General features: G+C 33.0%; 3 protein-coding genes across 5 annotated transcripts; 1 reads left to right on the top strand and 2 right to left on the bottom strand.

The window, feature by feature from the left end:
• The first annotated feature begins 30,609 nt into the window (after positions 1–30,609).
• LOC127712253 (coronin-1B-like) lies at positions 30,610–67,978 on the top strand. 3 transcript variants are annotated; one of them, XM_052218583.1, is made up of 11 exons: positions 30,610–30,729; positions 30,859–31,053; positions 42,515–42,767; positions 47,280–47,455; positions 49,264–49,380; positions 50,052–50,156; positions 53,379–53,524; positions 54,935–54,995; positions 55,867–55,968; positions 56,776–56,946; positions 62,971–67,978. In XM_052218583.1, exons 2-11 carry the CDS (start codon positions 30,859–30,861, stop codon positions 63,169–63,171), a joined length of 1,527 nt encoding a protein of 508 aa, XP_052074543.1. In that variant the 5' UTR covers positions 30,610–30,729; the 3' UTR covers positions 63,172–67,978. The 3 variants fall into 3 exon arrangements, with proteins under 3 accessions (XP_052074543.1, XP_052074544.1, XP_052074542.1); XM_052218584.1 differs by lacking the exon at positions 30,610–30,729 and adding an exon at positions 58,642–58,794 and having other exon boundaries at positions 30,838–31,053; positions 62,971–63,119; XM_052218582.1 differs by lacking the exon at positions 30,610–30,729 and having other exon boundaries at positions 30,838–31,053.
• Positions 67,979–76,231: 8,253 nt separating this feature from the next.
• On the bottom strand, positions 76,232–105,276 carry LOC127712252 (degenerin-like protein asic-2). The gene is made up of 11 exons (XM_052218581.1): positions 105,035–105,276; positions 98,361–98,544; positions 96,907–96,943; positions 95,306–95,447; positions 92,137–92,228; positions 90,956–91,188; positions 87,529–87,637; positions 85,341–85,413; positions 78,780–78,887; positions 77,819–77,894; positions 76,232–76,570 (listed from the first exon to the last, which is right to left on the bottom strand). Exons 1-11 carry the CDS (start codon positions 105,202–105,204, stop codon positions 76,409–76,411), a joined length of 1,386 nt encoding a protein of 461 aa, XP_052074541.1. The 5' UTR covers positions 105,205–105,276; the 3' UTR covers positions 76,232–76,408.
• An 8,920-nt stretch (positions 105,277–114,196) lies between these two features.
• Positions 114,197–143,263, bottom strand: LOC127712920 (acid-sensing ion channel 4-A-like). Its single transcript, XM_052219513.1, has 11 exons — positions 143,253–143,263; positions 142,608–142,791; positions 132,513–132,549; positions 131,612–131,753; positions 129,493–129,584; positions 127,876–128,108; positions 126,043–126,151; positions 124,600–124,672; positions 116,754–116,861; positions 115,752–115,827; positions 114,197–114,533 (listed from the first exon to the last, which is right to left on the bottom strand). Exons 1-11 carry the CDS (start codon positions 143,261–143,263, stop codon positions 114,372–114,374), a joined length of 1,227 nt encoding a protein of 408 aa, XP_052075473.1. The 3' UTR covers positions 114,197–114,371.
• Between the last annotated feature and the right edge of the window lie 916 nt (positions 143,264–144,179).

Genomic DNA, 144,179 nt, shown 5'->3' with positions numbered 1-144,179 from the left:
AAAACATTCGCCAAACGCCTCTAAATATTTACGTTTTAAGAATTCTGTTGCCATGGAAACCTCATTAAAATACGGGACATTTTTGGGGTATTGGCCTCGTTTATGAAAAACATCGACTTCTCTGTGATAAACTGGCATGAACTTTGTTCGGAATGTTTCTTCTCTCTCTTCTCTCTCCAGATCTTTTAATGTTTGTTCCAATGATTTTGGGACTAAGCTTGTTCCGGTGTCATCAAAGGTGAATCGCTCTGGGTGATGTGCATGAACATAATTTAACTCTCCCTCAAGCTTCTTAACCATTTGTGATTTAAGATTAAACCAATCTTGATTTTCTTCCAGCATCAGTTCCAGTGTCATTATTCTTTCATTCTTTCTTTGAATTTCTTCTTCGATCATATTCAGTTCGATGTTGGACTGTGAATCTTGTTCTTTCCATGCCGACCTGAAAGGGGAAAAAGTGATTTCTTGTATGCAATATTTAATTTTTATTTATACATGTATATGAGTCTATAACCTTAAGGAGTGTAAGCTTCAAATATTTAAAAAAAAATCCTCAATATTGTATAGCCACTCCGACTTTTTTCTTAGGCTGCAAATTAAGCTTCACCCTTGCAACTTCTATATTTGTCATTCTTTGTTTGCTGCGTCTCTAATACATTTCTGGTAAACTGTTCCAATTGCTTATTCCTTTTGATATGCATGTATCTTATACAATTAACCATTATTCATTTCCATACATGTTATATGGAGTATTCAGAGACATCTGTTTTTGGTCAAAATTCTAACAAAAAATTACTTGAACCCGGGACCCCCGGGTAGTACGCAGCAAGCGACAACTTTTAGACAGCCAAATGTGCTTCACAACCACAGTTAATGAGTGATGGTAGTGATAAATCTACTAGATCGAAGGAAGGTTCGCTAAATTTCCCACATGACGATATGCAACATTAACCTAAAGCTAAACTCTCTAATATTAAGGTGATATCTTTTGGTTTGTGTTGTTAGGTTACTGTCTCATGGACGTTCATCCCACGTCTACCTTTCTCTACTTCCGAGTCATTCTAATGACACGACGAGTATTATTAGTTGAGCAGGAAAGGCTGATAATTCCGGAGCATGTTTTTTCGAGCGGCTCAATCTTTAGTATTCAGTGTGATGTTTTTTTTAACTTTTGTAAGTCTTTTCGTCGTTTTTCTTTTTGATCATTTTGTTTTTCATGGATCTCTTATGATTTTTGTACATTTTTTTACTTTAAATGTCCCGTTTATTTTTGCAAAATGCATTGTCTTTGGATACATGCAGAGAGCATCAATAGCGAGCATCCTAGTATGTACATATAGCGAACAGTTAGCGAAAATATCGCAATAAAATGACCTTTTTAAGGATGTTCACTACTCTGTGTCAAAATAACAAGACTGTTATAAATTGATAGTATATAAAAAAAGGGGCCGTGTCCTTGCTTTCGAGATATAAGCCATTATAAAATTTTCGGGAAATTATTCTCTCTAGGTTTTTTCATACGTTTACCACTGGCACTTTTTTTTTCTTTCAAAAACTATGAAAAAAGTAACAAAAATTTTCAAATATGGCTCTATAAACTATATGTAATAAAATTATGAAAAAAGCAGGGGTTATAGCAAGCAAAATTTGTATTGGCACTACATGGATGAAATCAGAGAATTTCGAATGCCTGAAAAAAATTCAAACACAAGAGAAGCAAACATCCTAAGGCTGTTGTTCCGGGTAACAATTCTGAGTAATCGTTCTAAGAACAATACAGCCACCACGATAAACGTATTAAAACACAGGTACAAGTGATCTTCAGACGAAAATTCAAAGAACGAAATGGTAAATGTGAAAGGATGGTATATAATACAAATGACATAGAGGTTACAAATGAATGTCAGATTAAGTTATATGCATGCTCATGTCTTTCATTTGTAATTCATATATATAAATTTAAAAAATTTCCTCAGTTTTTTGCTTTTTTTTTTTATAATATATGCCTAAAATATAAAAACATCACAATTATTGATATTCAAGAAGATAACGAATTTCATGTCAAATAATACTAGTATTGCATGATTAACAAGTTCTGTTTTCAGCTTGAATGTTTGGCCATCTTCCACATAAAATTGTTTGATAAATTAAGATTGATAATGATACATTCATAATAAGTAAACTCCATTCCATATACCTTCCTTTCAAATAAACGGCAACAAACGAGAGGCGGTGATCTCGTGTAATTACAAATCCGATAGTAAGTCTTATTTGGTAGGTCACATTCGGGGAAATGGGGACCGGATTGGATTTACGACATGCCTCTGCTGATTTCATGTGTCATATTGCATGATATATGATAAAAGAATATACTTACTGAGAAAACATTTCTTCGTCCTGGTGGTCTTGGTCCGTATCCATATCGTCAAACTCCACATCAAACTGGTGGTCTGACATTTCAGACTTGTCCAGTGGTTCTTCTTGTGCACTATCACACAGATTTCTAGGAGAGAAAAAAGGGGGGTACTTTAAACAGGCAATAGAGCATGTTCTTGTATAAACGAAAAAAAAAAAGAGGCTCTCAAGAGCCTGAATCGCTCACCTGTATTTCAGAGGAGAAGATTTTTAAATGTTAGCAAACTTGATGAACAAATTGTGTAAAATTGTCTTTAAAGGGCAATAACTCCTTAAGGGGTCAATTGACAATTATGGTCATATTAACTTTTTTGTAGATCTTACTTTGCTGAACATTATTGCTGCTTACAGTTTATATATATCTATAATAATATTCAAAATAATAACAAAAAACTGCAAAATTTTGTTAAAACTACCAATTCGGTGGCAGCAACCCAACAATGGGTTGTTCGATTCGTCTGATAATTTCAGGGCCAATAGATCTTGACCAATTAAACAATTTTACCCCATGTCACATTTGCTCTAAAAGATTTAGTTTTTGAGATATAAGCCAAAAACTGCATTTGACCCTTATGTTCTATTTTTAGCCATGGCGGCCATGTTTGTCGATGGATACAAACTTCGGATACAATTTTTAAACAAATTACCCTTAGGAACATTTAGTTAAAGTTTGAAGGTAATTGGCCCAGTAGTTTCAGAGGAGAAGATTTTTAAATGTTAGCAAACTCGATGAACAAATTGTGTAAAATTGTCTTTAAAGGGCAATAACTCCTTAAGGGGTCAATTGACAATTATGATCATATTAACTTTTTTGTAGATCTTACTTTGCTGAACATTATTGCTGCTTATAGTTTATATATATCTATAATAATATTCAAAATAATAACAAAAAACTGCAAAATTTTGTTAAAACTACCAATTCGGTGGCAGCAACCCAACAATGGGTTGTTCGATTCGTCTAAAAATTTCAGAGCTGATAGATCTTGACCAATTGAACAATTTTACCCATGTCAGATTTGTTCTAAAGCTTTAGTTTTTGAGATATAAGCCAAAAACTGCATTTGACCCCTATGTTCTATTTTTAGCCATGGCGGCCATGTTTGTCGATGGATCAAAACTTCGGATACAATTTATAAACTAAATACCCTAAGGAACATTTAGTTAAAGTTTGAAGGTATTTAGCCCAGTAGTTTCAGAGGAGAAGATTTTTGAAATAGTTTACGACGACAGACGACAACAGACGACGACGACGACAGACGACGGACGACGACGGACGCCAAGTGATGGCATAAGCTCACATGGGGCCCTTCGGGCCACGGTGAGCTAAAAAATGGTAAACAACAAGCACTACAAAAGTCTAAAAGTCTGAAAAGACCAGTTTTGTCTTAATTTGCATGAACTTTTACTCGACGTTCTCCAAAAGTATGACTTGTGTCTTAATTTTTCTTGACAAATTCTCATTTATATTAAATTTGTATGAAATTTACTCGACATATTCTCGACATTCTGAATTTGGTCTTAAAATTCCTTGACAAATTCTTGACATTTGAATACTGTCTTGAAATTTCTCGACATATTCTCGACATTCTTATTTTTTCTCAGTATGGCTTGACATATTCTGAACATTTTGAATCATGTCTTAAATTTACTTGACAGTTCTGAGTTTTACAAATCATGACCAATATTCATGATATAACTTCAATCTTTATTTCTCTTTATATGATATACTGTTGTTTCAAGTTACACTTCTTTACAACAAAAATAAAAGTTGGGCATGTAAAATAATTGAAAATTTGGGTATATAAATATTTTTACAAATGCAAATATGGCTATGAAATCTAAAGTATAAAATAATTCAAATGTGGGTGTGTTGATATAAAACAATTTCAATGTGGGTTTTTAAATAATTACAAATTTTGATTCCTAAATCTTATAAATTAAATGATTCAAACCAATCATACTGTTGACATATTTCATTCTACATTCATAATATTCAATGTTGATATGGTAAATAATTATTATACCAAAATGTGGTTTATATAAATAGCAAATTATGATGATATACAAATCATTCATTTAACAGAAGAAACATTTGTGTAATGTCATCTGTTGGAATATATTATGTATTACACATGGACAGGATGTTCCCCATAAAATTAAGGTATTCCACACCCCAGAGTACACGCAACTGTCAAATAGAAGTTATTGCTTTACCTGTAATCAGCCATACAACTTATCAGTTGATCGACCATGCCACTACAATTTAAAAAGTTTGTTGATAGATGAAAATGAAAATCATCATTTTGATGAAAAAAAAATGAATTGAAATGGATTTTCTTCATCAAAATTATGAAGTTAATTATTTTAACATAAAAACAAATTGAATAATTCCCAAAGATTAAAAGAAAATTATTATCTACTCCAGGAATAATAAAAAAAAATGTATTTATAATGGGTCCCATCAATGATTTCTATAGAAATCATCGGTCTTATGAAATGGTTCTCAAACAGACATGCATAATATAGATCTAAACATTTTTTTCTTTTCAGGAAGGAGTTATCACAAATATTTATTTTTGATAAAAAATTATAAAATTCAACACTCAAATTTGAATAAAAAATGTTTTTGGGTTGTTCTAAAAAATGAATAAGGTTTTTGAATCAAGATGGGAACAAATTCTTTGACCTAAATGAAAGCCCCCCCCCCTCTTTTTTTAGCCACACGAACCCAAAAGATGAATTGTGGGGTCCAAAAGAGATACAAGACACCTATTTCAGTAAAGCAAATTTGACTGGCAGTTTTGCGAACGGCAAAAATCTAAATGCTGTTTGTCAATACCTTCGACTTATATTCCAAGTGAAAACAATTACTTAAATGTTTAATAAAAATAAATCAAAATTAAACTACATATTCCAACTTAGTTGCACCAAAAGGGTACCTTACTATACCAAATTAATCCTTGATTCTTCAAAGTTTAGTTTAGCCATAATAAAAAGGAGTATACAACAGCAATAGAATGTCATAAACAGTGCAGAATAAGTCTGTTCACATTTCAGGCGAAGTTTATACTGTTGAGATAGTGTCAAGACATATTTAAGACTGTCAAGAATGTGTCGAGACATATTCAGACATTATTTAGAATGTCAAGAATATGTCGAGACATGTTCAGACATTATTAAGAATGTCAAGAATATGTCAAGACAGATCGAGACAAATTTAAGACAGTCAAGAATTGGTCGAGACTAATCCAGACTCTTATCAGATGATACAGGAAGTGTCGAGAAATTTTAAGACAATGTTCATACTGTCAAGACACTTGTCAAGAAAAATCAAGAACCTTATTAGACAAATTCATACTATGTCAAGAATTTTTAAAAATTATTCAGACAAATTAAGAATGTCGAGTAAAAATTCATGCAAATTCAGACAAAAACTGGTCTTTTCAGACTTTTTGACTTTTGTGGTGAAGTCAACAATAAAACATCTGACGTATAAGGACAACAGATAAAACCATAAGACCCATGGCATTCAAAATTACATTTCGATCATGTAAACTTAAGTTCAGCAAAATGGAACCCCGAAAAAGGGGAACAAATATGAACATTTCTTTTGTTTGTCGTCTTTTTTCTTGGCTTTTTTGTAGTTAATGCTGATAATTAGTTTTTTGTAGGCTTTTGAAGAGACATGAATTGTCAAAATAAACATCTGCTGATATAAAAATCTAAATTACTTCCACTGGGTAGATTCCTCTGCTGGTGGACTGTTAGTACCCAAGGGTATCACCAGCCCAGTAGCCAGTACTTCGATACTGGCATGAAAATACGGACATTGTGTTATTAAAATTTGCTGTTACAAAATTTTGGAAATTATTCTAAATTAAGAAATATATCTTCCTCATGAAAAGCTCTGATTTCTTGCCCGATTTTGTCTTTTATGGTTAATAAGCTCTACAATTGTTTTATAAGTTTTGGATTTTTAAATATTTTGACTTCGAGCATCACTGAAGGGACACGAAGAAAAATCATAACCGTTAATATCATTGTAATACCAACAAAGAAGCCAGAATAACTTTACTAAAATATACTTCCTTTTATTTTACTATGCACTTACGGTTCCAAATAATAGCTAGCTTGAATATATAATTCGCTTAATTTACTGTTGATCTTATTTGATCATTTGTATATTTATCTAAAACAGACAAAAAATCTTCTATTATATCGATACCAAACATAATGCCCACCTGATTCATAGACCAAACAGAATCGCTAAGAATCTATATATATCTATATATACAAGGACTATTACGTTAATCAAGTGGACCTGTATCAAAGTATATCTTCTGTCTATTCGTGAGATAAAGCAACTTACCTTCGTCCTTGGTGGAAATTGTTCTTTATATCAAATCTCAATACAACTATAGACTGTAAGTTTTATCATATACGCTAATGTTTGCGGTCGTGAAGTAAAAGCTACTTTCGACAACAGAGAATTAGGTTTCTTCTGGGCGCTATTGTGACGTTACAGAAAAATCATAGACGTTACCAATAGACCTGCGCATGTCCTATTGACGTTATCCGAAATTCCGAATATGTGCGCACACTGCGTTTTGATAACGCTTTGAATGCACATACGTTTGGTACGTTTGTGCAAAAAAATTGCATGCATTATCATTATGATTTGGAATAATAAAAATCAAAATTCGCTTATATACGATCATTATAATTAAATCCGCCTCTGAATAATCTTAATTCAGATATGATGTTAGAATCGACCAAAATTATCTGACAATTCATCGCGTCGAATCATAGAAGGTTCGCATAACTATGGTGCAGGGCTGATGGTTAACCATGGATGGATGCTTGAGTATTCAATGGACAGTGGCAAATATAAAACCCATATGCATACTAAGAACTTTTGATATATTTTTTTATAACTTTTGCAGTTATCGGTCCGCGTAACACTTAACAATTTAAAATTTGAAAAAGTTATCAATTTTTTTTTTTTTTTTTTTTTGAAAATTTCATCGAATAATTAAAATTTTGAAATTCAAAAATTCGTTTAAAATTTGAGAGTTTAGATATATAATCAAAATTTAGAACTTAATGTGCAGTTTTAATCTTTTCGCTTTTTAAAAGTTTCAATTTTAAAAATTTTTTTATTAAGAAATTAAAAATATAAAACGGACGGAAAGGGAACGTATGTATCATTATTGCATTTGGGTAACTATAAAGTGTGAAACCAAATCACAGTGTGGGAACAGAACTATGTTTAAAAAAAATGTTTGTCATTTGTTAAGGGGTCCGACATTCGAAAAAATAACAAGTTGATAGATGGAAAGTTTGATGAACTCAAATGTTACTATATAACGTTTCTGTTTCAAGATTTGGTACGAAAACATTCTATATGTAAATATGAACCAATCAAATAATAAAAACGATATATTGCATTCAAACGGTTTCCTTAGAACGGTGTAGCTCAGAGTAAATCGATCAAAACTGTCACAAAACAGCGATGAAAAATGTCAAAAAAAAAACAATCGTTGCTACCAGAATTTTCACATGTACCTCTTCTAATGTATATTACTGTATAGTCTTACCTGTCTGAAAGTTTAATAGGCATTGTTCCAGCAGAAATTCAATTATATTAACTATCTCAATGTCGGGTATTTTATTGACTTTACACTCGCTGGCTAGTTTACTACTTGGCCAACTTCATAAAATACATTGCATATTCATTTCATTGTTTGTTTCTTGTCTGTCCATTTATATTCATCTATGGTATTTGAAATAAAAATGAACATAAGTTCAGTCTTTTGCCGATGAAGATTCTATTAAGGGCACCTTGTTAAGGCATGCGTAGAGTGTCTATATCAAAGAAAAAATCAAATTCGAACAAAATGAAATGACAATAAAAATGTTAAAAGAAATCACTAATAAGAAATAAATGCTCGTACAAAACAAATAACTGAAAAGAGACTAGGTGCTCCGGAAGAGCAAGAATATTTTGAATTTACTTAATTTATTATTTACTAACAGTTTAAAAGAATAATATATAAGTATATAGACAATACAGCAAAGCATGTTTCATCAGAAGACCGGGATATTCTTACTTGATAAAGGTATTCGAATGTGGAATGGTGGTAGCTATTCACGGAACCAAGTAAAGACGCGTATATATGATTCCCAAATGAGACAACTATCCATCAAAGTTCAAATAAAGCGGGTGTAAGCAATTAAAGGCAACCGTACGGCCTTCAACAATGAGGAAACCCCATACCGATATGATATACATATGTATCTGTTTACTATTATATAAGCTTTAGCTACTGGTGATACAGAACTCACATAAAAATAAATTGTATCAAGAATGGGGGTGTAAATTGGTATCTGAAAGACAGAAAACATAAAAATTCTTAATTTTCATTAAATGTTTCATTATAAAACTCTTGAACACTTAAGCGGTAATACTCTCCAGGAACTTTCAATGTTTAATAACTATAACATCCGACGAATGAACGACACAGTTTATTTAGAACAACATTTTATCAAAGCCCATTTCTATATCATATCAATATGTAAAATAAGGAGATGTGGTATGATTGCCAATGAGACAATTATCCACAAAGTTCAAATGAGGTGGATGTAAGCAATTATAAGCAACCGTACGGCCTTCAACAATGAGAAAAACCCATACCATATAGTCGGCTATAACAAGCCCCGACATGAAAATAATGAAACAATTAAATTGCGAAAATGTATGGCCAATTTATAACAAACCAATTTTCGAAAAAAAAATATCACAGTCATGAACCAACGACAACCACTGAACTGCAGCCTCTGACTTGGGACAGGCACATTAAGAATGGGGCGGGGTTAAACATGTTTGTGTGTGCTCAACCCTCCCTCTTACCTGGGACAGTGTCAGTTGAAAAATCAGTTCATCATGGAAAACTATCACGGTCGATATCAGACCAGGCGCGGATCACGCCATTTTAAAAAGGAGGTTCCATTGTTTCCCCCGGAACACCATGAAACGTTCACACAAGGAAAACAAATCGAAAAAGTGCGTTTCAACCACCGGAATATGTCAATGATTGAATATAGTAGCGGGAATCCCTGCATAGTGACGAAGATCATGTGTGATTATGACCCGTGTACATAACAAATCCTAAATACACAGTTTTGTGGTGCGCCTGACAGAGGTGGAACGTACAGATTAGGTAACAGGTAACTTGCAACTATTGGTATCGGTATCGGATTCGACCCGGAACTTGTTAATTATTGGTCGTATTAATTATGTGGAAATCAAAAGGGCATGGAATGGTGTCATTCTTAATCAACACCATTGTCCTATATTAGTTATATCTCAAGTTGGATTCTTTGGTTCATCGTTTTTACGTCATGGACCTCGTTATTTTAGTAGTATAAATAAGCCAGTTTTTATTTAGAATATTTCTATCATTGGATTACGAGTCAAACAAATCAATCCAAATAAGATAATTTCTACATCCTTTCAATTTTTGTTTACCGATTTTTTTTATGTTGGCCAAGCGATTGTACAGGATAGGCCCAAGTGATTGTACAGTATACTCGCAATCGACTTTTATCTTTCATCCACGTGTAAAAGGATTAAACCTGACAGGGGTCACATATAACAATTACTTACATTCGGAACACTCAAAGCGAAATATTTGAAAGCCAATGGTGTATAAGAACCGAAGCAGTTGGAGAGCTGAAGGAACAAAGGGGACTTTAAAAAATAGTATATCCATCTGAGATCAATTTAGCCTGAGGGAGTTGAATCCTTAGTTTCTTAAACATTTTTTAAATTTGTAAACAGACAATTTTAGATTATTGATTGTTGGTTGCTTAACGTCCAGTGGCAAATATTTCATGCCTGTTCAGGACTAGAACAAATTAACAAAAAATACAATATGTAGGTGCTGTAGTAGAGGCCGTTCGTGGTGAAGGTCGGGAAATTAAGACTGTCACTGGAACATTGGGTTATATTGGATAGGGACAGGCCACCAACGAACCCCTCAAAGAGTTGTTGCAAGGGTTTGTAACGTATAGCAAATTTTGTTTTGTTTTGTCTTGTTTCGTTTCGTTCCGTTTTTATTCCGTTTCTCATTTGACAATTACGCCCAAACGCGAAAATGATACATATATATGATGTCATATATATATAAATAAGGTGATGTGGCATGATTGCCAATGAGACAACTATCCACCAAATTTAAAATAAAGTGATTGATTATTTGGAGAAATTTTTATTTTTTCGTTTATTGTTCTGTATAGTGTGTTCCTGCTTTGTGCTGTTGCACCACTGTTTCAGGTTAAGGGAAGGTTTGGCACTACTAATTAGTTTAACCCGCCACATTCTGTTTGTGCCTGTCCCAAGTCAGGGACCTGTAATTCGGTGGTTGTCGTTTGTTGCTGTCTTAATAATATGTTTTTCGTTCATTATTTTGTACATAAATTATGCCGTTAGTTTTCTCGTTTGAATTGTTTTACATTCGTCATTTCGGTGCCTTTTATAACTGACTATGCGGTATTGGCTTCGCTCATTGTTGAAGGCCGTACGGTGACCCATAGTTGTAAATTTCCGTCTGCCAGACCTCATAAATGTAAGATACTAACTTTGAATTCAGTTCCCTTTTTCTCATTGTTTACGTTCTATTAATATTTTCCATCTTAATTCCTTTTTCTTTTCATATATAAATTTACAATATAAAAAATAAATCTTTATATTAATAAAACAAAACATGAAAATAAAATAACAAAAAAAAAAACGTCATAATTATTCTGCCCTGTTTGGTGTTTAATCAGTTTCCTCTCGGTTTGATTTGCAACTGATACGTTTTCGTCTTCAACTGAGCCTCGTTTATAACTTGAAATAGGTGGGAGTAACAAATACCCAGATAATGATGACATAGAACGACACATTTCGAACAAGTTTCCATCTATAATTAGTGGAAGTCTTGCTGATCCAGAGGAAGAGAATGGTCGTTTCGCTGTATTATCACTTGCAATAAACAAAGGCGATAACCGAGCAGACCACATCGGACGATCCATTTTTGTTTTGCTTGTGTTATTTATTGGCGGAAGTTTTCTGAGTATAGAGGCTGACAATGGTCGGTTTATATAAGTGTCATTCCTGCCGACTATTGGTGGTAACGTTGCAATACCGGAAGGCGATACTATTCTATTTTCATCTAAGGATGCATTTCTTCCTTTTTTTCTGCGTAAGACGAGTTAATCCCGAGGTTGATAAAAGATGAATCGTTTTTACCATTGCATTCTTAGAAGTTATGGGCGGTAACTGCATGAATTCTGGTGCTAATCCTGGACAACTTCTTTCGCCTTTCTTGCTTATTATCACGGGAATAGGAGAAGCAGGGTTTTAATTTGCTTCCGAATTCTTAGCTTGATCTTCTCTCTTTGAAAAGCTCTGATATATTTGGGGTAAATGTTCGTTCGGATCGAGTCTGGGTATAATACAGTCACTAGGCCGACGTATCTTATTTTTCGGGATTGGAACTCTGGTTAAAGGTGCAAGTAAGCGTCTAGTTTTGTCTATTTTTCGCTTTTCTTCACATCTTACACTGTTTTCAGTATTCCAAACATAGCCTTTTATTCTGACCGGTATTCTATATTTTATTGTGATTCTGGGCAATTTAGTACATCTCTATCTTTTTCTAGGCGATTCACTATCATCACCGTTCGGACTTTTAGCATTTCTTGTGCTATTGATTTTGGGATCACTTCTTCGTCTTACTGATATTTTGGTCCCCGGGAACGATCTTACAGCTAAAGGGTCGGTTAATGTTGCCCTGTTTGTGTTAGTAATCTTCAATACACTGGCTGAATTTACTCGTGGCCTTTCATTATTAAGTCTTGTGTAAGACATGTTTTCTCCATTAAATCTCCTAACCATTACAGGGATTCTACTTGGGGCAGTAGTGGTACCATGAAGAAATGAGAATTCTAACATGACGTTCTTGAAATATGAATATATTGTTTGGGCTGTTCCAATCGTACTCCCGCGTCATATGTTTTTTTATGAATGAGCTACCCGACGTCATAGAATGATGACGTAAGAATATAAGCATTTAACGGGAAAATACACGCTTGTGAAACCGAAAATCATCACAACAAGGAAACGTAAACAAACGATGCAAAATGTGTTATATAAGCCATTTTTTGTATACATATAAGACATATAAGTACAATTATCATTTAGATTCATCCAAACCTATCTAAATATGTTATTGTAAATAGTTTAAGCATGTCATTTATTCAGTTTGCTCCGGTCTTTTACGTCAATTAAATAGTGCGTTTATTTATGGGAACGGCAAATAATGCCTTCATCTAGAGCGCTTCGATCCAAAACAATTGCCGTATTTGTCCTATTAGAATCGAAATAATTCATGGGGGCTTGAATATATCGTGGTTTTACCACGGGTTGTCCCTTTATGCCTATCGCTCAGGGTGAAATATTTGTCATAAAGGGCCTACCCGTGGTAAAATCACGATATATTCAAGCCCCCATGAATTATTTCTTAATCTAAACATGATTTCATTGTCATCTTTCCTCTTAATCGAAACGTCATTTGTGAAGTTTCTTACGAGTTTTCCATTTGAAAGTTTTTGTTTTGTTGTTTTACAACGTTCTACTTATTCTTTCTCATGTTTCTCTGCTTTTAAGACCTCTTTATCGTCAAAGGTGTGTTTGGTTACGTTTTCCTGCTTTCTGTTGATAAAGGCCAGCTTTGGTTTAGATTTCAGTTTCTTGGGACATCAAAACTTATATTTTTCTTTAATGCATGCTTTATTTTGTATGCACCATCAAGATTTTCAACAGCCATTTTACTGTCAGAAGTTGTTGCATTTTTTTTTTGTGTTCGTAATCATGACTTTTTCATCAATAGAAGGTTTCAATTGAAACTGTGTCTTTCTTTTTCCAGAAGTGAGTTTTGGTTTAATGATATGTTTCTTTGGACTTTCAGACATAATGTCAAAACTAATATTTTTCTTTTCCTCCAGTTTTACATCTTCTTTGTTTTCATTGTTCTTTATATTCTGGTCCTTGACGTTAGTCATCAGATTGACGGTTTTTCTTTTTTCGGAGGAGAGTTTGGGTTTAGACATTCGTTTAGGTTTTTCGAAAATTATGTCAAAACTAGTATTCATTTTCTCCTCATAACTGACTTTATCTGTACCGTCTATATCTTCATAAAATCTCTCAGTTTGGACTGTTCGCAGAACTGTCTTTTCTAAATTGGCTCTTACTTTCTCGTCTAGGATTTCATCGATAACCTCACCAACTTCAACACTGTGGACTTGTTTCAGTTCTGCTTTTGTCTTTTCTTCTTCTCTTATCATCTCATCAAGAATTCTTAGATTTGACTTAATTTTAGTTTTATCAATACCAATTTGACTTGCTTTGATTTCTTCCTCATACAATAATTTTTCCTCGTAGTCTTCTTCTTCCTCTTTTTCAATCGCTCGTTTTTTAACAGCTTCGTACAATTCTTCTGGATTTCTTGTATACACATGAATGTACTTTTCTAGAGAAACACATTCATCGCCCATCCGCCATGTAAAGCTGTGACGCATTTTTGTACCATCTCCTTCAAAAACTGATTCCATACTAATAGATTTCTGAAGACTGCATTCTCTGAATGTTTCAGTTGGAAGTTTTTTGTTTATTTCACTATCGATATCAATACTAGATAGTGTATTTTCATTGGTCAATTCTTCAGCATTAGCACGATCTACTCCTTGTTTCCTGTCATCTGGTTTTTGTGGTGTATCTGGGCGTGTACGCTTTGGTCTTTTCCTCCTTCTAATGACAATTCGTCTTCTGTTTTTCGTGGCTTTCCACATGTCATAACTGTCTCCATCAGCCCACCAGTTATTCTCATCTGATTCAGTTGTTGTATTACCTACTTTTGTAGCGGTTTCAATACTCTTCTTTCTCGCCTGATTCTCCGCAAAGTTAACCTGCCTATCAAACATGAGTTCATAGGCAATATTAATCGAGGTCATTGATTTCCAGCCGCTATCTTGATCATACAGACTATTTTTGTCATGGCTAAATTTTCTATCGAATACACTACTTTTAAATTATCTAACACGGTTAAAGACTGGTTTGCAGGAATTTCGGAAAACCTTTCCAGATCACATGGCCGGGAGTAATTCTACCTTACCAAGATGACCGAAAACTAAGAATTTTCTGTTACCCTCTTGTCGAATACACGATGACTGGCATGGTCTGAGGTGTGTACGAGGTGGTGGATCTGGCTTAATTGGGAAAGATTTCTTTTTGTAATCTAAAGAAAAACATTCGCTAAATGCCTCTAGATATTTGTGTTTTAAGAATTCCGTTGCCATTGAAACCTGGTTGAAATAAGGAACATTTTTCGGGTATTGGCCATGCTTACGAAATACTTCGATTTCTCTGTGATAGACTGGCATATACTTTGCTCGGAATATTTCTTCTCTCTCTTCTCGCTCCAGATCTTTGAATGTTTGTTCCAATGATTTTGGGACTAAGCTTTTTCCAGTGTCATCAAAAGTGAAACGATGTGGGTGGCGTGCATGGACATAATTAAGTTCTCCCTCAAGCTTCTTCACCATTTGTGATTAAAGGTTAAACCAATCCTGTTTTTCTTCCAACATCAATTCCAATTCAATTATTCTGTCATTCTCCCGTTTAATTTCTTCTTCAATCATATTCAGATGTTCAATGTTAGACTCTGGATCTTCTTCTTTCCATGCCGACCTGAAAAGAAAACGCAATTTGTTGTATGTCATATTTATATATCAGGCTAACCTTTTAGAATGTCAGCTTTAACCATTTTCAACTTTTCATCAATATTGTAATGTGTAACCCCTCCGAATTTTTTCTTAGGCTGTATATTAAGATTTCTCAAACAGCAACTGCTATATTTGTCTCTAATACACTTCTGGTAAACTATTCCAAATGCTTATTCCGTTTAATATGTACGTATTTATAATACAATTAACCATTAATTTATTCCTATACATTTTAAATGGAAAATTCAGAAACATCTATTTTTGGTAAAAATTCTTAAAAAACATTGACTTGAACATGTTACCCCTGACGAAGTAACTACTAAGACAGAGAAATATGCTCAAATAGAACGGCTAATGGTTGGTGGTAGTAATGAATCTACTAGAAAGAATCGCTAAACTTCCCACGTGACGATATCCAACATCAACATATAGTTAATCTATCTAATCGAAAGGTGATCACTTTTGGTTGTTGTCGTTAGGTTTCTGTCTCATAAACGTATATCCCACGTCTCTTTGTCTTTGCTTCTTAGTCTATAATAAGCACCGTGCGTCTTTAGTTGGGGCTCCATTTCGCTTATATGGAGGGAGCAGTAGAGCATTATTTTCCTACTCGATCTTTGGTATTGAAACTATGACCCTTGACACAGGAAGTCACCACTCTATACCCCTAACGCAGAAAGCCATCGTTTAAATCCCTGACGCAGTAAAGCCAACGCTTTATACCCTGACGAAGAAAGCCACCGATGTATAACCTTGACGCAGAAAGCCACCGCTTTGTACCAACTGATATCCACTCGTGTGCTTAATCGAGGGTGGTAATAAATATCTATACTATTAAACGAGAAGACTTTATTTTGTGTGTCGCTTCTCTTCCTTCCACAATAAATTAATCATCATGTCTCTGTGTCCTATAGGTACCATGCATAGTCGCATTTATCATCCATTCTTATGATTATTCAGATTGAGTTATTTTGGGAGAAAAACGGAAAAAAAGGCGTCCGGATATTGTTTCCGTCATCAACGGATTGACTGACTGGCTTTTAAGTCATATATAAGATTTCCGGTTTTAAACTTTCACATGATTTTCATAAGAACTCGGAGCGAGGACACTTATTTTCGCGTTTATCGAGATGTATACTATGATTATACTACTATGATATATAAAGACTCTATATAATTATAGCAGTGATCGCCGTGGAGAAGAAACTTGGAATTGATAGTTAAAACAGAGACAATGTCAAGGGCGGATCCAGGATTTTGGAAAGGGGGGCGTAGTATTAAAGTTCGCCGAGCGGAGCGAGGCGAAAAATATTTTAGACCTTTTTTTGGCTAAAAAACATAAAATAAGTGTAAAATGCATTTTATAGTTAAAGTGTAAGAGTTGGACATTTTTGGTGCCGTATTCTCTCCATTCATTGTCTATTATAAAATGATTGGATGGATCCAAAGCTATCATGTACTAATTAATATATTTGATGTGGGATTTGTCAGTAAAAAATGGACATGGAAAATTCTCGTTTGTTGTATGGTTAGTTAGCATAACCTCACAGATTTCTTGTTGTAAACAAGATATACGGCTATTCAATAAAATTTACAAAACGACCGACACGAAGAAAGACAAACAAGCAATTTTTATCCAAATGTTTGGTTGAAATGTTTCAACCAACAAAGGAAGTGGGGGGTTCCAAATCAACCAAAGGCTACGAATGAGTCGGAAAGGACAATGAAAATGTGAATGACGGTCGACACATGGAGACATATAGGTCACACCCAGCAGGCAGGTTGTAGTCGGGTCTTGAAAAAAGTATTCAGTATATCACATGCAACCCCCCTATGAAAATGATTTCTTAATATTAGAAAATTAATTTCTAATATTAGAAAATGTATTTGAATTACAAATGTACCACTAATGGTTCCCCCTAAACTAAACTAATCACAAGCTAATACATGTAAAATAAGCAAAAGTTTCAAAGTCAATAGACCGTGACTGAGGGGGTAGGGCCAAATAATCTCCATTTTTGAAGGACATTTTAAACCTAAAAATTTGTAAGCAATGGATGTATTAAAGTCCTCGAACTATTGGCCGAAAGGAAAGGAAACAACAAATTCCTTTTAGGGGGAAATTATACAGTTACGCTGGTAGGAATCTGACCACAACTAGTTTTGTAGGCAGATTCAGTTTACCATAGATGACATTAAGTGACAGGGCTTAAAGAGAACCGAGACCAACTTTTTATCCAATTGCTTAACAGAAATCAAGTGATAAAAACTGCTCACATACAAATATAGGAGATATGAAAAATAAAAATAGAGGGATGTGATGTACTGCATCATGACACATCTTACACAACCTTAGGAAAACAAATAGTACTTTTATTGCAGTTCTTCATCTCAGTAAAACAGTAACTAATATTTCACCCTGAAACTTAAAATAACAATCACATAACTATACTGTGATATATTTCACTACCTGTACGTCTGAAAAGAAATACAAATTGAGAAGAAAATTGTTATTTCATTTCAAATGCAATTTACTATGTCTAGAAAAAATATTAACAAGTGTCAATATACTTACTATTAAGCAACTATAAAACAAATAGCCGAGTATGTAAATGTACAAAGAAAGACATAAAAAGGCAATCTTTTACAATCTATACTTGTTGTTTACAAGCTTTATTTGTTGTTTGGCTGGAACAAAGTCCATCTCAGGCTTGTTGGGTTGACGCTCACTGACATTATTTATTTACTGTAAATTCAATTTAAAAAATGTGATCCCCCTCTATTAAACTTGCCATAATTTTAACATGCAAAAAACTTATCATGTTATTTCACGGATATATTGCAAACATGAAATATTCTTAGTGGATTGAGTCGATAAACATATTTGAGGGAAAATTGCTCTTGCATGAATATTAGTAGGTAGAGCAAGCCAGCCAGTGCTTTGGGAAGCTTTTTCTGACTTTTTTTTTCTAATTTCCTATATTGGGCTATTAAAGAAAACTTGGTCCTAAGTAACTCTGTTATAGATATACATTTAAAAGTAAACATTTTGAAACAGTAACAACACATTATTTACTAGGAGGAATCTATTATTTTTCCCTCTCTTGAACATTACATAAACTCAAGTTTTACGCTAGGCCTTTATATTGAAACCTCCATTGAGTCGGTATAAACTTTTATATGGATAGTTCATGCTTTCAGCTTGAACAATTCAATAACTCATTTATTGTCACATTTCATTCATAAATGTGCGATAGATACACCAAAATTTAGGTTTGTTAGCCTAAAAAATACAAATTTTGAAGGAAAGAAAGGTATAAATTGACCCAAAGGGATATCTTATATAATAAAAACAAATAGGTACATTAGTGTTGTTCATCATCTCAGATTTTTTGTATCAATATTCAACTGTTTGTATGCAGATTAGATGAAAATTTGATCATTTATTGGAGAATTTATTGCTCTACACTATATTCTTTCATAATGCTCCGTGATTTGAATTTTTTACAAAAATTTTCACAAATCAATGTAGATTTCATTTTAATTTAATATACTAACTTGTAATTTCATCCAAACTATTAAACTGATTATAACAAAACTTGGTAGTATAAATGCTTATTAATGTAATGATACAATGTAGAAGTGAGTGAAAAATAACGACTGGATTTATTCGGGTTATGAAGCACCAATGCATTTTATTCCATTGACACAAAATGCCAGGCAGCTTCCTACATCACCTAAGTCATGTCTTACTTATAACTGTATATGAATGGTGGTAAATATCTCACTTGCACATTTGTTCATGTCATTTATAATTATATTTTGTAGCTAACATTGAAAGTAAAAAAAAATATCCAATAAAAAAAGTTGAATGTTAATGATATGAAACTCTGAATACTTATATTATAGGACTAATGGATAGATATCAAGTCATTTAAATATCTCACTTGCACATTTGTTCATGTCATTTATAATTATATTTTGTAGCTATATCATGTCAGAGTAGGATAAATTTACTTTTCTCTTGCAAGCATACATAGCTGACCATGCGGTTTGAGCTTTGTTCATTATTGAAGGTTGTATGGTTAGCACATCCTCATTTTTACGGAAATGTTGTTAACCGTGCCCCGGAAATTTAGAAACAATCCTGGTAAACTTATAGATCCTTTAAATAAACTTATTCTAAAAGGTTACCAATTCAACACTGTAATAAGATCATTGAATATTGTTTTTATTGGTATACATATTGATTTTGTTATCAGTTATCAGTAAATTAAAAGCAAACTAAATATTACTAGTATGTTATATACATATACACATTCATGGATCTACAATATGTCGATACCTGTATTTTGGCATTGCACAATGTCATGTTTTTCTCTGACTGTTTATGACGTCTTTACACTAAATCCATTGGATGTTGGATGTGTACGGATTGATAATTTAGTCTTAGATGCATGATGTTTTTATTAGTTGTTAGTGGCTTTGAACTAGCTGTGAGTTAATTGCGAGTTCTCTCAGATCTGTACCTAGTGTCTTTTTGTTGTTGGGATGTACAAGTACCCGGCCACGTCCACTTTATTTTTGTCCATCTGATGAGTTGGTCCGAGGACACAGTTATCGTCCTTAGATTTTCGTTGTCTCAAATATAGTGCCTAGTGTGGACAGTGTATAATAACTTGCAAATTTTTTTCATACACTTTCCAAATTCATTTCTTTATATTTTATGCATGAAATATTAAGTAAAGGGATGAAATTACATGTTAAAAAAGTTTAGGTGCTGAATCTTTATGTTAAGTAGTGATTTGGTCCAGTTCAAAAAGGTCAAAAACTAGTATGTCTGAAGCTGTCAAACTGAATTTTAGACCCCCTTAACATAGAATTGTCAATATTTTGAGCTAGAGCTGGTAGACTTTTCTATAATTTTGGTATTATTTGTCCCAATAGTAGTACACTACACTGTAAAAATCTTTTTGAGATAGAGCATGTGCGATTTTTTTAATTTGAATTTATTGTCTAAAAGAAATGCACTACGAAATAACTGTGTTCTCGGGCCAGTTAAGCCTTTTTCAACTGATTTTTTTATAGTTCGTTCTTATGTTGTACTGTTATACCACTGTCCCAGGTTAGGGGGAGGGTTGGGATCCCGCTAACACGTTTATCCCCGCCACATTCTGTATGTATGTGCCTGTCCCAAGTCAGGAGCCTTTAATTCAGTGGTTGTCGTTTGTTTATGTGTTACACATATGTTTTTTCGTACATTTTTTGTACATAAATAAGGCCGTTAGTTTTCTCGTTTCAATTGTTTTACATTGTCATTTCGGGGCCTTTTATAGCTGACTATGCGATATGGGCTTTGCTCATTGTTGAAGGCCGAACGGTGACCTATAATAGTTGTTAATTACTGTGTCATTTTGGTCTCTTGTGGAGAGTTGTCTCATTAATTGGCAATCATACCACATCTTCTTTTTTTATATTAGGGAATTGTCTCATTGACACTCATACCACATCTTCCTATATCTATTTAGTTTTTAAAAAGGTGTCCGATGGTCATGCCTGCAAACCAACATGGCAGACATGGCTGAAAAAAGAACATATGGGGAAAATGCAGTTTTTGACTTGTATGGCTGAAACTAGAGCAAAAGTATAACGGTTGCATTGTTTCATGCATCAATTGTAAATAAAAATATCATGTGAGCGACACAGGCTCTTTGAGCCTCTAGTTTTTTTAACTCCAAACCCCCGTCCTGCCTATTTTTAATAAATTTCATCCTGATGTCCTGTCCCGCTAGAGCTTGTTGTTGGTTTTTGTAGGTATTTACTCTTGTCTATGGCTTCAAGACACAGCCCGCACATGCACTTGTCTCAGATCCCCCCCCCCCTTCCCTCATGTACCTTGATATAACAAGCAGGAGGTTTTGCTAGCCACAAAACCAGGTTCAACCCACCATTGTTTTCTTAAAATGTCCTGTACCAAGTCAGGAAAATGGCCATTGTTATATTATAGTTCGTTTCTGTGTGTGTTACATTTTAATGTTGCCAATGTGTTTCTGTTGTGTCGTAGTTCTCCTCTTATATTTGATGTTTCCCTCAGTTTTTGTTTGTAACCCGGATTTGTTTTTATCTCAATCGATTTATGAAGTTCGAACAGCGGTATACTACTGTTGCCTTTATTTATATAAAGGTATATAGGAAAACATTTCTGAGACAAGTGTCTGTGGTACAAGGTCGTTTTTTTTTATTTTGTAAAACATGATGAGTCTAGCTTCTTTTCTTCTTGTTCGCAGGCTTTTCCATCCAAATTTCGTAATCACCGTGGATTCATTCATATTCGTTGGAAACCAGTTTTTGTGGATTTCGTTGGCACGGAGGAACCACGAATTTAAATGTTCAACGAATTACAAATTTTCTAAAGGAATGTATGCAGACTTTGGCAAAACCACGAAATCTAATATTCATGAAAATACAAGTTTATCTCAATCCACGAAAATTGGTACCCACGAAAATAAATGAATTCACAGCATATTGCTGTCACTTGATCTGTTTCTATGTCTGCTGGTTACAAATCGTGCAGCTCGTTTTTGTACTTTTTTCAATTTTATCAATGTGGTTTTGCTGGTACGGGTTCCATATTGTGGTGGCGTATTCAATTTGTGGTCTTATTAATATTTTATAAGGCATGCTCTTAAACTAATGTGGAGGTTTCGAAGGAAGAAACCCAGGTTTCGGCTGGCTTTTCCTGTGATGTTGTTATTATGCTCTCCCCAATCTAGATAATTTGCAATGGTGCAGCCTAGGTATTTTGTAGATGTTTCATGCTCCAGAGTATGTCCGTGAGTTTGTAGTACCACTTGATTGGATTTTTTTTTTCGTTACTGTGAGGACGCTGCATTTTTCAGGGTGGAACTCCATGTTCCAAACAGTTTTCCATTTCGCCAGTTTGTCCAGGACTTCTTGAAGTTGGTGGCAGTCATTGTCTAATGAAGTAGTCAAATAAACAACAGCATCATCCGCAAACAGTCTCACTGTTGAGTATAGACCTTCAGGTAGGTTGCTTATGTAAAAACAAAGGGAGTGGGTCCTAGGACTGATCCTTGGATACTCTGGATTCTACTTTCATTCTGTTTCGCTTAAAAAGTTTCCAATAAAAATGGACACTGGGTTGTATCATGATGTTCAAATATCCACCAATATCATTTGTATTGTTTGAATGCCCGTGGAGACAGCATCAAAGAAATAAACATTGGAATGCAAGTCTTCGCCGCATGTCGATGTAATTTAATTAAAAAATAAAATGCTTATGTAACCACCTTTAGTACAGTGGCGTCACGTGGCATACTAAATACCGTGAAAGATAAATATTTGCTGACGTCATAAAACGCTTTTACTTTTCATTCAGACGTTTTAAGAGCTATTTTTAATATTAAAAAATGATTTTCTAATATTAAAAATTGATTTTCTAATATTAAAAAATGATTTTCTAATATTAAAAATTGATTTTTTGATATTAAAAAATGATTTTCTAATATTAGGAAATGATTTTCTAATATTAAGAAATCATTTTCTAATATTAAAAAGTATCGTATTTTTTAATATTAGAAAATGATTTTCTAATATTAGAAAATGTATTTCTTACATAAGAAAATGTATTTCTAATATTAGAAAATGTATTTCTAATATTAGAAAATGATTTTCTTATATTAGAAAATGATTTTCTAATATTAGAAAATGATTTTCTTATATTAGAAAATGATTTTCTTATATTAGAAAATGATTTTTTAATATTAAAAAATAGCTCTTTTTGTCCACTTTGGCTTGCCATACCACTGGACATAATACTGTCACATATAATATATATATATCAGTGTATTATATGTCTCTGGTTAAAAGCAAATACACTTTATTTATAATATACGTATGTTCATAGTATACCGAGGGCTTCAGCCACAATTAATTCCCTTTGTTCGTGGTCTTGGAATATAGTTCCCAATTATGATATGGGGTAATGCTTCCTAAGTTTTCTGTCTACTGTTTTCTTTGAAATGTTTACTATTTAAGGGGCCGGTCATATCAGTTGCATATATAAATAGGTAAATAGTTATCAAAGGTACCAGGATTATAATTTAATACGCCAGACGTGCGTTTCGTCTACATAAGACTCATCAGTGACGCTCAGATCAAAAAATTTATAAAGCCAAACAAGTACAAAGTTGAAGAGCATTAAGGACCAAAAATTCCAAAAAGTTGTGCCAAATACGACTAAGGTAATCCATAGATGTAATATTACATGATGTCATCTATTGGTAATATATTCCTGGGATAAACATGTGGAAAAAATTTATTGTTGAAAGTGAAATTAGTGATTTGGCTAAAATGAAAGTAGGGTAGAAATTAGCCTTAGTCATTTATTCAAGATTCAAATCCTACCATTGGCATGTTAATAGCTAGGGCTCTCGAAAGAAAAAAGCACTGATGGAGTGTCCTAGAAGCATATTTTATTAGAATAATAATGGTCTAAAAGCAGTTCTATTTATTTCATGTTTGAAGCGGTGCAATTTAACTTGACTTTTACCAAAAAATGCATTGTAGCAAAGGGGAAGAATAATTGTGGTCTGAGACCAGAACCGCGAAAATAATGGAATTTAACCGAAATGAAACAAATAACGGACTTTTGATAAAAGGGAGAGGGCTTTTGATACCTTTTCTGAAATTCTCCAGACATAAAATCTTTTATAAAAATTCATCCTACAACAATTTACATACTTTAAACCAAGCTCTAAATGCCCGCGATCTCGCGGGTATGTTCTAGTATATGTTAATTGTAGTTCAAGGAGAGCACCGCAACACAATTGAATCTGATTTTAATCGGATAATGTCAAATAAAACTGATAAGACAAGATAGTTTGATCAACGGATATAAAACATATCAACATATTTTAAAAGGAATGGTACGACGAGTATCACTTGTTGAGCAGGAACTTCTGATCCTTCCGAAGCATATTGGTTCAAGCTGCTCATTCTTTAGTGTTTAGTGTGATGTTTTATGAACTATTTTAAGTCTTTACTGTTCAGTGTGATGTTTTATTAACTATTTTAAGATTTTAGTGTTCAGTATGATTTTTTATGAACTATTTTAAGTCTTTAGTGTTCAGTGTGATGTTCTATGAACTATTCTAGTCTTTAGTGTTCACTATGATGTTTTATGAACTATTTTAAGTCTTTAGTGTTCAGTTTGATGTTTTATGAACTATTTTAAGTCTTTAGTGTTCAGTGTGATGTTTTATGAACTATTTTCAGTCTTTTCGTCAATTTTTTTTTTCGTCATGTTTTTTATGGATCTTTTATGAATTTTGATATTTTTTTACTTTAAATGGCCTGTTTATTCTTGCAAAACGCATTGTTGTCATTGTCTGTGCATACATGCGGAGAGCAGCACTATTTGTGCATATAGCGAGCAGTTAGCGATAAACAAATCGCAATATATTGACCTTATTTAAAGGGTTGTTGTGTGAAGTGTCTATTCTCATTAACCATTGTTTGCCCGATGATATAAAGACACAAAATATATAAATAAAATAAATAAAACACAGGTACAAGGGATCTTGAGATGACAATACAAAGAAAAAAATAATAAATGTAAAAATATGGTATAAATACAAATCACATAGAGGTTACAAATAAATGTCAGATTTAGTTATAAACTCAGAGAAGCCGTCATTCATTTATAATTCTTATAAAAAAGTGTCCTCAGATTTTTACTATTTTTAACTTTAAACATCACAATTATATTGATATTCAAGAAGATAGTGATATTCATCCCCAATGATACTAGTGTTGCGTGATTGACAAGTTCTGTTTTCTCCCGGAATGTTTGACCATCTTCCGCATTGAATTGGTGGATTAGTGATTGATAATTCTATATTCATAAAGAGTAAACTACATATCATTCATGTGCTTAGTTTAACTGTCATCTTGCATGATCTTGAATGATTTATGATAAAAGAATATACTTACTGAGAAAACATTTCTTCGTCCCGGTAGTCTTTGTCCGCTACCATATCGTCAAACTCCACATGAAACTGTCGGTCTGACATTTCAGACTTGTCCAGTGGTTCTACTTGTGCACTACCATTAAGAGAGAAAAAGGGGGTACTTTAAACAGGCAAAGGAGCATGTTGTAAACGAAAACAAAAGTATATAACAAGGCTACAATAAAACATTAGCAACAGATAAGACCTATGATATTCCAAATAATATAACCACGTATTGCTATGTGTTTCTTTATTCTACATTGGCTAAATGTATAGGGGGAGGGTTGAGATCTCACAAAACATGTTTAACCCCGCCGCATTTTTGCGCCTGTCCCAAGTCAGGAGCCTCTGGCCTTTGTTAGTCTTGTATGTTTTTTTGATTTTAGTTCATTTATATGTTTTGGAGTTTAGTGTGACGTCCATTTTCACTGAACTAGTACACATTTTTGTTTAGGGGCCGGCTAAGGACCACCTCCGTGTGCGGGAATTTCTCGCTGCGTTGAAGACCCATTGGTGGCCTTCGGTTGTTGTCTGCTCTTTGGTCGGGTTGTTGTATCTTTGACATATTCCCCATTTCCATTCTCAATTTTATGTATAAACTTGAAGTTCAGCAAGATGGAAACCAGAAATAGGCGAACTAATATGAACATAAGTTTATTAGCGAGTATTCACGTGAAGGGTATACAACTTGTGATTTATTAGTTTGTGGTCTTCTTCCATACTTTTTTAGTTAATGTTGATAACTAGTTCTTTTGTAGACTTTTTCTCGTGTGGTGGACGAATATGAGTAACTAAGCTCCTTGCTCTCAGTCCCACCGTTAAAACAGTTAGAGTTGACTATTGTGTAATACCAACAACTAAGCCAGAAGTGCTTCACTAAAATTTACTTCGATTTATTTCACTACAGTAGCTGCTACTACAGTTCCAAATAATAGCTAGCTTAAATATATAATTCGTTTAATTTATTTTTGACCTCATTTGAACATTTATATATTTATCCTAAAACAGAAAAAAAATCTTCTTTTTACATCGATACCAAGTATAATGCCCACCTCACTCATTTAGTTCCAAAATGTTTTTAAGACAAAGACCAAACAAAGCCGCTGTCAATCTGTATAAAGACTATAACGCTAATCAAGTGAAGCTGCATCGCAGTATGTATCCTGTCTACCCGTGAAATAGAGCAACTTACCTTCGTCTTTGATGGAAATTCTTCTTTTAAAAAAATCTCAATATCTCCGTAGACTGTTTAGTTTTTTGCGGTCGTGAGGTAAAAGCTCCTTTTCGACAGCAGAGAAGTTGGTTTCTCCTGGGCGCTATTGTAACGTTACAGATAATCGTAGACGTTACCAATAGACCCGCGCAGGTCCAGTCGACGTTATCCGAAGATGACTTTGTGCTCAAACGCTTTGGATGCACTTTAAATTTGGTATCTTACCATTATGATTTGGAATACCTTTTTTTCATTAATATTATATACAATCATCATTCTGAATTTAGATATAATGTTGTAGAATCGACGTACTTTATTATCTGACATTTCTCAAAACTTCGCATAACTATAAGGGTCTGGATGGGGGTCCTTTATTTCTGTATTCTTTAATTTTTAGGCCATTTTTCTCTATTCTTTATACGTTTTGCCCATTATTCTCTTTTTTTTTATATTTAAGCACCTCATTATTCTCTATTCTTTATTTTGTTGGTCCACTTTTCTCTATTCTTTATATTTTTACTCGGTATTCTTTATTCTGTAAACCCCCATCCACACCCTCAATTATGGCGCAGGACGGATGGTTAATCATGAATGGATGCATGCAAGAATATTTAACGGACAGTGGCAAATATCACTTACATATTCATATCAAGAACATTTGGTATGTTGTTTGTAACTCCAATCTGCCGTTATCAGACCTACAACTGAATTACAAACTTGCTGAATCTTTCTGTTGTATGTGAAAACCAAAGCATTGTTTTATTTATTATTTTGAATTAACCATGCAACTAGAAATAACATATTGAAAATTGTGGTACGTCCGAAGAGATTTTGTGGATTTATTTTCATCAGGAACGCTCAAACATTGACATTTGAAAGCCCCGGATGTACAAATACTAGTACCTAGATAAGTTCGAAGCTATGTGACCAATAAAGAATAACCTACTATGTAACTGAGATTACAAATCGTTTTAAAAAGCTAATTTACGATACTAATAACCGTTCACTAAAATAATTAGGATTGGTTGGTTGGTTGATTCATTCGTTCATGCCGATTGCTAAAATAAATATTGTTCTATGCCATTTGGTCTCTTGTGGCTAGTTGTCTCATTGGCAATTATACCACATCTTCTTATCTTTATATAAAATTGAAAATGGAAATGGAGAATGTGTCAAAGACACAACAACCCGACCGAAGAGCAGAAAACAGCCGAAGGCCACCAATTGGTCTTCAACACAGCGAGAAAATCCCGCACCCGGAGGCGGGCTTCAGCTGGCCCCTAAACAAAAATGTGTACTAGTTCAGTGAAAATGGACGTCATACTAAACTCCAAAACATATAAATGAACTTAAATCAAAAACATACAAGACTAACAAGACTAACAAAAGCCAGAGGCTCCTGACTTGGGACAGGCGCAAACATGCGGCGGGGTTAAACATGTTTTGTGAGATCTCAACCCTCCCCCTATACCTCTAGCCAATGTAGAATAAACAAACACATAGCAATGCGCACAGTAAACTCAGTTTAAAAGAAGTCCGAGTCCGATGTCAGAATATGTAATAAAAGAAACCAAGAAAAATGACAATGATACATAAATTAACAAAGAACTACTAGCAGTTACTGACATGCCAGCTTCAGACCTCAATTAAACTGATTGAAAGATTATGTCTTCATCATATGAAAATCAAGTACAATCCCTCCCTTTAGGGGTTTAGTATCATACCATCATAAAATATATGAGAAGAACATAACCCGTATCATGCCAACAACTGGTTTTAGAATAATAGTGTTTATTTCCGATGCAAAGACCCTATGAGTGAATCAATATTAATACCAAAATATGCAATCTTTAATGACCTGACAACAGTATCGTAACTATATCCCTTCTGAATAAGTCTGTTTAAAGGTTTGGTTAGCTTTTAAGGTGAAAGCCGACATTTTTGTGCTTTGTAAAGGATAATTATTACCATAAAATATTGGATGTGAAATATCTAAACGTATTAGATGTCTGCATGTTGGTTTATATTTACGAACGATGTCCTTGTACCGATGATAAAATTTAGTAAATGTTTTGACTAGTTTGTGATATCGAAAACCCTGGTATAATAATTTTTCAGTAATACAGATATTTCTTTCGTTAACAAATACGTTGTTACATACACGAGCGAATCGAACAAGTTGAGATGTATAAACACCATAAGATGGTGACAAGGGAACGTCACCACCTAAAAATGGATAATTAACAATAGGAAATGAAAAATCACCTCTTATATCATAAATTTTGGTATTAAGCTTCCCGTTTACGATATAGATATCAAGATCCAGGAAATGGCAGTACTCATGGTTAGTATTAGCTTTATTTAAAGTCAGTTCAGTAGGATAAATCTCCTTAGTGTACATACTGAAGTCGTCATTATTGAGAGCCAACATATCATCCAAATATCTAAAAGTGTTATTAAATTTTTGTATCAGATATGCATATAATATAAAATATATATATTCTGGGAAGCAGGTACTCGTACTCAAAGGGAAACATTTAGTTGTCCAGTGTGTTCACAATTCATCTGGAACCTATTACACAATGTATTTTATATCAAAATTTGCTAGTCATATCATTTGACTTTAAAAGTTGGCTTACCCATGTTTCCTGAGCTTTGATATACCAAAATATGGAAGATCACTGTCATGCTAACAGAAATAGAAGTTAGTGCACATTCTCTTACTATTGAAACAGGGAGGCAAAGTAATCTAAAGATTTTAGCAACTGAAAGATTCTGCAAACTTTGATGAGATAAAGTATGGGTAATTATCACTTGTTGTTTATTATGTTTTATTTACAGTATTTGTCACGTTTTAAATGCTGTACAAAAGATTTCTATAGTAAGATATACAGATCCTTGGTTGTAGCCTCAGCGTACATATTTTATTATATGTGCTTATCAAATAAAATATTTGTATATATTATATTCCGCCAACTTGGACCTTAAATCGAGTTTATCAGGTTCCAGGTCCCACGTTTCCAATCACGGGTGTGTATAAATATAATAGTAACTTCACCTACAATATACCAGTTCAATTCACTTTCTAACCTAGGAATAATGTTAATTGCATATATATTACCATTATTCCTAAAGTCTGAATACGTAGTTAAATTTATCTTGTACTTATACATAATATACACATATACAGATAAATTTAATACAATTGCATTACATGTCTCTGATATATATTAGTCCCATTTATTTACATAATCACTGTCATTTTGTTTGTCCATGATTGTAGGGTAGCGTCATCTAATGCCGACAGAATTAGACTACTGGCCGGAGGGGCAGCATATATAAACTGTTATCATTATCATTAAACTGCTATTGAATTAAAATATGATATATGGATAAGAGCAAGAACAAATTCAATGGGTGAAAATGTTTAGATATGAAAGAGTATTGCCTCAAAAATATCAAAAATGAATTAATAAAAATAAAAAAATAAAAAAGGGGCGGACGGGTCCATTGTATATACCTATAGCGGCCTGTGATCCCAATGATGATGACTTGTCCATTTTGTCATACGTGGTATGGGAGAGGATTAGTATCTCGAGACAGAGACATATGTCTCTGCTCGAGATTAGTATAGTCATTGTGTATGTTATCCAATACATTTGGGCTGGGACCTATAACCAAGGATTTGTATAGTAAGATCTAACTATACAAATCACTCAGGGCCTTGCAATAACTAATCTGTACCAGTCTTTGGGTTAAAAAGAAATAACATATTTGAATTTAAAAGAGATGAAATACACACATCAAACTTAATTCCTTTTGTGATAATGTCAGGCCCAAAGTACAAAAATAGACCAAAATAAGGAGATGGTATTATTAGTTCACAAAAAAATTAGATTTTTTTTCAAGATTCCCGCCAAATGTGCAAGAAACATAACTGTAGTTATCTCCCCTTTATCGTTAGAACTTATTAGACGATAAATCATTGATTATAGTGTGTCTTGGAGTGAAAAGATGCAGGAAAAGAAATTTGATAATGACAAATGGAATTGCAAAGTGAAACATCAGTCATGCAAAGATAAGATCTTTTCCATTTAAGGAGAAAAAAGATGTTAAGATTTCATTTTGAGTAAATGACATGCGCACGTACGCTTCCGGGTATGTTACAGGAAGCAAAGGAGGGCGTTATATTTATCAGTGCAACAAGAGTGCCGGCAACCCTTCCCCTTTTCAAAAGATCTATCAAGGGTAGGTTTAACAAAACAACAGCAAATTTATTTATTGTGTCACAGAAAGATTTTTTTGCAGAGAAACTTGAAAAGTTATTGAAATAGCGCTGCTTTACCGGCATGTCACATGTTTACAATTTTCTTTCAGATGGCTTTTCGTATCAGAACATCGAAATATCGGCATGTATTTGGCAAACCATTAAAAAGAGATCAGTGCTATGACAACATTAGAGTGTCCAAAATATCTTGGGATAGTACATTATGCAGTGTGAATCCTAAATACATAGCCATTATTACAGAGGCTGCTGGTGGGGGAGCCTTCTTAGTTCTGCCTTTATCAAAGGTGAGTCACATTGTTTTTTGATGATGAAGTGCATACTTTTTGATGATTAATTGTTAAGGTGTGTAAATGTTACAAAGATGATTATCCAATGTCATATGTATAAATTATGTTGATATTAAAATGTAGATATAAATATCAAACCACATCTGACATGATTTTAAAAGTGTGTTTACTTTTATCCGACAGACCCTTATATGTCAAGACCTTTAATATTCTTCAGTGTTAAAATGGAAATCATTGAAACAAAAGTACTGTATGCAAATTAAAACTGGCACTATCCATATCACGAAATTTGACAAGTGGATCAAAACCTGCAGAGCTCCAGATAAGCTGCGTGTTTGCGTGATTACGCAATACAAACAATTGAAAACCCAATTCAATTGACAATTGCAGCGTTCAAAAACCCAAATATATGTCAAAACTATGCGATCTAAAATTGATTAAACAGGGGTCTCATATATATACATATATATATATTGGTTTGAAAGTAAGTCTACTGCAAGCCTCTGAGACAACAAAATTACAATATGTACAAGTGTTTGGGGCCAAAAGGAACCCAAAATATTCGGCTGTCAGCAGTGACAATATAAAATGAGAGAGCTGAACATATGGATATCATCGATGAAAATTTACACATTGCCTCTGATATTGAATGTGATGATAATGAAGCAGAGTCTGACTCACACTTCAATCTTATAAATCATGACAACATTTTGTTCAAGACTATTTACCATACTTGGAAAAATGAAAAGCCGACAATCAATGTCAACAAATTTTTATAATCATGATAATAACTCTCCAACAAATACATGTACCAGGGGGTGATCATATGTGCTTCTAGAAAGGTAGTTAGTTACTGCCCCACTAGTAACACCAGTTTATTAAAATTGACAGAAAATACAACACCAGCAGAAAAGTTGAAACAAACCAGACACAAATTAAACAGGAAAATTGCTTGTCAGTGTTTAAACCAAATAAAATGGCTATCACATACATGACATACATACATTTGTACTTGAAAGAAACATATTTAAGATAAAAGGGGATGAACATCTTTTTTTGATATTATGACATTATGACATGCCTCAATTCAAATTTTAGATGATGAAAAAACCCTATACATTCAGGAGATTGGTGGTGAAAAACCCTATTTCATATTTGCTTGAGGGGTGAATTGGAATTGATAATGCAAATTGAAAAAACTGTTTCACTCAATTACATCAAAATTTGTTAGGTAAAAAACTCAATTTGTGAATTTTTATCTGGAACTCTGAAACCTGCAGGATGGCTGATCTTTATACGTTTTTGGTTAATTTATACACAATTTTCTAGAATTGGTAAGATTTAGAGCTTGTAGATTAAAATCATGTACATGTAGATGCCAGGGCTTACAAAATGGTCTTTTTGTCTGGACTTAACCAAGTAAATTATATATGGTCTTTTTGTCCGGACTTAACCAAGTAAATTATATATTTAACCAAAAGAAAAAGACCAACAGACAAACAACAGTACACAAAACACATCATAGAAAACTAAAGATTGAGCAACACGAACCCCACCAAAAACTGGGGGTGATTTCAGGTGCTCCGGAAGGGTAAGCAATTCCTGCTCCACATATGGCACCTGGTGTGTTGCTCATGTTAGTACAAACCTGGTGATAAGTCTAATTCGGTAGGTCGCATTCGGGAAAAAGAGGACAGGATTGTAGTTACGACAATTGGAACATATCCGTTGTCATCTGTGAAACAGGTATTCCATAATGGTCAACCAACTTGTGATGGCGTCCATACAAAATTTGTAAGTTTAAAAAATTTGAAGATTAAGGGGAGATAATTCAAATCTTGAATTGAAAATTAAAATCAAACAAATTTACTTTTACAAGTAAATATTTAAAATAACTTGTAAGTAAATAAACATGACTTGTATAAGTATCCCCCTGGCTGCTTGTACAAAATGTAAACTTAAAAAATTAAAATACAAAAAAGATCTTTGTAAGGGAAAAATGTTTTATGGTTTTCAACATGTTCAACAGATAGGAAAAACATCTTTTCCAATGTTTTATTGTGCTAGAGCCTAGGATTTCAGCCCTTGCTGACATATATCATCTTACTACAATCAGTATATATCTTGATTATTTTCTTTAATTTTAGATGCATGTAGTCAAAGGTTTAATGGTTACCCCTCTTTTCACCCTAAGGGAATAAATAAAACTGTAAAGCAAGGGACATGATGGAATGATTTGTCATTTTTGTCTGAAAATTTTAATAGAAAAGAATAGAAAAAAATGCTAAATTTTCCGTTAATGACTATGATGACAAAAGCAAAACTTATAATTATTAATATTAAGATTTTCTGTTTGGTGATAGAATTCTGTAACACTTTAGTACAATATTTATAAGTGAACACTTTTTCCAAATCATTTTAAATTCTTTGTTTTCTAATTTCTCAAATTTAAGGATGTAGTTAGGTCAGGTTTAGGAATTTTTGATCGGACTCCTTGTCATTTCCAAAATTTAAGCAGATTCTAGATTTTTTTCTTATGATTTGAGACACAAATAATGCCAATGCTTAATATAAGGTAAAAGTCGGGGCCAATGCTAAATATAAGGTAAAAGTCAGAGTTAGCCTTTTCCTGCCATTTTTCTCGAAAAGAAGTTCCATAACCAATCAATATTTTTAGCTTATTTTTTTCCTTAACTGATGCTCTTCTGACTTATACATGTAGTACCAATTTTAAATTCTAGATTTTTTTAATTTCACCTAAGTACATCCTTAACATGTTTAAAAGTAGTCTAGACAAGTTGTGAGTAAATTTGTCAATAAATTCAACTGACAGACAGTACTACAAATGTATTAGCAATAGGTCGAACAAATATATACTTATTTCCTGCCTCCTAGCAGAAATAGATAGGGTTGGTAGGTCTTTAGGTATATTTATAGATAAACATAAACCGTTTATATTGATATGGGCTCTGGAAAATATTCTGGATTTAAACAGTGTTTAACCCAAAAAGTCCATTAAATGTGTAAAATTTGTTAGGGTATTAGTATTTTTTTTCATCTAATACACTGAGTGACACTAGGGAATACAATGAATACAGTTAAAAACCACTCTTAAGTGAAATTTAATTTATATAAATCAGCTTTTTCCTCATATAACCTAGTATCCTGTGAAATTTACATCTATATATAAAGTTAGGCCCCAAAAAATGATACATGTGTTTCCGCTAACCCTACATGTACCTACCCTAATTTTTAGTGCCTACCCTAACACTTTTTATGCCATTTTGGAACAAGCACTGTTAAAGTCAGACATATTCCCTAGTAGTAACCAGCTAAAAAATGTTTGTAAACTAAAATGATATTGCCTACCTACCTACCCTATTTTTTTTTTCAGCATGTTAGCAGAAACACATGTATTATTTTTTTTGGCATAAGTAGAAAATCTGTTGTATTAAGTCATGAGAGTTGTCAAGTGTTAACCTTGAAAAAATTTAACCTCGTAATTTCATCAATTGAAATTTTTGATTTGTATTTTTATTAGAATTTGCTACATCCTGCTTTTTACATAATACATTCTTTTTAAGGATGTATTACCCCAAAAATGAGTCCATAAAACATAATCCAAGGCTGGTTATTTTAACCTTTATAACTGTTAAAAACATTTGACAAATTTATGTAAGGCCAAACTTATTTGTTCATGTTGGTTTATTGTCCCTTTGATCACTGTTGATTTGAATTATTACATTTTTATTGACAAGAGAAAGTTTTAAAACAAATAATTTTCCCATAGCAAACAAAAAACATATAAGAATATCACTTTTTTATTTTATTGTTAAAAATTTGAAATTCAAAGTGTATGCCTAGTTAAAAAAGAGTATATGTACACAAATTGAATTTTTGTGAAGCTAGACATAGAGCTTGCTGCATGTAAACATGGTAAATCCATTTGCCCTTTGCTCTCTTAGATGTGACACCAAATGGTCTAAAACATGACTTGTTGACAGAAAAAAAATAATTAAAAAAATAAACTGAAAAATGGAAAGAGCACCTTACTGCTTTAAATTATTGCATTTGCTGGCTACGTGTATTTTTTAAAATCAGGGTAAGGACAGGATGGAAGGATTTAAAAAGTCAATGGCCTGATTGTTTTTCCCTTTTAAAAATCTGATTAAAAAATATAAATTGAAGTGGCCTAAAATCTATTGTACTTGAAGTTTTAAGAAGTACAGACAAACAGGAAGGATGTATAACAGGAACTGATCATATGAGGAAGAAATCATACTAATACATTGTTTTACAGGTTTAATAAGATTATTATTAGTATGTTGACATAACATTTTGGTTAAGGCCATAGTTATTATATATTTAGTTTTACGAAATTTTCTTACAAAACCAATGGGTAGGAGGACGAAAAAATCAAAAAAAAAATCAAATATTTTCTTTTTTTGTTTGTTTGTTTTACGGACACCTATAAACAAAAAAAGAATGTGCTGTGACCATGGATTGATTTAATACTCTTTAAAATATGTCAGTATCTATGTGCTTTATCTGGAATTAAAATGAATTCCAATTCAAGTAATACTTTTTTTAATTTTTTTTTACAATACAACAGACATGACAATGACAGTTCAATGTTCATTTTTTTTACGTTTTAACTTTTCCTGGTCTCAGGTTTTATTCCTCTACCGATGCATCCTTCACATATGGGCTGCACAATACTGAAGTCTTCCTTGAGCTGAACTATTTCAGGATTGTTTGCAATGTCTTCAAAGTCCTGGCAAAAAAGGCAAACATCATTGAAAACCTGTGTGATACATGTACCTATTTAAAATAAAAGATGAAAAAAATCTCAGAAATTGTTTCATTTATGCTAGTGATTCAATCATATCATGCCACTTTTTCTGCCTTGTACATTTTGTTTAAAACTGAAAAAATACAATTTAGATTCCAAAATTGTTTGAGTGTTTGTGTATAAGGGGTTTGATTCCCTCCTCTAGGAGACATTCAAATGATATCCTGGGGCAAAGTTGGACAGACTATCCTAAGTAACTTAGATTTTGCAAAGAGGACTGTTTGCTGAACTACTAATATGTTTTTTTTCACATATGATATAGAAAAAAATCTCAATAAATATTGTTTTCATGCATTCACAAACATGACAAACACACAAATGTTGCATACTTTCATATTTAAGAATTGCTTTTCATCTTGATGAAATTCAAATTTAAAACTTCATACCTGCAAAATAAGTCACCTCCATCGGACTTTCACAGGACAACGATTCCCACCAACTATACAGAACCACTGTGCCATGTTGGCCAAAAACATTCAAGTCTTTTCTGACATTGATTGCCAAGCGTAAAGTCCTATTCTTTCAAGCGCTGTGCAGAGTGGATTGAAAAATACAGCTAAAAACCAAATTAAATTTTTTTACAGCAAAGTACCGCAGCGGCGGAAAAAAATCAATAAAAAAATCATTGTTTTCCAATTTTATTTTTTTTCCAATTCGGCAAAATTTAGGGTCGGCGGATTCGTAAAACTAAAATAAAATAACTATGGCCTAAATATGATGTTTATCCTCTCTCTTTATTATCTATTGGTTTTGGGTCATTAAGTCGTCGAATTGATTGATAATAATTCAATGACAAAATTTAGTTAGTCAACAGGAAAAAGCCTTCAAATGAGCTTTATTTAGGGCATGACATATCTGTCCTAAGTCTACTGCCTGCATAAAAATAATTTGGGTTAAGAAAGACTTTGAAGGGAGCAATAGAACCAGCATTTTTATACGACCGCAAAAATTGAAAATTTTTTGGTCGTATATTGGTATGACGTTGGCGTCGTCGTCGTCGTCGTCGTCTGGCGTCGTCCGAAGACACATTGGTTTTCGCACTCTAACTTTAGTTTAAGTGAATGGATCTCCATGAAATTTTACCATAAGGTTCAATACCATGAAAGGAAGGTTGGGATTGATTTTGGGGGTTATGGTACCAACAGTTAAGGAATTAGGGGCCAAAAAGGGGCCAACAATAAGCATTTTTGTAACTTCCAGACAATAACTTGTGTGTAAGTGTATGGATCTCTCTGACATTGTACCACAAGGTTCCATATCACAAAGGGAAGGCTGTAATTGATTTTGGGGGTAATTGCCTCAAAATGTTAGGAATTAGGGGCCAAAAAAGGGGCAAAAAACAAGCATTTTTCTAGTTTCATGACAATAACTTGTGTGTAAGTGTTTGGATATTTCTGAAATTGTACTACAAGGTTCCATATCACAAAGGGAAAGCTGGAATTGAGTTTGGGGGTAATTGCCCGAAACGTTTAGGAATTGGGGGCCAAAAAGGGGCCAAAAATAAGCATTTTTCTAGTTTCCAGACAATAACTTGTGTTCAAGTGTCTGGATCTCTCTGAAATTGTACTGCAAGGTACCATACCACAAAGGGAAGGCTGAGATTGAGTTTGGGGGTGATGAATCATAAGGGGGTTCAAAAAATTTGGGGGGGGGGAGATTTTTTTTTTTTTCTTTTTTTTTTCTTTTTTTCCTTTTTTTTTTTCTTTTAAAATTTTCCATTTTAAGTTGGTTATTTCTGATTTATATTTAAAAGCAAATAATAATGATATGGTAGGAGATACACACCAAACAGGATGTGTAAATTATTATATAATAAGTATTGTGCAATAGCAAGAAATTTTCAATTGCACAGTATTGCACAATAGCAAGAAATCTTCAATTGCACAGTATTGCGCAATAGCAAGAAATCTTCAATTGCACAGTATTGCGCAATAGCAAGAAATATCCAATAGCACAATATTGCGCAATAGCAAGAAATTGTCAATTGTACAGTATTGCGCAATAGCAAGAAATAATCAATTGCACAGTATTGTGCAAAAGAAGATACTTCGTATAAATTGCTTATTTCTTGATCAATTTCAATGGGGTTTTATTCTTGAATTCTTGGGGTTCTTTAATATGCTGAATCTAACTGTGTATTAAGTTTTTAGATTTTGGGCCCCGTTTTTAAATTGGTCCACATTGAGGTCCAAAGGGTCCAAAATTTTACTTTGTTTGATTTCATCAAAAATTGAATTATTGGGGTTCTTTGATATGCCGAATCTAACCGTGTATTTAGATTCTTAATTTTTGGTTCTGTTTTCAAATTGGTCTACATAAAGGTCCAAAGGGTCCAAAATTAAACTTAGTTTGATTTCAACAAAAATTGAATATATGGGGTTTTTTGATATGCTGAATCTAACCATGTATTTAGATTTTTGATTATGGGCCCAGTTTTCGAGTTGGTCCAAATCGGGGTCCAAAATTAAACTTTGTTTGATTTCAACAAAAATTGAATATATGGGGTTCTTTGATATGCTGAATCTAACCATGTATTTAGATTTTTGATTATGGGCCCAGTTTTCAAGTTGGTCCAAATCGGGGTCCAAAATTAAACTTTGTTTGATTTCAACAAAAATTGAATATATGGGGTTCTTTGATATGCTGAATCTAACCATGTATTTAGATTTTTGATTGTTGGGCCCCGTTATCAACTTTGTCCACATTGAGATCAAAAGGGTCCAAAATTAAACTTTGTTTGATTTCATCAAAAATTGAATATATGGGGTTCTTTGATATGCTGAATCTAACCATGTATTAAGATTTTTGATTATGGGCCCAGTTTTCGAGTTGGTCCAAATCGGGGTCCAAAATTAAACTTTGTTTGATTTCAACAAAAATTGAATATATGGGGTTCTTTGATATGCTGAATCTAACCATGTATTTAGATTTTTGATTATGGGCCCAGTTTTCAAGTTGGTCCAAATCGGGGTCCAAAATTAAACTTTGTTTGATTTCAACAAAAATTGAATATATGGGGTTCTTTGATATGCTGAATCTAACCATGTATTTAGATTTTTGATTGTTGGGCCCCGTTATCAACTTTGTCCACATTGAGATCAAAAGGGTCCAAAATTAAACTTTGTTTGATTTCATCAAAAATTGAATATATGGGGTTCTTTGATATGCTGAATCTAACCATGTATTTAGATTTTTGATTATGGGCCCAGTTTTCAAGTTGGTCCAAATCGGGGTCCAAAATTAAACTTTGTTTGATTTCAACAAAAATTGAATATATGGGGTTCTTTGATATGCTGAATCTAACCATGTATTTAGATTTTTGATTATGGGCCCAGTTTTCAAGTTGGTCCAAATCGGGGTCCAAAATTAAACTTTGTTTGATTTCAACAAAAATGGAATATATGGGGTTCTCTAATATGCTGAATCTAACCGTGTATTAAGTTTTTGGATTTTGGGCCCCGTTTTTAAATTGGTCCACATTGAAGTCCAAAGGGTCCAAAATTTAACTTTGTTTGATTTCATCAAAAATTGAATTATTGGGGTTCTTTGATATGCCGAATCTAACTGTGTATTTAGATTCTTAATTTTTGGTTCCGTTTTCAAATTGGTCTACATAAAGGTCCAAAGGGTCCAAAATTAAACTTAGTTTGATTTTAACAAAAATTGAATTTTTAGGGTTCTTTGATATGCTGAATCTAAACATGTATTTAGATTTTTGATTATGGGCCCAGTTTTCAAGTTGGTCCAAATCGGGGTCCAAAATTAAACTTTGTTTGATTTCAACAAAAATTGAATATATGGGGTTCTTTGATATGCTGAATCTAACCATGTATTTAGATTTTTGATTTTTGGGCCCTGTTATCATTTTTGTCCACATTGAGATCAAAAGGGTCCAAAATTAAACTTTGTTTGATTTCATCAAAAATTGAATTCTTGGGGTTCTTTGATATGCTGAATCTAACCATGTATTTAGATTTTGGATATTGGACCATAATAGGTGAATGTCCAATTTAAAATTTTTAAGTTCTTAGACCACATTCATTCTGTGTCAGAAACCTATGCTGTGTCAAATATTTAATCACAATCCAAATTCAGAGCTGTATCAAGCTTGAATGTTGTGTCCATACTTGCCCCAACTGTTCAGGGTTCGACCTCTGCGGTCGTATCAAGCTGCGCCCTGCGGAGCATTTTATTTATATCTGGGGGAAGTCTATTTGAAAGTCGAACGAACTGTTGATGGAAGGAAACTATTCATATAATAAGTAGTTCGTCAGTGAACTGATGGGAAATTATATAATTATTAGTGAAACGAGTTCTTTACGGGTGTATGTTTCTAAACTGATAAGGTAGAATATCATTTAGATAACATGGGGTCTATCCCTTAACCATATTATGAAAAAGTAGAAGTTTATGATTTTCTCTTCACGTTGAAGAGTTTCCCACCCACACTCTGTCAAAAGTAAATGTAAACTGGTGAGTTTTGTTACACCTGTAAAGATGTGTGCGGCTTTGTAATTTATTTTTATCTATTGTTTTGGGGCATTAAATCCTCAAATTGATCTCTGATGTTAAAATGACAAATTTAGTCATTTTACATGATTTAATAACAGGAAAAAGCATTCAAATGAGATTTAGATATTTATCATGTATATGTCAGGAGTCCGGGGAGGAAGTACATTTCTACATGATCCTAATTTTTTAACAATAAATACATGTACATGTAGATAAACATGATAAAATAGTGCAGGTTTCCACTCCTTTGCTCACACAATTAAGATCACGCACACACAAATAATATTTGTATAAGGTTTAGATTTTACTTTTCCAACATGTCCAAGTTATGTGATTTTATTCATAGAAAAGGGGGATTTCCAGTTTTTGGACAATAACTCAAAAATGCTTTGAGCAGTTTTCAAGAAACTTTGGTCATGTTGGTGACTGGTTTATATCTATTAAAATAAGCTCACTTTAGTTTTTTAAAAATTTCTGATATGACATTGAGAAGTTATGGAACTTTATCTGTTGAAAAAGCGACAGGCGTATCATGCGCTCATGGTGCAGCTCTTTAATTACCATGGTGTTGTCAGATTGTCATTCACTCTTGAGTTTGAATATTTATATCTGTGGTATCTTCTGCCTCTCTTACTGGCACATTTAGAATGTAACTAGATTTATAACAAAAATTTAATTGTTAGGGGGCTGATCAATTTTCTATTTTTTTCTGCAATTCTTCATTTTATAAACCTGGTAATACCATTAATTTAATAAGAAAGTCTGAAAGTAGGGAGCCGAAATGAATTGTGCAAAAATGAGGATTTTTCAGAAATCTTGATTTTATTCAATGAGTTATGCATTGTCGTGATCTTATTGTATTACATGTTCTAACAAACATATAGGTTTTGATATCAGGTACATTCAGGGTTATGTTCTTCTCATATATGTTATGATGGTATGATACTAAACCCCTAACGGGAAGGATTGTGCCTGATATTCATATGATGAAGACATAATCTTTCAATCAGTTTAATTGAAGTCTGGAGCTGGCATGTCAGTTAACTGCTAGTAGTCTGTTGTTATTTATGTATTATTGTCATTTTGTTTATTTTCTTTGGTTACATCTTCTGACATCAGACTCGGACTTCTCTTGAACTGAATTTTAATGTGCGTATTGTTATGCGTTTACTTTTCTACATTGGCTAGAGGTATAGGGGGAGGTTTGAGATCTCATAAACATGTTTAACCCCGCCGCATTTTTGCGCCTGTCCCAAGTCAGGAGCCTCTAGCCTTTGTCAGTCTTGTATTATTTTTAATTTTAGTTTCTTGTGTACAATTTGGAGTTTAGTATGGCGTTCATTATCACTGAACTAGTATATATATTTGTTTAGGGGCCAGCTGAAGGACGCCTCCGGGAGCGGGAATTTCTCGCTGCATTGAAGACCTGTTGGTGACCTGCTGTTGTCTGTTCTATGGTCGGGTTGTTGTCTCTTTGACACATTCCCCATTTCCATTCTCAATTTTACATTGTTTCTAGTCATGGTTTTCATCTGCTGAATCATGTGTGAATTCTGGAAATTACTACATGTAAATATGTAAAATGTTTAGACTAAATGTCATCACAATTTTGGTTTAGGGTTGTTAATTTTGAGGACAATTTTACACAATTGTTTAATGGAATTTTTATTTTTTAGTGAATTGACATAAAAGAAAAATTTAAGGGTTGTGGACTTGCAATTACTCATCAGAAGTACCAACTTCCTTTAAGAAGCGAGATACCCTACTTCAGGTTATTTACGTATTATGTTTTGTTTGCCATTTGAGTCTTAGAAGGAGCAGTTTAATCTTTGTCGTGTTTATTTTTCTTGTTCACTGCCTTGTACAATGCATTTAAATGGACAGTGAAATGTTGTCAAAGGCTTCATTTTGCGGTAAAATGCTTATTGTGAAAATTAGACCCACACTATTATTTCCATGATCTACATGTACAGTAGAATATAATCTTAAGAGTTACCTTTAAGCATGGTAAGCAATGGTAAGTAAAGTTAAATTTGTGAAAGTAAAGCATAAAAAATATAATCAACATCAGAAATATGTATTTTTGACTTTCAGACTGGACGTGTTGAGAGAGATTCTCCCCTGGTATCAGGACACAAGGCAGCAGTATTAGATATAGAATGGTGTCCCCATAATGATGATATTATTGCTAGTTGTTCTGAAGATTGTTATGTGAAAGTCTGGCAGATCCCCGAGGGTGGTGTTATCAAACCTCTAACAGAACCAATTGTAGATTTACTAGGACATCAAAAGAGAGTTGGTGTTGTAAAATGGCATCCCACAGCACAGAATATTCTCCTCAGTGGAGGTTTGTTTGTCATATTAGTATTAGATTTGGCCAAAAAATTGAAAATATATGTCTATTTAAAGTTACATCATAAAAAAAAAAGGTACACGTGTCGATATTTCCATTTTTTTTCTCATTTTATTTTTATACGACCGCAAAAAAATTTTGTGGTCGTATATTGGTATGACGTTGGCGTCGTCGTCCGAATACATATTGGTTTTCGCACTCTAACTTTAGTTTAAGTGAATGGATCTTTTTGAAATTTGACCATAAGGTTAAATACCACAAAAGGAAGGTTGGGATTGATTTTGGGGGTTATGGTACCAACAGTTAAGGAATTAGGGGCCAAAAAGGGGCCAAAAATGAGCATTTTCTAGTTTCCAGACAATAACTGTGGAACGGTGTATGGATCTCTCTGAAATTATACTACAAGTTTCCATACCACAAAGGGATGGTTAGGATTTGCTTTGGGGGGTTATGGCTCAAACCGTTTAGGAATTAGGGGCAAAAAAGGGGGAAAAACAAGGTTGTCCTGGTTAATGGACAAATACTTTAGTACAAAACATAATTTAAAGCAGTGTAAGGGAGATAAATCAAATACATCATTGAAATTATCTCCCTTACACTGCTTTTAAATTATGTATAAAGTAATGGTTAATGAACAATAAAGATAATCTAAAACAGTGTAAGGGAGGTAATCCAAATACAACGTTTTGGTTACTTCCCTTACACTGCTTTTAAATTATGTTTAAAGAAATGCATATTTATAAAGGAAGACCAGTAAAAATATCTGCAAATGTTTTCATCTTTTTTTTTTACAAAAAAATCCATATGAAAGATTTGACACTATATTTTTATTAATTCTATTATAAAATAGATTAACATGATTAAGTTAGCACTATGGTAAATTTAAATGGGTAATTATGGTTGCCATCTCCATTGGAAATTTGAATTGAGATTATGACCATATCTTGAGGGAAAGAATTTTTTTGGGGGAAAAAGGGGGGGGGGGGGGATAAAAAGAAATTGTGGGGGGCCAATTTTTTCTCATTTCAGATTTCAGAAATTAAAAAGAATTATTCTTCAAATATTATTTTTTTTTCAAATTTCAAATATTAAAAAATTTCAAGAAGTAATCTTTAATTGCACAGTATGGCGCATTAGATTTGTAAAATCTTTGATCACATTTATTTATTTGTTATGCCGAATCTAACAGTGTATTTAGATTTTTAATTTTGGGTCTAGTTTTCAAATTGGTCTACATTAATGTCCAAAGGGTCCAAAATTAAACTTTGTTTGATTTTAGCAAAAATTGAATATATGAGGTTCTTTGATATGCTGAATCTAAACATGTATTTAGATTTTTGATTTTTGGCCCAGTTTTCAAGTTGGTCCAAATTGGGGTCCAAAATTAAACTTTGTTTGATTTCAACAAAAATTGAATATATGGGGTTCTTTGATATGCTGAATCTAACCATGTATTTAGATTTTTTATTTGTGGACCCCGTTATCTAATTGGTTCATATTGAGGTCAAAAGGGTCCAAAATTAAACTTTGTTTGATTTCATCTAAAATTGAATTATTGGGGTTCTTTGATATTCCAAATCTAACCGTGTATTTAGGTTTTTAATTTTGGGTCCTGTTTTTTAAATTGGTCTACATTGAGGTCCAAAGGGTCCAAAATTAAACTTAGTTTGATTTTAACAAAAATTGAATTCTTGGGGTTCTTTGATTTGCTGAATCTAAACATGTGTTTAGATTTTTGATTATGGGCCCAGTTTTCAAGTTGGTCCAAGATAGGGTCCAGTATTTAAACTTTGTTTGATTTCAACAAAAATTGAATATATGGGGTTCTTTGATATGCTGAATCTAAACATGTATTTAGATTTTTGATTATGGGCCCAGTTTTCAAGTTGGTCCAAATTGGGGTCCAAAATTAAACTTTGTTTGATTTCAACAAAAATTGAATATATGAGGTTCTTTGATATGCTGAATCTAACCATGTATTTAGATTTTTGATTATGGGCCCAGTTTTCAAGTTGGTCCAAGATAGGGTCCAGTATTTAAACTTTGTTTGATTTCAACAAAAATTGAATATATGGGGTTCTTTGATATGCTGAATCTAAACATGTATTTAGATTTTTGATTATGGGCCCAGTTTTCAAGTTGGTCCAAATTGGGGTCCAAAATTAAACTTTGTTTGATTTCAACAAAAATTGAATATATGAGGTTCTTTGATATGCTGAATCTAACCATGTATTTAGATTTTTTATTTGTAGGCCCCGCTATCAAATTGGTTCATATTGAGGTCAAAAGGGTCCAAAATTAAACTTTGTTTGATTTCATCGAAAATTGAATTATTGGGGTTCTTTGATATGCCAAATCTAACCGTGTTTTTAGATTTTTAATTTGGGTCCCGTTTTTTAAATTGGTCTTCATTGAGGTCCAAAGGGTCCAAAATTAAACTTAGTTTGATTTTAACAAAAATTGAATTCTTGGGGTTCTTTGATATGCTGAATCTAAACATGTGTTTAGATTTTTGATTATTGGCCCAGTTTTCAAGTTGGTCCAAGTTGGGGTCCAAAATTAAACTTTTTTTGATTTCAACAAAAATTGAATATATGGGGTTCTTTGATATGCTGAATCTAACCATGAATTTAGAATTTTTATTTGTGGGCCCCGTTATCAAATTGGTTCATATATATTGAGGTCAAAAGGGTCCAAAATTAAACTTTGTTTGATTACATCAAAAATTGAATTATTGGGGTTCTTTGATATTCCCAATCTAACCGTGTATTTAGATTTTTAATTTTAAGTCCCGTTTTTTAAATTGGTCTACATTAAGGTCCAAAGGGTCAATATATAAACTTAGTTTGATTTTAGCAAAAATTGAATTCTTGGGGTTCTTTGATATGCTGAATCTAAACATGTGTTTAGATTTTTGATTATGGGCCCAGTTTTCAAGTTTGTCCAAGTTGGGGTCCAAAATTAAACTTTGTTTGATTTTAACAAAAATTGAATATATGGGGTTCTTTGATATGCTGAATCTTACCATGTATTTTGATTTTGGACATTGGACCATAATAGGTAAATTAAAAAAATTCAAGTTCTTAGACCACATTCTTTCTGTGTCAGAAACCTATGCTGTGTCAAATATTTAATAACAATCCAAATTCAGAGCTGTATCAAGCTTGAATGTTGTGTCCATACTTGCCCCAACTGTTCAGGGTTCGACCTCTGCGGTCGTATCAAGCTGCGCCCCAGCGAAGCATTTTATTTGCGATATGATTTTGAGTCATGCGGTCTGTATTGCCTTGGTCCTAGTTGTCCATAGGCAGAGTTTATCAGTATTTTTAATGATTGGATTATTTCCCTTGGTTATTGGTTGGGAATAAAGGGTGGCAAAGTGTTTATTTCATCACGAGAGAGTTGTGACTTTCCTTAAAACAGCTGTCATATTCAAGATTCACTCAAATTAGGGTCGGTTGGGTAACTGTAAACAGACATATATTTTTTTTGGCCTTATTAATATTCTCCTCAGTAGAGGTTTGTTGGTCATATATTAGTATTAGATTATAAATATTCTCCTCAGTGGAGGTTTGTTTATCATATATTAGTATTAGATTATCAATATTCTACTCAGTGGAGGTTTGTTTGTCATATATTAGTATTAGCTTATCTGTGGTTCTGCAAACAAGACAGAGTTTCTCTGCTACAATCTCATTGTTTAATTTGTAGGGAGGTAAACTTGATGCAAGATGTAGCCTAGAAACTTCCTGAAGTTGCAGGACCACAGTTAATCTGTATATCACTATTTTCCTGAGCAATGTCAATGATGTTGGGCTTATTATGTCATCACCTTATCACTCTACATGACCAAAATAAACCAGCTCAGTATAGTAGCTTCAGATGGAAAATTATCACACACATATTAGAAATCAAATTAATATTTAAGAAAACAACAATAATATTTGATTTTATTGTTCAAATGCAACATTTTTTCAATTACGAGTCAATGAGATAGCAACAGAACAACACAAAATATAATAGAAAATACATCTACACTATAGTAATTTTTGTGTGCAAAATATCGATTCATGAGAGAGTAATTTAAGATATTTTGTAAATTAAGTAATTAATGGTTGAAATGAAGCAAGTTTTGTCCTATTTGAAATTAAAGTTTTCATTTTAAACGTATGACTCTTAGCTTGCTACAAATATTACATGATTTACACAATATTTCATACACAAAAGGGGCTTTAGTGGCAGAGTGGTCGTAGTAGTCCAAGCCTGTCAACACTGAGGTTGTGAGTTCGAACCTGGCCTGCATGTGGCAGATGCTCTTGGCTCCAATCTTGATTGACTAGGATTGTCAGATTGCCGAATGTTGGGGGTTCTCTCTTTAGGCACTTCGGCTTCGTCCACCAATAAAAACTGATCGCCATGAAATAGCCAACCGTGCTGAAAGTGGCTTTAAACATCAATCAATCAATCAATCATATATACACATAATAAAATGTTTTCCTTTTCCAGGTCAAGACAATATTATAATGATTTGGAATGTAGGAACTGGTGAAGCTGTTGTACAGATAGATTCTCCTGATCACATCTTATCAGCATCATGGAATTACGATGGGTCAAAATTTGTAACTACGTGTAAAGATAAAATGATGAGAGTGTACAATCCACGAACAGGAGATATGTTAGGCGTAAGTATCATCTGTCCCTAGGTGTACATTTGAAGGATCATTTAGATATACCCTTTGACCTGTCATGTATTTGTGATCAAGGTGATGGAAGATCAGGAAATATGTGGAAGGGTCTTATAGATATACCTTTTGACCCTTGTATGTGTGTATGTTTGTCCATACATAAGTTTTTCCTCACATAGAAGCTGATTTTGTTCTCTTTAAAAGTCAGTGAATCAGGATTCTTGAATGTGAATAAAAGGAGATGTTGGGTATATAAAATATGTATTATAGACATGATAGAATAACAAACCATTCATGATTATGTTCAGTAAAAGGTCACAATTTTGTAAAAGTTAATTGAGGTACTGTAAATTCAGAAATTATTGCGTGCATTTATTAATGCGATTTTGTTATTTTATACTAAAATGCAATTTTAATTTTTGTGATATTAAGAAAAACCCTGTCTAGTTCATATAAAAAATTTCAAAATGCGAGTTTAAATTATTGCGATTATAACACTTTCGCATTTTTCGCAATAATTTCTGAATTTACAGTACTTGATCAGCATTTTAGAGTGTTAAATGTTTTATTAGGATGTGTAAATAATTTAGCCGTATATGGCATGTTAATGGTCCAAATTTTTAAACCTTATAATTTCCTTTCCTGTGGGTACTCTCATTTGACAATTAATTCCTTATTGGACAAAATAAGGAAGGAAAACATAAGATATTTGTCAACACACTAACATTATATCAAATATTTAAAGTGGATTTTCATACAAGGCATACATGTAGAACTTTCAACATTTGACTAGCATTAAAAGAAAACTATATTCATAGTTCAGTTGGTTTTTTTCTGGTCCTGATTTAGTTTTTTTTCCCATATCGTCCAATTGTACCTTGATAAAATTTACATATATTTATCCTGCAATGTATCTTTCAACAATACAATACAGTTCTACAGATAACAAAGAGTGATATGCCTAAAGTATAAATAGAATTGGGAATGGAAACAGGAAACGTGTCAAAGAGGCAACAACTCCACCAAAGAGCTGAAAACAGCCCAAGGCCACCATTGGGTCTTCAATGCAGCCAGAAAATCCTGCACCCAAAGGCGGGATTCAACTGGCCCCTAAACAATAATGTATACTAGTTCAGCAAAATGGACGTCACACTTAACTCTGAAACATATAAATGAACCAAAATAAAAAAAACACTAAAGACTAACAAAGGCTAGAGGTTCCTGTCTTGGGACAGGCACATCTATATGTCTTGGTTAAACATGTTTTGTCAGATCTTAACCCTCCCCTATCTCTCTAGCCAATGTGAAATAAACAAACGCACAGCAATATGAACAGTAAAACTCTGTTTAAAAGAAGTCTGATGTTAGAATAGGTAACAGAAGAAACTAAGCAAAATCACAATGATCAACATAAATTAACAAAGGACTACTGGTACTAGCAGTTGCTGATATGCCAGCTCCAGACCTCAATTAAACTGATCAAAAGATTATCTCTTCATCATAGGAAAATCAAGCACAATCCCTCCTGTCAGGGGTTTAGTATCATGCCATCTATATATATATAGTCTCCTGGTATCCTGCTTTTGTTGCAAGCTAAGGGTAATAATAGATTACTTTTAACTTCACAGTTCACTTTGGGCTCCTCATCGCGGTATGCATTTAAGTCATGTCGATTTTATTCAAAGACAAAGTAATGAATAAATGGAAGTATAAAATTTATTTGTACAAGCTTTAAAAACAGAGAAAACTAATAGCTCACAATATTGTATATGTATTTATGTTATTTTTATATTTGACATTTGTAGGAAGTGAAGGCCCATGAAGGAGCTAAGCCAGCACAGGCTGTGTATTTAAAGGATGGTAAAATATTCTCTGCAGGATTCTCTAGGATGAGCACCAGACAGTATGCATTGTGGAATGAGGTAATAACGCACAAATACACAACTTGGCTGTTTTATTATCTGACATTCTGATGATTATTGATATTTTTGGCCAGGATGGATGAAGTCCAAAACTTGCTTATATATATATATACATAATTCATCTAAATAACAGCCAAACAATGTTAGATCTGTAAATTTGCGGAAGCAAATTTTTTGTTCTTCCCTGGCTGGGATTATAAATCTGTCGTAGAGTTGTCACTGGTTCAGACATACTTATATATAAATAGTATTCTGATGTAAAGGTATTGAAAAAGTGGGTACCTTCTTTGTATAATCAACTCCTCCTACAGTATTCAACCCAGATCCCTGAAACCTCACACACATATTGCACTAATGTTCAAGTTGTGGACCTGCTGTTATGGAATTGTTTGAGGAATTTTTTATCATTTTTCCAGACTTTCTCAAATATTTAAATGTTCAGTAGAGAGCATTCTACATTGTTCAAGAAACATTCTGCACAACCCAGCCAATTGAGTTTTTGATCTATTTTTTATCAAATTACTTGCATGCAGTCAAAAACTAAATGGATAAGAAAATAAAATTGGTTTACGATTTTATCAAAACATATTTTCTCATCTATCATTGTGTTTCTGCTGTGTATTTGTAATTAAATTCCAGCTTGTCTCATTTCAAAATAATTCTCATTTTAGAATGATCTATCAGAAGAAATGATGCGTGAAGAGATTGACCAGAGTAATGGTGTTATGTTTCCATTTTATGATGCCGACACAAGTATGATATATCTTCTTGGAAGGGTAAGATTTATATGAACAGTCGTAACAATGTTACTCCAAATATTGTGACTGTTGTACTTTAAGCACAAGGAGATTCAGTCAAAAATTACTTTTGCTGGAACAATCAACTGAAGTAAAAATTTGATAGGCATTAGAATGTGATAGATGTGCTGTATGAATAATTTTGATTCAGGTATGCAAGAATCAATGCCTTCCTGCCAATACAACACATGCATACAGGGGAAAATGTATTGGGTCAAAAATAAAATTTAAATTGTTTTATGTTGCCTACCTACCCACCTAAAAAAAGCAGCCTACTCAAAAAATTTATGAGACAAAGCGTTTCAAATTTTTATTTTAAAGATTTTTTCCTACTCTAACGTTGTTTTCCTGTCTAAAACATGTTACTTAAGTTGTTGGCCAAATAGAAATCCCTACCTACCTGCCAAACCCTATGAGAGCTACAAGCACGGGTAGGCAACATCAAAAAAAGAATTTTTTAAGGGTGGCCTTGTTGATATTTTTTTGCAATTATGACAGTGTATTCTTGAAGCAGTACACAATTGATTGTGGAAGAAAAAAATGGGGGTCCATGTGCTTGTTTTTTGTTGTTGCTTAAAGAAGGAAACCTTTTTTTTTGTAATGCTATTTAAAGTAATTCTGTTTTTGGTGAAAAATAACTTTGTAGTGCATTGTTTAATAATAGGACATTGTCGTGTAAGCATTTTTGCTGTATACCACAATGTAAAATAAATTTTTATTGATTATTTGTAATGACATATAAGTAACCAGTTGTTTATTAAAATCAGTGTTATGTTCCAAAGTGGATATTACATGCTTCCATTAATAGCATCTCTGTTTTGCTTTGTGATTCTTTCAAATTCATGCAAAGTGGGGGTGAGGGCGAAAGATACCAAAGAGACATTCAAACACAAAAGTCTAAACCATCTGACAATACCATGGCACAGAGCTCCAGATAAGAATTCACAAATTGGGGTTTTTACCCACCAATTTTATATGTAATTGGGTGATAAAGTTTTTAAATTGCATTATCAATTCCAATTCACCCCTCAAGCAAATATCAAATTGGGTTTTTCACCACCAAGCTCCTTAATGTATTGGGTTTTTTCATCAACACAATATTGAATATTTAGGCATGTTATAATCACATTATATCAACCCCATGCAGATGTTTTTCCATCTTAAATGTGTTTCTTTCTTTGTATATATGCTAGCTGTTTTATTTGGTTTATTCACTGACGAGCAATTGTACGTTTAATTTGTGTCCGATTTTAAACGTTCTGCCAGTTTTGTATTTTCTCACAACTTATATAAACTGCAGCTGGTGTCACTAGTTGGACAGTTACTAATTACCTTTCTAGATCCCATATGATCCCTCTACAGTTTAGTTGGGGTAGGCATGGCTAAGTGTTTAGATTTTTATGTAATATATGTGAAATTTAGGTGCTGTAAGAAAGTTTCGCCAGTCCTTTCACCTATTTGCCAGATCTACTTTTTAATAAAAATAATAAGTAGTTCCCAGATTTAAGATATACCCCAAAACCTTGACCAGGTTTATAGGTTTAATGACGGAGACCACATTCAACTGAAATTTACAGAGTTAAATTTACAAATAATTCTGCCACATCAAATAAATAAATGACAATGTAAAACTGCACTTGCCAATAAGACAACTATCATAAGCATACAGGACAATAAGACCAAAACAAAGAAAGTGTCAAGATGCATTGACGTAAAAAACGGATATGTGTATTCACTCATCAACTAAAATGAAAAAAATAATATATAAACTAAAATTATACTTGAATGTTTTTGTTTAATTTAATTTACATAAATCTGGGTTAAGTTGTCCCAGGTGATTAGAACTTCTGGTTACTGATGCTTTCCAACTACATATATCATGTCATTATTGATTTGGCCTTTCACTTTTTCCAACTGATTTCGTTCTTGACAAAACCCGTGTTTATTGTTCTAGCAATGTTCTCGTTAAGGTACGCAAACGGGTCTTGTTATCATCATAATAACTTTCCCTAAAGTATCAAAAAGAAGCTGAAAACATGCTTCTATTCAATATTTTTATCGGATATTTACTTTCGTTTTAATTCATTGTATGTTATGATAAATCCCGAGCAATTCGAAAAAAATATGACAACAAGACAAACACTAATTGGATAAACTCCGAGAAGATCGAAATGTTTTCATAAACACGTGTACCTTTTGAGCAACGGAAAATTCCAACAGGGACCCATTTCGGCTACTTGATGCAGGGCTCTATTTTTAGAACGAAAGGACATTTCCAATTATAAATATTATAAAAATAGATTTACGCGACGACTGTAATCAGATAAGGGTAAATAACGCAAACGATAGCGAATAAAAGCGTAAAGAACTCATGGTTTTGGCATATAATTGGGTTTTCCTTTGAATGAATTGGGTTTTTGAACCCTGCAATGGGCAATTGCATTGGGTTTTTAATTATTTGTATTGCGTGATCACGCAAATACGCAGCTTATCTGGAGCTCTGATGGCAAATAACGGAAAAGGACCAAAAAACACAACAGTAAATAAAACACAACAGTCAACAGTAAATAAAACACAACAGTCAACAGTAAATAAAACACAACAGTAAATAAAACACAACACAGAAAACTAAAGACTGAGCACCACGAACCCCACAGGCTTTTATATGATTTGATAATGACAGTGGGTTTTCCTGGAAATATGGATGCATGATATTATCAGCATTGCTTTGAAACTGAAAATTTTTGTTTCATTAAAGGCCTCACATGAGGCATGATAGTACAAACAATACAATAAAACAAATATAATGCATGAACAAAATTAAACATATGTGCATGTACAGAATTATCCAGGAAGGTAAATATCACTTAAATATTGACATTACAATTTTACAGAATTAATCCAAGCCAACAAGAGTGAATTTATCATTACTATTCATTATTTCATGCAAAAACCATACTTTTAACTGAAATGAGTTATTATCTGCCCCTGCTACTGTATCATACTTTTAACTGAAATGAGTTATTATCTGCCCCTGCTACTGTATCATACTTTTAACTGAAATGAGTTATTATCTGCCCCTGCTACTGTATCATACTTTTAACTGAAATGAGTTATTATCTGCCTCTGCTACTGTATCATATGCCCTTAATTATCTGATATTTCCCTTGATTGCTGTTTTAATTATGTGGTGTTTTACAGGGTGACAGTATTATAAGATATTACGAGGTAACAGATGAAGCTCCTTATGTACATTACTTAAACTTGTACCAGTGCAAGGATGCACAGAGAGGGTTTGGCTACATGCCTAAACGAGGACTTAATGTCAATAATTGTGAAATAGCTAGGTAAAAAGAATATATGGAATCAATATAATTATAATAATACTTCTTTATTATTAAGGAAAGTTATGTGCTGAATGTTTGTAGTAATTCAGCAAAGAACTACAAAAAATGTAAATTTAGAAATTATTGCGAAAAATGCAACAGCAGGGTTATAATCGCAATAATTTAAAATCGCATTTTGAAATTTTTTATATGAATTAAACATGTTAAACAGGATTTTTCTCAATATTGCAAATGAATTAAACAGGATTTTTCTCAATATCGCAAAAATTAAAATCGCATTCTAGTCTGAAATGACAAAATCGCAATAATAAATGCACACAATAATTTCTGAATTTACAGTAAAAATCCAGCCTGCAACTGGAAATTGGTAGAAGAAGGTTGATGATTTTTTCCATGTCAATTTTAAGTGTGTCTTTTAGTTAAATTCCTTTTGGTAATATACCTGTAGCTTTTCATGCTTTTGTTGTCTAAAGAAATCATTTGCCTTAGCTTTCAAAATTTTAACTATGAGAACTCAATTGTGTTATTGTATAAAAGTTAAAACCCCACCATTTAATTCTGTTAATATGAAATTAAGTTTTGTACTGTAACACATGACCATGGACATTGATTTGATTTTTGATTTTTGGTGTTTTAACGCCACTTTTAAGCACCGCTTTTGGGCTATTTCGTGGCGGCCAGTTTTTATTGGTGGAGGAAGCAGGAGTGCCTGGAGGAAACCACCAACCTTCGATAGGAAAACTGACAATTCTTGTCAATTAAGATTGGAGTCGATTGCACAAGCGGGGTTTGAACTCACAACCTCAGTGTTGACTGGCCAGTGATTACAGTAGTAACTACTTAGACCACTCGACCACCGAGGCCACACAGGGACATTGATACCTACAAACAATAATTAAAGACATTCCTGGGAAGTCAAGGTCGTCAAAAACCTCTGTCATGCCTGCAGTAGTAGTAGTAGTAGTAGCCTACTTGAATTCAATTCTTTATCCAACATGTCCAAAATTCAGCCATTTTTGCTTTAATATTCTGAAATTATTTATATTTTTTTGTAGACTTCCTAGTATAAAAAATTTGAATGCTGTAAATTTAGGAATTAATGTGTATGATTTTATTATTGCGAATCACTGACTTCTGGTAAAAATGTGAGATCTAATTAATGCGACTGCAAAACATTTGTGAAGGAAAATCACTCCTGAAACTATAAATGCAAGTTTTTGTTATTGCAAACCTGATACTTTTGCATTTTTCGCATTGATAAAAACATGACAATAATTTCTGAATTTACAGTATATTAATTAAAGTTTAGAGATTAATTTGAACATGTTACTCTCAGAGGGTGTAAGTTAGTGTAGGAAAGATGAAGATAGTAAACAAAAAAAAGAACAAAGATTCATTTCTTTCTTTTAGATTTTATAAACTACACAATGGTGGGCTATGTGAAGTTATACCAATGACTGTTCCTAGAAAGGTATGTATTACGTACAGATATTCTGATTTTCTTCTCTCCTCCTCCTTATTAGAAAGAAACAATTTCAGGTAAAGGTAGATACCATAGAAGAAAAACTTTTCATTTATATAAATATACGGAGATGTGGTAGGATTGCCAATGAGACAGCCTTCAACAGTGAGCAAAAGCCATATGTAAAGTCACTTATAAAAGTCCCTGAAATTATTAAAACGTAAAACAATTCAAACGTGAAAAAACAATGGCCTGATTGATGACAAAACAATAAACGAAAAACATATACGACAGACAACAACCAACGACAACCACTGAATTACATTCTCTGTCAAAGCTGAATACAACTAACTAATTAAATCATATTCTCCCAAACTAAAATCTGGTAACACGTATACTTAACTCTATTGATTTGTACACACTTATCTAACTTGTAACATTATGCCATCTAAATATTCCATTTTATTCTTGCAATAATTTCAATATGAACTGTATTGGTGTATCATGCAGTTGATAATTTCTATTATAACTAAAAAAAATTAACTAATCCAAGAATTCAGATATCGAAAATTATTCAAGAAGTAATGCAAGAAATTATATCTTTTTCTATGTCCTTTTGCCTGGTTTTGATAGCAATGTCGTTAACGTTTCATAAATACTCAGGGGACGTGAAATTATCAAATTTCTTTTATATGTGAAATTTTTTTAACCGGAAATCTAGGTATTTCATTGCAACCAATGTAATACAATTTTATTAATTTTTGTTAGTCTGAATTATTCCCCTTTTTGGTATGATGTTAGAGGAGTGAAATTACAGGATTTTTTTCACATGTGATATTTTTTTAACCAATTTATTACAAATTTATTATATTTTTGTTAGTCTGAATTATTCCAAGATGACCTTTACCCTGACACAGCAGGAGATACACCATCTGTCACTGCAGATGAATGGTTAGCCGGGAAAAAATCAGATCCAATTCTGGTAAGTACTTGTTTTGAAATGTGGAAGATATGAACAGAAAGAGACACTGTCAAGATTTTTATTTGTGTGGAGATTAAATTTTATGATATTCTGGGCTAAACTTGTTTGCTGGATTTTATTTTCATGTTTTCTTTTCTATATTTATATTGCTTAAAGATGAGGTTTAACAAGGGGATGTTTTGTGATATGATTGTCAATGGGACAAATTTCCACCAAAGACCAAATAATGTAGAAGTTAGCAAGGCCTTTTGTACATGCTGAGAGCCTTGACAGTTCCCCAACAAAGGGCACATAAGAAAAAGGTATGATTAGCAGTCCCAATTTACCCTAAAATCAACATATTTCAAAATATCGTTGATTTGCTGTCAGGATAAAATGTTAAAACTATAAAAACATATTTCTTTTTCATAAGTTATATACACTTTATACAGTTTTATTATGACAACAAATATAGAACAGCAAAACTACACAGAAGTTGAGACTGTTTACATTTTCAGTACACCTTTTTGAGGATAAAAAAAATATTAAATTAATACTGGTTCTATTCAACAGTTTTATTTTTGGTGAATTTACAGAACCATATAAGTCTAAATGATTCTTCTATAAATATCTTCAAATGAACAGCTCATGACAACTAAAATTCAAATAAAATCATGTCTTTTCAAGCGTGTGATTTTTTTTATTAGTCTGATTTTGCTACTTCGTTGAAGAGGAAGATTAGTTGCACCTTCCTTTTTTGTACTTGACGATACATGCCATCAAAAGGTGCACATGGATTTGTTTTGACCCTTTTTTACTTTCTAACAGATCTCCCTGAAAGATGAATATGTACCTACACAAAAGGAACAGTTGAAAGTTGTAAGAAAGTCCAATATATTAGATAAACCTATCCACAAACCAGCTGCAGCAGCAACTCCAGCCAGGTCGTCAGTGCAAGAGGTGGCAGTTCCCGAGGAATCTGGTGCAGCATTACCACCGGTTAGTATAGGTTATATACAAATCTACTTGTCTCTCTCTCTTGTCATTCCGACTTTTATAAGAAAATGATGATATTCATCTGGTCTTTGCTGTTTGATTTACACCAAATTTCAAAATAAGATTATCGGTATGTATAGGTCATATACAAATATACTCAGCTCTCACTTCGGTCATACTTATATAAGAGAACGATGATATTCATCTTGTCTTTGCTGTTTGATATTAGGGCTGTTCCATTAAAACATACATGATACCCAGGGAAGGCACTTTAAAAATGGGGTAACCACCTATAGAGGCATATTAAAATTTTCACTTACATTTCCACTATGCAAATACATAGATGACACACACCCATAGTTGAGATTTGGAAGTGCCTTCCCTGGGTCCCATGTATGTTTTTATGGAACAGCCCTTACACCAAATTTCATTGATACACGCCTTAAAAGAATTTGGAAAAAGAATTATCATTGGTTGATGTGATAATTACCAGAATAGAAAGTAGAGAAGAGCGTTGTCAGATCTTAGTAATTATAACATGGATGCAGAATCTGTATTTTAAGCAGATTGACTATAATTCATGCTATTTATAAAGGAAAGTAAAAAGAAGAAAAGTTCCAAAGGCATCTAACTAATAGAAACATATTCATATGTATACATGTATATATTCTTTATTTTAGCATGTTAACTGTGCTTTTTATAAAACGTTTAAAGAATATCAAAAGAAAAAGATTGAAGCATAAACAATTATTCAAACATTTAATTACCTATTAAAAAGATCATTCATAGGTCTATATACATATGTATATTCGAAAATCACCTTTTACTTTATGAAGTTACCAAGTAGATAGAAAAATGGAATTAATGTGTACCCATTGCTCTATGAAGTTACCTAGTAGATAGAAAAATGAAATAAATGTGTGACCAAACATGATGCATTGTTGATATTTTTGTATAGAGAAGATATTAAAGTTGAAATCTTTTGTCTAGTCCTTTTGTCGTCGATTCAGACAATAAACAGGATCAAATATCTCAATTGAGCATGTAACTATATTGACCATCAAGCTTACATCAACTAAAAGATTAATGGTCAATGCTTTCGATGCTAATAGCTTAAAAGCCTGTTCTAAAGCTTGCATTTTGATGTAACTTTCTGAAGTATTAATATCTATCATGTCTATGGTGCTCTCTAAACAATTAACTGTCAGAGGGAGGGGTTCAAAAATTGTAAAATCATTAAAATGATTGCATAGGGAGAAAAGGGGGTTAAAAAAGTCCAGTTAAGAATTATTTGATAGATTGTAATTGTTAATATGTTTGCCTTTTTTCGTTGCTTATTTCTCAACAGGAACCTTAAAATGTTGAGTTAAAATATATTGTGTGTTGTGGAAGTGATTATCAGATCTGCCAGGCAGTCACTTCCTGTTTTACAATACTTTGAATTTTTATAATACCTGATGAGCATGGTTTATTCATCAAATTAATAATAACTAGTGGGGGTATACTTTATCCCCTTGTTTCTTCAAAGTCCGAAGCATTTTGTTGAACAATAAGATTAAGAAAATTATTTGAGAATAGAATGAAAAATTAAGCTAGGCAATGCTAAATCATAATTTCAAATCTCATTTCTGTCTTTCTACTTTTGCATGACTTTTAATAATGTATATGCATATCTTGTATTTTATTTGTGTATAACAGGGATTTGATCCACAAGGTATTCTTGAAGACATACGGAAACTCAAATTAATAGTTAAAGCACATGAAAAACGCATAAAGACATTAGAAGAAAAATTAGCTCAATATGAAGGAAATTCCACAGAAGAAGAAGAAAACGGAGAAAAGTGCTAAAATGTATACATATTTCTATTTTGGTGTGTTGTGTATTATCATTTTTTAGTTGGAGTGCTTTGCATGAATTTGTTTTCTTTTTTTAGTATTCTAGAAAATTAAGCAGTGAAAATGAATAAAATGTAATAACACATTTATTTGAAAATAATAGAAATTGCATGAATAACATTTTTTAATTTTTTTTCGTTGTTAACGAAGGGACTCATACTTTTATGAGAGGAAGTATATATTATTTTTTGTGTCTGAATATTTTGTTTCAAGTTTTTGTGTATTATAGATATTTTGAAGGCAGTAAATAGCATATCTGTGCTTATAAATTAAGATTTAGAATGATATTGCATATTTTTGTAATTTACGTTTTTTTTTAAACCAATTTTAATGAACAAGCAAGCAAATTATGTGAAAGCTTCCAAATATTTTGTTCATTTTCACTGTTTTTTAATGAGGGCATTTTCAGATTCATTTGATGTTGTATTAATAGTATGTTTTTCACTGATTTTATATTAGATATACTTGGCAATGCTTCTTTGCTTTTATGCCTGAAATTCTTTGCTTTTTCTATGCATTGCAGCAGCTAACCTTGTATACACAGATCGCTCATGGTACCAGTCATTGCTCATGGTACCAGTCAGATACTGTGGATTTGTTTATTTTCATTGGTACCTTTTTACGTGGATACTTGATTTTGTGGTTGGAAGATTTCAATGTTATTGAATACTCAAGTTCGTGGTAAAGATTTACCAATACAATCCACAAAGATTGGGACCCCACCAATAATAATGAATCCACACTATTCCACAGTACTGTGGATTCATTATTATTTGTGGAATACCAAATTTCGTGAATTTCGTTGGTATAGGAGAACCATGAATTTAAATGTTCAACAAATTACAAATTTTCTAAAGGCTTGTATGCAGACTTTGGCAAAAGTACAAAATCAAGTATCCACGAAAATGTAAATTTTCCTCAATCAACGAAAATTGGTACCTACCAATAATAATTAATCCACAGTATTTCACACTTCCTATCTGTAAACCAGACTGAACTGGTACCTTTTACAGAATTTCACAGTTAAAGAACATGCACATGGTTTTTGGTTCACACATACTGTTCCACCTGCTATGCCTATGGTTGATTTGTGTACACAAGCAATATAATACTTTGCACCTTAAAATATTTATATAGGAAATAAATAGTAAAAGAGATGCCTAACAAAGTATATTTATTTTTAGATTATATTTGAAAAGCCCTGTTAGATTTTAGTTTCATTTTAGTTTGTCAAAACCTACACAGTAATATATGGCCACACGAAACAAATTGACTGTCCATTAGAAGTACTGTCATGACTGTGCCTTAACAGAAATTGTGTATCAAAAAAGGAACAATTTAAAAACTTTTTTTTTACAAGACACGAATGTTCCATAACATTCTAATGACAGTTTTGGTTTGTTTGTTGTGGCCTATACCTAATGTTAGATTTGGTGTTTGGTTTTACGATTGTGTAGTAGAATAGTTAAACGGTTGAGGAGTAGAATAGTTTAACGGTTGAGGAGTAGAATAGTTATTAATAGATTGTTCCTTCTTTTGTTTCAGAGATGGCAGGTTAGATTTCACATGCATATTTTTCAGCTTAAAGTTCACATGCATATTTATATGAATGAAATTGTTTTCAGCTTTGACCTACATACATGAATATTGCTTTATTATTTTGAAGCAGAACTTGTCTAGAATTTCTGATATACTGCATACTCATTTTTTTATTTGTGGGATACTAATGTTCGTGCATTTTGTGGGTATAGGTCAACAATGAATCTAAATGTTCAACAAAGAAAACATTTTTGATAGGCTTGTATACGGAATTTGACAAAGCCACGAAAATGAAATATCCACAAAAATATCTTTTTCCTCTATCCATGAAAATAAACGAATCCACAGTAGAAGTTTTTGCAATTCAGTATGATCAATTATTTATGCTACAGAAGTTAGACAATAATTGTTTATTAGAATTTATATGAATATGTTAAAAAAAAATATGTACATAGCACTTTGTCCTTTCCTTTGTTATCTTTCTTTTATGAAATTTTTTTTGGAACTATTAAATTGTTTATCTTTTGTTGTATGGTTAAAGTCCATTTGCAAATATTTCATGCCAAATGAGGATAATTAAAAATTCAAAAAATAAGCTACCGAATTCAGGCTTGTATATTCCACTGTTTTTTATTCTCCAAAATTGAACCTGCCATACAGGGGTTTGGATTATAGAGTACGATAAGCAAGAAATAAGAGAAAAATTCCGATTTCGCGAGGTTTGTTTGTTATTGAAATTGTAGAGGGCGCTCTTATCATTTTCAAAAGTAATAATTTACCTAATCCATATTAATATGCAATTTTTATTCAATATCTTATATAAACTGATAAATTACGAAATTAAATGCTTCACTACAAATTTCTGGTTTTTCACTGCATTGCATAAAATAAACTGGAATCTGCTTGAATTTTTATGGAACAAAAAAGTGTACAAGTCAGCTGGGAACCAGCTTATGCATTACGATGTATAAGCTACAAAACGTAATTGGTTATTTGTTCCGTTTTGGTGTTTCATACTGACGCATGTGTTTAGTTTAAGCTTGAGATCCTTCAAACATTTATGTGATGGATATGTTAAACATTATTTTACATAAGGATGGAACTGTTCTACTTTCAAAGTAGTATTCTAGTGATATCTATTAAGTACGGATTTTGCGTACACTCTCACCGTATTTACTTTCATTTACACATGCTATTCTAACTTCCAGTTTTAACAAACACAAGTTTCTCAATTGTTTTTTTTTTTTGTGATTTTGACTTATTTTAACACTCTTGAAGTGTTCTAAGATCAATTACAATCATTGTCAACTTCTATTTGGTGATGGAAAACAGGTTTTTCCATGAAAATACCGCGAACAATCACACACGATTTGAAATTATCGGAGTTTCATTAGACGTTTTCGAATAGTTACAAAAAGTGTTTTTTACCTGAATTCTCATGGTGAGAAGGGGGATGAGGACAATGTTCCAGTGCAAACTATACAAGCCCGAATACAGTAATTAGGGGGTTTATTGGTAATTTCGATTTCCACTAGAAACACAGGACTTTACTGGTAGCGGGAAATTTCCCTTGCAACAGGTCATCTATGGCCTCTTAGAAAAGAGTTATTGCTAGGATTTTTTTATGTACAGAGAGATAAGACACTCTCCTGGCATAGGGTTTCACTCCATTTTGATGAGAGGTGGCTGCATATTTATACATCCTGCATCCTCAAACAGACACTCCTTTCAGCATGGTTGTGCTATAGTTGCCGGTGAACAAATTTCTAGACTGTATCAACACTATGATTGAGGTTAAATTCTGCTTACTAAATTTGATATATCCTTATATTTTTTAAATGAAAGTTTTGAGCAAGACATGCATGATACATAGAAACATATCTTAGCTAGTGTTCCAAAATTCTGATTGTTAGTGAAGTTTGGCTTGCACGTTTTAATTGGTAGCAGAATAAGAAATGTCTTAGGTGTTAATTTTACAGTTTAGAAGAGTAAGATGTTTGTAGAATGGAAAATATTATAAAACAGAGTGTTGTACATTAACTTCTGAATTCCATGTAGAACGTAATCAAAATCTAGTGTGCAGTAGTAGTGGATATTGCAAGAAGTCACTCGCGACAAAATGGTGACGTTCTCCCGAAGTAAGCATGATGTTCTTGTCCTGCAAGATTTACCATATGATAAAAAGGATTATATTTTTTACTTCTGTTGAATGTTATCCCTCGTTTAAAAGAAATTGCACTTGTAAGCTTGTACAAAAATAATAATCTACTCAGGACAATTATCCCCATTATTCATGCTATAACCCTATAATATTTGTCTTTAGTTTTTTTTTATTACATCATTGGATATACAGGTGATTCAAATATTTTAATTTTTTTTTTCAATTAAAACGTATATTAAATTTTATATCTACAGTCTTTATAAATTGGCAAAACCAAAATCAATTTTAGCACGAGTTGTTGGCCTTGGTTAGTACTACTATAGGTCTATTTTATCTCATGGTTAGTTGAACAGAAGGCTATAATTGTGTGTAATTTTTATTTTTTGTATATTTTAATACATCTGTTTTATATTGTTTCCCCCCTTTTTCAGAAATCACCAGCAGTCAATCAGGAAATCCAACAGTTAAAGAAAGTAATTGGAGAACAGAACAAAACTATTCAGGATTTAATGGAAAGAGTTCTTTCCCTTGAACAGGCAGCAAACAGTAGTGGGGTAATAGAAAATGATGAAACATTAGGTCACGATAAGGTCGACAAAGAAAATGCTGTCGACCAGGCTGATGATAATTAATGCTGCAGACGACAGTTAAAATCAAAATGGCTGCTGGTTAAGATTTAGTGTTTTAACATTTCTCTATTTTTTAAGACATTTTGTATTTAAGCAATGTATATTTATTAAAATGCTGGCAAAAAATATATATATTAAGCACTACTTTATATATATTGGATATGCATGACTTACACAGGCATTTTAACTGTGAAACAGTTTAAACATTTAGAATTAAATATTATGAAAAAATTTTGCTTTAAAATTAAATGCTTTTTAATCAAAAATACTTTTTTTTTTCAGTTGGGTTAAAAAAAAAAACTATATTTTAAAAACTGGTATAGCAATAGATTTTTTTACTAATGAACAAGGAAATATTTCAGATCAAATTTTGCTGCTGATCATGAAATTCCCATAACTGCCAAATACATCATACATGCAATTTTATCATATTAAAGATTTCAATACTTGATTTTTTTTTTGTAAGATTCGGAAATGTTATTTTTATAGTCAGTAAATGCTGGTCAAAGGCTCTTAGATACTCAAGTGTCATTTCATCCCGTGAACTGTAAGAGGATATACATCATGGAGAAGCCTTCAAATGTTTTATTAGCCATTCAAATTTGATTCGCTCATTTTCTCATTTCTGATTTTAAAAGAGTTTTCCATAGCTAATTTAAAACAAGTTTTTTTTATTACTAGACTTAAAATTGACATGAATCATCATGATCATACATGAACTTTTTCTCTGACAGGACAATATCTTTCAAGAAGCCAGTGTTCCATGGCGTCTGCATGATTTTATTCCCAGTTAGCAATTTTCAATAAAAAAGACTGGGGAATGAAAGCTTCCATCACAGAATTAATGATTTTGGTTTGTCTTCCGTTATTCATTGGCTTGAAATGAAGGCAAATTTTGTTCCTGTTGCAGGGGAATCGGAAAACCATTAGTATACTTCATATAGCCATATTTGTATTTTGAATACCAAATGAAATAGATGTCAGCTGTAGTTTTGAGTATATCATTTTTTATATAAACTTAGTTCATAGGAGATAGTAAATATAAAAGTTATAACAAAGAGAGATAACTATGTATCAACAGTAGGTGGAACTCAGATCCTAAGAAAACATTTTTAGAATTTTTACTAGCAGAAAATCAAGTATTGCAAAACTTTTCAAGTAGACTTAGATTTGTTATTGTTTTTGTCATTCATTTATGCATTTATGCAAATAAAAAGTGCTTTGTTTTTGTTGATTGCTATGAACTCTGTGACAGATTTGTTTGTTTTTCCCCTGGATGTTACTGTTGTTGAAAATGGCTTTAAGTGTCTGTACAAATGTTGTTGTTTGGTATGCTTATTTTGTAGGAAGTTTTCAGAGAGACGGTCATTGATTTTTTTCCCAGACTAATGAAGTGTTGCCCAACCACTTTTTTTTCCAAAGTAAGGCATTGATTCACTTTATCCAAATGCAGATTAATAAAAATGAGACAGAATAAAAGTAAACTTTTTTCAGAAATGTTCTTATGTTCAGATTACTTGGCAATAGGATCATTACTTTTAGTCCAGATATCTATTAAATTACTGCATGTCCAAGTTCCACGCACCCACTTTAATATAAAAATATATAGTCTTAAGCAACCAGCTTATATTTGTATGTTGAAACCTTTTAACATTTGTGCTGAAATCATTTGTTTAGCTGAAAACATAAATTATGTTAGATAATAATTTTGAGTCAGTCTCTTGAAATCAAAGTTGATAAATATTTTGGACTTTTTGATTTTGACCTCATAGATCATATGACTTGTTCATGATTATAAGTTTGTCCAAAATTTTTTGGGGTTTCTGGTGGATAGTTCTCATTGGCAATCATACCAAATCTTCTTATTTTTATATTTTTGAATAACATGGACTAGCTTCTGTTCTTTTTTTTATTTTAATGTTTTCAATATTTGTAATTTTATTGAAATCGGTAAAATTTCTGAAAAACAAATTTCTGCGAGATATATGGAAAAATGTAACCTTTGAGCTATTAATATAATTGGATGATGTGCTGAGCAACATATATATCTTGAATGTACACCATTCTGTGATGAAAACTCAAACAAATTCCATATACATAATTGTAATAGTTATAATTTGATAAAATTAGAAATTTTTAGTATCTTATAGGTTCTTTTTATAAACTATTGATAAGTCATGACTTTTTCTGAGCATTCCAAGGCTTGTATGTTAATATTTATTTGTAAATATAGTTTCCCTTGTACAGATTAGATATAGACTGTGAAAATGATTATTTTTGTATATGACGTGCTTACAATGTGGAGGAACAATATATATTTTTGATTTATATGTTCTCAGGTTTTGATTGCTATGTTCCAGTCTTGTGTTAAGTGTTTTTTATATAGATTTTTGCTTAATTGTTAAACTAAAAATAGTTGCAGCTATTTCTTTCAGTTTGGTTCATAAACATTCAATCTATGTCATTCAAATAATAGTTTTATTTGTTTGCAGTCAGAATTGAGTAGAATTTATGTACTTGAATAGGAATCTACCTTTGCAAAATATTGAAAAAAAGCATGAATGAATTTAAAATATGTCTTATATACATGAACTTGTAGATTTTCTTTGTTAAAATGAAATTCTGAAATGTTCATTTTTATTTAAAGTTGTAATTAAAATACACCTATTATTTCTGTGACAGAAGGAACTTGAAATGTAAACCTTCTCTCAGTTATTTTCTTTACTGTAAGGAACTTTTGATATAAATAATATACTTTTAGTTATTAAGCTCACAATTTTTAAAACATTAACAGTGATTAACTGAAGATATCAATTTTAAGTCATTCAGGCATCACATTCAATTTGATTAAGGAACTAGTTGGAAATAAAAGGGAATTTATACTTTGAAAACCTTAAAGAAATTATTTTACACACTTTTCTATACCAATATCAAGTTGCCCTCATTTCATTGAAATAGTATTGGTATTAGATTTTTTTAAAGTTGTACAAACAAATAACTGTTGTGTTATTTCCAGACATCTGTGGATGATTTGATTGCTTGAAAAAAATTTCATACTGTTTCCTGACAGCATTTTTTCCCCCAAGCACAAAAAGAGCTAATATTGTTACTTTTAGTTTGTAATCTTCACATTACATCTCTGTGTCTTAAATATGTTTGTTGAGCAGTGAGTTGTGCGATTTTCTCTGGCTGAACTGTCTGGGTTTTTTAGTATTTGAATAGATGTGAATAGATATTTCTAATATGAGAAGAGTGAAACTAGTTATAGTTTATTTCAACTCATATTGAGTTAAATTCCTACAGAAAGGTGATGTAAATGTTTTTATGACCATAGACTTGTTAGTTCAATAATGACAGCTTATCTCAGAGTTTCAAGGTTACATTAAAATATTCCTATTGGAATCTTTCCAACTTCAGACTGTGTTCGAAAAAGATAGAAGTGGCACAAAGGAAGGTTAAATTTCCCAGAACTGTAATGTATGCTCTAATAAGAAATCAGTATGAAAAGACAAATAAGATATGAGTTCTGAGATGGCTGTTTTTACTGAGTCATCCCATTTTACACAAACAGGTCACCTCAGAAATCTATGCAGTGTTGGGACCAACAAAACATCAAAAGAATGAAATATCAACGTATGGGTAATTTAGAATGAAATATCAATGTATGGGTAATTTCTCCTAATCATAGGTTTTCACCAGGGTTAGATATTCAAATAGAAAAGTTGCTGAGTATATTAAGTGGAAGTTTGTTGAAATCATTCCATTTGTTAAATTCAACGCGTGAAACTCTACACAGATGCATAGAAAAAATGTCATGTGATACTACATTTTCAACCTCCACATTGAAAACTCTCCTATAGCCTATATATGGCTATGAAACATGAGAAAGAAACCTAATTTGTGTTACAGCAAGTCATTCAATAACCATACAGAAACTCTGTAGTGTTGTGTTAGGTAAATTATATCTTGCTTTAATATTAAAAGAAATTCACATAGAACTGCTTATTTTATACACATTTAACAAAATACTCCTCATCTTCAATTTTCTATCATTGTGGAATTATTTTTTTCCCCACCTCACTAATAGTATATTTTATGCACAAATAAAATAGAAATAAATAACCAAAGCACTTTTATTTTTGAATTTTTATACCTAAAACAGGATTGAAACTGTCTCATGAGGAAAATTATGTTAATTCTGTTTTTCCAGGAACAAATGGAAAAATTGAGACAAATTTGTTTCAGTCAAATATTTATAATATCATTATTTCAGCAAAATCACATGTACAAGTTTTCTCTTATAGATGTATTTTCTAAGTATAATCCATTATTTTACAAAGTAGGAGACAAGTTAGTTTTTATAAACTCTGACTTTCCAACTTGGGGAATGATGATTATGAACTCCAACCTTTTATCTTAGAGAATGATGACCATGCCCTTAATTGGCTAGCTCTACTCTTATGAGTAATTATTTTCATGATTGATGTATATTCAAAAAAAATTGGCACATATTTGAATTCATGAGGATGACTCAGATTTGTAACCATAATGGTATTTGAACATTTCTGTCATGTACTTAGTTTCACAAAAAATACTCCTTTCAAAGAAAAATGTGAAAATAAATGCACCAAGTCAAATATTCAAAGTAGTTTTTGCAACTAGTTTACAGTATGATATAATTACATTGAGCCATAATTTACTTGTTTTTCAGTATGGAACTTGTCAAAATTTATGTCCGTTATAAATAGTTATGCTATGATCATTTGTATATTATATAATCATACAGCAATAAAATCGTACTCTAAATTAACAGCCTGTCTTATGATTTATGCCAAAAGTTTCCTGAACGTTTGATTGGTTGATAGATTTTGGTGTTTAACACCACTTTCAGCATTATTGGCTGTTTTGTGGCGTGCAGTTTTTAGCTCACCTGGCCAAAAGGGCCAAGTGAGCTTTTCTCATCACTTGGCGTCCGTCGTCGTTAACTTTTACAAAAATCTTCTCCTCTGAAACTACTGGGCCAAATTTGACAAAACTTGGCCACAATCATCATTGGGGTATCTAGTTTAAAAAATGTGTCCGGTGACCCGGCCAACCAACCAAGATGGCCGCCATGGCTAAAAATAGAACATAGGGGTAAAATGTAGATTTTGGCTAATATCTCTGAAACCAAAGCATTTAGAGCAAATCTAACGGGGTAAAATTATTTATCAGGTCAAGATCTATCTGCCCTGAAATTTTCAGATGAATCGGACAACCCGTTGTTGGGTTGCTGCCCCTGAATTGGTAATTTTAAGGAAATTTTGCCGTTTTTATACGACCGCAAAATTTTTGCGGTCGTATATTGGTATGACGTTGGCGTCATCGTCGTCGTCCGGCGTCTTCCGAAGACACATTGGTTTTCGCACTCTAACTTTAGTTTAAGTGAATGGATCTCTATGAAATTTTACCATAAGGTTCAATACCACAAAAGGAATGTTGGGATTGATTTTGGGGGTTTTGGTACCAACAGTTAAGGAATTAGGGGCCAAAAAGGTGCCAAAAATAAGCATTTTTGTAACTTCCAGACATAACTTGTGTGTTAGTGTATGGATCTCTCGGACATTGTACCACAAGATTCCATATCACAAAGGGAATGCTGGGATTGATTTTGGGGGTAATTGCCTCAAAATATTAGGAATTAGGGGCAAAAAACAAGCATTTTTCTAGTTTCATGACAATAACTTGTGTGAAAGTGTATGGATCTTTCTGAAATTGTACTAAAAGGTTCCATATCACAAAGGGAAAGCTGGAATTGAGTTTGGGGGTAATTGCCCGAAACGTTTAGGAATAAGGGGCCAAAAAGGGGCCAAAAATAAGCATTTTTCTAGTTTCTAGACAATAACTTGTGTTCAAGTGTATGGATCTCTCTGAAATTGTACCAGAAGGTTCCATATCATACAGGGAATGCTGGGATTGATTTTGGGGGTAATTGCCTCAAAATTTTAGGAATTAGGGGCCAAAAGAGGGGCAAAAAACAAGCATTTTTCTAGTTTCATGACAATAACTTGTGTGTAAGTGTTTGGATATTTCTGAAATTGTACTACAAGGTTCCATATCACAAAGGGAAAGCTGGAATTGAGTTTGGGGGTAATTGCCCAAAACGTTTAGGAATTGGGGGCCAAAAAGGGGCCAAAAAACACATTTTTCTAGTTTTCAGACAATAACTTGTGTTCAAGTGTATGGATCTTTCTGAAATTGTACTGCAAGGTACCATACCACAAAGTGAAGGCTGGGATTGAGTTTGGGGGTGATGAATCATAAGGGGGTTCAAAAAATTTGGGGGGGGGGGGAGATTTTTTTTTTTTCCTTTTTTTTCTTTTTTTCCTTTTTTTTTCTTTTAAAATTTTCCATTTTAAGTTGGTTATTTCTGATTTATATTTAAAAGCAAATAATAATGATATGGTAGGAGATACACACCAAACAGGATGTGTAAATTATTATATAATAAGTATTGGGCAATAGCAAGAAATTTTCAATTGCACAGTATTGCACAATAGCAAGAAATCTTCAATTGCACAGTATTGCGCAATAGCAAGAAATCTTCAATTGCACAGTATTGCGCAATAGCAAGAAATATCCAATAGCACAATATTGCGCAATAGCAAGAAATTGTCAATTGTGCAGTATTGCGCAATAGCAAGAAATATTCAATTGCACAGTATTGTGCAAAAGAAGATAGTTCGTATAAATTGCTTATTTCTTGACCAATTTCAATGGGGTTTTATTCTTGAATTCTTGGGGTTCTTTAATATGCTGATTCTAACCGTGTATTAAGTTTTTGGATTTTGGGCCCCGTTTTTAAATTGGTCCACATTGAGGTCCAAAGGGTCCAAAATTAAACTTTGTTTGATTTCATCAAAAATTGAATTATTGGGGTTCTTTGATATGCCGAATCTAACCGTGTATTTAGATTCTTAATTTTTGGTTCCGTTTTCAAATTGGTCTACATTAAGGTCCAAAGGGTCCAAAATTAAACTAAGTTTGATTTTAACAAAAATTGAATTCTAAGGGTTCTTTGATATGCTGAATCTAAACATGTATTTAGATTTTTGATTATGGGCCCAGTTTTCAAGTTGGTCCAAATCGGGGTCCAAAATTAAACTTTGTTTGATTTCAACAAAAATTGAATATATGGGGTTCTTTGATATGCTGAATCTAACCATGTATTTAGATTTTTGATTTTTGGGCCCCGTTATCAACTTTGTCCACATTGAGGTCAAAAGGGTCCAAAATTAAACTTTGTTTGATTTCATCAAAAATTGAATTCTTGGGGTTCTTTGATATGCTGAATCTAACCATGTATTTAGATATTGGATATTGGACCATAATAGGTGAATGTCCAATTTTAAATTTTTAAGTTCTTAGACAACATTCATTCTGTGTCAGAAACCTATGCTGTGTCAAATATTTAATCACAATCCAAATTCAGAGCTGTATCAAGCTTGAATGTTGTGTCCATACTTGCCCCAACTATTCATAGTTCGACCTTTGCGGTCGTATCAAGCTGTGCCCTGCAGAGCATTTTATTGGTTATTATCTTGAATATTATTATAGATAGAGATAAACTGTAAACAGCAAAGTAAGATCTACAAATAAGTCAACATGACCAAAATGGTCAGTTGACCCCTTAAGGAGTTATTGCCCTTTATAGTCAATTTTTAACCATTTTTCGTAAATTTTTGTAATCTTTTACAAAAATCTTCTCCTCTGAAACTACTAAGACAAATTTAACCAAACTTGTCCACAATCATCATTAGGGTTTCTAGTTTAAAAAATGTGTCCGATGACCCCGCCCGCGAACCAAGATGGCCGACATGGCTAAAAAATAGTACATAGGGTAAAATGCAGTTTTTGGCTCATATCTCTGAAACCAAAGCATTTAGAGCAAATCTGATGAGGATAAAATTGTTCATTAGGTCAAGATCTATCTGCCCTGAAATTTTCAGACCAATCAGGCAACACGTTGTTGGGTTGCTTCCCCTGAATTGGTAATTTTAAGAAAATTTTGCAGCTTTTGGTTATTATCTTGAATATTATTATAGATAGAGATAAACTGTAAACAGCAATAATGTACAGCAAAGTTAGATCTACAAATAAGGCAACATGACCAAAAATGACCTTAAGGAGTTATTGCCCTTTATAGTCAATTTTTTACAATTTTCATAAATTTTGTAAATTTTTGTAAATTTTTACAAAGTATTTTCCACTGTAACTACCGGGCCAAGTTCATTATAGATAGAGATAATAGTAAGGAGCAAGAATGTTCAGTAAATTAAGATCTACAAACACATCACCATCACCAAAACACAATTTTGTCATGAATCCATCTGTGTCCTTTGTTTAATATGCACATAGACCAAGGTGAGCGACACAGGATCTTTAGAGCCTCTAGTTATTTGAGGAGGCGAAAGAACCACCTACCTTCAGGAGGCAATCCTACTAAACTAAGATAGGATTCAAACCCACCGTCCACGTGCAGGGATGGAACTTACAACCTCAGTATTGACATGCTGGCAATATAGAAGGTGAACTACTTCGGCCACCAAGGCCCCCCTAAACGTTTCAGGTACATATATGAACATGCACATTTATCTGTCAGACTTCCAAGTGTTCAATCTCATCTCCTGTCTTCTAGTGAGGCCCCTCATGGGGGGTGTCCAAATAATCACATAATCACAATTTGTTTGCCAATATAATCGCATAATCATTAATTATTTTTTTAAACAAGATAATCAAATAATCAAAAATACAGTCCTAGACTATCAAATAATCAAATAATCACTATAAAAACGGCCAAGTAATCACATAATCAAAAACCCCATGAGGAGGCTCTAGTAATATCATTAACCTTGTGGGTTGAATCATCGATTAGGTCGAACCAAAGACTTGAAAAGGTTTTATTAGCTGCTTCTCCCCAAGCAACAACAAACCATTTAGAAGTGACGGGTCTGCTTGGAGTCCGGATAAATGTGCCCATGTAGAGTTATACATTTGTATGGCTTCCAGGGGACTTGCCTTGGGAGCTAGCATGTTCATTAATCCATGACTGTCAAGTACAAGTCATGGTGTATTGATATCTGTAAATATGTGATTATCTCTAATATGAATCTTATAGTTGCCACTGAACGTTAACCAAACATCAGTTAATCATTTAAACTAATATTTGACACTTTTACATGCTTCAAGACATAGGTTTAAGGATTTTGATTGATTATTGTCTTTCTTGCGATGAATGATGAAAAATTCTGGACAGGTTTGCTGTGACTTAATCTTTCTATAAGCTAATATTCAGAAGGTAGAAGAGCTGGATAATTCACGTATTGTATTATTGTATCAGCCTTTTGGTCCGACTCTTCAGTGTGGCAAATAGCCACTGTCTTTGACTTCATGACTGGTTAACGCTGCTTGAGTTGTTCGGGTATTAAGACAACTATGATTGCTTTAAAGTCACTGCAGGGTAATTTTGTCCGTCACCCACAGGGTTGATCTCACCTCTATCGATCAACATTTGGTCCGCTTCTCAGTTTTATCAGTGATATGTCAACTATATTCTGTGTAAATATGCTTATAAGGTGTGCATGTCGGTCTGGCTGGGTTAATCCGACTCCGATCTCATTTACTTGGCAGTTGCTTTGTTGGGCATAGTTGTCCGTTTCTCAGATATTTTAAGTAATTCTAAATCATGCATTTTGCGTATAGAAAGATTGTAAGCTGAAAACGTCTATCTTACAGGGTTCATCTGACCTTCACACCTTCATTAGTCACTGATGATCTTAAATGGAGCAAATCGCTTTATCTAAAGACTTTCAACCAAAAACCAAGAAAAATCCAAATGCATAGAAGAGCAAAATGGGACAGCATAAAAGAAGATATGAATTTACTGTAAAGTCTGAAAAAAAGACAAACACCAATACTCTCTGGAATGTGTCCAAGGAAGGCATTAAAAGTACAAAGCAACATTTACCTTACTAAATATGCAAGACAAAAACCCATGATAAACCATGAAATACAAAAAAAAACAAAAAATATGAGGCGAAGTAACCGAAAAAGAAATCAAACCATGCTACTGACAAGCTTATTGGATATATAACCCAAGAAGATAATGAAAAAAGATAAAACATTCTGGACCTACATATGATCACATATAAGAAAAGCGATAAAAACGAAGTAGCACCACTAAGAAGAAATGGCAAATTAGAAACCGATCCCATAAATAAAACAAAACACTAAATGATCAACTCCAATCTATCTTCTTCTCCGCTCGCTGTTCGATCGGTAAAAGATAGTTCGATAGATAAAAACTAAGGACAGATCGAACACAACAATATTCAAAAGCGAAATATTATCATCACAGAAATGGAGTGAAAAAAAAACAACAACTGAAGAGTCTTAATCAACACAAGGTTGCTCGACCAGATAATATCAAACCAAATTGATACTGAAAAGTCTTTCAAGTGAAATGGCCCCTATACTAACCATCGTTTACAATTTTTCAATGGATAAATGCCAAGGACAGATACTGGTTGACTGACGAACAGCTTATGTCACACCAGCATAAAAGAAAGGTGAGAAATACCTATCAACAAACTACAGGTCAATATCCTTAACATGAATCTGTTGTAAAAAACAGAAAATAATAACAGTAAGATCATGAAACATGCTAAGGACAATAACATTCTATAACCTTTACAACATGACTTCAAGAGTAAAATATCATGAGAAACACTGACAGCTCTTTGAATGTATTGACGGTATCACAAAAAATCAGGAAAACAAACAGACATGTTAGTTCTAGAATTCTCAAAAGCATTTGACAAGGTGTCACACAGCCTACTCCATCATAAACAACACCATTATGGCATTAGAAGTGAGTCATGTAGATAGATAAAGGAATGGTTTTCAAAGACAATGCTTATAAGACTTTAGTAAGACCACAGATGGAATACGACACCCGTATCAGCAAAACCACACACTAGATAAAATCGAAAAAGTACAAGCACTTAGTATGAGTTCGAATCCCGGCGAGGGAAGATGTTAGTTCTAGAATTCTCAAAAGCATTTGACAAGGTGTCACACAGCCTACTCCATCATAAACAACACCATTATGGCATTAGAAGTGAGTCATGTAGATAGATAAAGGAATGGTTTTCAAAGACAATGCTTATAAGACTTTAGTAAGACCACAGATGGAATACGACACCCGTATCAGCAAAACCACACACTAGATAAAATCGAAAAAGTACAAGCACTTAGTATGAGTTCGAATCCCGGCGAGGGAAGAACAAAAATTTGACGAACTGTACGCTACGTAATCAGTCAACATAGAACTAGGATGGAAAAGCTTACAACGAGGCGTAATAAAGAAGCATGACATGTGTTACAAAATAACGAATGGCTGGAAGCCGTAGACAACGTAAACACCGTCAAGGACCGGACAAAATGCATCCGAATATTTCCACAGTAAAGTCACTTGAGATATTCAAGTCTCAAGTGACCAACACCACTAAATAACCATATACACTATAATGTTTTGCCAGACTATTGAAAATATGGTGAATGTGGGAAGTATATGAAAGAAGAAGAACTTAAACAGTTACACAGGCATTCGTGTTATCTCAGTAGTTCTATTTTTTAAAATGTGTTTTGTTTCGACTATATTTCATTAATCCTAGACTTCGCATGCAATTAAAGTTGTTGAAATGCTATTGTTTTCCGGTAATGGGGAACTGTTGTGACAATGTTTGATAACGTTTATATTCTATCACAAACTTCACCCAGGATTGCAGATTGTTTATGAAGAAAGAAAAAAATGACCATTACACATTTTATATGAACCCCGGAAGCGATTTTTACTTAAATTGTGCACACGATCAACGCTTTTACAACCGTATTAAATTACAAAAAGAAGCATTCAATACTTATGGTTACGTGTTAAAACAATATTTTCGTAAAATCACCATAACGAATACTAGTAAGCATTAAAAAGTATTCATCCCCCCATAATGGCTGATGTAAATGGCTGTTAGGGAGACACATACAGTGTTATCCACAGTCATGTCAATTCACTATGAAAATCATTCAGTTATTACGTGGTAATCATAGAAAATTGTAAAACAAACTTAAACAGACCGCTGATTATGCGGTATTGATTTTGCTCATTGTTAAAGGCCGTACAGTGACCGATAGTTGTAAACGTTAGACTTTATCAACCAACGAAACGAATAGAAACAATTGTCATGTTACTGACATGGTACTCACATTTTCAAAGAAAATATTGAATTAAACCTGGTTTTATAGGTAGCTAAACCTCCCACTTTTATGACAATTGTTTATAGTTCCGTTATATTGACAAAATTTGGTGAGCAACCCAAACAGACAGAATAGGTTAATCTGACTATAATTGGGACACAACAGCCAAATTAGAATTGAAATTGCATTAAGTAGAAACGAAAATAACACTTTATAATTAAAAGTTTTTTTCGTCCAAAGTGCTTATCTGAATTTACCTTCATTTGGAACGCTCAAATCCAAAGATATGAAAATCAGGGATGTATAAATACATGGAAATGTTATGAGCTATATGACCAAAAGGGAACTGAAATTAATCGCAAAATTCAGCTTTGGTCATCTTTGCCCGAGGAAGTTCGGACCTGGAATGAATAAGAAATAATCAAAATAACCTAACGAAAAACCTTTAAAAATTTATTCCCACATGATGGCTGATGTAATTGGCTGGTCTTAAGAGATGGGAAGTGTTTGTTATCCACAGTCGTTTCAATGCTCAAGAACAATGTTGTTTCAATTACTGTCATTTTTACTTGCAGTATTATCAATATAAAGTTATTGTTTCAGGCCGAGGCAGAAGAGTTCGTGGCAGTGCACCTCTTAGGTTGTATTTGACCTTTATCTCACTTTCAGGGGGAGACTATTCCAGGGTCAACCAAATACCAAAATTCGACGAAAAGCAACTTTATAAAAGATACATTTTATTATTTTCTAATAAATTAGACATTTTGTACAACTCTGTTTGTGAACACACAACAAATAATTTTAAAACATAATTAAAATATCTGGTTTACAGTCAGAGGGATTGTGGGTAATTTTATTGCTTGCGCGCCAAAAATTAAAAAAAATGTAACGTCATTGGTTGGTTTTGGCCAAATATTACCCAGAATGCCTTAGGTTCTGAAACGGTTATTTATTCTTTGTCTTTATATTCGGCACGAATCTCTGCTTTCTTGCGTGAACAGCAAGCATGGAATAAGATGACAACCAGTTCTAAGAGTTCTGCTAGACTGAGAACAGAGAATCCGGCCCATAAACCTAGTTGTCCTCCAATATCACTTACAAAATTCTCATCCTGAAAAAAAATCTGAATATTTCATGTGAATTAATTGGTTTGAACAGTCCTCAAGGCACAATAATGCTGTTCTAAGCTTGTTTGTTGTATTGAAATAATGAAAATAATTGGAACTGAAATTATATGAACTGTTTGTTTATTTGTGTGTGTGTGTGTGTGTGTGTGTGTGTGTGTGTGTGTGTGTTTTTAAACAGACTGGTTATTACATACAAAAAAAAAGTCATTATAATATGAGATCTCAAGGAGACGATTACACACCAAACGTCAAAAAAGGTAGACAAGATCAAAAGAAAAAGACGCAAATTGATAAAAACTCGACCCTCATGACATTACACTGAAAATATGAGGCTGAGCAACACGACCACATTAATAACAAATGGGTGGTGACCATCAGATAAGTCATTTTATTTAATTAGTTTTAACTAAGGCTTGTAATACAATCACTGGATGTTTGTAAATATTAAATTAGATTAATAACAACACATAAGTATTTAATATTGTCGTTCATAAGGCTTTACGTCCAGCGACAAATATTACTAATATATTCCGTACGAATGTATGCTAACGTGATATGAATATGAAGCCTGCAATCTTCTAATCCGATGCGATTGGACTGATTTTAGACATTCTTGTTCCCGCGTTAACAGCTCAAAGAAGGCATATTTTGCGTTTGCACTTCACGATTCCCGCAAAGACGCAAGACGTACCCGGAATTTTAATAGGTTAGCTATTTATGTTTGCCTGCATGTATCCTGTGTATTCAGACACAGGGGTTGCCTTTGCATGTTTCATGATACAGGTAGGGCTGATTGTGGAAAAAAAATTCAAATATACACCTATGACTGGTTTGCAAAATCATTCTGCCAATATATACAGTGACACGTTACAGTAATAAATAATTGTTATATTTAATTCAATACAAATATTTCTCAAATAAATAAACCAATCTAGCTTTGAAACGGTTGCCGTTTTATTGATCTTTATTGGATAGCTAACGAAATTCTAATCTGTTTTTTATTTTTTTTTAATGTTAACACAAGTTGTTTGACCAAACAGAATACCCTTTAGTGGACGGACGGACAAAGACATAAAAATTTAAAAAAAGGAAAACCCGTAGTCTACAAACCACCACACAGAAAACATCAAATTGGGCAATTCTACCTCGCAAGAAACCGATAGAGAATTTAGAAGCTTCGGAAAGAAGGCAATTCTTAATTTAAATTACCTCACTATTTTATTAAAACTTACTGTATATGCAAGTTCCTCTTTTATAACATCTTCTACCAACGAAGAGAAAAATATCTTAACATAAGCCAAACTGTCACTGAAAATATAACGTTACTTGGATAAATATCATGCATTTGTTAATTGTATGCCTATTTCTGTAAGATGGAGTTACAGAAAATGATTCTCATATATCCTGCAAAAAGTGCCAGTTTATAAGGGAATACCCAACACTTTGACTAAAATAGATTTGGCTCGTTTAATTTTCATAAAATTTTGACAAAATACTAACTTTCACCTGTTGACAAAAATGTAAAATTTTCAAGAAATTTGAACCATACAATTTACAGGAGTTGGATGCATAACAGTTTGATAAACATTAATTTTGATCATTGAAAAGCTTGATTTCAGCTGATTGTTAAAGAGTTAACTCCCTTAGGTTTTCTGTACCCCTTAAGTCTTGTTTACATAGGAAGTGTAAAATACTATGGATTCATTATCATTGGTAGGTATCCATTTTTGTGGATTGAGGAAAACTTACATTTTCATGGATACTTGATTTCGTAGTTTTGCCAAAGTCTTCAAACGAGTCTTTAGAAAATTTGTATTTCGTTGAACATTTAATTTCATGGTTCACCTGTACCAACAAAATCCACGAAATTAGGTATCCCACAAATAATAATGAATCCACAATACTGTGGTTTAATTATTATTTGTGGGGTCCTTAACTTTGTGGAATTTGTTGGTAAATCTTAACCACGAACTAAAGTATTCAATAAAATTGAAATTTTCCAACCACAAAATCAAAACTACGACATATTAAGGAACAAATAAAACAAGTTCTTTTCTTTTCAAGTACAACTAAATTGATGATTCCTGAAGGAAATTGAGAAGATTATGCTTAGAGACATAGCTTGTATAGGAAGGAAATATATATTTATATATATATTTTGTGAATCTTATTGTTATTCTCCATAATTCATACCTTATAGCCTCTCTTGATTCATTTGTTTCCATAACAGAGTTTAACACCACTGCATAGTTCTCAGCTGGATATTGAGTCATAAAAATATTCTTTTTGAATGATATTTGCCTGAAATGATACATACAACTAACATGTTACTTAGATAATACAGTGAAACCTGTCTGAACCGAATCTTGCATAAAACGAAAACCTTTCTAAACCAAACAAGTTCCTAATTCCAGTCATATCAAATTTTATGTGTTGTGAATCTGATAAAACCGAACATCTGTTAAAATCTAACAAAATCTTTAGTCCCAAAGAGGTTCGATTTTAACAGGTTTCACTGTAATAAGTTGTGTATTCTTGTATTTTGAAGAAAAAAACGGACATCTTACAGAACCCTTAGCAGTAAACCCTTGCAATAGTTTGACATACGTTTTGCCGTTTTTGATAAAATATGCAACCACGTCCAGATTTAGGACGTTATATTAATCGATGCCTCGTGTAGAACGAGTGTCACACTCTCTGCAGGTTTAAAAAACATTGGAACTATTATTTCTAAGGTCCGTAGGTAGTCCGTTGCAAGCTAACAATTCTGGCCCATACCCAACCTAATTTTTAGATGCAGTACAAATTCTCACCCTTCATCCTGATAGTACTATTTTTCGGAACCTTGCCATTCCATTTATTTATGTGTTATTTTTCCAGAAAATGAATGAAATATTTGCCACTGAAAGTTAAGCATACAACAACAATCGTACAACGTTACATCTTGTTTCCAAAAAATGTTGAAATTTCAAAAATGGGGAAAATGGCCACTCTTTGTCATCTATAGCGGTACTAGAGAATGATAAACAATTCGCCACCTGTCTATAGTTAAGTTTGCCACTTGTTGAGGTTCATCAGCTTTACGCCAGTTATCACCAGTTGCGTTCGTTTAACATTTTTTTTGGTTTCTGTCTCGTGACGTTAACCTGATTTTTGAAATACGTTTCAGTTGTCCGACAGTCAAATAGTTTGAAAGAATCTAAAATTTGAACAAGTTGTTCCAGAAACTTACTTTTTATAGGGATGACTGTTGTGGTCTCGTGTTAGCGTGTTTGTCTCGAGTGCGAGAGGTCGTGGGTTTGAACTCCGACCGGGTCAAATCAAAGACTTGGAAGATTGATATTTGCTGCTTCTCCGCAAAGCACGCGGTGTATAGGAATAAGAGCAAATACTGGTCGATTCGGAATCTGAATAATGTGTCCTACGGATTGTTACCTTGTGAAATTATCCGACTCAGTGTCTCGGTCTAGTACAAAAAAGGATTTAACAACCATCCTTCTATATCTAAATACAAAAATACACTGTATTTTCGGGAATTCGGGATCCAGCTCTTATTTTCCCGGACATTCGGGATGATACCCCCTCCTACCCCCTCACATGTGTCTACAGTGGTTGTCGTTGGTTCATGTCTGTCATAATTGTTTTGTTATAAATTAGGTTGTTAGTTTCCTCAATGTAATTGTTTCACGATTTTCATGTCGGGGCCTTTTATTGCCAACTATACAGCATGGGTTTTCTCTCATTGTTGAAGGCCTTACGACTGCCTTTAATTGTTTACATCCACTTCATTTGAACTTTGGTGAATAGTTGTCGCATTGGCAATCATACCACATCTCCTTATTTTTATATTGAAAATTACTTTTTTTCTTTTTTCCTCTAATTTTTTGCCAAAAAATCTTTGATATTTTTACCTTTTTTTTCTTCAAATATTCAATATTTGAAACTTCTTTTTTTTTGTGTGTGTATGTGTCTGTGTTCTAAAACTTGTTATCATATATAAATTTCTACATACATTAACATCGAAAAAGCTTTTTTTGACCTTTTTTTTTTGCTTCAAAACATTCAATATTTGAAATGTCTTCAAAATTTTATCACAAAGTCATCAAACATATGATGTATCATGGTATCTGGTACTCTAAGAATAAATATATAACTGTTTTCACATTGTGACTTGGATGGAGTGTTGTCTCATTGGTACTCATACCACAGCTTCTTATTTCTGTATATTAAGGTTTTAAGTATTATGTTTCTACGTGTAAAGCAATAAAACATATGACTTTTCAAATAATGTAATGAATATTCAGCCACAATGATATGATGGGCGTTGCTATAAAATTAACGAATCACAATTTACAGTATAATTCAGGCACAATGATATGACGGGCGTTGCTATAGAAATGAATCACATTTTACAGTAGAAAGTGTATAAGACTTGGTAGTTTTGGAGTTAAAAGCTCATCGATAGATTAAAATGTTAACATACTCAAAATGGTTAACTACTCTCAGAGACTAAGGTTTTCAGTCCCCGAGCATAGATTGCCTTTGCCGTTTTTTTTTTAAATATTCGGTTTCCAATGCTCTATAACTTTGTACTTAATCTGGCCTTTCATTCGATCGCCACTATGAGTCCTATGTAGACGAAACGCACGTCTGACGTATCAAATAGTAAGCCTGGCCTTTTCGTCATAAAACTTTTCTCAGCACTCCGGAGTACAAATTTTGTACACAAAATCCAGCATTTTGACTGGTTTATTTCTGAGTCTTAATGAGTACGATAATCGTACCCGAAACTTGTATGAATGTAAGGCTTGGCATCTTCGATGAGTTTTTACACACGCATTGACTAATAGTATGTATTTTAAAAAAAAATATTGACCTTTGTAGCTAATCGAGGTCATATTTAAGAAATAATTCATGGAAGCTGTTGTAAATGTTAATGGTGCCATATTTTGGGGAAATAACTAGGAGGGTACCATGGATCTTAGAAATAGAAAAATTCCAGCTCCTAATTTTGGAAAGGGGGGAAGGAATGTAATAATTTCACAGAAGGAAACTATAGAATCAGGTAATTTGATAGACCTAGGTACGGAAGAAATAGACAATATGTCAATCTCAAGTCCATCCAGTCCAATGGAAATAACCAATACACACATTTACAACACTTTGGTGGGTGTATATTGGCAGTTGGGATACTTATAAGGAGCCATTTTTGTTTGGGCGGAGATTAAGTTAAGGCTAATGATTAGTCTAGATTGCAATATACATTTTGGTTACACCATGGGTATGCTGAGCTATAGTCTACACCATTTTAGATATTTCTCGGGGAATACTGATGACTATTTTTTATTAGTTGTACTTTTGTACCTATTTTTATACTTATGTTTGTATGGTACATCAGTATCGAAGATTGTGTATAAATTTATACGCGGGGTACCCTTGTGGTATAGAACTTGATAGGACATTTGTTGGCTTATCGTTAGCCTGGTGTTTAGAAGAAGTTGAGCTTCATGATGTTTATAATTCCAGCGTCTGATAGAATGGAGAATCTTGGATTGAACTTTAAATGGAGTATACGGTATTAGTGCTGTAACTGGATGCAAAAATAGACTTTTATTTTATATTTTCGATAATGACACAATGAAGAAAAATGTATATTTTGCCTTTTAAGTATTAACAGGCGCATTAGTTTGTTAACACAGACATTAGTTTTTATGACATAAACAGGCGCAGTAGTTTGTTGATGTATGGTTAAGTTTAAGTTTTAAGATAGCTGTAATATTTGCTTGTTTTTGGCAAATTAGAGATTTTTTATTTGTATGATAGAGTATTACGTACATAGCAATATTGTGAAAAGAATTTTTTAAATGTATTGTCAGAATTGACAAGACCATATTTCGAGGACGAAATGTATTCTCAGTGTTGTAAATGTGTGTATTGGTTATTTCCAAGTAAAGACATATTGTTATTATTGTATTAAGAGAGTTTATATGAGTTGTCAGAAGTTATTTTTATTATTTCTAGAATATTGAATGAGTAATTAACGTACGTTTTACTTTATGTTATTAGATGTATCGATAACGTCACATATGGCGCAAATTTGTCATGTATTATTCAGAACGTTACCGTTGGGTAAATATTGTAATCGTGAACCCAAAAGTGTTCATTTGTGAGCTCTCAACTGGAAGAAATAATATGTCTTTTTTGTTTTAGTAACAAAAGTGTATTATTATAAGCATTTTGAGTCGAGGACTTGTATATTTTATGTCAGCGTTTGACGTTATGTTTTTCTTCTTGCTTAGAATATTTACTTCCGGGAATTTCAAATAAATTCCAGTGCAACGTCACGTTCGTGAGTCTTTGCTGTGTTTACATTTGGCTTGCAGCAAGGCTCAGCCCGGGGGTTCCTAGAGGTGAGAAGCAGCGCATTTAGCTGTATGCCTCGCAGTTTATATTACAAGTAAGGATCGTAGTTTAGAGGTAAGAAGCAGCGCAGATAGCTGTATGCCTTGCATTTATTTACGTTGTCATTGTAGAATTTATTAAGATAATCCCGTTTGGTCCGTACAAAAATACAAGAGAAAGAATGTTATTTTAGTAGCTCCGCCCCGTATGTAAATTAAATAATTGTTGCTCGAATATTGTACATGTATGGAAATATATCGGCTGTTCTAGAAGTTTAATAAAAGTATCATTTTCTACTATTGATTATTTATTCACGCTACCAATGATGAGAGAGAACAGACAACAGATTTGACGGCCGTATTTATTTATCCCTTAGTTTAGTCACAAGTTTTGTGAGTTTATTCGTATTTGCTGGCTTTAAAACTATAGACAAAACATAGCAAGAAGCAGAAATTACGGCAGAAGCCATAGATTTGTTGGACATTTAAGGAATGACTGTAATAAATTTTATGACTCAGTGTCTCGGTCTGGTACAAAAAAGGATTTAACAACCATCCTTCTATATCTAAATACAAAAATACACTGTATTTTCGGGAATTCGGGATCCAGCTCTTATTTTCCCGGACATTCGGGATGATACCCCCTCCTACCCCCTCACATGTGTCTACAGTGGTTGTCGTTGGTTCATGTCTGTCATAATTGTTTTGTTATAAATTAGGTTGATAGTTTCCTCAATGTAATTGTTTCACGATTTTCATGTCGGGGCCTTTTATTGCCAACTATACAGCATGGGTTTTCTCTCATTGTTGTAGACGAAACGCACGTCTGACGTATCAAATAGTAAGCCTGGCCTTTTCGTCATAAAACTTTTCTCAGCACTCCGGAGTACAAATTTTGTACACAAAATCCAGCATTTTGACTGGTTTATTTCTGAGTCTTAATGAGTACGATAATCGTACCCGAAACTTGTATGAATGTAAGGCTTGGCATCTTCGATGAGTTTTTACACACGCATTGACTAATAGTATGTATTTAAAAAAAAAATATTGACCTTTGTAGCTAATCGAGGTCATATTTAAGAAATAATTCATGGAAGCTGTTGTAAATGTTAATGGTGCCATATTTTGGGTTATTTCGATTCTAATAGGACAAATACGGTAATTTAAAAACTGAAGCGAACGTAAGATTGCCGTGTGTATGGCTGTTCTATACACCTTATCGCTAATCCCGCTTGACCCGAGAATCAGTCCCGCTCGAACTTTTGACGCCATACAACAATCACTTTTCCATTGTGGCGTCAGATATTTTCTATTATGACGTCAAAATTTTACGGGAACTTGTGTGATGTCCAGTAATGGCGGACAAATAGCGATAAGGTGTATTTTACCCCCTGTAAGATAAAAGCTACAAATTTCATATAAATCTAAGTCTTACATGAATTATTTCTCAAATAAGCAGTAGAAAAAATGTGTTCAATTCTCATAATTCTTAACCCAAACATTTATTTTTCGTTGGCTACTATTTACTGTCAAATCCAGAGTTGACATGTCGTAACTAAGGAGGAAGCCGCCATGTTGACTTGCTGAAATCCACAAATGTGCGAATAATGCAATGGAATAGAAAATGAAACAACACCTACCTCAATACTCCACTTTAGTGCAATATTATCCAAACTTAGGGCGTATACGTAACGGAAAACATTTAGCTTTAGAGTTTTCATTCGTATGACGTCATGTTATGACATGACGTTGATGCGCCAAGATCATTCATGAAATTTGGCGGAATTTTATTCTATTTTGATTTTATACATTTTTTAAGCTCTTGTGCATTAATTCTTTTTGTTATGCAATATAATAGGAATAACGGTTCTGTAGTTTCTTTTTCAATTTCAATTTGGACACAACGAAATCGACATAGTGTTTGCACATATGTTACGATACATGTGGATTTACGTGGGAAGTAAATAGTAACAGCCACCAATATGCACATCTCTGAGTCTGCGCTAAGTATAGATATATCGAGAATTTTATCACGGTGTTGTTTACAAAGCGAAAGAAGCACGTCATATTAGAATGTAAAATAATCTATATCGAAACAGTTCTAGCAGACGGACTGTGAACAACGTTATGAAATTGATATTAGAATATAAGAGGGACTAGATAGGGTTTACAGAATATAGAATATTGGACCAACACAGAAAAAAATGGCAAACACGTAGAGGATAGAGAACAATTGGTTGCTGAAATATAAAGAATTATAGAGAAAATTATAGAGAAAATGGCTTAAAAAATTAAAGAATACATAAATGAAGGACCCCCATCCAGACCCTCGTATAAGTTGACACCGACGTACCTGCATGGCATTTTGCATTTACAATTCAATTCACTTCCTGATAATGCTTCTGTTACCGTCATACACTGTATCTCTACAAATTAAAACAATAATGCGCAGGAATCTTACACAGAGTTTGAAAATACCATTGAAAATTCGTCACTGTGTTCATTTTTACGGAGTTCTAATTTCGGTATTTCACCTGTTTGCGAGGTTTTATTGTCGAGTTTTTTTTTCTTGTCTCCGACTATCTTCTTAAAAATTTAACAAGGATATATTTAGCAATTTTATCATACTCGCAAAATAATTGCTTTTCATAGTTTTTTTTCTATGCCTTTAATGTTTTACTATTTTTTACTATTTCGATTTTCAATCAGTCTTTAAAACAAAACACATAACATTACTAATAGGTAGGAATGTTATTGTGTACTTATTTTGAATACTTTTCCATTGATATGTTCCAGAACACGGTTTATGTTATTGCTATCTCTATTTGGATCCTTATATTCTTATAACATGTATGTATCTGTATGCCCCACAAGAGCTCCGATTCGGAAATGAAATATTTTTAATGTTTAAATGTATCAATGTTCTAAGGGAGATATCTAGATTTTTCTCTAAACGCCCCAGCCTCACAATTTCTGTTGTTCATTGTATTGTATCCATTGTCCATAGCTGTACATTGATATATATTTTAAGATCTCGTCTTTTATAATTCGTTTTAGAATGGCATTAATAATTTATATTACTTAATGTATAATTCATGTATTATGTTATTTTTTGTAATATAATGGTGAGACGTAATTAAAACTATTTAAAATTGAGAATGGAAATGGGGAATATGTCATAGAGACAACAACCCGACCAAAGAGCAGAAACAGCCGAAGGCCAACAATGGGTCTTCAACACAGCGAGAAAATCCCGCACCCGGAGGCGGGCTCCAGCTGGCCCCTAAATAAAAATGTGTACTAGTTCAGTGAAAATGGACGTCACACTAAACTCAAAACATTTAAATGAACTAAGATTAAAAAAACATACAAGACTAACAAAGGCCAAAGGCTCCTGACTTGGGACAGGCGCAAAAATGCGGCGGGGCTAAACATGTTTTGTGAGATCTCAACCCTCCCCTATACCTCTAGCCAATGTAGAATAAACAAACACACAGCAATACGCACAGTAAAACTCAGTTTAAAAGAAGTCCAAGTCCGATGTCAGAAATGGTAACAAAAGAAACTAAGCAAAATGACAATGATGCACAAATTAAAAAAGGACTACTAGCAGTTACTGACATGCCAGCTCCAGACCTCAATTAAACTGATTGAAAGATTATGTCTTCATAATATTAAAATCAAGCAAATCCCTCCCGTTAGGGGTTTAGTAATATACCATCATAACATATATTTGTATTGTATTGTCCGTACTTGTCAATTTTATTTGTTATTTAATTATATGTTCATCTTGTAATTATTGAGTATCGTTGGTTATCTCAACGAGATTGATTTTCTCGCTTGAGCCGGTACGGCGAAAGTGAGAAAAGCAATCAAGTTCAGATGACCAATGATAATCTGTTTATCGCTGTTTTACCTATGACGACGTTGTTAATTTCATCGACAACGGGCACGTGGGCCCTTAGTTTCTAGCGATAATTTTTCATATAACTCGACTCCACTGAGAAAGAAAATTATCAGACAAGATCAAAGGAAAATTTGATCTAATATATAGCGATAATTGAAGTTAAAGCAAAATTTGCTTTTATTTCAATAAAATTACTTAAATACTTATTCCTACTTATAAGATGGAGCGTTTTGTCGTGCGTGTAAAAGAGAGGCGAAAGATACCAAAAGGACATTCAAACTCAAAAATCGAAAATAAACCTAACCTTGTAAGAAGACGATATTGTGGTGACGAAATTTGAAACATAATTTTATCTATTATCTGTCGTCATCTATGAAACAAATATTCCAAAACGATCAATCAACTCGTCATGACGTCCGTAAAATTTTCGAAGGGGCGACTCCAATTTAACTTCTCCATCTCACAACAAACAAGCTGTAAGGCAAGAGCAGAGTTAAAGATCTGATTGTATCTTATTGTAAATATTAATACCTTATTTCAGAGCTTCTATAGCTGCCTTAAATGAACGAAATTGCTAGTTAACCTTACCTGATGTTGTTTTGCACATGTTCGTAACGGCTAAAGTTGACCTTACCTGATGTTGTTTTGCACATGTTCGTAACGGATAAAGATAAAAAGTCATAACTACTCAGGCATTTGCAATCTTTTCTGACTGCTGTACCAGTGCACCGTTCCATGCAGGGCTGTAATTAAATACCAAAATAACTCCGGTTACCTTTTATTATCGAATTAACCAATAAAAAATCAACTTCCATATCCAAAGTGTAGCCATGGTGAATTTAAATTTATGTTCGGACCAATTAGAGCGTCCAAAGATTTAGGTGGTCATATTTTAATGTTTTTTTTCACAGGCACATGTCTCTGAAAAAAAAATATTACCAACATACTTTATATAGGATTTTTTTCAGGGACAAGTGCCTCTGTTTTGTTTAAATTGAGATTGTGTATGAAATGATAGAATTTTTTGCTCTATATAATTTTAGCTGTGTCGGATAGAAATCGACCTTATGCAAGTGCACGTATACATGTACATGCATAAGTGTTTGATTGATTTTGGAATATTCAAATACGAAATAAAAGATGAATTCTGGTCTGTTTTGTTGGGTTCTTATATCAACTTAATTTTCAAATAGTTACAGACTTTGCATAGACATTTTTTTCAACCCGAAATAAGTTAACAGATGTTTTGATATTCATTTGCATAGGTCGATTTATAAAGGCAGCAGTAGTATACCGCTGTTCGAAATTCATAAATCGATTGAGAAAAAAACAAATCCGGGTTACAAACTAAAACTGAGGGAAACATATCAAATATGAGAGGAGAACTACGACACAACAGAAACACAACATTAAAGTGTAACACACACAGAAACGAACTATAATATAACAATGGCCATTTTCCTGACTTGGTACAGGACATTTTAAGAAACAAATGGTGGGTTGAACCTGGTTTTGTGGCTAGCCAAACCTCCCGCTTTTATGGCAATGTTAAATATAACATTAAAATGACAACATTACATGACAGGAATACAATACAAGTAAATGGGAGAACATATAGGACAGAGAAACATACGAATAATAGCTAACAAAAGGTACCAGGTTTAAAATTTAATACGCAAAACGCGCGTTTCGTCCACACAAGAACAACCAGTGACGCTCAGATAAAAAAAGTACGAAAGCCAAAACAAGTACAAAGTCGAAGAACACTGAGGACAAAAGTACCAAAAAGTTGTGCCAAACACGGCCAAGGTTATATGTCTGGGATAAGAAAATCCTTAGTATTTATAATAATTCATACTTATGCAAACAGTAAATTTATAAAATATATCCGACGCAGCTCATTTGTTGATATTTCCTCGTATATTAAATCTGCTGGTGGACATTGCGTTCCCGAGAGTATCACCAGCCCAGTAGTCAGCAGTTTTGCGCTGATCTGAGTTATCATTAATATGTTTTTTTCTGTAAATAAGCTGTTTTTATGTCAATATTTCAGATGAACAAATAGAGAATGTAGATTGTGAAAAACTTCTTGGTTTATATATCGACAAAAACCTAAATTGGAATGAGCAAATAAATAAAATGTCATGTACAATATCAAATAGAATCAACTTATTACAAAAGATAAGAAAGTATTTACTTATGCATATACGTATTATTTATTTTAATGCTTATATTCTGCCATTGTTTGATTATTGTTGTAATATATGGGGTAGTTGTTATGAAAGTGGAATAAATAAACTTAATAAGTTATTAAAGAAATCTGCTAGGGTTATAGTAGAAGCTGACATAATGACATCCTCCAGTTTATTGTTTAATAGTGTAAACTGGATAGATGTGGAAAAACGAATTCAATATCAAAAGGCAATACTTGTATTTAAGTCATTAAAGAAAATGTTTCCAAATTATTTGCAAGAAAACTTTCATTTTACAGATAACCAACATTATAATTTACGTTCAGCTGATGAAAAACTGATAAATCTTCCGAAGCCAAAAACTAATTTTTTGACAAAAACATTTACATATTCTGGTTCTCAAATATGGAACAGTTTACCACAAGAAAGAAAGATGAGTAATACACTTGTATCTTTTAAAACAAAATGTTACATATTTTTCATAGATTGTTCAAACTAATATGTTTTTTCATTAGTATCTATATATAATTGTATATTGTTGTTTATATATATTTATAATATTTTACTTTATAGATATGTTATTACTATTTTGAGGACTCCCAGGAAGATTAGTTAGTTTTAACTAATGGGATTATCCTCTTGAAATAAAGATTATTTGTTTATTCATTTATTTATTTATTTTATTTTATTTGTTTACACAAATGTTGAAATATTCAAAACACTATGTATCTGAAACTGTTTTGATTCGAACGCCACTCTTGAGTCTCATGCAGACGACACTCACGTCTGGCGTAGCAAATTATAAGCCTGGTATCTTTGATAATTTTTTTACAACTTCCCCGAGGGTGTTACCAGCTCAGATGTTTTTGTGCTGACATGACATATCAGTAGTAACTGTGTTTATTTTCTGTAAGTTTACTGTTATAAAATGTTGAAATATTCAAAACACTAAGGTTTTTCTACACCCATAGTTTTTTTAAAAGCTGGAAACGATTTTCTATAATAATCACAGCGTTCCTATAGCAATAATAACGTGATTCTGTGGACAAATAAACTTACATTGTAACCATATAGAAGCATTTGTGTTTCTCTATACGACAAACTTTTCGGTATTCGTCCTAATATTAACTTAAGCGAAGACTTAAAATTATGGAGGCCAGATTTATAATTCGATAAATCGCTTTTTATTTGTCGATATTTGCGATACATTCGATGTATCAGACATTTTGGAAGCCGATAATGTGTATTATAATTGCAAAAAGTAGCGGAACTTATACGCTTGCTTGCGAAATGGTTGTCGTTTCTCATTTTAGCGTGTTCCAATTGTCATCTTATTATTTCTCAGCAGTAACATAATCCCTGTCCCTTCGTATGTCGTTAAAATATCTCACTTGATAAGTTACGCTCCTGTATGGTCACAAACCACAGGGACTTCATTAACAGGGGTGAGGGGTGTGTGTGTGTGCTCCTGACACGAAGGGTTAAATGGAAGAACGACTGAAATCTACTCTACATAAATTTTACGGTCACCATCACAATTTGTTTGACCGATACGATATATATGTGTCTTAATTCATTAACGACATATTTTCGGGGTCTTAGATTTTTCGTCTTCTTTGTAAATACCGATTGTTGTATTTTTATTGCTCATTTCTGACATTTTGACTGAGCGTTGATTTGCATGGCGGCCAATGCATACAGAGCTGGAGATGCTTGCTCTAGTCATCTAGACGCACCCAGTATCGACCCTTTTTAAGTTCATTCGGTTCCCTGAAATCTTTTCTACCTTGATTTGCACACAATTTAAAATAATGAATTAATTCAAATCCTCGGCTTTTTACAAAATATATTGCCATCATATTGACTTACCAGAACACTTGAATACGTGTTATCTGAGTCGCATAGTTTTTCAGAACCTGCGTATCGAATTAACCTTTCTTGCCTCAAAGCTATATTGGTCTCAAACTTTGTTGACACAGAAATCCCTTCGCTTTTTAGTTGTGCTTTGTATTGTGAACTGTGAATAGCTAACCTGACTCCTGCAGTTGCTGTGACGAATGGTATATAATCATTTTGGTGCACATCTAGCAATAATTCGAGTCCTAAAATAAAATATATATCATACAAATATTCAAATAATAAATTATTTTAGATTTTTAGAGTGTAACTATTGTAAATTTGCATGTTACACAGTTCAATCAAGCAACATAAACACTTAACATAACTTGTGACTTTTATAGTGTAAAAGAGAGGCGAAAGATACCAAAGGGACATTCAAACTCATAAGTCGAAAATAAATTGACAATGTCATGGCTAAAGAAGAAAAAGACCAACAGACAATCAACAGTATACAAAACACAACATAGAAAACTAAAGACTGAGCAACACGAATCCCACCGAAACTGTGGTGATCTCAGGTGCTCCGGAAGGGTAAGCAGATCCTGTTCCACATGTTACTTTTGATTGACATGGACCTCACATTTGCAACTCTAAGGCTTCATCACTGCTGACAAAAGTTCATAAAATATTGTTTTACCTTTGTAAGTAGTTGATATTTTGTATAACCATGTTTATATAAATACATTTTTAAGAACAAATGGCCATTCGCGGTCATAAAACTTTGCTCAGTACTCGGAGTCACAAAATTTATGCTCGAAACGCCAAATCCTGTATTTTGATCGGTTCATTTCTGAGTCATACAAAAGAATTATGACCGTAAGTCCTGATTCCGATAAGTTGAGGTCAATTTCAATCAAGAAAAAGTAGTATTCATCATTCAGTTATTTACAACATTTACAAACTTGGTATTCTGTAATAATGCTATTTCTGAGTATGTGAATATAAATTTCACATTATCAGACATAGCACGATGTATTTGAAGAGTGTGTTCGATTACCAAAGGCCTTCGCTCGATTAGTCACAAATCACTTGTGGATAAAACACACTTTAGTTTGTTCCCCTGGGGAATTCATTCGTTTTCCGCAAATATAACGCTAGTAAAAACTCACTCACAAACTGTCAAAATATATCAAAATAGACATATATCTTACCATACGCTGGTCCTGCTAGATTTGTCGGGTTTGAAGCAGGCGTAAATTTGTAGCATGTTCCATAATACTCGTCCCGTACCTTTTGTATTTCTCTGCAAGAAGAATTTTATGTAAAACTATTTGAAATGAGGTTTCAATTACAGATCGTATTCAAACTCCGAAACAGCGATGACGTTACTTTGCTCAACTCAACGTAGAGAAAGAGCACAAAGACACGGCTTTTTGTATAAACAAATCCGTAATCAGATACGCCAGAGACCTTTCTAAACTTTAAATGTCATGAAATGGACGTTCCTTCATAATATAAGTTCCAAATGGAAGAACTATTCTGTAATATTTTTCCAATGAAACAAATATTACATAATTTGTTCCTTCCGGAATAAAGGGTATAGAATATTTGTTCTAACAGGAACAGATATTATGGCGTTGTTTATAACAATGTTTCCTGGAGAACTTCTATCAGGCGGAACAAATATATGTTGACGGTACAATGGTGTAACAACACAACATAAGAGCAAACTGTAAAAAAAATAGTTGGAAAGTGCAAACAACTTGTCCACTAACAAAAAGACAAATGATAGTTTGTTCTACGACGCCATAAGCAGTCTGAGAAAAGCATTACATTGTAAAATACCAAAATATAAGTATCGACAAGATGTAGGATCATAGCTGTTTTAAAACTAGATAGCATGTTTGTGAATATAACAAACAAGTGTTTAGTTATCATTATTTTTACAGTTATTTAACATGATCCGTTTATTTCTAATCTTTTTGACTGATTCTTGATATCCGGAAATATTGAACAATTCTCTATTAAAGAATACCAGGTTGCTGCTTAGTGTCAGCATTTCAATAGTTTAACAATGAAAAAGTATACTGAAATCTTTAACCTGTTGCGTTAAAACTCATTCTGTGGACGTTAAAACTCATTCGGTGGACATATTGAAATAAAGACTAAGTGTCTACGCTAAAACTCATTCGGTGGATACAGTGAAATAAAGAGGTAGTTCCTACGCTAAAACTCATTCGGTGGACACATTGAAATAAAGACTAAGTGACTACATTAAAGCTCAATTGGAGGACACAGTGAAATAAAGACGAAGTGACTACGTTCAAGCTCATTCGGAGGACACAGTGAAATAAAGACTAAGTACATACGTTAAAACTCATTCGGCGACACAGTGAAATAAAGACTAAGTGTCTACGTTAAAATTTATTCGGTGAATACAGTGAAAAAAAGACTAAGTGCCTGCGTTAAAACTCATTCTGTGGACGTTGAGACTCATTCGGAGGACACAGTGAAATAAAAACTAATTGCCTACGTTAAAACCCACATTTTGTGGACACAGTAAAATAAAGACTTAGTGCCTACGTTAAAACTCATTCTGTGGACGTTAAAACTCACTCGATGACACAGTGAAAAAAAGACTAAGTACCTACGTTAAAACTCATTCGGTAGATACAGTGAAATAAAGACTAAGTGTCTACGTTAAAACTCATTCGGTGGACACAGGAAAAATGAAGACTAAGTGCCTACATTAAAACTTATTCGGTGGATACAGTGAAATAAAGACTAAATGCCTATATTAAAATTCATTCTGTGGACAAAGTGAAATTAAGAACTAATTCGGTAGAAATATTGAAATAAAGAGTTAGTGCCTACGTTAAACTCATTCGGTGGACATAGTGAAATAAAGCACTCATTCGGTGAACACAATGAAATAAAGACTAAGTGACTACGTTAAAACTCAATCGGTTAACACAGTGACATAAAGACTAAGTGCCTACGTTAAAAGTCATTCGGTGGACACAGTGACATAAAGACTAAGTGTCCACGTTAGAAATCTTTCGGTGGACACAGTGAAATAAAGACTAAGTACCTACGTTAAAAAGCATATTTGGTGGAGAGAGTAAAATAAAGACTAAGTACCTACGTTAAAACTCATTCTGTGGACACAGTGAAATCAAGACTAGCTGCCTTCGTTAAAACTCATTCAGTGGAGATAGTGAAATATAGAATTCATTCAGTGGAGATAGTGAAATATAGAACTCATTCGGTGGACAAAATGAAATAAAGACTGAGTACATACGTTAAAACTCATTCGGTGGACAAAATGACATAAAGACTAAGTGCCTACGTTAAAAAACCCATTCGGTGGACACAGTGAAATAAAGACTAAGTGCCTACGTTGAAACTCATTCGGTGGACACAGTGACATAAAGATTAAGTGCCTACGTTAAAACTGATTCGGTGGACACAGTGAAATAAAAAGTAAGTGCATTCGTTAGAAATCATTCGGTGGACACATGGACATAAAGACTAAGTACCTAAATTAATACTGATTCGGTGGTCACAGTGACATAAAGACTAAGTACCTAGTATGTCAAAACTGATTCGGAGGACACAGTGACATGAAGACTAAGAACCTACGTTAAAACTCATTCGGTGGACACAGTAACATAAAGACTAAGTGCCTACGTTAAAACTCATTCGGTGAACACAGTGACATAAAGACTAAGTGCCTACTTTAAAACTCATTTATCGGACACAGTGACATAAAGCCTAAATGCCTACGTTAAAACTGATTCGGTGGATACAGTGACATAAAGATTAAGTGCCTACGTTAAAACTGATTCGATGGACACAGTGACATAAAGACTAAGTGCCTACTTTAAAACTCATTCGATGGACACAGTAACATAAAGACTAAGTACTTACGTTAAAACTCATATTTGGTGGAGACAATAAAATAAAGACTAAGTATCTACGTTAAAACTCATTCTGTAGACACAGTGAAATCAAGACTAAGTGCCTACATTAAAACCCATTCGGTGGACACAGTGACATAAAGACTAAGTGCCTACGTTTAAACGGATTCGGTGGATACAGTGAAATCAAGACTAAGTGCCATCGTTAAAACTCATTCGGTGGACACAGTGAAATTAATACTAGGTATCTACGTTAAAAATCATTCGGTGGACATATTGAAATAAAGACTAAGTAACTACGTTGAAACTCATTCGGTGGACGTTAACACTCATTCGGAGGAAATAGTGAAATAAAGACTAAGAGCGTAAGTTAAACCTTATTCGGACACAGTGAAATAAATATTAGGTGTTTATGTTAAAACTAATTCGGAGGACACAGTGAAGTAAAGTGCTTACTTACACGGAAGAACAATTTTTTGACTGGTAAGAACACTTCATGATGAAATCATTCTGTGGTATATTAAATCCATGTATGTCTGAATCAGAATAATCTCCCATTCTAAGATGTAAAACTTGATTTGCAGTCGTCAAAGGATCACTTCCTAGTAAATAAACAAAAATCTTATTTAAGGGTCTAAATGGGGGGGGGTTCTCAATGTCTATATTCTATGATTGTTAGGCAATTTTTCTCTATTCCTTATATTTTTGCCCATTGTTTTCCATTTATTATATTTTAGTGTCCCATTATTCTCTATTCTTTATTTTTTTAGTCCGTGTTTTCTCTATTCTTTATATTTTTCGCCCATTATTCTATTCTGTCACATAAATCCCCTCATATTTACGAATTGTAAAAATTATTAAGATAGTCGTGGTCATCCAGATGTCCAGTTGGTAGCTGCACTGAGCTGGTTTTTAATTACCTGTTTATTTTAACAACATACATGGTTTAGATAAGAAAAAAAGGGGTTATTTAAAATTCTGAATATTTGATTTTTAATGTGATATATTTATGACAGCGGTTACATATTTGTATCGTCCCAAAATTAGGACGACTATGAATACAAAGGAATAATTTAGTGGAAAAACTCCTGCAAATTGCAAAGATTAGAATTGATTTAATATACCACAAAAACATATGTATCATATAGGTGTCAGACCACCAATTCAAAATCCCTATCTATTCAACCAAATTTTGCAAATTTCAGAGCTTTCTTAGCAGTTTACATTAAGTTTAACTTCATAGCAACCAGGTATATCCTGAATTGCCTATGTTTAAAGTCTTGTAAGGATATACTGACGTTCGGAAGACAAGTACTGCTAAAATAACCCCTGGTTTTCTGGAAAATTTAATCTTAAATAAGTATACTATGGAGCGCATTAATCCTCAATTTTTAATGCAAACTCATGGACAAGTAAATTTTGGCTCAAAATGTCTACATATATTTCTTTTTTCAACGACAGTTTCATTTCTGCAAATTTGTTGGTCAGTTTAAGTAAACAATGACATCAAAAGCACTATATTTTGTCAGGGAAGGGCTACATACGTTCTAAATTGGAGTGGATGAATTGGTGGTCTGACACCTATACCATGTATACTAAAAATCTCTTTCTTCTTAGTTAAACTTATCAATCATTTTGTTTGATCAATGATACAGATAGAATCAGTCACCAGTATTTCAAACTCCTGAAGATTTTTCTTATATACAATGATAACTTTATATCAAACATATATGATAAGGCCATCCTTAAAAAATTCTTTGTTTGATGTTGCCTACCCATGCCTGTAGGATTGGGTAGGTAGGTATGGAATTTTTTTAGCCAACAACTTAAGTTACATGATGTAGACAAGAAAACGACGTTGAACTAGAGAAAGAATAAATCTTTTAAAACAAAATTTGAAACGATTTGTGTCATAAATTTGTTCGGGTAGTCTGCTATTTAGGTGGGTAGGTAGTCAACATCAAACAATTCAAATTTCATTTTTGGCTTAAGAATACTAAACTTTTTTTAAGAGGATAACTTAATTCAGGACGTTATGTAAAAATTTGAGAAAAGCCTTACCGGGTGCGTATGTCTCAGTGTGTTGAGATGTAGTTGGCTGAAACAGAATATAGAAATCAATGATATAATAATAACTGCATGGGCAACATAGTATAATAATAACTGCATGGGTAACATAGTATAATATAAACTTCATGCATGGCCAATATAGTATAACATTTTGGTTTTCCATAAGCAAATTTGTTCGCTGATGTATCTATACTTTATGTTTATAAAGTTGAAGCAGGGAATACAAGGTAACTGATCATCTTCCAAGCTAGTACCGAAGCTCATAAACTCGACTGGCTTCGGGAAAGTTCGGAGAGCCGACAACCTTACTTCGGAAGTTGGATAGTTGATGTTAATACCAAATTTTACAAACATTTTCTATACAGAAAGGATTAAATATTTGTTCAAGCGGATTCGCAAAGAATACCTTTAGAACATATGTATGGATTCATACATGTATGTCATTATACCACCTGTATAGAACATATGTATGGATTCATACATGTATGCCATTATACCACCTGTAACGTATGTATGGATTCATACATGTATGTCATTATACCACCTGTATAGAACATATGTTAGGATTTATACACGTGTATGTCATTTTACCACCTGTATAAAACCCGAAACTTGTATTTCATAAAAACACATGTTTAGAATCAAACCAGTATGTCATTAAAACACCTGTTTAGAATCATTCCTGTATGTCATTTGAAAGACCTGTTTCAGTGGACATCATTACACACTTGTTAAGAATCATACTTGTATTTCATCAAAACACCTGTTTAGAATCATACCTCTGTCATTAAACACCTGTTTAGAATCATTCGTGTATGTCATTGAAAGACCTGTTTCAGAGTCATAACCTGTACATCACTAAACACCTGTTAAGAATCATACTTGTATTTCATTGAAATACCTGTTTAAAATCATACCTTTGTCATTACACACCTGTTTAAAATCTTACCAGTATGTCATTAAACACCTGTTTAAAATCATACCTGTATGTCATTAAAACACCTGTTAGGAATAATTCCTGTATATCATTGAACACTTGTTTAGAATCATAAAATGTACATCGTTAGACACCTGTTAGGAATAATTCTTATATGTCATTTAAACACCTGTTAAGAATCATTCGTGTATGTCATTTTATTTATATACTTGTGAAGAACCATACTGTCCATACATGTATGTCACTAAAACATCTGTAAAGAATCATAAATGAATGTCATAAAAAAATCTTCAAAAAACCATAGCTGTATGTCATTAAAACAACCAGTATGTCATTAAAAGACCTATACAGATGCATACATGTATGTCATTGAAACACCTGTTTAGAATCATACCTCTATCTCATCAAAATACCTGTTTAATATCATACCCATGTAGGTCGTTACAACACTTGTATATAGAACCATACCTTATTTATATCAATAAAACACTTGTATATAGAGTCATACCTGTATAGCATTATCGAAGAACGAGGGATCTACTTTTAAAGCCTTGGCTGTTTCGTTGACGATCTGATAAAACGCAGTGACTTTCTTTGCTTTGTTATAACTCAATGGATTTAAATTACAAAATGTAATACTTGGAAAATCCAACTTTGAGTAAGTAGTTGATATTTGTGTGTTTACACTCTCGCTGAAAATTAATAATTAAGATAAATAAAAATACACGTATAACAGTTTTTACTAAAACAACTCTTTGGAATTCGCACTCAAGCTGTTGAAGCATCAATCGCAACATCACCTTCACCGTTACCATGGTTACGATCGCACTTAACTACTCGGCCGCCAACTAGGTTCTATGAAAATAGAGATTCGTTAGTTGGGCGATTCATATTCTTGCCGGCTTAGTCTACATAAAGTAATGACAGTAAATAATGTAAAGTGGCATGCAAATGAGGTTCTGGGTGGGTGTCCTTTATTCCTGTATTCTCTATTTTTTCCTCTATTCTTTATATTTTTTGCCCATTATTCTCTATTCTTTATATTGTAGCAGCCTATCATTCTCTGTTCTTTATTTTTTGCCCAATTTTCCTTTACTATTTACATTTATTTGTTGCTCATTATTCTGCACTTTTTGCCCATTATTTTCCAATCTGTAAACCCAATCAAGAGCCTCGCAAATGATATATCTGTGTTAATCGTCTTTTTAACAATAGATCGTAAACGACAACATTACAAAGCGAACGATAGCTAAGACATTACAAGTTTGAGCTTTCTAAAAAGCTGTGGACTGCTTCGCTCTATCCTAATTTAAGGTAATATGTGTGAATGTGGTTGTTGATTTAGTATTGGAAATATTTTTAGTTATTAATTGATATAAAATGTCTTAATCTTGGAAAATCAATTTTTGTATATATATTAAGATGAACTTTTCTGAAATTTAAAACTGGCTGTTCAGTGATTAGTTGTCAATGTGTTTTTGTTGAGTGTGGTTTGTCTAGTTCTTTCAACTGGCCATTGACTTGATACTTTGATTGCTAGTTCTGTATATAAATTATTTAGATATATATGAATGTTTAGGTATGTTGATTAAGAGTAACATGATTTCGAGTGATGAAGACAGTAACAATCAAAACCAAGGAGTAAGAAAGACTTGTACAACCAAAAGATACTTTACAACAGTTGAAATAAATAAGAAACAGCAATATCTATTTAGTTTCAGTGAAAATGATGTCTTTCTACTTTAAGAGTGTGCGTTATACACCCATGCTTTTTAAATTTTGTTCACTTTACTTGTTGAAAATTAAAACATTTACAAATAGACACGACTCTGGAGGTGTGCTTAGAATATTGGCAGAAGTTATAAAATACAGATGATGCATTTTTGTAAACATTGTATAGGAACATTGTTTAGCAAAACAAATCGTGCATATTGCAGATTAACAAAGCAAATAAACACGTATTAATAATTGATATTTCAATATTGAATTTTAGTGTGCAATATATGCATGATAATAAAACGAACACGAATTAATGACAGTTGATCGGAACTGAAATACACATAATTAATTTTAATTATTTCAAGATGGCGTGTTTATCGACTGAAAGTAATAACTCCGCACCGTGATGCGAAGCAATAAAGTTTGTTTGACATGATAGTCTAGGGCACTTCAGACATTTGAATCGATGTTAGTAATAAAAACAGTTCTCACATTTAGTTCTCGTCAGTAGAAGTGATTCTTGAGGGCTGAAAATTTTAAATCAAAAGACTTTATTTTTAGTATCAAGTGATTTATTGAATTAATTGTTGGTGTTTAATAGAAAAAAAAAAGGATATAGGGTATCCATCCATGACACAAAATCATACGCCACTAGACTATTTGAAATGCAGTTCATCAGAGATGACATTGAATCATTTGAAGTTTGTTTTTGAAAAAACCTGACATAAATTGTCATCCTGCCTTTCTTTTTTGCAAATAATCTCATCCTGCCTTTTTTTTTTACTCAATACTCCTGTCTTGCCTATTTTTTTTAAATTTCATCCTAGCCCCCCCCCCCCCCCCCCCATAAAAATCAAATGGTAGCTCCCTAAGGCAATCATTCCTATTAAAATTAATCTACGATATTAGCAAAATGTGTCTTATCATTTTTGCGATTTAAAGTGTCTATTTATCTTTTATGGTTTTCAAGATAGTAGGCAAACACGTAAAATATTAGTAAAAATCTTCATTAAAGAGCAACAACTCATACAAGGACTCAACTGACGATTTTGGCTTTTTGACTCATTTGTAGATCGAATATTACTGACCAATTTTACTTATTTAAGATCCTATTTATCTATTATATTTTTTCAGATATTAAGAAATAACGTACAATAAAATGGTAAAAATCATTATCAAAGGGTAATAACTCCAATAAGGGGTCGTCAGATGATTTCAAGATTGCAAACTTATTTAAAGATCTCGTCTTGCTGATAATTTTTGCTCATTTAAGTTTTCATCTATCTATTATAGTTTTTCAGATATTAGATAAAAAACGCACTTACCGAAAACTGAAATATAAAGAATGTTCTATTTGTCATAGCCACAATAACGTTTAATTTCACTTCCTAGTGTATGACTATAATTGAATGAATCTTACAACGATTTTTTCTTGTCCTGAGCAACACAAAACTCCGAAACAGCGGTAACGTCTTCCTTGCTACGTTGACTTAGCGTGATAATTTAGCAAAGTAACATCACCGCTGTTTCGGAGATTGGAGTAACATGTTGGGTGCCACTCAATCTGATTAAGACACATATCATGTGTCCACGCTTCAGTTAAAAGGATCTGACAACGTCCGTTTTACTTTCTATTCTGGCAATTATTACATCAGCCAATGAAATTTAAGCCTTCAATTTTTTGAAATTGGGTAATCATTACGACAAAAAAATAAGATTCCGAAAGGTCTCTAAAACTGAACGTTGAACAGAGCGTTGTCAGATATTCGTAAGCGCAGCGTGTACACATAATCTGTAATTCAATCAAATTGGTTGCCAGTGGTTGAGTAGCGAATACTAACCCTTACCGGATTTGTAATAACATAAGCAACACGACGGATGCCACATGTGGAGCAGGATCTGCTTACCCTTCTGGAGCACCTGCGATACCCCCAGTTTTTGGTAGGGTTCGTGTTGCCTAGTCTTTAGTTTTCTATGTTGTGTCAACTGTTTGTTTTTTTTAATTTTTGGCCATGGCGTTGTCAGTTTGTTTTCGATCTATGAGTTTAACCGTCTGGTATCTCTTTCGTCCCTTTTTTACAAAGCACGTGTTCAGTTCATCCATGATATATTGGACCGGATTCTCATTCCCCATTCTAAATTCTGTGTATAGTATATTGTCGCCTTATTCTATTTGCCATATGCAGTCAGTATTGTCTATTGACAACAAAACTGAGATTTTGTCTATTGACAACAAAACTTTTTTGAAGATTAAATTTTTGATTTTGAATTATAGATTTTAAAATTACACTAAACTTGAGGTTGTACAACCAGACTAAAGCTGGCAGCCACTTTTAGCAGCCAATCAAGATTGGGGGGAGGGGTTTTTAAATCAAGCCAGATTTTTTTTATCATGCAAACCGAGGAAGAATAATTTTTTTTCAGTCAATCCAAAGCAATAATTTGTTTATAAATACATCATACATGTCATACTTGCTGAAGATGAAGCCAGAATATTTTTTTTAGCAACTGAATAGGCCAGATTATTTTTTTTTGTCAAAATAGAGGCCAGATTATTTTTTTTTTTGTCAAAATAGAGGCCAGATTATTTTTTTTCAAAAAAACCCAGTCCCTCCCCCACTTTCCCTCCCAGAAAGCCAAATGGTCCATGCCTAATTTATTTTTAAAAAAATAAACGCATATATTTTTAATTCGGTGACCCTGCAAAGGGAGTAGATGTCTTTCTCGATAACAATTGAGCTTACGTGGCTTCGCATCCTAGAGACCCCTCTGCCCTGGACCCGCTGGGCCTTATCAGGTCTTGCCGAGGTTCGGGCGTACACTTTAAAATGGCCTAGCTGCGCCACTGAAAGGCACCTTCCCCTCCTCGGTTATCTCAAGTGAACGCTGCAATTACAATGGTTAAGGTACAATGTAGCAAGGAAGTTTTATGAGACTTTCTCTTACAACCTTCTTGAATGTACTTAGTCTTGATCGTTAAACCATAGATATTATGGCTATTTTATATATGCTATTATATATATAAACAAGTCTAAATTGAAAACAACTTTCAAACCTATGATTGCGTTGGATAAAAACCGCATTTTTTATACGTTTGCATGCAAAACAAATTTCTTGGTAGAGGGGTCTAAATACAGCACAAACAACATTTTTCAAAAGACCAAAAAAGTGAAAAAGTATATTTTAACAAAATGCATTTGACTAGCAGGTCGAACAACGGTTGTTCTTAAACCCTGCTGACTGCCATTGGCGATTGCCAAATAAACGGATCACCAGATGTAACAAAATGGATCTGAACTATTAATTTAATACCAAACAAAAAACAATAAACTTGCGAAAAAGATGGTATACCGCAAACAAAAGGTGCAAAAACTATTATATAGATATAAGAAGATGTGGTATGAGTGCCAATGAGACAACTCTCCATCCAAGTCAAAATTATAAAAGTAAACCATTATAGGTCAAATAAAATTAAGAATGGAAATGGGGAATGTGTCAAAGAGACAACAACCCGACCATAGAGCAGACAACAGCCGAAGGCCACCAATGGGTCTTCAATGCAGCGAGAAACTCCCGCACCCGGATGCGTCCTTCAGCTGGCCCCTCAACAAATATGTATACTAGTTCAGTGATAATGGACGCCATACTAAACTCCAAATTATACACAAGAAACTAAAATTAAAAATGATACAAGACTAACAAAGGCCAGAGGCTCCTGACTTGGGACAGGCGCAAAAATGCGGCGGGGTTAAACATGTTTTTTGAGATCTCAACCCCCCCCCCCCCCTATACCTCTAGCCAATGTAGAAAAAACAAACGCACAACAGTTCGCACAGTAAAACTCAGTTTAAGAGAAGTCCGAATCCGATGTCAGAATAGGAAACAAAAGAAAATAAACAAAATGACAATAATGCATAAATAACAACAGACTACTAGCAGTTACTAACATGCCAGCTCCAGACCTCAATTAAACTGATTGAAAGATTATGTCTACATCATATGAATATCAGGCACAATCCCTCCTGTTAGGGGTTTAGTATTATACCATCATAAAATATATGAGAAGAACATAACCCGTGTCATGCCAACAACTGGTTTTAGAATAAATATGTTTAATTCCGATGCAAAGACCCTATAAGTGAATCAATATTAAAGCCAAAATATGCAATCTTTAATGACCTGACAACAGTATCGTAACTATATCACTTTTTAATAAGTATGTTTAAAGGTTTTGTTAGCTTTTGAGGTGAATACTGACATTTTTGTGCTTTGTAAAGAATATTACCATAAAAGAGTGGATGTGAAATACCCGAACGTATAAGATGTCTGCATGTTGAGTTATATTTACGAACGATGTCCTTATACCGATGATAAAATTTAGTAAACGTTTTGACTAGTTTATGATATCGAAAACCCTGGTGTAATAATTTTTCAGTAATACATAAATTTCTCTCGCTAAAATCTAATACGTTGTTACATACACGAGCGAATCGTACAAGTTGAGATATATATATAAACACCATAAGATGGTGACAAGGGAACGTCACCATCTAAAAATGGATAATTAACGATAGGAAATGAAAAATCATCTCTTTTATCATAATTTTTTGTATTAAGCTTCCCGTTAATGATATAGATATCAAGATCGAGGAAAGGACAGTGGTCATTGTTAGTATTAGCTTTATTTAAAGTAAGTTCAACAGGATAAATTTCTTTAGTATACATACTGAAGTCGTCATTATTGAGAGCCAATATATCATCCAAATATCTAAAAGTATTGTTAAATTTTTGTATCAGATGTTGTTTCGATAGGTCTTTGCTGATTTTAGTCATAAATTGTAACTCATAACAATACAAAAACAGGTCCGCAATAAGTGGTGCACAGTTAGTCCCCATTGGAATTCCGATAACTTGACGATATACGGAATCTCCAAAGCGAACAAAAATGTTATCAAGTAAAAATTCAAGGGCAGATATAGTATCAAAGCATGTCAAAGTATATAAATATATATATGGTTAACAAAAGTTTCATAATAGTGGTTCAAAAGAAAATTAAGCTTAATATTTAAAGAACATATACATGTATTTATTAGTATTTTTTATTGTCAAGATCTGATCCTAGTAAGTATAGCTCGGACACACAGGATCTGTATTTTAATCAGATTGAACAGAAGCACTTTCACCGAAAAAACCCGAGTATGCACCGAATATGAATATATTCCTTGTCTTTTATATCGTTCCTCGTATGAAATCTATCGTGCATCGATATTAAAGCGAAGGACATAATGATTTCAAATCAGCAGCTCAAAATTTCAAATCAGAAGACTGTATATAGTGCACGATAGATTTCATACAAGAAACGATATGAAAACCCAGGAATATATTCATATTCGGGATATACTCGGGTCTTTTCAGTGAATTAAATTCAGAAGCTCAAATTGAAGATTGATAAAACAAAATTACCTTGTGTACTGACCAATAAGGCGGTATATCTGAAAAACACACATTGAAAACGATCCTAAACAAACACAAGTCCAGAAAATTTTCTGCAAGATATAACTAGCATCTCCGAATCGTCCAATACCATGGATAGACGTATATCCAGTAAACGCTTTCAACTTGGAGACCAACATCTTGCTATGTCGAAGTCGTTGGTCGGAAATGCAAACTAAATGCAGTTGACTCCGAATTTATAAGGCATACAGTACTACATACGGGAATTTTAATGTTAAATTCAATTTAACCCGCACAGACGCAATTAGCTACAGAAAATAGTTTCCAAAAAGAGCTCAGTCCGTCAATAGATTCCGATCGACAATCTCTAGACGTGTAAACAATGAAATTTGCAACAAATTTATATTGGCTTTGTAGCTTTGAACTATTTGTCATATACAATATTTAATTATTGATAAAATAACATCCTCTGGGAAACGATTTCAGTCAAACAAAGATTTGAATGGTTACAGCTGTCAGTAGATTCTGAAATTGATCTGTTCAAGAAGAGAGGAGAAAGATACCGAAGGGACATTAAAACTCATAAGTTGAAAATAAACTTACAGCGCAATGGCTAAAAAAGAAAAGACAAACAGACAAACAACAGTACACATAACACAACATAGAAAACTAAAGACACAACATAGAAAACTAAAGACTGGCAACACGAACCCAACCAAAAACTGAAGTTGATCTCAGGTTCTCCGGAAGGGTAAGCAGATCCTGCTCCACATGTGACTTGCAATACCGAATCAATTGAAATATGAATTTTCCCCAAAAATCTGAATACGGAGGCTTTCAATTTTTTTTAATTTTATTTTGATTGAGCGTTACTGGTTAAGGTAAATACAGAAAAACGCTTCGGACGTGTAGAAGAAGATACATATCAATCAGTCCAGGAAAATTACCTAACTATGTATCATCGATAAATACAAGCAAAAAAAATATCGTGTGAAAGAATGCTGAAAGTTAATGCAAGGCTTGAAACACCAACATTCAATCAGTCATCTATAAAAGAAAGCTCAAACTGATTAATCTGCTGAATTGAAACCATTATGTCCTTCACTTTAATATCGAAGGCTATTTAGCGCACGATAGCCTGGGGTCCTCGCTCACTGATTGCTTACAGTATACACTATCATCGACAACTTCCATGACATTAAAACCAAAGATCAAGTCTTGAGTTTACATCCACATTTGACTATTGTATATGCAGAAAATATTGCGTTGATAGTGAATCATGTTCATAATATGGAGAAATAGAGCCTCAGCAAATGTATTGTTGCCAATTTTATGACCCACTAATGGTTGTGGGAAGTGATTGTTATTTAAAAAAAATATGTTATTTTCAGAACTTTTAGCATTAATTATATATATATAATGAACAATGAAAATGAAGTTTCACAACTTTGGTTCAATACATTGTTGTTGAATAGTTAATCAATGAATTGTTGTGAGAAATATAAAAGTTTGTAAATAATCAATGAACATGATGATGAATAAAATCATGCACAGTTAATAGATTTTTTTATTTGAAAAAATTAGACATGTGTTGTATCGGGATGAGATATTGGTTCAGGTTGGTGTTCTTCGTATTCTTTGATTACTATAAAGGATATGGTTTCCAATGACAAAACTTTTCACTTGAGTTCCAATGCCATAGATGTGAGCATGGCCTTCAACAATTTATAAACATATATATATATTTATACCAATAATCCATGGAAATAAAGTTTCGGTCAGAAGAACCATGGCAGACAGATGATGTACACAATCATTCTATACACTAAAAAGTGGTTTTTGTCGAGCCTGCGACTTTAGTTACAGAAAGCTCGACATAGGGATAGTGATCCGGCGGCAGCGGCGGCGGCGGCGGTGGCGTTAACTAACTTCTTAAAAGCTTTATATTTTAGAAGGTGGAAGACCTGGATGCTTCATACTTTGTATATAGATGCCTTATGTTACGAAGTTTCCGTCTGTCACATGTCCATTGTCCTTACCTCATTTTCATGGTTCAGTGACTACTTGAAAAAAAAGGTAAAAATTTTTGTAATGTTAATTCCTCTCTTATTATGAGTAATAGGATAACTATGTTTGGTATGTGCGTACCTTGCAAGGTTCTCATGCCCGTCAGACAGTTTTTACATGACCTCGACCTCATTTCATGGATCAGTGAACAAGGTTAATTTTTGATGGTCAAGTCCATATCTCAGATACAAAAGCAATAGGTCTACTATATTTGGTGTATGGAATGATTGAAAGGTGTATATGTCCAACTGGCACGTGTCATCTGACCTTGACCTCATTTTCATGGTTCAGTGGTCAAAGTTAAGTTTTTGAGTTTTGGTCTTATAATACTAATACTATATGCGATAGGTCAACTATATTTGGTGTATGGAAATATTTTATGATGTACATGTCAGTCTCGTAGGTTTTATTTGACCTTGACCTCATTTTCACGGTTCATTGCTCAGTGTTAAGTTTTTGTGTTTTGATCTGTTTTCTAAAACTATCAGCAATAGGTCAACTATATTTGTTGTATGGAAGGATTATAAGCTGTACATGTCTGCCTGGCATGGTTCATCTGACCTTGACCTCATTTTCATGGTTCATTGGTCAATGTTTAGTTTTCTTTGTTAAGTCTGTTTCTTAGAAACTATAAGCAATAGGTCAACTATATTTATTGTATTGAATGATTGTAAGGTGTACATGTATTTCTCGTTTGGTTTATATGACCTTGACTTCATTTTCTTGGATCAAGTTAAGTTTATGTGATAGTTGTAGTAAAGCTTTATATTTTGGACTATCAACATAATATCAATGGTTAGTAAAGAAGGCGAGACATTTCAGCGTGTGCACTCTTGTTATCATTTACAGTACATGAGAATCAGATAAAACCACAAAATCATAACATTAATCAATGAACCATGAAAATGAGGTCAAGGTCAAATGAAACCGGCCAGACAGACATGAACACACTAGAAATATTCCATACACGGAATTTAGTGGTCCTATTGCTTATATATAGCAGCTGAGAAATTGACCAAACCACAAAAAAACCTCGTCCAATGAACCAAGGAATTGAGGTCAAGGTCATATGAAACCTGCCAAGCGGACATGTATACCTTACAATCATACCATACACCAAATATAGTTCACTTATGGCTTATAGTATTTGAGATAAAAGAGTGCTCACAGTTCTTGGAGGCCAGTTCACAGCCAATTACAAATTATGAATAAATCAGGTTCCCATAGCTATAGACAACAGTATCAATCAGTAAAACACCCAATGTATTAGGTGTTAAGACGTCGTAACCAGTTTGAGAAAGTGAAACCCTTGACCTTTTTTATTGTCAATGTCTAACAGAAGCATAAGAAATGTGACACCTAGCTGAGTTTCTTAAAAGTTTCACCTTTTGTTATCCAGGTTACTTTATAATGCAGATACAGTATTAATTCTTGTTTTCCTCATTGTTGAAGGCTTACAGTATCCCTGTCATTTGATCCATTGGCCATAATATACTGTCGTACATGTACCACAAACACAATACAAAGTGAAACAAAATTAAAATATACAGCTTTATTTTTCAATATTAATATTTAGCAAGACAGTTACACAAACAATTCAAGATTAGTGTTTTCCTCATTGTTGAAGGCTTACAGTATCCCTGTCATTTGATCCATTGGCCATAATATACTGTCGTACATGTACCACAAACACAATACAAAGTGAAACAAAATTAAAATATACAGCTTTATTTTTTAATTTTAATATTTAGCAAGACAGTTACACAAACAATTCAAGATAAGTGTATCCAGTACCACAAACATTAACAAACACAATAATTTATATGATATTTTAGAAATCGCCTCAATTTACATGATAGAAATAAATTTCTGAAATTTAATCTTTCATCATGACACTAAATACACCTGGTAAGACTGGTCTCCAAACATAACTTCACATTTCATTATTTACAGATCAAATATAACCCTTTAAACCAATTCAAGTACATGTGATAAAAATAGATGTTAATGGGAGTAGCACTATATACAGGGTTGACTTCATATGGCAAAAATAAACCAAAATACATATGATAAAAGTTTTTGACTAAATCATGATTCAAGTGAGCACTATATACAGAGTTGACTTCATATGGCACAAATAAACCAAAATACATATGATAAAAGTTTTTGACTAAATCATGATTCAAGTAAGCACTATATACAGGGTTGACTTCATATGGCAAAAATAAACCAAAATACATGTGATAAAAGTTTTTGACTAAATCATGATTCAAGTAAGCACTATATACAGGGTTGACTTCATATGGCAAAAATAAACCAAAATACATATGATAAAAGTTTTTGACTAAATCATGATTCAAGTAAGCACTATATACAGGGTTGACTTCATATGGCAAAAATAAACCAAAATACACATATGATAAAAGTTTTTGACTAAATCATGATTCAAGTAAGCACTATATACAGGGTTGACTTCATATGGTAAACATTAACCAAAATACATATGATAAAAGTTTTTGACTAAATCATGATTCAAGTAAGCACTATATACAGGATTGACTTCATATGGTAAACATTAACCAAAATACATGTGATAAAAGTTTTTGACTAAATCATGATTCAAGTAATTATAAGCACTATATACAGGGTTGACCTCATATGGTAAACATTAACCAAAATACATATGATAAAAGTTTTTGACTAAATCATGATTTAAGTAAGCACTATATACAGGGTTGACTTCATATGGTAAACATTAACCAAAATACATGTGATAAAAGTTTTTGACTAAATCATGATTCAAGTAGGCACTATATACAGGGTTGACCTCATATGGTAAACATTAACCAAAATACATGTGATAAAAGTTTTTGACTAAATCATGATTCAAGTAAGCACTATAAACAGGGTTGACTTCATATGGTAAACATTAACCAAAATACATGTGATAAAAGTTTTTGACTAAATCATGATTCAAGTAAGCACTATATAAAGGGTTGACTTCATATGGTAAACAATAACCAAAATACATGTGATTAAAGATATATTAAAGATATCAGATTAATATATATAATAGCACTATTTTCAGGATTTGCTTCACAAATATACATGATACATGTCATAAAAATATCCAAAAGTATGTGATAAAAACTTCTGACAAAGTCATAATAAATGTACACATGATAATGTGATCAGCACTATTTAAAAAAAAAACCAAATACATGCTTTCAACTAAATTATGATAACAGATAAGCACTACATATATTTACATGAATTTCGTTCACATGGTAAAAAAAGTCAAATATATGTTTTCAAAGCTTTTGATCACTAAAAAATTATATTAATTTTAATAATGTGATAAGCACTATTTACATGATTAACTTCAAATGGACTGGCAATGATAACCAAATACATGTGATAAAAGTTTTGGACTATAAATCATGATATGAACATAATTAGCACTATTAACATTATGAAAATTAACCAAAAATACATGTAATTACAAGATTTTAGCTTATTCATGTAAATCATGATACGAAATTAGCACTATTTACAGGATTGACTTTATGTGGCCTCATTCAAACACATAAAGTGACATGATACAGATGATATACTATTCAATCACAAGTAATTGGAAGTTAGTCACCAAGATCATTTGCATTTGTTACAATACGAGTTTTGATCCAACTATGGTAGTGACCAGTTGGCAAATGTTCAACAACAGATTTTTTTATATCTGGGAATGCTAAATGGCATCTTCCTGGCTGAAAGTTAAATGGTCTTAGTTTTCTCAGATCACTAATCATCAGAAGTTCATCACCTGCAGTGTCCTTTCGTTTATGCTTTTTGCACCTTACTGTTACATCAGTTACACTGTCAAAATGTTCTGCTATATCCCTTATACCTGATAAAGCCTTGGTATGATTAGCAATGTTTTGTTCCGACTTGTTTGAGTACATATGTTTTATATTGTTTTTTGTATTGTTTTCACCACATATTCCATTTGGAGATCAGCTGGGATATATCCATCTGGTTTTCCAGTTGTGTTGACAAACATCCCTTGAACCACTTCTGCAGCCTCTTTATCTGACAAAGTACTTATCTGCTGAATCAAAAATCTATGGATTTCCAAAGCATACTTGCTGTTATTTGATTTAGATTTAAAAACAGTCATGTTGTGCTTTAGCAGTCTCAGAAGTAATTAAAGTTGTACTGTCATTCTTTCCTTGTTTTTAAAACATTAAAAATCAAGACTTGGATTTAAATCTGAATTTATATTGCCTTAAATGAGAGAACAATGTCAGAGAAAAACCCAGCTTTACATAGCTATTTGTATGAAAATTAAACTGGATTTACTATGGTTGTATATATATGTAAATAAGTTACCACTTATCAGCATTTTAGTCCTTGAGCTTTAGACATCACATTTAATATTTCTTCATAATTAAAAAAGGAGATATTTTGAGACAACTGTCAGTTTAAGACCGAAGGATATAATATATTTAAGTTAACAATTAATTTTGAATTTTGCTGATTTGTAATTATACTTTACATTTATTTACATCTGTAAGAGGGCATTGGCATTTGGCATAATAACAATTAGAATTATCAACAATTTAATCATGATGTAACAAAAATCATAAATTCCCTATGTACAAAATGTACAACAATTAATACAAACTTGTAGGGAAACAGAAATATATATTTTTAACAGTATTCAAGGTATTCCATAAAAAAATAATAAAAATTCAGAAAAAAACTTACAACGAGGCGTAATAAAGAAGCATGACATGTGTTACAAAATTGCTAAAGATTGGAAGCCGTAGACAAAGTAAACACCGTCAAGGACCGGACAAAATGCATCCGGATAACGCCACAGTAAAGTCACTTGAGATATTCAAGTCTCAAGTGACCAACACCACTAAATAACCATATACACAATAATGTTTTGCCAGACTATTGAAAATATGGTGAATGTGGGAAGTATATGAAAGAAGAAGAACTTAAACAGTTACACAGGCATTTGTGTTATTTCAGAAGTTCTGTTTTTTTAATTAAATGTGGTTTTTTTCCGACTAATGCTATTTCACTAATCCTAGACTTCGCGTGCAATTAAAGTTGTTGAAATGGTATTATTTTCCGGTAATGGGAAACTGTTGTGACAATGACCGATTATGTTTAACGTGAGGGTACCCAAATTGCACCTATTTTGACAGTTTTTTCAGCTACTTTTTTTTTATGATCTAGACAAAAGTTTCCATTCTGTGTTTATTTTGTAGACGTATCCTTATTTACTATATAGTTACACCAATTTAATTTTGAATCCATATTGAATCATAGAAAAATGGGTTTGAACCGACCTTCAAACGATCCATGATTCTGTAATGAGGAGTACCCAAACTGCATCTATGTTTAAATTCACATCCTTAAAAATCGAATAACAGATGTTTTGTTTTATTTCTTCAAATATTTTGAACAATTTGACATTATTCCATGCTTACTATGATTTTTTTAAGAAATGGATGCTTGTAACATGTTTAATTTTCTCATTTTTAAAAGATGACATTTTGAGAACGTCGCATAGCGACGTTTTCGAAGATTTACTTTTTCCAGGGAATGCTTCATCTGTTGATATATACTGTCGTTTTGTGTATATTTAATTATATTTACCTATGTTGAAAGACGTGTATAATGTCAAATCATAAAAATACCAATTGTTTAGTCTCAAAGAAAACTTGTAAGATTTCCACAGCTACTTTTGTTGAATAGGTGCAGTTTGGGTACTGTGACGTTATATTCTATTTCAAATTTCACCTAGGATTGCAGGTTGTTTATGAAGAAAGAAAAAAATGACCATTACACATTTTGTATGAAGCCCGGAAGCGATTTTTACTTAAATGGCACACGATCAAACGCTTTTACAACCGTATTAAATTACAAAAAGAAGCATTCAATACTTAGGGTTACGTGTTAATACAATATTTTCGTAAAATCACCATAACGAATACTAGTATAAGCATTAAAAAGTATTCATTCCCACATGATGGCTGATGTTATTGGCTGGTAGGCAGACACATACAGTGTTATCCACAGTCATGATAATTCACTAGGAAAATCATTCAGTTATCACGTGGCAATAATAGAAAATTTTAAAACAAACCTTAAACAGACCGCTGATTATGCGGTATTGATTTTGCTCATCGTTAAAGGCCGTACAGTGACCGATAGTTGTAAACGTTAGACTTTATCAACCAACGAAACGAATAGATACAATTGGCATGTTACTGACATGGTACTCACATTTTTCAACGAAAATATTGAATTAAACCTGGTTTTATAGCTAGCCTAACCTCCCACTTGTATGACAGTTGTTTATAGTTCCGTTATATTGACAAAATTTGGTGAGCAACACAAACAGACCGAATAGGTTAGTCTGACTATAATTGGGACACAGCAGCCAAATTAGAATTGAAATTGAATTAAGTAGAAACGAAAATAACAATTTATAAAGTTCGTTCGTCCAAAGTGCTTATCTGAATTTACCTTCATTTGGAACGCTCAAAATTCAAACATATGAAAATCAGGGATGTATAAATACATGGAAACATTATGAGCTATAAGACCAAAAGGGAACTGAAAACAATTGCAAAATTCAGCTTAGGTCAACTTTGCCTGATGAAGTTGGGACCTGGAATGAATAAGAAATAATCAAAATAACCTAACGAAAAACCTTTAAAAATACATTCCCACATGATGGATGGCTGATGTAATTGGCTGGTCTTAAGAGACAGGAAGCGTTCGTTATCCACAGTCGTTTCAATGCTCAAGAAAAATATTGTTTCAATTACTGTATTTTTTACTTGCAGTATTATCAATTAATAGTTACTGTTTCAAGCAGAGATAGAAGAGGTCGTGGTAGTGCACCTCATAGGTTGTATTTGACCTTTATCCCACTTTCAGGGGGAGACGATTCCAGGGTCAACCAAATACCCAAATTCGAAGAAAAACAACTTTAAAAAACACAAATTTTATTATTTTCTAATAAATTAGACATTTTGTACAACTCTCTGTTTGTGAACACACAACAAATAATTACATAAATTAAATTAAAACATAATTAAAACATCTGGTTAAGAATCAGAGGGATTGTGGATAATTTTATTGCTTGCCGCCAAAAATTAAAAAAAAAAATTAAAGTCATTGGTTGGTTGGCATTGTTAACCAATATCACATTTTGGCCAAATATTACCCAGAATACCTTAGGTTCTGAAACGGTTAATTATTCTTTGTCTTTGTATTCGGCATGAACCTCTGCTTTCTTGCGTGAACAACAAGCATGGAATAAGATGACAACCAGTTCTAAGAGTTCTGCTAGACTGAGAACAGAGAATCCTGCCCATAAACCTAGTTGTCCTCCAATATCACTTACAAAATTCTCATCCTGAAAAAAAAACACCAAAATCTGAATATTTCATGTGAATTAATTGGTTTGAACAAATTACGCTGTTTTCTAAGCTTGTTTGTTGTATTGAAATAATGAAAATAATTGGAACTGAAATTATATGAACGGTTTGTTTATTTGTGTGTGTGTGTGTCTGTTTTTAAACTGACTGGTTATTAGATACGTTTTTACATACATTATAATATGAGATTTCAAGGGGACAATTACACACCAAACGTCAAAAAAGGTAGACAAGATCAAAAGAAAAAGACGCAAAAACAAACTCGATCCTCATGACACTACACTGTAAAAATGACGCTGAGCAACACGACCATATTAATAACAAATGGGTGGTGACCATCAGATAAGTCATTTTATTTAATTAGTTTTAACTAAGGCTTGCAGTACAATCATTGGGTGTCTATAAATACTAAATTAGACTAATAACAACAAATAAGTATTTGATATTGTCGTTCATAAGGCTTTACGTCCAGCGACAAATATTACCAATATATTCCGTACGAATGTATGTTAACGTGTTATGAATATGAAACCTACAATCTTCTAATTCGACGCGATTGAACTGATTTTAGACATTCTTGTTCCCGCGTTAACAGCTCAAAGAAGGCATTTTTTTGCGTTTGCACTTCACGATTCCCGCAAAGACGCAAGACGTACGCGGAATTTTAATAGGTTAGCTATTTATGTTCGCCTGCATGTACCCTGTGTATTCAGACACAGGGGTTGCCTTTGCATGTTTCATAATAGAGATAGGGCTGATTGTGGAAAAAAATTCAAATATACACCTGGTTAGCAAAATCATCCTGCCAATATATACAGTGACACGTTACAGTAATAAATAATTGTTATATTTAATTTAATACAAATATTTCTCAAATAAATAATCCAATCTAGCTTTGAAACGGTTGCCGTTTTATTGGATAGCTAACGAAAATCTAATCTGGTTTTTTTTTATTTTTTAAAAACTGTTAACACAAGTTGTTTGACCAAACAGAATACCCTTTAGTGGACGGACTTACAAGTGTACGCACGGACAAAGACATATAAAAAAAGGAAAATCCGTAGTCTACAAACCATCACACAGAAAAACATCAAATTGGGCAATTCTACCTCACAAGAAACCGATAGAGAATTTAGGAGCTTCAGAAAGTAGGCAATTCTTAATTTAAATTACCTCACTATTTTATTAAAACTTACTGTATATGCAAGTTCCTCTTTTATAACATCTTCTACCAACGAAGAGAAAAATATCTTAACATAAGCCAAACTGTCACTGAAAATATAACGTTACTTGGATAAATATCATGCATTTGTTAATTGTATGCCTATTTCTGTAAGATGGAGTTACAGAAACTCATTCTCGTATATCCTTCAAAAAGAGCCAGTTTATAAGGGAATACCCAACACTTTGACTAAAATAGATTTGGCTCGTTTAATTTTCATAAAATTTGAACAAAATATCTAATTTCACCTGTTGACAAAAATGTAAATTTTCAAGAAATTTGAACCATACAATTTACAGGAATTGGACACATAGCAGTTTGATAAACATTAATTTTGATCATTGACAAGCTTGATTTCTCTTTACTAATAGTATGTGATTAAAACGTTCAGCTGATTTTTAAAGAGTTAACTCCCTTATGTGTTCTGTACCCCTTAAGTCTTGTTTACATAGGAAGTGTAAACATACTATGGATTCATTATTTTTGGTAGGTATCCATTTTTGTGGATTGAGGAAAACTTACATTTTCATGGATACTTGATTTCGTAGTTTTGCCAAAGTCTTCAAACGAGTCTTTAGAACATTTTTATTTCGTTAAACATTCAAATTCATGGTTCACCTGTACCAACAAAATCCACGAAATTTGGTATCCCACAAATAATAATGAATCCACAATACTGTGGTTTAATTATTATTTGTGGGGTCCTTAACTTTGTGGATTATGTTGGTAAATCTTAACCACGAACTATAGTATTCAATAAAATTGAAATTTATCAACCACAGATTCAAAACTACGTACGACATACTAGTGTTAAGGAACAAATAAAACAAGTTCTTTTCTTTTCAAGTACAACTAAATTGATGATTCCTGAAGGAAATTGAGAAGATTATGCTTAGAGACATAGCTTGTATAGGAAGGAAATATATATTTATATATATATTTTGTGAATCTTATTGTTATTCGCCATAATCCATACCTTATAGCCTCTCTTGATTCATTTGTTTCCATAACAGAGTTTAACACCACTGCATAGTTCTCAGCTGGATATTGAGTCATAAAAATATTCTTTTTGAATGATATTTGCCTGAAATGATACATACAACTAACATGTTACTTAGATAATACAGTGAAACCTGTCTGAACCGAATCTTGCATAAAACGAAAACCTTTCTAAACCAAACAAGTTCCTAATTCCAGTCATATCAAATTTTATGTGTTGTGAATCTGATAAAACCGAACATCTGTTAAAACCTAACAAAATCTTAAGTCCCAAAGGTTCGGTTTTAACAGGTTTCGCTGTAATTAATTGTGTATTCTTGTATTTTGTTGTAAACTGGAAAAAACGGACATCTTACAGAACTCTTAGCAGTAAACCCTTGTTTAAGTTTGACATTCGTATCGCCGTTTTTGATAAAATATGAAGCCACGTCCAGATTTGGGACGTTAAATCGATGCCTCGTGTAGAGAGAGTGTCACGCTCTGCACGTTTAAGAAACCTTGGAACTATTCTTTCTTGGGTCCGTAGGTAGTCTTTTGCAAGCTAAAAATTCTGGCCCATATCGAACCGAATTTTTAGATGCAGTACAAATTCTCACCCTTCATCCTGATAGTACTATTTTTCGGAACCTTGCCATTCCATTTATTGATGTGTTATTTTTTCGGAAAATGAATGAAATATTTGCCACTGAAAGTTAAGCATACAACAACAATCGTACAACGTTACATCTTGCATCCAAAATATGTTGAAATTTCAAAAATGGGGAAAATGGCCACTCTTTTTCATCTATAGCGGTACTAGAGAATGATAAACAATTCGACACCTGTCTATAATTAAGTTTGCCACTTTTTGAGGTTCATCAGCTTTACGCCAGTTATCGCCAGTTGCGTTCGTTTAACATTTTTTTGGTTTCTGTCTTGTGACGTTAACCTGATTTTTGAAATACGTTTCAGTTGTCCGACAGTCGAATAATTTGAACAAGTTGTTCCTGAAACTTACTTTTATAGGAATGACTGCCTAAGTGGTCTCGTGTTAGCGTACTTGTCTCGAGTGCTGGAGGCCGTGGGGTTGAACTCTAACCGGGTCAAATCAAACACTTGATGATTGGATTTGTTGCTTCTCCGAGAAGCACGCGGTGTATAGGAATAAGAGCAAATACTGGTCGATTCGAACGCTGAATAATGTGTCCTACGGACTGTTACCTTGTGAAATTATCCAACTCAGTGTGTCGGTCTAGTACAAAAAAGGATTTAACAACTATCCTTCTATATCTTAATACAAAAATACACTGTGGATTATTTTTTCGGGGATTCGGGATCCAGCGCTTATTTTCCCTGACATTCGGGATGATACCCCTTCTTCTCCCTCACATGTGTCTACAGTGCTTGTGGATAGTTCATGTTTGTCATAATTGTTTTGTAATAAATTAGGTCGTTAGTATTCTCAGTTTAATTGTTTCATATTTTTCCTGTCGGGGCCTTTCATGGCCGACATACAGAAAGGGATTTTTCTCATTGTTTGAAGGCCCGTTTTTTTATTTGGTGTGTATGTACATGTCTGTTTTCTAAAACAAGTATAATTGTTTTCTAAGTTTAAAGCAATAAAATATATGAATTTTCAAATAATGCAATGATTATACAGGCACAATGATATGACGGGCGTTGCTATAGAAATGAATCACATTTACAGTAGAAAAGTGTATAAGAAATGGTAGTTTGGGGTTGAAATCCCATCGACAGATTAAAATGTCAACATACTCAAAAGGGTTAAAATTACCCTTAACTACTCTCAGATACAAATATTTTCTACCCCGACCATAGTTTGCCATAGCCGTTTTTTAATATTCGATTTTCAATACTCTATAACTTCGTACTTGATCTGGCCTTCCAACTGCTACTGATGAGTCTTATGTAAACGAATCGCACGTCTGACGATTCAAATTATAAGCCTGGCTTTTTCGTCATAAAACTTTTCTCAGTACACCAGAGTACGAATGTTGTGCTCAAAACACAAAAACCATCATTTTGACTGGATTATTTCTGAGTATTGAGTATGATAATCGTACCTAAAAATTTGTATGAATTTAAAGACTGGCATCTTTGATGAGTTTTTACACAGGCATTGGCTATAGTTTGCAAGCAAAACTATAGTATTAACAATTTGTCATTGAAACTGTAGCTAATCGATGCCATATTCTAATATAATCTACAGCGAAACAGTTCTAGCAGACAGGACTGAACAACGTTATGAAATTGATATTAGAATATAAGAGGGACTATAGACGGGGTTTACAGAATAGAGAATAATGGACCAATACAGAAAAAATGGCAAAAACGTAGAGGATAGAGAACAATTGGGTGCTGAAATATAAAAAATAGAGAAAATGGCTTAAAAAATTAAAGAATACATAAATGAAGGACCCCCCATCCAGACCCTCGTATAAGTTGACACCGACGTACCTGCATGGCATTTTGCATTTACAATTTAATTCACTTCCTGATAATGCTTCTGTTACCACCATACACTGTATCTCTACAAATTAAAACAATAATGCGCAGGAATCTTACACAGAGTTTGAAAATACCATTGAGAATTCGTTACTGTGTTTATTTTCGCGGAGTTCAAATTTCGGAATTTCACCTGTTTGCGAGGTTTTATTGTCGAGTTTTTTTCTTGTCCCCGACTATCCTCTTAAAAATTTCACAAGGATATTTTTTTGCAATTTTATCATACTCGCAAAGTAATTGTTTTTCAATAGTTTTTTTCTATGCTTTTAATGTTTACTTTTTATTTGCTATTTCGATTTTCAATCAGTCTTTAAAACAAAACACATAACATTACTAATAGATAGGAATGTTATTGTGTACTTATTTTGAATACTTTTCCATTCATATGTTCCAGAACATGTTATTGCTATCTCTATTTGGATCATTATATTCTGATAACATGTATGTATCTGTATGTCCCACAAGGGCTCCGATATGTTTAATGTTTAAATGTATTAATGTTCTAAGGGAGATAACTAGATTTTTCTTTAAACGCATCAGCCTCACAATTTCTGTTGTTCATTGTATAATTGTAATCACTGTTCATAGCTGTATATTGATACATATCTTTAAATCCAGTCTTTTATAATGCGTTTTAGAATAGTATTACTATTTTATATTACTTGATGTATTGATGTATTATGTTATTTTTTATAATATTTATGGTGAGACGTAGGTAAAACTATTTGTATTGTATTGTTCGTACTTGTCAGTTTTATTTGTTATATAATAATATGTTCATCCTGTAATTGAAGATAAAACAAAGTTTGGTCTTTATTTCAATAAAATTACTTTAAGACTTATTCCTACTTTTTAGATGTAGCGTTTTGTCGTGCGTGTAAAAGAGAGTCGAAAGATACCAAAGGAAAATTCAAACTCAAAAATCGAAAATAAACCTAAACTTGCAAGAGGACGTTGTTGTGGTGACGAAATTTGAAGCATATCTATTATCTGTCGTCATCTATGAAACAGAAATTCCAAAACGATCAACCAACTCGTGATGACGTCCGTAAAATTTTAGAAGGGATGATTTCAACTTCTCCATCTCACCACAAACAAGCTGTAAGGCGGGGCAGAGTTAAAGATCTGATTATATCTTGTTGTAAACATTATTACCTTAGTTCAGAGCGTCTATAGCTGCCTTAAATGAATGAAACTGCTAGTTCACCTTCCTGATGCTGTTTTGCACATGTTCGTAACGGCTAAAGTTAATCTTACACGATGTTGTTTTGCACATGTTCGTAACGGCTAAAGTTAATCTTACCTGATGTTGTTTTTCACATGTTCGTAACGGCTAAAGTTAATCTTACCTGATGTTGTTTTTCACATGTTCGTAACGGCTAAAGTTAATCTTACCTAATGTTGTTTTGCACATGTTCGTAACGGATAAAGATAAGAAGTCATAACTACTCAGACATTTGCAATCTTTTCTGACTGCTATACCAGTGCACCGTTCCATGCAGGGCTGTAATTAAATACCAAAATCATGCCAGTTACCTTTTATTATCGAATGAACCAATAAAAAAATCAACTTCCATATTCAAAGTGTAACCATGGTGAATTTAAATTTAAGATCGGACCAATCAGAGCGTCCAAAGATTTTGGTGGTCAGTTTTTAATGTTTTTTTGTTAACGTTTTTTACACAGGCAATTGTCTCTGAAAAAAATGATTACCAACATACTTTATATAGGGTTTTTTTTCAGGGACAAGTGCCTGTGTTTTTTACATTGAGGAAATGATAGAATTCTTTGCTTTTTATAATTTGTTGATAATTCCTCTCATATTAAATCTTCTGGTGGACATTACGTCCCCGAGAGTATCACCAGCCCAGTAGTCAGCAGCTTTGTGCTGATATGAGTTATCATTAATATATCTATTTTATGTAAACAAACTGTTTACAAAAATGTTGAAATATTCAAAACACTAAGGTTTTCTACCCCAAAGTATAGATTGCCTTAGCCGTATTTGGCACAAATGTTTGGAATTTTCGGTTATTAATGCTCTTCAAGTCTTTATCTGAAACTGTTTTGATTCGAACGCCACTGTTGGGTCTCATGCAGACGACACTCACGTCTGACGTAGCAAATTATAAGCCTGGTGGTATCTTTGATAATTTTTTTACAACCATTGGGTCGATGCACTAATATTCAAAACACTAAGGTTTTTCTACCCTCATAGTTTTTTTTAAAAGATGGAAATGAATTTCTATAATAATCACAGCGTTCCTATAGCAATCAATAACGCGATTCTGCGCACAAACATACTTACATCTTAACCATATAGAAGCAAAACTTTTCGCTATTACAACAAGGTATGTGTTTGTGGTACAAACGTCCTAATATTAACTTAAGCGAAGACTTAAAATTATGGAGGCCAGATTTGCCTTTGTAAATCAATATTCATTAGAAAAAGCGAAAACACGAAGACGAACACGCAAAAAATAACGGAAGCGTCTAAACATATACAGTTTTTAATTTTTGGTGTTTTAATTCTATCAATCGCTTTTAATATGTCGAGATTTGCGATACATTCGGTGTATTAAACATTTTGGAAGCCGATAATTTGTATTATAATTACATAAAGTAGCGGAACTTAATATACGCTTGCATGCGAAATGGTTGTCGCTTCTCATTTTAGCGTGTTCCAGTTGACATCTTCAAATTTTCAGCAGTAGCATGCCCTCTGTCCCTTCGTATGTCGATTCAAATATCGCACTTGACTAGTTACACTCCTGCATGATCACAAACCACGGGGACGTCATTAACATGAGTAAGGGGTGTGTGTGTGCTCCTGACACGAAGGGTTAAATGGAAGAACGACTGAAATCTACACTTCATAAATTTTACTGTCACCATCACGATTTGATTGACCGATACGATATATCTGTGCCTTAACTCTTTTAACGACATATTTTCGGGGTCTTAGATTTTTCGTCTGCTTTGTAAATGCCGATTGTTGTATTTTGCCCATTCGTGACATTTTGACTGAGCGTTGATTTGCATGGCGGTCAATACATACAGAGCAGGAGATGCTTGCTCTAGTTCTCTAGACGCACCCAGTATCGGCCCTTTTTAAGTTCATTCGGTTCCCTTAGGTCTTTTCTACCTTGTTTTGCACACAATTTAAAATAATGAATTAATTCAATGCCTCGGCTTTTTAAAAACAGCATTGCCATCATATTAACTTACCAGTACACTTGAATACGTGTTATTTGAGTCGCATATTTCTTCAGAACCTGCGTATCGAATAAACCTTTCTTGCCTCAAAGCTACATTGGTCTCAAACTTTGTTGACACAGAAATCCCTTCGCTTTTTAGTTGTGCTTTGTATTGTGAACTGTGAATAGCCAACCTGACTCCTGCAGTTGCTGTGACGAATGGTATATAATCATTTTGGTGCACATCTAGCAATAATTCGAGTCCTGAAATAAAATATATTTAATACAAATATTCAAAATGAATAAATTATTTTAGATTCTAAGAGTGTAACTATTGTAAATTCGAATATTACACAGTTAAATCGAGCAAAATAAACACTTAACATATCTAGTGACCTTTATAGGGTAAAAGAGAGGCGAAAGATACCAAAGGGACATTCCAACTCATTAGTCGAAAATGAACTGACAACGCCATGACAAAAAAAAATCCAACAGACAAACAGCAGTACACAAAACACAAAATATAAAACCGAGCAACACTAACCCCACCAAAACTTGGGGTGATCTCAGGTGCTCCGGAAAGGTAAGCAGATCCTGTTCCACATGTTACTTTTGATTGACATGGACCTCACATTTGCACATTCTGAGTCGTACTTTAAAGAATTATGACCGTAAGCCCTTACTTCGTTAAGTTGGGGTCAATTTACAATCAAGAAAAAGTAGTATTCATCATTCAGTTATTTACAACATTTACAAGGTATAATAATATACACCTATTGACTGGTTATGAGGGTAATAGCAAGTTTGTTGTCCCTAAGATACCAACTATTGCTCGAGGCGAAGCCGAGGGCAATAGTTAGTATCAAATGGACAACAAACTTGCTATTACCCTCATAACCAGTCATTAAGTGTTTTTTTATACCGAACAAAACAACTTTCTAAAAAGTTTACATACACCACTTGGAAAAAAACAAATAGTCACATAAACATGCACAAGATGAACTATCAGGTTTTTTTTGCCCGTGTGGTATTTGTCAATATTTTATTTGCTGTAATGAAGACCAGGAATCCTTGTGTAAAAATTCCCGTGCATATATAAACGCTAGCTAAAATATATTACCGTACAATAAAGCAATCCCAGATTATAAAGACGCCGACAGTCCCATACCATACATTTGTTATGTTTTAGTTCTTAAAATATGTCGCGTAGATTTTCTTTTTCTTTTTTGAATGCTTCTGGTAAGTAATATATTAATTTGAAATTACAACAACAGACATATACAGATTATAACGTTGCCAAGCACAAATCCCAGTAGAATAGTCAATGACGTCATAGTTGTCCAATGAAAAATTAGTATGAAAAAGTATTGGAAATATGTTTATAAAACTATTGACCGGGGTAATACTAGTCTTTGAAACTATTGACTGGCAAATAGTCTATGGAATGAAATAGCACAAATATTTCATTCTTTTTTATATAGAAAAAACATACCGAGGTATAATAATAATAATATAATAATGCGTTAACAGAGTATGTGATCTGGCCTTCCAACTGCTACTGATGAGTCTTATGTAAACGAATCGCACGTCTGACGATTCAAATTATAAGCCTGGCTTTTTCGTCATAAAACTTTTCTCAGTACACCAGAGTACGAATGTTGTGCTCAAAACACAAAAACCATCATTTTGACTGGATTATTTCTGAGTATTGAGTATGATAATCGTACCTAAAAATTTGTATGAATTTAAAGACTGGCATCTTTGATGAGTTTTTACACAGGCATTGGCTATAGTTTGCAAGCAAAACTATAGTATTAACAATTTGTCATTGAAACTGTAGCTAATCGATGCCATATTCTAATATAATCTACAGCGAAACAGTTCTAGCAGACAGGACTGAACAACGTTATGAAATTGATATTAGAATATAAGAGGGACTATAGACGGGGTTTACAGAATAGAGAATAATGGACCAATACAGAAAAAATGGCAAAAACGTAGAGGATAGAGAACAATTGGGTGCTGAAATATAAAAAATAGAGAAAATGGCTTAAAAAATTAAAGAATACATAAATGAAGGACCCCCCATCCAGACCCTCGTATAAGTTGACACCGACGTACCTGCATGGCATTTTGCATTTACAATTTAATTCACTTCCTGATAATGCTTCTGTTACCACCATACACTGTATCTCTACAAATTAAAACAATAATGCGCAGGAATCTTACACAGAGTTTGAAAATACCATTGAGAATTCGTTACTGTGTTTATTTTCGCGGAGTTCAAATTTCGGAATTTCACCTGTTTGCGAGGTTTTATTGTCGAGTTTTTTTCTTGTCCCCGACTATCCTCTTAAAAATTTCACAAGGATATTTTTTTGCAATTTTATCATACTCGCAAAGTAATTGTTTTTCAATAGTTTTTTTCTATGCTTTTAATGTTTACTTTTTATTTGCTATTTCGATTTTCAATCAGTCTTTAAAACAAAACACATAACATTACTAATAGATAGGAATGTTATTGTGTACTTATTTTGAATACTTTTCCATTCATATGTTCCAGAACATGTTATTGCTATCTCTATTTGGATCATTATATTCTGATAACATGTATGTATCTGTATGTCCCACAAGGGCTCCGATATGTTTAATGTTTAAATGTATTAATGTTCTAAGGGAGATAACTAGATTTTTCTTTAAACGCATCAGCCTCACAATTTCTGTTGTTCATTGTATAATTGTAATCACTGTTCATAGCTGTATATTGATACATATCTTTAAATCCAGTCTTTTATAATGCGTTTTAGAATAGTATTACTATTTTATATTACTTGATGTATTGATGTATTATGTTATTTTTTATAATATTTATGGTGAGACGTAGGTAAAACTATTTGTATTGTATTGTTCGTACTTGTCAGTTTTATTTGTTATATAATAATATGTTCATCCTGTAATTGAAGATAAAACAAAGTTTGGTCTTTATTTCAATAAAATTACTTTAAGACTTATTCCTACTTTTTAGATGTAGCGTTTTGTCGTGCGTGTAAAAGAGAGTCGAAAGATACCAAAGGAAAATTCAAACTCAAAAATCGAAAATAAACCTAAACTTGCAAGAGGACGTTGTTGTGGTGACGAAATTTGAAGCATATCTATTATCTGTCGTCATCTATGAAACAGAAATTCCAAAACGATCAACCAACTCGTGATGACGTCCGTAAAATTTTAGAAGGGATGATTTCAACTTCTCCATCTCACCACAAACAAGCTGTAAGGCGGGGCAGAGTTAAAGATCTGATTATATCTTGTTGTAAACATTATTACCTTAGTTCAGAGCGTCTATAGCTGCCTTAAATGAATGAAACTGCTAGTTCACCTTCCTGATGCTGTTTTGCACATGTTCGTAACGGCTAAAGTTAATCTTACACGATGTTGTTTTGCACATGTTCGTAACGGCTAAAGTTAATCTTACCTGATGTTGTTTTTCACATGTTCGTAACGGCTAAAGTTAATCTTACCTGATGTTGTTTTTCACATGTTCGTAACGGCTAAAGTTAATCTTACCTAATGTTGTTTTGCACATGTTCGTAACGGATAAAGATAAGAAGTCATAACTACTCAGACATTTGCAATCTTTTCTGACTGCTATACCAGTGCACCGTTCCATGCAGGGCTGTAATTAAATACCAAAATCATGCCAGTTACCTTTTATTATCGAATGAACCAATAAAAAAATCAACTTCCATATTCAAAGTGTAACCATGGTGAATTTAAATTTAAGATCGGACCAATCAGAGCGTCCAAAGATTTTGGTGGTCAGTTTTTAATGTTTTTTTGTTAACGTTTTTTACACAGGCAATTGTCTCTGAAAAAAATGATTACCAACATACTTTATATAGGGTTTTTTTTCAGGGACAAGTGCCTGTGTTTTTTACATTGAGGAAATGATAGAATTCTTTGCTTTTTATAATTTGTTGATAATTCCTCTCATATTAAATCTTCTGGTGGACATTACGTCCCCGAGAGTATCACCAGCCCAGTAGTCAGCAGCTTTGTGCTGATATGAGTTATCATTAATATATCTATTTTATGTAAACAAACTGTTTACAAAAATGTTGAAATATTCAAAACACTAAGGTTTTCTACCCCAAAGTATAGATTGCCTTAGCCGTATTTGGCACAAATGTTTGGAATTTTCGGTTATTAATGCTCTTCAAGTCTTTATCTGAAACTGTTTTGATTCGAACGCCACTGTTGGGTCTCATGCAGACGACACTCACGTCTGACGTAGCAAATTATAAGCCTGGTGGTATCTTTGATAATTTTTTTACAACCATTGGGTCGATGCACTAATATTCAAAACACTAAGGTTTTTCTACCCTCATAGTTTTTTTTAAAAGATGGAAATGAATTTCTATAATAATCACAGCGTTCCTATAGCAATCAATAACGCGATTCTGCGCACAAACATACTTACATCTTAACCATATAGAAGCAAAACTTTTCGCTATTACAACAAGGTATGTGTTTGTGGTACAAACGTCCTAATATTAACTTAAGCGAAGACTTAAAATTATGGAGGCCAGATTTGCCTTTGTAAATCAATATTCATTAGAAAAAGCGAAAACACGAAGACGAACACGCAAAAAATAACGGAAGCGTCTAAACATATACAGTTTTTAATTTTTGGTGTTTTAATTCTATCAATCGCTTTTAATATGTCGAGATTTGCGATACATTCGGTGTATTAAACATTTTGGAAGCCGATAATTTGTATTATAATTACATAAAGTAGCGGAACTTAATATACGCTTGCATGCGAAATGGTTGTCGCTTCTCATTTTAGCGTGTTCCAGTTGACATCTTCAAATTTTCAGCAGTAGCATGCCCTCTGTCCCTTCGTATGTCGATTCAAATATCGCACTTGACTAGTTACACTCCTGCATGATCACAAACCACGGGGACGTCATTAACATGAGTAAGGGGTGTGTGTGTGCTCCTGACACGAAGGGTTAAATGGAAGAACGACTGAAATCTACACTTCATAAATTTTACTGTCACCATCACGATTTGATTGACCGATACGATATATCTGTGCCTTAACTCTTTTAACGACATATTTTCGGGGTCTTAGATTTTTCGTCTGCTTTGTAAATGCCGATTGTTGTATTTTGCCCATTCGTGACATTTTGACTGAGCGTTGATTTGCATGGCGGTCAATACATACAGAGCAGGAGATGCTTGCTCTAGTTCTCTAGACGCACCCAGTATCGGCCCTTTTTAAGTTCATTCGGTTCCCTTAGGTCTTTTCTACCTTGTTTTGCACACAATTTAAAATAATGAATTAATTCAATGCCTCGGCTTTTTAAAAACAGCATTGCCATCATATTAACTTACCAGTACACTTGAATACGTGTTATTTGAGTCGCATATTTCTTCAGAACCTGCGTATCGAATAAACCTTTCTTGCCTCAAAGCTACATTGGTCTCAAACTTTGTTGACACAGAAATCCCTTCGCTTTTTAGTTGTGCTTTGTATTGTGAACTGTGAATAGCCAACCTGACTCCTGCAGTTGCTGTGACGAATGGTATATAATCATTTTGGTGCACATCTAGCAATAATTCGAGTCCTGAAATAAAATATATTTAATACAAATATTCAAAATGAATAAATTATTTTAGATTCTAAGAGTGTAACTATTGTAAATTCGAATATTACACAGTTAAATCGAGCAAAATAAACACTTAACATATCTAGTGACCTTTATAGGGTAAAAGAGAGGCGAAAGATACCAAAGGGACATTCCAACTCATTAGTCGAAAATGAACTGACAACGCCATGACAAAAAAAAATCCAACAGACAAACAGCAGTACACAAAACACAAAATATAAAACCGAGCAACACTAACCCCACCAAAACTTGGGGTGATCTCAGGTGCTCCGGAAAGGTAAGCAGATCCTGTTCCACATGTTACTTTTGATTGACATGGACCTCACATTTGCACATTCTGAGTCGTACTTTAAAGAATTATGACCGTAAGCCCTTACTTCGTTAAGTTGGGGTCAATTTACAATCAAGAAAAAGTAGTATTCATCATTCAGTTATTTACAACATTTACAAGGTATAATAATATACACCTATTGACTGGTTATGAGGGTAATAGCAAGTTTGTTGTCCCTAAGATACCAACTATTGCTCGAGGCGAAGCCGAGGGCAATAGTTAGTATCAAATGGACAACAAACTTGCTATTACCCTCATAACCAGTCATTAAGTGTTTTTTTATACCGAACAAAACAACTTTCTAAAAAGTTTACATACACCACTTGGAAAAAAACAAATAGTCACATAAACATGCACAAGATGAACTATCAGGTTTTTTTTGCCCGTGTGGTATTTGTCAATATTTTATTTGCTGTAATGAAGACCAGGAATCCTTGTGTAAAAATTCCCGTGCATATATAAACGCTAGCTAAAATATATTACCGTACAATAAAGCAATCCCAGATTATAAAGACGCCGACAGTCCCATACCATACATTTGTTATGTTTTAGTTCTTAAAATATGTCGCGTAGATTTTCTTTTTCTTTTTTGAATGCTTCTGGTAAGTAATATATTAATTTGAAATTACAACAACAGACATATACAGATTATAACGTTGCCAAGCACAAATCCCAGTAGAATAGTCAATGACGTCATAGTTGTCCAATGAAAAATTAGTATGAAAAAGTATTGGAAATATGTTTATAAAACTATTGACCGGGGTAATACTAGTCTTTGAAACTATTGACTGGCAAATAGTCTATGGAATGAAATAGCACAAATATTTCATTCTTTTTTATATAGAAAAAACATACCGAGGTATAATAATAATATAATAATGCGTTAACAGAGTATGTGAATATAAATTTCAAATAATCAGGCATTTCATTACAACGACGCATTTGAAGTGTGTTCTTATAACCAAAGGACTTCGCCCGATAAGGTAAAATTCATCCAAATATATATCTTACCATACGCTGGTCCTGCTAGATTTGTCGGATTTGAAGCAGGCGTAAATTTGTAGCATGTTCCATAATACTCGTCCCTAACCTTTTGTATTTCTCTGCAAGTAGAATTCATGTAAAAATATTTTAAAAAATGAGGTATAACTACATTTGTACATGGAGTGTGAGAATAAGCGACCAATACTGCTTTCAGTGCCCAAGACACGGTTTTCCGTATAAAAAAATCCGTAATAAGTTAATTACACTAGAGACCTTTCTAAAACCTTGTACAATGGTGTAACAACACAACATCAGAGCAAACTGTGAAATATCAGTTTGAAAGGACTTGCCTCATCCGCTTAGCACCCAACTATGCCACTAACAAAAAGACAAATGATAGTTAATTTATTTGTTCTACGACGTCATAAGCAGTCTAATAAAAGTATAACATTGTGAAATTCTAAAATATAAGTTTCGACAGTATGTAGGATCTTAGCTGTTTTAATAACTAGATAGCAATACATGTTTGCGTATGTAATTGACAAACAAGTATTTTTGTTAGGGAGCAACCATTTAACTTCAAAGTGGGGGGGTTATGGTTTTTAGTCTGAGTCAGTTTTTCGACGCTATCAATCAAAATATTTTTTTTCAAAATTTAACACTATAAGGTATGGGGAAAATCTGGATTCATCTGCTTGACCACAATATTTTTTTTTTCATTAAATTGGGGATCAGAATATTTTTTTTTTTCAGGAAAAAACCATAACCCCCCTCCCCCCCCTTGAAGTTAAATGGTCGTTCCCTTATCATTATTTTTTACAGTAATTAAGCGTGATCCGTTCTTCTGTCAATACTTATTTTTATTTTTAGAAATCCGGGATTATCGAATAATTATCTAAAAATTAAAGTGTTGCTGCTTAGTGTCAGCATATCAAAAGTTAATCAACGAAACAACTTGCTTAAACTGTTTTGTTAAAATTCATTCAGTGGACACAGCGAAACAAAGACTATAAGTGTATATGTTAAAACTCATTCGGTAGACACAGTGAAATAAAGACTTAGTGCCTACGTCAAAACTCATTCGGTGGACACACTGAAATAAAGACTAAGTGCCTATACGTTAAAACTCATTCGGTGGACACAGTGAAATAAAGACTAAGTGCCCATACGTAAAAATTCAGTCGGTGGACACAGTGGAAAAAAGACTAAGTGCGTATGTTAAAACTCATTCGGTGGACACAGTTAAAATAAAGACTAAGTGCCTACGTAAAACTCATTCGGTGGACATCTTGCAAAAAAAGACTTAGTGCATACTTTAAAACGCATTTGGTGGATACTGTGAAATAGAAAGTAAGTACCTACGTTGAAACTAATTCGCTGGTCATAGTGAAATAAATAAGTACCTACGTTAAAACTGATTCGGTGGACACAGTGAAACAAAGACTAAGTGTCTACGTTAAAACTGATTCTATGAACACTGTGAAATAAAGACTTAGTGCCTGCGATAAAACTCATTCGATGGACACAGTTAAATAAAGACTAAGTGCCTACGTTAAAACTCATTCGGTGGACACAGTGAACTAAAGACTAAGTGCGTATGTTAAAACGCATACGGTGGACACAGTGAAATATAGACTAAGTGCCTTCGTTTAAACTCATCGGTGAACACAGTGAAATAAAGACTAAGTGTCTACGTTAGAACTCATTCGGTGGACACAGTGAAATAAAAACTAAGTACCTTTGTTTATTGTTAAAACTCATTCGGTGGACACAGTGAAATAAAGACTAAGTGCCTACGTTTAAACTCATCGGTGAACACAGTAAAATAAAGACTAAGTGCCTACGTCAAAACTCATTCCGTGGACACAGTGAAATACAGACTATAAGTGCCTACGTTAAAACTCATTCGGTAGATACAGTTGAACTAAGACAAAGCGCCTATGTTAAAACTCATCCGGCGGACACATTGAAATAAAGGCTTATTAAGTGCCTACGTTTAAACTCATTCGGTGGTCACAGTGAAATAAAATACTAAGTGTCTACGTTAAGACTGATTCGGTTGACACAGTGAATTAAAAACTAAGTACCTATGTTTATTGTTAAAACTGATTCGGTGGACACAGTAAAAAAAAAAGTGCTTACTTACGTTGAAGAACAATTTCTTGACTGGTAAGAACACTTCATGATGAAATCATTCTGCGGTATATTATATCCATGTATGTCTGAATCAGAAAAGTCTCCCATTCTAAGATGTAAAACTTGATTTGCAGTCGTCAAAGGATCACTTCCTAGTAAATAAACAAAACTCTTGCATGAATTTAAGGGTCAGGATGTGGAGTTTCTATATTCTATAATTTTTATGCCAATTTCCCTCATCTTTTTATTCTTTGCCCATTATTCTCCATTCATTATATTTTAGAATCCCATTATTCTGTATTCTTATTTTTTTCGGTCCGTGTTTTCTCTATTCTTTACATTTTTCGCCTATTCTGTAAACTCCATCCAGAGCCTCATATTTACGAATTATAAAAAAATATTTAGGTAGTGGTCATCCAGATTTCCAGAAGGTAGCTGTACTGTACTGGTTCTTAATTATCTGTTTATTCAAAAGACATACATGTTTTAGATATAGGAAAAAAGGGGGTTATTTAAAATTCTGAATATTTTAATGTGATACTTATGATCGCGGTTACATATTTGTATCGTCCCAAAATTAAGACGACTATGAAAACAAAAGAATAATTTATTGGAAAAACTCGTGCAATTGCAAAGATTGGAATTGATTCAACATACCACGAAAACATATGTATATACTAAAAATCTATTTTATTCTCAGTTTAATTTATCAATCATTTTGTTTGATCAATGATACAGATAGAATCAGAAACCAGTATTTCAAACTCCTGAAGTGTTCTCTTATACACAATTATAACTTTATATCATATGACCATTAGCAATAAATACGGATATATCATAAAACTAAACTATTTTTTTCTGAAGGAAAACTTTATTCAGGACGTTATGTAACAATTTGAGAAAAGCCTTACCGGGTGTGTATGTCTCAGTGTGTTGAGTTGTGGTTGGCTGAAACAGAATATAGATATCAATTAAAAACCAATTGTTCAGAGAACAATTGAAGGTTTTTCCACATCAATTTTCTAAATAATGAATAAGAAGCTACTTCCGGTTTACTCAAAGTTGCTTTTGGCGTCCAATTATAGGTTGCTTCATAATGATTCAATATATATATGGTTTCTATATACTTTTGCCTGCAATAAGGGAGATAATTGCCAACTTCCGGTTAAGAAAAAGTCACTTCTGGTCTCAAATGATAGCTGTATTTACACTGATTCCAAATATATATGGTTTTTATATACTTGTGCCTGTAAAAAGGGAGATAATTGGCTACTTCCGGTTTCGAAAGAGTCACTTCCGGTCTCAAATGATAGTTTTATTCACACTGATTCCAAGAACATATAGTTTTCATATACTTGTGCCTGAAAAAAGGGAGATAATTGGCTTCTTCCGGTTTCGAAAAATTCACTTCCGTTCTCAAATGATAGCTTTATTCACACTGATTCCAAAAATATATAGTTTGTATATACTTATGCCTGTAACAAGGAAATATTTTGCTACTTCCGGTTTATAGAATGTCAATTCCGGTCTCAAATGATAGGTTTATGTATGCCCATTTAAAAAATACAGAGCTCCAGATAAGCTGCGTATTTGCGTGATCACGCAATACAAATGATTAAAAACCCAATGCAATTGTCCATTGCAGGGTTCAATAACCCAATTAATTCAAAGGAAAACCCAATTATATGCCAAAACCATGAGTTCTTAACGCTTTTATTCGCTATCGTTTGCGTTATTTACCCTTATCTAATTACAATCGTCGCGTAAATCTATTTTTATAAAATTTATAATTGGAAATTTCCTTTCGTTCTAAAAATAGAGCCCTGCATCAAGTAGCTGAAATGGGTCCCTGTTGGAATTTTCCGTTGCTCAAAAGGTGTGGTGTTTATGAAAACATTTCGATCTTCTCGGCGTTTATCCAATTAGCGTTTGTCATGTTTTCATATTTTTTTCGAATTGCTCGGGACTTATCGTATCATACAATGAATTAAAACGAAAGTAAATGTCCGTTAAAAATATTGAATAGAAGCATGTTTGATAGCTGAGGACAAGTTATGATGATAACAAGAATCATCTAGTGTTTTATGAAGCGTCCGTCGAACGCACGGGCGTGTTTGCGTACCTTAACGAGAACATTGCTAGAACGATAAACACTGGGTTTCTTCAAGAACGAAATCAGTTGGAAAAAGTGAAAGGCCAAATTAATTATGACATGATATGTAGTTGGAAAGCATAGGAAACCAAAAGTTCTAATAAGGGATAACTTAACCCAGATTTATGTTAATTAAATTAAACAAAAACATTCAGGTATAATTTTAGTTTATATATTATTTTTTCATTTTAAGTTGATGAGTGAATACACATATCCGTTTTTTTACGTCAATGCAGCTAGACACTTTCTTTATTTTGGTCTAATTGTTCTGTATGCTTAAGATAGCTGTCTTATTGGCAAGTGTTATTTATTTATTTAATGTTGCAGAATTATTTGTATATTGAAGTTGAATGTGGTGTCCGTAATTAAACCACCCTTTAAACCTGGTCAAGGTTTTGGGGTATATCTTAAATCTTGGGAACTACTTATTATTTTTATTGAAAAGTAGATCTGGCAAATAGGTGAAAGGACTGGCAAAACTTTCTTACAGCACCTAAATTTCACATAAATTACATAAAAATCTTAACACTAAGCCACACCTACCCCAAATAAACTGTAGGATATCATATGGGATCTAGAAAGGTAATTAGTTACTGTCCAACTATTGATACCAGCTGAAGTTTATATAAGTTGCGAGAAAATACAAAACTGGCAGAACGTTTAAAACGGGACACAAATCAAACGTACAATTGCTCGTCAGTGAATAAACCAAACAAAACAGCTAGCACATATACAAAGAAAGAAACATATTAAAGATGGAAAAACATCTTGGGTTGATATAATGTGATTATAACATGCCTAAATATTCAATATTGTGTTGATGACAAAACCCAATACATTAAGGAGCTTGGTGGTGAAAAACCCAATTTGATATTTGCTTGAGGGGTGAATCGGAATTGATAATGCAATTAAAAAACTCTATCACCCAATTACATAAAAAAATGATGGGTAAAAACCCCAATTTGTGAATTCTTATCTGGAGCTCTGAAAATATATGGTTTCTATGTACTTTTCCATAAAAGAAATGCAAACATGACTATTTCCGGTTCATGCAAGGTCACTTCTGGTTGACATTTTTCAAGGTCTTATGTCACCCAACATTTTTCAAAAATCACGTACCAATTAGAAGTAATAATCAATTACCTTAAAATTAAACATTTCAGGGGCAATAACTCCTATAAGATGTCATTGGATTGTTTCGGACCAAATATATCATATCTTCAACACAATAAAGCAAACATTTTGCTCTAGTTCTTCTAAATACAACTTTAAAAGTGTCAGAGAAAATGCAAAAACAAGCAAAAGTCAAAATTGAGAACATGAACTTGACCTTTGACCTTGACCTCATTTTCTAAGTTAGGATCCAAGGACCTCAAATAAAAAAGACTCTAGGTTTATACGGCTTACGGTTAATGAGTTACAAAATCATAACGACAAATTTTTATTTGGTAAAGGTAGATAACTCCTATAAGATTTCACCGAATCGCTTCGATCAAAATCAGCTAAAAATTCCTGAGCATGACTTGTAACGAACAAATGTGAAAAAGAATTTTGTCGTTATCTTTTTTGGTCTTCGGTTTAACAAGAGGAGTTTTAAAAGTTCAATAACTGTTTGATATAACATCCATAATATCTAAGCGACATCTTGCGAAACAACTTTATACCGCAAGAAAAAGTTTTGGCGGCAGAAGAAAAAAAAATAATAATCAGAACAAATACAATAGGTCTTTCCACAGAAAAGTGGAAAGACCTAATAATACTATAATAGATACATGGGCAAATAGCATAAAATTGTGGTTTTCTATAAGCAAACTTGTGTGTAGGTGTATCTATACTTTATGTTTATAAAGTTGAAGCACTGAATACACGGTAATTGATGTTAACTGGAACCATGTTTATCTATGAGCTAACGCAATTTGAGGCATTCCAAATTTTACACACATTTTCTATGGAGTGGATTCCCATTGAAATTTGAAAGCAACAGTTAATTCACTTCTTAAATATGGAAAGCTAACAATATTGTGAACCAAAAATTATTGCATTTGCCACAAATTCCAGTTTTAAATTGACCGTCTTTTGCCAATTTTCTTAGAACCGAACATTACAAATGCATTTGTCGTGGAATGTATTTAGATATGGAGCAAAATGTGTAATGTCAATTATATGGAATCTCCGAAATAGTTCAATAAATGCACGATAATATCAAAACCATGTTATTTCCGTAAAAGCACTTCAAATAATGAAATCAGTATGAACATTAATCAAGAAAAGAGTTTATTTCAATAAGTTGTTTGTTTCACATAATTGAAATATCTAAACAACTCGTAATCTTATAACACATGGGAAATCAATGTTCATGAACCGGTTGAATAAAAATAATACAAATAATTTCCGAATTTTACTTTAATGAGTACCTTTAGAACATCTGTATGGAATCATACATGTATGTCATTATACCACCTTTAGAACATCTGTATGGAATCATACATGTATGTCATTATACCACCTTTAGAACATCTGTATGGAATCATACATGTATGTCATTATACCACCTTTAGAACATCTGTATGGAATCATACATGTATGTCATTATACCACCTTTAGAACATCTGTATGGAATCATACATGTATGTCATTATACCACCTTTAGAACATCTGTATGGAATCATACATGTATGTCATTATACCACCTTTAGAACATCTGTATGGAATCATACATGTATGTCATTATACCACCTTTAGAACATCTGTATGGAATCATACATGTATGTCATTATACCACCTTTAGAACATCTGTATGGAATCATACATGTATGTCATTATACCACCTTTATAGAACATCTGTATGGAATCATACATGTATGTCATTATACCACCTTTAGAACATCTGTATGGAATCATACATGTATGTCATTATACCACCTTTAGAACATCTGTATGGAATCATACATGTATGTCATTATACCACCTGTATAGAACATCTGTATGGAATCATACATGTATGTCATTATACCACCTTTAGAACATCTGTATGGAATCATACATGTATGTCATTATACCACCTTTAGAACATCTGTATGGAATCATACATGTATGTCATTATACCACCTTTAGAACATCTGTATGGAATCATACATGTATGTCATTATACCACCTGTATAGAACATCTGTATGGAATCATACATGTATGTCATTATACCACCTTTAGAACATCTGTATGGAATCATACATGTATGTCATTATACCACCTTTAGAACATCTGTATGGAATCATACATGTATGTCATTATACCACCTGTATAGAACATCTGTATGGAATCATACATGTATGTCATTATACCACCTTTAGAACATCTGTATGGAATCATACATGTATGTCATTATACCACCTTTAGAACATCTGTATGGAATCATACATGTATGTCATTATACCACCTTTAGAACATCTGTATGGAATCATACATGTATGTCATTATACCACCTTTAGAACATCTGTATGGAATCATACATGTATGTCATTATACCATCTGTATAGAACATCTGTATGGAATCATACATGTATGTCATTATACCACCTGTATAGAACATCTGTATGGAATCATACATGTATGTCATTATACCACCTTTAGAACATCTGTATGGAATCATACATGTATGTCATTATACCACCTTTAGAACATCTGTATGGAATCATACATGTATGTCATTATACCACCTTTAGAACATCTGTATGGAATCATACATGTATGTCATTATACCACCTTTAGAACATCTGTATGGAATCATACATGTATGTCATTATACCACCTTTAGAACATCTGTATGGAATCATACATGTATGTCATTATACCGTCTGTATAGAACATCTGTATGGAATCATACATGTATGTCATTATACCACCTGTATAGAACATCTGTATGGAATCATACATGTATGTCATTATACCACCTTTAGAACATCTGTATGGAATCATACATGTATGTCATTATACCACCTTTAGAACATCTGTATGGAATCATACATGTATGTCATTATACCACCTTTAGAACATCTGTATGGAATCATACATGTATGTCATTATACCACCTTTAGAACATCTGTATGGAATCATACATGTATGTCATTATACCACCTTTAGAACATCTGTATGGAATCATACATGTATGTCATTATACCACCTGTATAGAACATCTGTATGGAATCATACATGTATGTCATTATACCACCTGTATAGAACATCTGTATGGAATCATACATGTATGTCATTATACCACCTGTATAGAACATCTGTATGGAATCATACATGTATGTCATTATACCACCTTTAGAACATCTGTATGGAATCATACATGTATGTCATTATACCACCTTTAGAACATCTGTATGGAATCATACATGTATGTCATTATACCACCTGTATAGAACATCTGTATGGAATCATACATGTATGTCATTATACCATCTGTATAGAACATCTGTATGGAATCATACATGTATGTCATTATACCACCTTTAGAACATCTGTATGGAATCATACATGTATGTCATTATACCACCTGTATAGAACATCTGTATGGAATCATACATGTATGTCATTATACCACCTGTATAGAACATCTGTATGGAATCATACATGTATGTCATTATACCACCTGTATAGAACATCTGTATGGAATCATACATGTATGTCATTATACCACCTTTAGAACATCTGTATGGAATCATACATGTATGTCATTATACCACCTGTATAGAACATCTGTATGGAATCATACATGTATGTCATTATACCACCTTTAGAACATCTGTATGGAATCATACATGTATGTCATTATACCACCTTTAGAACATCTGTATGGAATCATACATGTATGTCATTATACCACCTTTAGAACATCTGTATGGAATCATACATGTATGTCATTATACCACCTGTATAGAACATCTGTATGGAATCATACATGTATGTCATTATACCACCTTTAGAACATCTGTATGGAATCATACATGTATGTCATTATACCACCTGTATAGAACATCTGTATGGAATCATACATGTATGTCATTATACCACCTGTATAGAACATCTGTATGGAATCATACATGTATGTCATTATACCACCTGTATAGAACATCTGTATGGAATCATACATGTATGTCATTATACCACCTTTAGAACATCTGTATGGAATCATACATGTATGTCATTATACCACCTGTATAGAACATCTGTATGGAATCATACATGTATGTCATTATACCACCTGTAGAACATCTGTATGGAATCATACATGTATGTCATTATACCACCTTTAGAACATCTGTATGGAATCATACATGTATGTCATTATACCACCTTTAGAACATCTGTATGGAATCATACATGTATGTCATTATACCACCTTTAGAACATCTGTATGGAATCATACATGTATGTCATTATACCACCTTTAGAACATCTGTATGGAATCATACATGTATGTCATTATACCACCTGTATAGAACATCTGTATGGAATCATACATGTATGTCATTATACCATCTGTATAGAACATCTGTATGGAATCATACATGTATGTCATTATACCACCTTTAGAACATCTGTATGGAATCATACATGTATGTCATTATACCACCTTTAGAACATCTGTATGGAATCATACATGTATGTCATTATACCACCTTTAGAACATCTGTATGGAATCATACATGTATGTCATTATACCACCTGTATAGAACATCTGTATGGAATCATACATGTATGTCATTATACCACCTTTAGAACATCTGTATGGAATCATACATGTATGTCATTATACCACCTGTATAGAACATCTGTATGGAATCATACATGTATGTCATTATACCACCTTTAGAACATCTGTATGGAATCATACATGTATGTCATTATACCACCTTTAGAACATCTGTATGGAATCATACATGTATGTCATTATACCACCTTTAGAACATCTGTATGGAATCATACATGTATGTCATTATACCACCTTTAGAACATCTGTATGGAATCATACATGTATGTCATTATACCACCTGTATAGAACATCTGTATGGAATCATACATGTATGTCATTATACCATCTGTATAGAACATCTGTATGGAATCATACATGTATGTCATTATACCACCTGTATAGAACATCTGTATGGAATCATACATGTATGTCATTATACCACCTGTATAGAACATCTGTATGGAATCATACATGTATGTCATTATACCACCTGTATAGAACATCTGTATGGAATCATACATGTATGTCATTATACCACCTTTAGAACATCTGTATGGAATCATACATGTATGTCATTATACCACCTGTATAGAACATCTGTATGGAATCATACATGTATGTCATTATACCACCTGTATAGAACATCTGTATGGAATCATACATGTATGTCATTATACCACCTGTATAGAACATCTGTATGGAATCATACATGTATGTCATTATACCACCTTTAGAACATCTGTATGGAATCATACATGTATGTCATTATACCACCTTTAGAACATCTGTATGGAATCATACATGTATGTCATTATACCACCTTTAGAACATCTGTATGGAATCATACATGTATGTCATTATACCACCTTTAGAACATCTGTATGGAATCATACATGTATGTCATTATACCACCTTTAGAACATCTGTATGGAATCATACATGTATGTCATTATACCACCTTTAGAACATCTGTATGGAATCATACATGTATGTCATTATACCACCTTTAGAACATCTGTATGGAATCATACATGTATGTCATTATACCACCTGTATAGAACATCTGTATGGAATCATACATGTATGTCCTTATACCACCTGTATAGAACATCTGTATAGAACATCTGTATGGAATCATACATGTATGTCATTATACCAACTGTATAGAACATCTGTATGGAATCATACATGTATGTCATTATACCACCTGTATAGAACATCTGTATGGAATCATACGTGTATGTCATTATACCACCTGTATAGAACATCTGTATGGAATCATACATGTATGTCATTATACCACCTGTATAGAACATCTGTATGGAATCATACATGTATGTTATTATACCACCTGTATAGAACATCTGTATGGAATCATACATGTATGTCATTATACCACCTGTATAGAACATCTGTATGGAATCATACATGTATGTCATTATACCACCTGTATAGAACATCTGTATGGAATCATACATGTATGTCATTATACCACCTGTATAGAACATCTGTATGGAATCATACATGTATGTCATTATACCACCTGTATAGAACATCTGTATGGAATCATACATGTATGTCATTATACCACCTGTATAGAACATATGTATGGAATCATACATGTATGTCATTATACCACCTGTATAGAACATCTGTATGGAATCATACATGTATGTCATTATACCTCCTGTATAGAACCCTAAACTAGTATTTCATTAAAACACCTGTTTAGAATCATCCCTGTATGTCATTGAAAGACCTGTTTCAGAGTCATAACCTGTACATCATTAAATACCTGTTAAGAATCATACTTGTATTTCATTAAAACATCTGTTTAGAATCATACATTTTTTTGTACCTCTATGTCATAAAAACACCTGTTTAGAATAATTCCTGTATGTCATTAAAAGACATGTTAAGAATAATTCCTGTATGTCATTTTATTTTAAACGGGCGCATTGCATTTGCGCCAATTTTTGCAAAATTCAATCTTTCATTTGCGCCAAAAAATAAAAACTGCATTTGTGCCATTTAACAGGTAACATATAATTGAATAGTTTGAATATTCATTGCTATATATCGTGAACAAGATTTTTTTTAGAGTATTCCCTTGAGTAGTTCATACTCATTTCTAATACAAAACTTAGAGTCACTTTCTTTTCAGATTCTAAAGTGTTCACATGTGTGCTGTGTCAATGCAAGATGGACACAAACAGAGCAAAAAAGCCAGTCACTTTTTATTTTCTGACAGTTGGAGACAAGTCGTTCCAAAAAAAACTTGCAAAGCCAGAATTAAAACAGATGTGGACAACAAAACGATTATAAAAACTTTAGTTTTCTATGTTGTTGAAAACTGTCAAGTTGGCGACGGGCGTATCATGCACTTATGGCGCAGCTCTTTATTTGTCATGGCATTGTCAGTTTGAATATCCCTTTGATATCTTTCGCCTCTCTTTTTGAACGAACGTAACCATGATGTAAACCAACAGAAAGTAGAATCACAGCAACTCAGAATCATGGTGACATTACTGAAAGAAAAACGAAGATTAACAACGTACATAATAGAGAGATCAATGGACACAACGGCTGCAGTTTGCCTTTATATTGACTAATTTCTGATGAATATATTTTATTATGCAAAACAAAAACTGTGTTTTAAAGTTATTATTAAAAGTTTCTTTTAAATACATCTATTATTTATATGTATTTACCTGTATTATTGGCGCAAATGAAATGTTTTATTTTTGGCGCAAATGAAATATGGTTTATGGCGCAAATGAAAGATTTTTTTTGACGCAAATGAAATACCAATAGGCGCAAAAGCAAAAAACCGATTTTAAACACCTGCTATGAACCATACATGTATGTCACTAAAACAACTGTTAAGAACCATACCTGTATGTCATTAAAACAACCAGTATGTCATTAAAAGACCCATATAGATACATACATGTATATCATTGAAACACCGTTTAGAATTATACCTCAATTTCATCAAAACACCTGTTTAATATCATACCCATGTATGTCGTTACAACACTTGTATATAGAACCATACCTTATTTATATCAATAAAACACTTGTATATAGAGTCATACCTGTACAGCATCATCGAAGAACGAGGGATCTACTTTTAAAGCCTTGGCTGTTTCGTTGACGATTTGGTAAAACGCAGCTACTTTCTTGACTTTGTTATAACTCAATGGATTTAAATTACAAAATGTAATACTTGGAAAATCCAACTTTGAGTAAGTAGTTGATATTTGTGTGTTAACACTCTCGCTGAAAATTAATAAATAAGATAAATAAAAATACACGTATACCTTTTTACAAAAACAACTCTATGGAATTCGCACTCATGCTGTTGAAGCATCAACCTCAACATCACCTTCACCGTTACGATCGCACTAACTTGACTACTCGGCCGCCAACTAGGTTCTATGAAAATAGAGATTAATTAGTTGGACGATCAATTCTTGCCGGCTTAGTCTACATAAAGTAATAACAGTAAATGATGTAAAGTGGCATGCAAATGAGGGTCTGGATGGGTGTCCTTCATTCCTGTATTCTCTATTTTTTCAGGTATTTTTTCCTCTATTCTTTTTATTTTTGCCCATTATTCTAAATTCTTTATATTTTAGCAGCCTATCATTCTCTATTCGTTATTTTTGCCCAATTTTCCTCTACTATTTACATTTATTTATTGCCCATTATTCTGCACTTTTTGCCCATTATTTTCCAACCTGTTAACCATATCCAGAGCCTAGCAAATGATATATCTGTGTTAATCGTATCTTTAACCATAGATCGTAAACGACAACATTACAAGGCGATCGAAAGCTAAGACATTACAAAATTGTTTGACACGATAGTCTAGGGCACTTCAGACATTTGAATCGATGTAAATGATTAAAAACAGTTCTCACATTTATTTCTCGTCAGTAGAAGTGATGCTTGAGGGCTAAACATTTTAATTCAAAAGACTTTGTTTTTAGTATCAATTGATTTATTGAATTAACTGTTGGTGTTTAATAGAAAAAACAAAGGGTATGGGGTATCCACCCATGACACAAAATCAGTACATGCACAGTAAAAAAAAAAACAAAAAAAAAAAAAAAAAAAAAAAAAAAAAAACCACCCAAAAAAACTTTTAGCGCTCTTGACTATACCATGGCGGAGAATTTTTATTTGTGGAGGAACCCGAAGTGCCCGGAGAAAACCATCGACCATAAGCAGGAAGACTGGCAATTCTAGTAAATGAAAATCGGAGTCGAATGCTCCTGCCACTATCGGGATTCGAAACTCACACCCTCGGTTTTAACCAACTAGTGATAATGAAGATGAACTATAGACACCCTAAAGTGGTATGTGTTCACTGGCACGTATAATAAACTCATTATATTTCAAAAGGACACACAAATTGAGCAGAAGGACACCTGTGCACAGGGAGGTACACCTTAGAGGGTATCAAAGTAATTTTCAACAGAAGCATTCTCAAATATATTTAAACATGTAATATGACATGCATAAGAATTATACATAGCAGAACAAATACCATTTGCCACTAGACTATTGGAAATGCAGTTCATCAGAGATGACATTGAATCATTTGAAGTTTGTTTTTGAAAAAAAAAAAAAAAAAATTTTAAGATGCCGTAACAAAAGAGCCT

The sequence above is a fragment of the Mytilus californianus genome, unplaced genomic scaffold (genome assembly GCF_021869535.1).
Source record: "Mytilus californianus isolate M0D057914Y unplaced genomic scaffold, xbMytCali1.0.p SCAF_8, whole genome shotgun sequence".
NCBI classification, from domain to species: Eukaryota; Metazoa; Mollusca; class Bivalvia; order Mytilida; family Mytilidae; genus Mytilus; species Mytilus californianus.
Note: the sequence above shows the minus strand (reverse complement) of the source record. Positions and strands in the feature narration are given on the sequence as shown.

What these genes read in the sequence shown, in the direction of transcription:
- LOC127712253 (XM_052218582.1), top strand. Translation starts at nt 30,838, where the DNA reads ATGTTTACAATTTTCTTTCAGATGGCTTTTCGTATCAGAACATCGAAA. An exon ending in AAAAATCAGATCCAATTCTG is followed by an intron (nt 55,969 to 56,775) that starts GTAAGTACTTGT and finishes ACTTTCTAACAG; the next exon opens with ATCTCCCTGAAAGATGAATA. An exon ending in CTGGTGCAGCATTACCACCG is followed by an intron (nt 56,947 to 62,970) that starts GTTAGTATAGGT and finishes CCCCTTTTTCAG; the next exon opens with AAATCACCAGCAGTCAATCA.
- LOC127712252 (XM_052218581.1), bottom strand. Translation starts at nt 105,204, where the DNA reads ATGTTGGTCTCCAAGTTGAAAGCGTTTACTGGATATACGTCTATCCAT. An exon ending in TCAAAAAATTGTTCTTCCGT is followed by an intron (nt 92,229 to 95,305) that starts GTAAGTAAGCAC and finishes TTCTTCTTGCAG; the next exon opens with AGAAATACAAAAGGTACGGG. An exon ending in AAGAGGAACTTGCATATACA is followed by an intron (nt 76,571 to 77,818) that starts GTAAGTTTTAAT and finishes ATTTTTTTTCAG; the next exon opens with GATGAGAATTTTGTAAGTGA.
- LOC127712920 (XM_052219513.1), bottom strand. An exon ending in TCTTCGATGATGCTGTACAG is followed by an intron (nt 132,550 to 142,607) that starts GTATGACTCTAT and finishes ATTCTGTTTCAG; the next exon opens with CCAACCACAACTCAACACAC. An exon ending in TCAAGAAATTGTTCTTCAAC is followed by an intron (nt 129,585 to 131,611) that starts GTAAGTAAGCAC and finishes TTCTACTTGCAG; the next exon opens with AGAAATACAAAAGGTTAGGG.